Source organism: Carettochelys insculpta, chromosome 4 (assembly GCF_033958435.1).
Source record: "Carettochelys insculpta isolate YL-2023 chromosome 4, ASM3395843v1, whole genome shotgun sequence".
In the NCBI taxonomy this organism is placed as follows: Eukaryota; Metazoa; Chordata; order Testudines; family Carettochelyidae; genus Carettochelys; species Carettochelys insculpta.
Window position 1 is genome coordinate 114,357,583 of NC_134140.1, and position 144,179 is coordinate 114,501,761.

The following is a 144,179-nucleotide window of genomic DNA, read 5'->3' on the forward strand; positions in this document are numbered from 1 at the left end:
TTCAGCCCTTCTGGAATAGGATACCTAAACCAGGTCAGCTCTCACCCCGCCACCCCCTGCATTGGCAGAAGGACTGAGAGACCAAAACACCTACTCTTACGCAGCAGTTCAGGCACTCACTGAGGGCCCCGCACTGCAGGCGGCTGTGCAGGAGGAAGATGGCAATACCACACCATGTCACCCTTACTTCTGTGCTGCTGCTGGCAGCAAGCTCTGCCTTCAGAACTGAGCTCCTGGACAGCAGCCACCAGTCTCCAGCTACCCAGCTCTGGAGACAGCACTGCCAGCAGCACAGAAGTGATGGTAGCAATACGACAAACCCCTGTCACTAACCGTGCAACCCCCTGACAACTCCTTTTAGGAGCAGAATTCCAGATTTAAATAGGTGAAATCATAAAATGTATTAGTCTTAAAATCTTATGACCATGAAATTGACCAAAATGTACCACCAATTTGGTAGGGCCTACCAATAAGTAATGTGAAGGTGTTGAAGGGCCATCTCACTTTAAAGGGAGTAGCATGACAAGGACAGGCATAATATGACTGTACAGTTCTGCCAAAAAAAAGTCTGAATAAATTTTTGACTGATATTGGAGAGTTTTGTTCAATACAGAAGGAACAAGCTGTTGGGACAAGTACATTGGGATAAATAACAGAGTCTGGGGGATCCTGCCTTCCCAAGAAATTCATAAGATCTGATCAGGATCTATAACCAATTTGATACTTTCAGTTACTTTACAACAGTGTTTACAGAGCTCTTGGAAGGACAAGTTGATATGAATATCCTTCTATCTAATGCAGTAGTGCATATTGCTAATAAAAAACAAAACACAAGAGTAGAGAGTCACGGCATGTTTAGAGAAAGGGACAAGGAGTGGGGTTATCCTCTGATTACCTAATGTTAACTACACAGCATAGTTGGTCCCTTGATGAAGTAACAAGTTGCAGTATAATACATTTTATATATTTAAAAAAATTAAAAATTAAAGTACATCTCAGCTGCATCCCATAGCCTCAAAGTCATATAATCTCCCATTCTGGTAGAGGTCACGGTAAAAAAAAACAAAAAAACAATCTTATAAATCAGGAAAATGTAGTGATCTCTCAGACCTGTTCAGGCTACGCATTACATGAATGTAATAATTCTTGAGTGAGGGGCAGTTGTGATGTCATAAAATAGGGATTATGGCTTTCTGGAGGAGAAAAATGAAAATCCGTGTAATACAAAAACATGCTTGTATCGCATTATTATGAGGCAATTTCAAAGTCATGTGAAAATGTCCCAAAGATTCAATCACATGGCCACACAAACCACATGGCCACACAAACAATGAGAGATGGAAATACCATGATGATGTACAGAAGCCCTGCCTCTCATGGTACCAACTCTGAAGAACAAATAACGTCACAACATAATGATGTATAATTCACAATGGGCAGCAATGCACGAACTCCCAAGTAACTGCCTGAACTGAACTCCTGTCTGCCTGAACTCCAAAGTACAAGTTGAACCCCTCTAGTCCAGCACCCTCGGGACCTGACGGGTGCCAAACGAAAGAATTTGCTGGACCACAGGAAGCCAATATTGTCAAGCAGCAGCACCAACACTTTTACTGCTTATTGCGCTCTTAGAAGACATATGGGGTAAATTACAGCTAAATAACTGCACAGAACACTGAAAGCCAGGACTGGCGGCTGAAAACAAACTATGGGACCACAGGAAGTTTGGCCACACCCATGGTAAGTGGTCATCTGGCCAACTAAAATCATGCCAGATTATGAATGTTGCTGGATCAGAGTGTGCTGGACTAGGGAAGTTCAACCTGCAACTGCAACCTCCTTAAATGCAAGTAAATTTGGTAATAAAAAACGGGAAAGAGAGATACACCAAGCATCAACCTGTCTCTCACTGTAACCTTTAAAACAAAAAGCAGTCAAGTAGCACTTTAAAGACTAGCGAAATGGTTTATTAGGTGAGCTTTCGTGGGACAGACCCACTTCTTCAGACCACAGCCAGACCAGAACAGACTCAATATTTAAGGCACAGAGAACCAAAAACAGTAAGCAAGGAGGATAAATCAGAAAAAGATAATCAAGGTGAGCAAATCAGAGAGTGGAGGGGTGGGGGGGAAGGTCAAGAATTAGATTGAGACAAGTATGCAGACAAGCCCCTATAGTGACTCAGAAAGTTCCCATCACGAATTAAACCCTGTGTTAATGTGCCACATTTGAATATAAACGCCAGCTCGGCTGTTTCTCTTTCCAAAACGCTGCGATAATTCCTTTTCAATAACACGCATACCTTTAGGTCATTGACAGAATGCCCCATTCCATTAAAATGTTGACTAACTGGTTTGTGGATCTGGAGTGTTTTGATGTCTGTTTTGTGCCCGTTGACCCTTTGTCTAAGGGAGTTAGAAGTCTGTCCAATATACAAAGCATCTGGGCATTGTTGGCACATGATGGCATATATGATGTTAGTAGAGGAGCATGAGAAAGTGCCCGTGATTCTGTGAGTAACCTGGTTAGGTCCAGTGATGGTATTTCCAGAGAAAATATGTGGACAAAGCTGGCAGCGGGCTTTGTTGTAGGGAAAGGTTCCAGGACCTGTATTCCTGGGGTATAGACTGTGGCTGTTAGTGAGGATCCTCATGAGGTTGGGAGGTTGTCTGTAGGAGAGAACAGGCATGTCACCCAGGGCCTTCTGGAGTGTGACATCTTGATTAGGGATAGGTTGTAGGTCTTTAATAATTCGTTGCAGTGGTCTGAGTTGGGGGCTGTAGGTGATGATCAGTGCCCAAAAAAGCCAAGAACAGAACACCACTGGTCATCACCTACAGCCCCCAACTCAGACCACTGCAACAAATTATTAAAGACCTACAACCTATCCCTAATCAAGATGTCACACTCCAGAAGGCCCTGGGTGACATGCCTGTTCTCTCCTACAGACAACCTCCCAAACTCTTGAGGATCCTCACTAGCAGCCACAGTCTATACCCCAGGAATACCAGTCCTGGAACCTTTCCCTGCAACAAAGCCCGCTGCCAGCTTTGTCCACATATCTTCTCTGGAAATACCATCACTGGACCTAACCAGGTTACTCACAGAATCACGGGCACTTTCTCATGCTCCTCTACTAACATCATATATGCCATCATGTGCCAACAATGTCCAGATGCTTTGTATATTACACAGACTTCTAACTCCCTTAGACAAAGGGTCAATGGGCACAAAACAGACATCAAAACACTCCAGATTCACAAACCAGTTAGTCAACATTTTAATGGAATGGGGCATTCTGTCAATGACCTAAAGGTATGTGTGTTACTGAAGAAGAATTATCGCACCATTCTGGAAAGGGAAACAGCCGAGCTGGCTTTTATATTCAAATTCGGCACATTGACACATGGTTTAAATTGTGATGGGAACTTTCTGAGTCACTATAGGGGCTCATCTGCATACTTGGCTCAGTCTAATTCTTGACCTTCCCCCCCACCCCTCCACTCTCTGATTTGCTCACCTTGATCATCTTTTTCTGATTTATCCTCCTTGCTTACTGTTTTTGGTTCTCTGTGCCTTAAATACTGAGTCTGTTCTGGTCTGGCTGTGGTCTGAAGAAGTGGGCCTGTCCCACGAAAGCTCACCTAATAAACCATTTCACTAGTCTTTAAAGTGCTACTTGACTGCTTTTTGTTTTGATAGTGTATAGACTAGCACGGCTCCCTCTCTGTTACTATGTAACCTTTAAGTAACTTTGGCTTCTACTCTTTTCCATGTGCCGCAGGCATTTCACCCCGGGGGAGATGCTAGGAGGTCTTCTTCCCCAGGCCTCTGGCGCGGGCACAGAGCGCACAAGACCCCAGGGGCTGGTGGAGACAGGAGTGAGACCAGTTCGATGTGACGTACAGCGGCACGATCGCAACAGCTCCGCAAGCCCAAACATGGGGCGGGAGGGGGAGCGGTGGAGGGTGTCACGTTTTCCCGCCTCCCCCAGGCCACCGCTGAGCCCCTGGTCCTGCTGCCCTCTCAAACGCGGCGCGAGTTTGGCGGGCGTGGCCCTTCTTACCGGGCTCCCCGCACGAGCGGGGCCCGCCGCAAGCAAACCACAGGCACGTCCCATTCGTCAGGCGGTGGCTGAAACCTCCCGGCCCGCCCCGAAGAGGCGGTGCCGCTGCAATGCGCATGCCCAGGCCCGGGCGGCCCCTTTGTAGTGCGCGTGGCCCGGCTGGGCGGCGAGGAAGTGCTGCGGCGCCCATGGCGAGCGGGGTAAGGGGCATGGAACGTTCCCGGGCGGGATGGAACGCGCACGATCAGGCGGCCGCGGGGCTGCAGCGGGCAGGAGGTTGCAGCGCATCGGGCCGCTCCCTCGCTGGGCTGCCTAGCTGCTCCTGTGCGGCCCCAGCGGCCTGCTGGGGGTGGGGTTTGCAAAGCCCACCAGGGTGCGCGCGCTGGATCTGCCCAGGGTTTTAGAGCCGGCAGGGGTTGGATCGCGACATGGGATGCTGGGGCATCAAGGCTCTTCTCTGGCGCCGTTGCTCGAGTTTAACTGCACGGTGGTATTTTCTGAAGACAAGTGCTGGATGGATCTGCACAGAGCCATGAGTGGTCCTGCCCCAAAGCGCTTCTGATCTGAGCCCCTACGCGTGACACAGGGTTACACACAGGCATAAAGTTAGGCTGATGCCGTTTGCAGCATCATGGGCCCAAGATAGCAGTTAGTCTTGAATGGATAAGACAAGGGGGGAAATATCCAGCATTCTTGATTTCTAAGAAGAACGATAATCATTGTAAATGTGTTTACCCAAAGTGGTATAAATACAGCAGTCTGGAAGGCTGGGTACATAATTACATGGGAAACTTGTTCCTATCATCTGCCTCTTTGCCCTTGTGTGGTTGTGGAAAAGATTAGCCCATTAGTCTCTTCTACAGCTGTAAGATCAGCAGACAGTCTTCATCTAGTGATGGTAAGTTGGCGATTTCACAACTTCCAAAATCTCTTGAGTCTAATGGTAACAAGGCATCCTTAAGTCTGTGTAGGCTATGGATCGTGCCTCTCGTAACTCCATTTAAGACCATCATTTACAGCGTTGACTGTGACTGTAGAGGCCCACATGAGAGTGACAGTCCTTGCTACATCTGCTGCATATGTAGTGGGTCTGGCAGGTCCTTACTGTCCTTTCTACGGGCTCGCTTCTCCTCTGCCAGCTGTCTGATCTTCATTTTGCCCCTCTGAAGGCCCTTGTGTAGTTCCTGCTTCCAGCTGCTGCGGTCGTCTGCCGGCTCTTCCCAACTAGCTGGGTCGATGTCTACTTCCTTGAGGTCCCTCTTACAGATGTCTTTGTAGCCCAACTGGGGGCGTCCGGGAGGTCTTTTGCCAGAGGCTAGCTCACAGTACAGGATGTCTTTTGGAATCCTTCCATCATTCATCCTGTGGACGTGGCCAAGCCAGTGGAGCCGCCGCTGCCTGAGGGTATGCATGGTTGGAATTCCAGCTTCCTCGAGGATGGTGTTGTTGGGCACTCTGTCCTTCTGATCTTCCGCGTTCGATTTAACATGCCTGGTGGGGCCGCGCTAGATCAAACAATCAGAACTCTGTCATTGACCCTGGTACTCCTCGTAGTCATGAAGACTGAGGGAAATCAGTGGAGGAGTTTCTCCCGTTGACCTCCTGCTGTGGGACAGCAGGAAAAATTGGTTTAGGATACATTGACTCCAGCTATGCAATTCATGTAACTGGAGTTGCGTATCTTAAATCGATTCCTTCCCCCGACCCCCATAATGTAGGCTTGGCCCTATGCTCTGTATGCTGCTTTCGTCTCAACTGCGTCCTGCATCACCAATCTGCCTGAGGCCAGGTCTATGCTACAGGGAAAAATCAGTTTTAAGATTTACAACTCTGGAGCCGTCTATCCCCCTTGCCTACATTTTGCACATTGGCAGGCCCAGGTTTCCCACTAACCCAGTAAGATGCTGTTTACTCTGCCTTGCATTTTGCTCTGGTCCACTGAATTTCAACTATTTATTGGTTCAGTTATTTAATAAAAATATACTTTAAAAATGTTGTCTTGTCACAAATACGAAATTCATAACACAAAAAAGATGAACTTCAGAGGCCTGAATGGAATGCTGCATATGGAGCAGATTTAGGACTATGAATAATAAGAAATGTTGAGTTGAGCAGATTTTGAAAATGTGCCTGTTCTCGCTGTCCGAGGTGGTGTATTCCATGATTGATTTGCAATATTAATGCATTTGATCCTTGTTTAATCTGTATGCACTACTATGTTGCAAACCTCTCTAATAAAACTGTAACCATATGTAAGTAAATGAGACGTATGTGAGCAATTCTGCTGAAAAAAGTGGGTGTGCCATGTTACTGAAAAGGTTGGGAACCATTGGTCTGTTCTGTATATTTTAAGCTTTATCTTTATTTAAATAACCTATGCTCATGCACATTTTGAAAACATTCATTTTTAAATGCTCATATTTAATGGGAGAGAATGAATACATTTCCATAAAGCACAAAAAGGCTCAACTGAAAACTCCTAGTTTATTTATTGCTTGACAATTCTTTTTGTACCTTGATCTGTAGAAACTGACTAGATTTCCTGGCAGACTTTCAGGAACTTAGTCACAGTCCCCCAAGTGCAAAGCAACGTAACTTGTTGGTTTCTGTGCAGGTCCTTTACCTTCAGTTAACATATCACATTTATTATATGCGAAAAGACAGTAATGCAAAGTAAACTAGCCTTAAGTTTGTAAAAAGGGTGGGAAAGTAGTAGCAAAAGCCTTTTCTGCTTGAGGGAAATTGTTGTTGCTATGCCAGTATAAGGAAGCTATTTTGGAGTAGCTCCCCCGTGTTGGCACTTAATTTTGGGATAATTATTCTGCTTACAGTGCACTAGCTGTAACCATGCCAGTCAATTGTCCTGTGTAGACAAGGCCTTAACTTAAAGTCAGTCTCAGAATTTACTAGAACATGGAAAGTATGTTCTGTAGAAAGCTATTGCACGTAACATTTCCCTGAAAATGTGCTAACTTATGTGGCTAAAAAGGAGTATGTTAGGTTGATAGAGGTACTACCAATGTGAGATTTTTTTTCATAACTCCTCAGATGATGCATTTGAAGCTCATCAGCGTTCTAAAAAGGGAAATCTAAGAGCAGTCCAGATCCTCATTCTCACAGGACTCCATTCTACTCTTAATCAGAGCTGGAAGTGCACCCTTGTAACCGGAAACACTGATTCCAAAATTTTTTCTTTTCTAAGTCTGTAAGTTTTGTTTATCTTCAAAATGTTTCTGTCCTTCTTGACTGGAAAAAAAATGAGCTTCCTGTGACAGATAAATGTACCATGGTCTAAGGTGAAATTCGTCCACGATGCAGAAGCCTTCATGGAGCCTTGGTATGGGTAGTTCTGCTGAAAGAGCGTTCACACATCAGTACATCTCTGTTTTTGAGTAAAGATTTTCTGTATTGACCACACATAATCAGTTGCAGAATGCCACAGTGACAGCAGGCAGGGTGTGGGGAAATACATTGACATTTATGAGGACCCAAACTCTTATGTGAGACAAACGTTGTAATGAAATACTCCAAACTTTGTAATCCTGAATGCATGTGCTGGTGGCACTAGCTGCAAAAACCATAATGTGCCTCATCTAAATGCTGAATGTTTATGTTAAAATGTTACTGACATTGATGGACTCTCTGACCTCTCAAGGTCCTTTCCAGTTCAAGTGTTCTGTTATCTAATTGTTCATATGATTCCCTGCCCTCCACCTACCCATTACTACAGCATATTGTCTCCAAAATAATAAAATTAAACTTGAAGTCCAGATCTTGGTGATTCTTATTTCAGTTCCTGAATGCAAGTGAAAGGCCACTGTCCCTTTGCTCTAAAATCATTCGGAGTTGTGGGTAGGATCAGATCCGTAACTTCATATCTGGGATTGTTTCCAAAAATTAGAAGCCTTTCTTTTGTTTGTTCAGTCCCTTGAACAAGAATTATTGCAAACGAACAGTGCAATAATTGTGCCCTTTTTTTCACTTAGGTTATTAAATGCAAGGCCGCTGTTGCCTGGGAAGCTGGTAAACCACTCTCTATAGAAGAGGTGGAGGTTGCACCACCAAAAGCACATGAAGTCCGTATTAAGGTAACTTAAGCAAATGTTTATTGTTTGCTTTACCCTTGGTACTTTGGGAGAACAAAAGTTGAATAGTTTGTTTGCACTTGTAGAAAAGAAGTTGAATTATTGCGTTTGTTTGACACGTAGGTAAGGTTCTAAAGTACCGTTTATTACACTGTGTTCCATAAACGACTTGCAGGTGTGTCACGAGCATTTGATAAAATACACTGATGATCTGTATTTTCTGTTTATTAAAACCAGATGTCATGCCAATGTTCTTCATTGCTATGATACCTCAATCAATTACTTGGTTTTGTTTTTGCTGTTGCTGTTGAATTTATAGTGTTTTTATGAAACATAGGTAAGGCTCCAAAGCAGTGTTTCTTAGTCTGTGTCTATACTACAGAAATCTGTTGACAGAAGTCACTGTTGACAGATATTTCCCAACAGAACCTCTGTCTTCAGAACACATTCACACCTAATAGGGGCTCCCACTGTCAACGCTCTCTGTCACCAGAGAGCATCCAGACCGCTCAGCCCTCTGTCGACAAAACAGCCAACTGGAAGCTCTGCAAACAGGGCTGCCCAGTGAATCAGAAGCCCTCTCTGTCAACAGAGGGCCCTCCCGGAGCACCTAAACTATTTTTTTATTGACAGAATCTGTCAACAGAGGTGCTATGCCTCGTACGGTCAACACAGAACTCTGCCGGGAATACTGCTGCGTTCTGTCAACAGATTCTCGAGAGAATGCATTTGTAATCTGGACGTTCCTTAGTTTTGTCGACAAAAGGCCTCTTCTGTCAACAGAGCTCTGTAGTATAGACCCAGTTTAAACTGGGCTCTGCAGAACACTGATGTTCTGTGAACAACTTGCAGGTGTTCCACAAACAACTGGAAAAAATACACTGATGACAGGTGTTTTCTGTTAGTAAAACCAGCTACAATGTTACTTCTTCATTGCCATGATACCTCAATCAATTACTTCATTTTGTTTTTGCTATATAGTTGCTGTTTGGGGTTGGTTTCTTTTCTTTTCTTTTTTTTTTTTCTTTTTTTTTGAAGAATATTATTGTTTGGTATTCCATGGTCTGAAAAAATTTAAGAAACGCTGGTCTAAAGAAAATGGTGGTGTCAGGTTTTTGGGGTAACATAAAATGAAATTGCTGCTAGTCAGAGGCCTAACTCTTGTTTTGGTCTTAAGCTAAAGCCTAAAAATCCCTGCTAGTCTCAGGGATCAGTGGCGATTTTAAACCATTTTAGCTAGAAATAAATGCTTTATCCCAAGGCAAAACTGATTTCATTAATTTGTTTTAATTATTGATATTGTATGAGTCATTCAGTGCTAGCCATTGCATGTCATAATTTATCAGACCTTAAACTCATCACTGTGATTAGCATCTTTGCTTCTGATCCTGAGAAGCCTTTTCGATACAGTATCTCCCAAACTTAGCTTGGGTGTATGTGGTGCTTATGAGATTATTTAGAAGGTGTGTACAAAGTGAATTTTTTTTCCCCACTTTTGGAAATTGACTTGATCCCATTTGAAATCCGGGATACCGCGTTGATTTTCAAGTGGCATAGACCACTTGTTAGCAGATCTTAAGTCAGCAGCTCCCAATTTCATATCAGAACTGAAGGGATGAGAACCAAGCAGAGATCACAACGTGACTAGTTTTTTCAGGTAAAACATATCTTGTGACTTGCCAGTGGTAAAAACACCTTTTGGTTAAACTACAAAAGTTTTCAGTGAATTCATCGTAGCCCTAGGCTTGGATTACTGACCAGAAAAGATACTTCAATAACAATTCTCTCTTTAGATCCTACTATATTACGTCCAGGATATTTCAGAGTATAATACTATTTCTTTAGGTTGTTGCCACTGCTGTCTGTCACACAGATGCCTACACGCTGAGTGGTGCTGACCCAGAGGGATGTTTCCCGGTGATCTTGGGTCATGAAGGAGCAGGAATTGTGGAGAGTGTTGGGGAAGGAGTAACTAAATTTAAACCAGGTAGGACAACATTTGGCTCTCCACACAAGGGCCTTTTCTAGTTTCTTTGGAAATCTTGCTTTACTAAAATAAATTGTCCACTGGAAAGCAGAGTTGGTGAGTTGCTGTGATGTTTTTGTTGGGTGATACCTGCCTAAAATTTTCCTTCATGTGTGTGGCCCAATACTAGCCTGACTAATGTGCTCTCAGTTTACTGTTCAGAAGAGAATTGCGTACAGGATTGTTATGTCATACTGCATGAAGAACAGTTTGAATTCAGTTTGTGTTTTAAAAGCATCAGTTGGTTTTAACCAGTTGAACAATTAGAGATAACAGCTGTCTAAAAAAACTGGTTTCTCAATATAAGTTTTCCATCTTTGTTTCTATATAAGTTCTTGTTTAACTTTAGATGAAAATTGATTATTCAGGCATCAGATAATCAGGGTGTTTTTTTGTTTTGTTTTGTTTTTAAATACACTGCACTCTCCAAACCTGTTTTTTGTCATTGTATATTTGTAAGCATTTTGGAGACTTCAAATGCACAAGTAAGACTGCATGAATGATTTCCCCCATTAAAATGTCATAGCATGACCATGTTACCTGACCACATTCCAAACGCGTGTATGTTCTATGATGCCGTCTTTTCAGTGTTTAAACAGCGAGTTATATAAAATGTTTCTCTTGTTATGTTCTCTAGGTGACACAGTTATCCCACTGTACATCCCACAGTGTGGAGAATGCAAGTTCTGTTTGAACCCTAAAACAAACCTCTGCCAAAAGATAAGGTTGGTGCACTTCTTTCTTGATACGCACGGAACAGGAATTATTCAGCATGCAGCTCACTGATATAACAAAGTGAGCTGAATTTGTATCAGATTGTTTTGACTTTCATATACCATATGATTAAACGCAGAGCGAGGTCACTTAGTTGGGCAGATGCATTTTTAAGTTTGTTTTACAATACCCATTTTCCCCCTCCTTCCAAAGCTTAGTAGTAGTTTTTTGGTCTCCTTTTCTGGTCTTGCTTAAACCCACTTCTTTGTGTATGGATGTGATACTCTGCTACTAATACTGTCATTTGTCAGGATATCTAGTAAGGGATAACTAGTATTCAAAATTCTGTTTGATTCAAGTGGTGTCTTACAGTAAAAAACGTATTGCCCTTTGAAAAGAGAAAAAAATGGCTATCGTCAATATCTTCAACCCATGGAATAGTATTTATCCCTTTTATGGGTACCTCTATACTGCAGAGTAAAATCTCAGGAGAGGTCTACACTTCTGGGACGATCGACACTCCGGAGGTTCAATCAATCTTCCAGAGCTAAATTGAACATTCCAGGTATCTGTGTCGGTCCCAGTACACCTTGCAGTTGCGAGGAGTAAGGGAAGTCAGTGGGAGAGTTTCTCCTCTTAACATCCTGCCGTGGGGACAGCAGAGAAAGTCAGTCTAAGGTATGTTGACTCCAGCCATGCTATTTGTGTAGCTGGAGTAGCATCTTAGACCTGCCCTGTGTTTTCTACTCTTTAAAATGTCTTTGTCCTAAATGTGTTGCACATCAGTTAACCCTTCCTAAGGTGTCACATATGCAGATCTCAGTCATGTAAGCCAGTGTCTCTCAACCTTTCCAAACTACTTTGTCCCTGTCAGAAGTTTGATTTGTCTTGGACACCTCCAAATTTTACTTCACTTAAGCCACTTGCTTACAAAATCAGATGTAAAACTATGAATCTGCCACAGCACTCTATTACTAAAAAATGGCTTGCTTTCTCATTTGTATAATTACAAACCAACTGGAATGTAAATATTGCTCTTTCATTTCAGAGCAGTATAAACAAGTCATTGTTGGTATGAAATTTTAGTCTGAACTGACTTTGCTAATGCTTTCAATGTAGCTTGTTATAAAACTTTGGTAAATATATAGATGAGCTGATGTACCGCCAGAGGATTTCTGTGTACCCTGGTTGAGAGCCACTGATGTAAACCACTCGAAGTAGAGCTCTAGCCATAATGCATCTGACAAAGCTGGTCTTTGCCCACGACAGCTGATGCTGCAAAATATCTGTTAGTCTGTAACGTGCCACGGGACTTCTTGTTGTTCTAGCCATAATGGTGGCTGCTCTTTTAGCAGACCTGGCATAAATGGTAAGTGAATACTAGCATGGCCTCAGAGTTTCCATTTATACGTGCCATAAAACCACTATCCACTATGATGGGAGTGGCAGGGGGTACTCAGCAGAAACTTGGGGGGTATCTGCACTACAATAGCAGAATATGATATTTAACTTGGATAGACGTACCCAACTACTAGCTAAAGACTAACTAGAGAACCACTAGCACTGAAGCCATAACAGTACACATGTCTGTGTGCTCAGATTCCTGGGTTGCTACTTGGATGGCTACCCCATGCTGAAGCCTGTGTTGCCTCAGTTTCACTGCTCTGGTAGCTAAAACCTAATGTAAGTATCATGTGCCATGATTGCAATGTAGGCGTATCCTAGGACTAGAACAGAGGATACAGTGGGGCAGGAGTGGGATGTGTTGGTGCGCACAGTTATGACTTATAGGCATTCTGCAGTTCTTTAATGTGTCAGCATGCTCTTAGGTCTTGCTTCTTCAAAGCAATTAAATTCTTTAAATCCCACTGAAGTCAGAGAGACTTAAGTGCATTCGTAAGTGCTTTGATGAATTGAGGGCCCTGGAGCCTGAGCCAAACCCTGTTAAAGTCAGTAGAAAGACTTCAACAGGCCCATAGTCTCTAACTTTCATGAACTCAACATTTACTTAGTGTTTTCTCTCACGGTAGTCATGTAACTAAATCGCCATGCACGGTTAAACTGTACAGGTTGAACCTCTCTAATCCGGAATACCCTCGTCCAGCAATATCCGTAATCTGGCATGATTTTAGTTAGCCGGATAACCGCTTATCATGGGTGTGGCCAAGTTTCCAATCAAGTTTATTTATAGCCAACAGTTCTGGCTCTCAGGCTACGTCTACACTAGCAAAAACTTCGAAATGGCCATGCAAATGGCCATTTCGAAGTTTACTAATGAAGCGCTGAAATACATATTCAGTGCCTCATTAGCATGCGGGCAGCTGCAGCACTTCAAAATTGACACGGCTTGCCACCGCGCGGCTCGTCCAGATGGGGCTCCTTTTCAAAGGGACCCCGGCTACTTCAAAGTCCCCTTGTTCCCATCTGCTCATAGGAATAAGGGGACTTTGAAGTTGCTGGGGTCTTTTCGAAAGGAGCCCTGTCTGGATGAGCTGCGCGGCGGCGAGCCGCATCAATTTCGAAGTGCCGCAGCCGCCCACATGCTAATGAGGCACTGAATATGTATTTCAGCACTTCATTAGTAAACTTCGAAATGGCCATTTGCATGGAAATTTCAAAGTTTTTGGCTAGTGTAGACACAGCCTCAGTGTTCTGTGCTGTTATTTCGCTGTTATTTACCCCTAAGTATCTTTTAAGTGTTCAGTAAGCAGTGAGTGTGTTGGTAATGCTTCGAGACAATATCAACCTCCTATGATCTGGCAAATGCTCATTCAGCATTGGTCAGGTCCCAAGAGTGCTGAACAAGAGAGGTTCAATCTGTACCACTTTGTTAATTTTTACCATGTCGCTTCCTGGACTCTCCTGTAACATTCTGTGACGCCACACCAAATACCATTTATTGTATTCTGTTGAAGAGTTACCCAGGGAAAAGGACTGATGCCAGACGGTACCAGCAGGTTCACCTGCAAAGGGAAGCAGATTTATCACTTCATGGGGACTAGCACCTTCTCTGAATACACTGTTGTGGCTGATATCTCTGTGGCTAAAATAGATGCTTCAGCACCTCTGGATAAAGTTTGCCTTTTGGGCTGTGGAATTTCAACAGGCTACGGAGCTGTCATCAACACTGCCAAGGTATGGGTTGTAACTGTTTGCATGGCTTATGACCTTAAACTGGAGACCAAGTATTATAATGAAAATCTGTCAGGGAGCAAGCAAGACCAGAGGAATAGCTGCTGAGTGGGTGCAGGGTGAGGAGACATGTATTTGTCCCCTTTTTCCTCTTCTGCTGCCAGATTTGACAGGAAGCAGGACGTAGCAGAAAACAGGAATACTGAACTGGGCTTCCTCTGCTTTAACCTCAGCAGGTGGAGTCAGGTGACTGCAGACAGAAAACCCTGTTCCTCTTTCTCCCAGTTGTGTGTGGAAGGGGGTAGGAGAAGCTTCTCTTGATGGCTCCTCTCCACATCCATTTGCCTCCACCTTGAGCTTGAACTGCTCAGGGATTTGTTTGTGAATGGACATTGCGATTCAGTGGGGGTTAACTTTTGGTAAGGGCAGACTTGCAAAGATTGACGTTGCAAGGCTGCTTTAAATATCTCCTCTGATAAAGTGAGCTTTGCTTCCACTGCCTCTGGTGCCCTCCCATTCTGTGTCCTGCCCCCTCTCTCCTCAATTGGAGGAATCATAGCCCACTCCAGCACTTCAAAACAGTTCATAGAGCAGAGAAATCTCTGGTATATCCCGGCATCTGAGTGACGACTTCTAACTTTTTGGATCTTTATTCTTCATATATAATCTCATTTCTCCTACATGTGAAAGCATGTGTTTTTCCCTCCGTCCTGAAGAGACTTCTCTTGCTGTCTTAGGTGGAGCCTGGTTCTACCTGTGCCATCTTTGGTCTGGGAGGAGTTGGGCTGGCAGTTATTATGGGCTGTAAAGTGGCTGGAGCTTCTCGGATCATTGGCATTGATGTCAACAAAGATAAATTTGCCAAGGCTAAAGAGTTTGGAGCCACTGAGTGCATCAGCCCTCAGGACTTTAAGAAGCCCATACAGGAGGTGCTGGTTGAGCTTACTGACGGTGGAGTGGACTACTCTTTTGAGTGCATTGGGAATGTTGGCATCATGGTAAGTGTGCGCCTGGCAGTACTGATGGAGAAGGGAAGTCTGTTTGTGACTTGGGATGCTTAGTTACCTGAAAAGAAAGGCAAGCCCCTTTACCAGGAAACATTTTGTCCATTTTCTTCCCCACTGAAAATAGCTTGGAATTTTTTTTTTTTTTTTTTTACAGTAGGTGAACCAGGTCCTTTTCAACAAGGGTTTCCAGGCATCCCTTTTTTGATCGGAACACCCAGTTTTGGCCAGACCCTGGGGGCTCTGGTCAGCACTGCTGCCAGGGCTGCCAGAAGTCCAGGCAGCAGCGTAGGAGGGTTAAGGCAGGCTCCCTGCCTGCACTAGTTTCACATGCTTCCTGAAGCAGCTGGCAAGTCCAGCTCCTTCCAGGAGCTACAGAGAGTGGGGCAGACAGGGAGCCTGCCTTAGCACTGCTGTGCCACCAACTGGGAGCTGCCTGAGGAAAGCACTTCCAAGCCAGAGCCAAGGCCCCGAATCTCCTCCTGCATATGAATCCCCACCCCAGGCTCGAACCTTCTGCTGTGCTCCAAACCCTCATCCCTGGCCCCATTCCTGAGCCCCTTTTTGCACTCCAAAGCCCTTGGCCCTGGCCTGGCACCCCTTCCTGCACCCCAAACATCTCATCCCTGTCCTCACCCCAGATCCGTCATCTTCTCCTGCATCCCAACGCACTGCTAGTGAAAATGAAGGTGGGTGAGGAGAGCGAGCAATGGAAGACAGAGTGAATGGGGGCAGGGCCTCAGTGCTGGTGCAGGCAAGGGTAACCAGTGTTCAGTTTTCTGGAATTAGAAAGTTGGTAAACCTAATTTCAACTAATCCTAAGTATAAATAAAAGGCAGATTTACTGCTTAGATGGAAAACAGCTCCTTTTATGCCCTAAAATATAACTCTGGAAGAAAATTCGTTATTCAGGGCCTGGCAGGGCTGGAAAACTATGGGGAAAATAATTTCCTGTGACTTTGTTTTCATTTTTCTATCCTCTTGAAAACTTAGTATTGCTAGAAAGTAATGCGAGCCAGAATGTTTTCCTAATTCTTACAGTACCAGTGTAGACCAGCTTGCTCTTTCAAAGTGCAGGCCAAGGTTCAAGGAAATAAACAGACTCCATTTTACTGCAGGTGGGAGATAGGAATGTACCTTAAGGCTGTGTCCAGATTACAGGAATTTGTCAACAGAAGTTTTTTTGTGGGAAGGTATCTTCCGACAAAACTTCTGTTGACAGATTGCAGCCAAACTGCCAAGCTGTGTCGACAGATCTGCTCCCTCAGCAGAGAGTGGCTGGACTGCCTGACTGCTCTCTTGACAAAATGGCCAACCAGAAGCACAGCAGACAGGGCTGCCTGGGGTCCCAGAAGCCCTCTCTGTCGACAGATCTCTGTCAAGAACAGCATTAGGCCTCATGGGGAGTGGGTAAGATTGTCAACAAAAGGGTTGCGTTCTGTCAATTTCCTGATGACAGAATGCCTTGGGAATCTATACACTCCGGGTTTTGTCGACCAAACCCTCTAATGTAGATACAGCCTAAGTGTTTTTAGAAAATCTTGTGGGGCAAGGTATTAAAATATTGGCCTTTTTTTTTTTTTTTTTTCTTTTACCAAAGTGGCAGCTTAAACCACTTAATTATGTATACATCTATATGTCAGTTTTTTTCTTAATTTTATATATAATCTCTGACCCCTACTGTCAATAATGTTAAAAATGATGAAATTTGCGTGGGACTACATAGCATCTCTACAAACACAACAGATGCTTCTTACTACTGATTTGCTTTGTCCTTTCTGTTTGAAGAGGGCGGCCTTGGAAGCCTGTCACAAAGGCTGGGGAGTCAGTGTGATAGTTGGAGTAGCCGCTGCTGGTCAGGAGATCTCTACTCGTCCCTTCCAACTCGTAACAGGTCGCACGTGGAAAGGGACTGCCTTTGGAGGTAACTTTCTGGCACACTGACATTCTCTTAGTACTTTCCCCCTAACTTGGTAGCTGTCTTCCTCCATTTTGTGTAAGAAATTTGTTCCTTTCGAGATAGTATTAAGCTGCGTATACACTTGCATTCCTCTTTCGAAAGAAGCATGCAAATAAGGGAAATCGAACACACAGATGAGGTTCTAATTTACATATTCAGCACCTCATTTGCATGACCTCCTTTCAAAAGAAAAAAGCGTAGACAGGGCTCTTTTGCATGGAAACCCCATCTTCAAAAGACCCCTTCTTCCTATTTTGTTTCAGGAAGAATGGCTCATTTGAAGATGAGGATTACTTTCAAAAGAGCCACGTCTACACTACTGGTTTTTTTTTTCCCTTCGAAAGGAGAATATACAAATGAGGTGCCAGATATGTAAATCAGTGCCTTATTTGCATTTTTGATTTCTTGCATTTGCATGCCTTTCGAAAGAGGAATGCTAGTGTAGACATAGATTTAGTGAATGCTAGACTGGCTTTTCAAATAGAACCTTTTATAAATAACTGTCCCCATAGGCAGGCTGTGACTCATCATCCTTCTGTTTCACCATATATATTTTAAAAAACAAAAAGTAGCCATATTGGGGGTATTTCGCTGGTGCATATCTATGGTTGTATTATTTTGGAAGTGCCTAATTGTTTCTTGAAGACTTGAGCAGTAACAAGGGCCGTTTTTACACAGGCCACTTCCTTTGGAAGTGACATGCTAATACAGGGAGCGAAATATGCTAATGAGGTGTGCATGCAAATTCCCCACACCTCATTAGCACAACGTCATGTGATTTGGAGTCCAGAGAATGCGGGGGGGAGGGGGGCCTGTGCTTCCAGAAGGAGGTGCTTCTTCCGAAGGCCCCTTCTTCCCAAAAATTTTCAGGAAGAAGGGGCCTCTGGTAGAAGGACTTCCTTTTGGAAGCTGCCCCTGGGGCTGCGCTTCTACACGGCATTTTGGAGTCTGGAAGAACGGTCTTCTAGACTCCAAATCATGTGACATTATGCTAATGAGGTGTGGGGAATCTGCATCCACGCCTCATTAGCATCTTTCACTCCCTGTATTAGCATGCTACTTGTGTAGAAAAGGCCAAGCAGGGCAGCTGACCTGGGAAACAGGAAATAACCTAAACATGTTTGTGTAATTCACTCTGCAATGTTTGATTCCATTTGCTCAGTGATTGGCCTCACTTGTGAGGATTCAGAGCTGGGGTGATGCAGGAGGGTCAGATGTATGCCCAGCTCACACTTCCTCCCACTCCCACGGTCAGTGCTGCAACACTTATGGTGAGTGTGGGGGACGGTCCTATCCCTCTCCTAGAGCAGTGCAGCCCAAGCTTGTTCTAGCTCACCTGGTTCCAGGGGAGGAGTGAGATTCACCTCCACCCTCACTAGTAGTAGTAGGCAGGGACAAAGGGAGCTGTTCTATCCCTTTCCAGGGCTGTCCCCCTCTCCCAAATCCTCCCCACCATTCACTTTTATTAAAACCTTGAGCCTTTAGGAGGAAGCTGTTTTAAAATACAGGAAGCAGATCTGACCACTCACTGTCAGAAAGACACATGTTGGCTTTCACTTATTCCTTATTATCCAGCCATTTCGTAGACATAATTCAGAATGAAAAGCTGCTGGAGTCTTTACTAAGTGTCCAAATTCAGTATCGCTTGTATACAGCTCTCTTCCATGTAACACCCAAGTGGTGCTGTAGTCAGGTCACAAAATAAGCAGTGTAGACTACTAAGAACACTCAGCCAGTTTTGTGAGGTGATTGCAGCTAGATCCTGAACACAGCTCCCTGCCACGAAAGTTAAGGCACTTGGCAAATGCAGCCTTCTGTCTCAACTCATCAGTTTAGTTGTATTTTTGCATTATTGACTCTAGAGCTATTCTACAACCAGATGGGGATAGGTATTTTGACATGACCTTAGGATCTCTCTCATACCAAAACTGAGCTTTACCAATTAATGCGTGGATTGGGGCGGGGGTTAGGACTGATACGTTTTATTCCTACTTCTGTCCCTCTGTGTCTTTGAATTTACTGAGTAAAAATTGGGGGTGGGGGTGTATTTTTTAGGCTGGAAGAGTGTAGAGAGTATACCAAAGCTGGTGGCCGAATACATGTCAAAGAAGATCAAAGTTGATGAATTTGTAACTCACACTCTCCCTTTTGACAAAATTAATGAGGCTTTTGAGCTGATGCACGCAGGGAAAAGGTAGGTTTAAATGTCTTATGTCTGTAATATTGAATAGCTCAGTTAATGTTTACAGGGCACTATGTTCCTCCTCTGTTTACTTGATTCAGGTGTCCCCCCCTTTTGTTTCAGTTAACATGTGAAATGCTAAGCACCAATTGTGTTCATACACACTAGAGCAACTAATGGCTCACTTTGTTCCTAGGTCACTAATGTAATATAAGCTGCTATTTTAGGAGGGGATAGGTGAAAGGCAAGGAAAATTACAGTAGCTGGTGTCTGAGCTGAGGAGGAAACAAATGATAAACTACAGTAAGAAAACTAAAGCTATAAAAACATAAATGGAACACTACCTTCAAGCAACAGAATAAAAGTAGAGACTGAAGGAAATTAAAAATACAAAACTCCTATATTAAAATAGCCCTTAAAACTCAATTCAGAACAATTATTTTAGAAGATCTGTTATTACAGTAGAACTTCAGAATTACGAATGCACCAGTCAACCACGTCATTTGGAACTGGAATTACACAATCGGCCAGCGGCAGATGAAAAAACAAAGTACAGCGTTAAAGGTTTACAAAAACAATGAGCAGTATTTTTCTTCTGCATAATAAAATTTCAAAGCTAGATTAAGCCTGTTTGGCTGTAATATTTTGTTCACAGCTAGGAACATCATCCCTGCCCAACATGTTAACTCTTAAGGTTCTACTGTACTTAATTAAATTGCACATTCCTCCACCAGAAAAGCTTAACTGGCTGATAGCCAGGTTAAACTCAGTATTGACAGTCATATGGTAGTGAGCTGGTAATGTGCAGTTTATAAACATGCTGCATTCATTGTCCTCTTATCTTGTGAGCCAATAGATTTTGTGTGCGTGCGTGCACGTGCGCACACCCGCCCCCCCCATGAGACTTTAGGCAGAACTAAAGAACCTTCAGGCTGTGTCTACACTACCACCCTCCTTCCTTTGAAGGAGGGTGGTAGTGTAAACAAGCCCTCAGTCATTAGCTATGTGACTTCTGTCCATGTTATCTTGCCTAGGGTCTCTGCTCTACTCAGGTACGGGCAAGACTGCACTGCTGTTTGCATGGAAGCCTCAGCTAGAGCAGTAAGGAAATCCAAAACAGTTTTCTTTGGGAAAGGCTAACTGAGGCTCTCCATTGAGCTTGGTGCAAACCTAGAACAAAACATGAATCAGCACACAAGCACTTCTGCCACCTGGTGCCTAGCAAGCAACATATCACCAGTGCATAATAAACAGTCCAGGATCTGTTCCAGGCATAGTATAGGCCTGACAACTTTTGTGAAGGGGATGGTCTGATTTGCTTCTTGTAGAGAATAGGCTGGATCCACGTATGGATTGTGTATTACATTTTTCTTTGCACATGAAGAGATACACCACGGCAGAATACAGAACTTGTGAGCTTAAAATTTAATGCAAAAGAAAAGGCAACATCCCGTTTCTTAGAAATAACATTAAGCTTTCTTCCCCAAGCTAATGAGGTCTGTGCCTTAGAGTCATGGGCCAGAATACTGGGAATTCATCTTTATTAAGGGTAGTAAAGTGAGTGCTTTAATTCCAACTCCTAAGTGAGTTCATTGACAATGGGTGAGAAAGAGCTTTCCTTCCCTTTAGAAAAGCATTTGCCAAACTATGTGCTGGCAGAACACTGCTGTTCTAATAGTGACACTGGTTAATGGCGATCTCTTCCCCATTCTTAGGGGGTTAAAAAATAAATATCGGGATAAAATTTGCTCAGTTTTGCTCACCCCTGGCTTAGACCTACAGTAAACTGTGATTCAACCTTCTGGCCCCCCATGGCTGCTTCTCAAACCCCCAGCCCATGCAGCTACAACTCAACTCCTCCTGGCCCTGCCCCGCAACCCTGGCTCAAATCCCTCAGCCCTGTGTGACAGTGGCTCAATCACCCTGGCCCTAGCTCAAACCCACTGGCCCTGCATACTGTGGCTCATACGCCTTGGCTGTGGCTCAATCCCCCCACCCCACCGCCTGCAGCCCCAGCTCAAAACCCTGGGTCCCACACGGCTGCAGCTCATCCCGTCTTAGTTAGTGTGATGTAAAAAACATGAAGTATTCCCTGGAGAGCACTGTGGCGTTCAAGTGCTCCAAGATCAGAAAAAGTTTGGGAACCGCTGCTCTAGAAATAGAAGCAGGATTAATAAATTGTTGAGGTCACCTACTTATTAAGTGCCTGGATAAATAGAGAAGGTAAAATCACTTAGTGGACATGATAGAAATTGGACAAAAACATGCAGTTAAGTCCTTTTCCTAGTAATTACATTTTGTGTTTTCTGCAGACACTGCATTGCCCACACAAGCTTTACCTAAGAATTAACTTGCAGGAAATGAGACCTGAATTAGATGAATCCTAGCTCTTTAGTGCATTTTTATCCTCCATGTGAGCACACTCTGAAATTGTAACAGAGCAAGCAGTTTAAATTTAGGTGCGGAAAGGAGAAAACACGTTTAAAAGACATCCATTATCCCAGATGCTATCAAGAGTGTCACATTGTGTGGAAACACGTCTCTGAAGTGAAGGTTTTAAGAATATAACGTAGAGAACTGACATTAATCAACATGACTGACCAGTTGCTCAACTTAGCAGATAATTCAGCTTTTTCTGTTAAAGGAAATAGTCATTTGAGAGAGAGGATGGGAGGGTTGGTCTTTGATGACATGTTGAAGTAAGTAATATTTCAGGGACAACGATGAGTTAACTTTTTTTTTCTCTCCTTTCTTGGAAGCATTCGTAGTGTCCTGAAATTTTAAGGATCATGAAGATGGAACCTGCCACTCTTAGCACCATACTGTACCTGCTAATTAATGGAGCTTTTTTTGAAGAGGCATAGGATCAGCTGGAGAAAAAATTAATTTGTAACGGCCTCTCCTTTAGGCTCAGTCTCTATTAAAACATCGTAACTTTATCTCAGACTAATGGTAAATACTAAATCCGCCAGTGCAACTACGGCTGGTTGTAGTTATGAAATTCATGTTATCTCCTGCTGAAGTTATTAGAGCACTTAATACCTAAGGGTCTGTGAGAGTTGTAGAGGTGTACAGTGGAACACAAAAGCAGGGGGGAGAAGACCCAGCTGCTTCCTAATCCTTGTGGTGAGGGCTCTTCCCACAGCACTCAGCAGCAGTAAAAGTTTGCAATGAAGCACGCACATTGCAGAGAAGTTTGTGGACTAAGGGAATATTTACACCATTTTAACAGTTCAGAATAGAGGGTTCCCCACTACCCCCTGCCCTGCCCCCAACCACTGCCACTAGATTCTTAGCTTAGTTGCTGAAGATGATGGAGCTGCTAGCAAAATGCTGTAATGTGGGCTGCAGTGGATCTATCCTTCCTGTAAGTTCTTTCCTAATAAGGTTAAGGAGAAGACCTGTTAGCAACCTCCTGTCCTGACCTCACCGCTCTGAAAGCTGAGGGGCACAAGAGGGTGATTTAACTCAAGGGCTAACACCCAGCCACTATGATACGCTAGTCCCTGATCCTGTATGTAACCCTACTGCAGTTTTCCCCACACGTCTTTTATTTTGAAAAAGCAATAAAATTAATCCAAGGTTTCTGGGGTGATGTTGCAGTCTGAGGCCAGAAGCCACAGCCACGTAGGCTGTGATTTGTCCACTCTTACTGTAAGTGAAATGAGGCAAGTTCGCTCCTTGCCCCAGGAGTGCTGAAGGAACATTGAAAGTGATACTGAGGATTCACTTTCTTCCTCCTGGCCAGTCTGTAGCAAATCTGTCCAACTCTAGGGGCTGGATTAACTTCACGAGAATCTTTTAGGTTGTGCCACACCTGCTTCATTTCCCCTTTGGCTAAAATTAGCATCTAGTGTGTTGAGCCCCTGCCTATGCTGCAGTATTGCTGTTAACCATTTATCAGCAGGAAATAAAGTAAGCTGGAGGCTTTCTAGCAGATACATATAATGGAAATTCAACACTGTCATTCCATACACCCGCCTACAGATCCACATTACAGTTTAGTCCATTATTTAGACGTGGTTTCGTTATGACAGGTTTAGAGAAGAAATTATGTGATTTACTTACAACTTAGGTGGTAGCTGTGTTGGACTTAAAGCTTTCCTTTGTTTTACGTTTATTAATTTTTCTAGGGAAAAAATGAAGTAGGGAATGGAGAAACCCCCTGTGGTCACCACAAGCAAGAAACCTGAAATTTTAGTCAGGTATCAATCTTGGTTAAATCATAGCATCCACAACTGCGAGGGTGTGATGCTTTTACTACCACAGGATCATCATGTGTCATTAAGTGGTGTGTGACAGGGAGAACCACACAGACCTGTTAGAAAAATAAGGTCTAACTCAAGTTTAATCATTTTAAGTATCTGGCTCAGTGTGTGAAAAGCCACCTTCTGTAATACCTGGGTAATTAGTGATAGGGGCCCCCTCCTCAAAAATCTAGTTGCGCTTTTGGCAGGAGCCTTCAAGTAAAGATAAACTGTCTGAAATTCAGTAAAGGATCAATGAACAGATGGAAACTTTTATAAGATTTAAACTATTTAAAAAAATTTAGAAGAACCAGAAATCCAGTATGAATGGGTAAGCAAAGCTGCAGCTGGACACATTAAAAAATATCTGCTAGAAACTGGAAAAAATAAGAAAACAGCACAGAGAAAAGCCAAATGGTTACATTCTTCTGATTGACTTGCCAGCTGATGAATAAACTAGCAGGCTGCCTAAAAGTTAATTTAAATTTAGACCTTCCTTAATGTTTATTATAAACTACCATGACATTTATCTGCACAATATCAGGGTTTCTCTATATTCATTGTATTTGTCCATTCAGCTACCCTGCTGCAAATACTTAATACAGAGGTGTATTAAACCATTCTTATAGCAGTTCAGCACCCAGTTAAATTAACTGCATTAATTTACACTGGTTCAAGTGCATCTACGGGAGCAATTTAGACAGATAAACACTTGCATGTACCCAGGCCTCAGAAATGCCACATCCATTTTATACTTTGAAAACAGTTTCCATTAAAAACTTGCAAACTTTAATTTATATGCCCAAGTCAAGACTTTGTCACGCATATACACACACAAAAAAAAGCCAAGACAATTGTACCCACTCAGGTGACTGCCATGGTGGGCAAATGTCCATGATAGTCATCCCAACTTTTAATCTTCTTAGTACATTACATACATGGCACTCAACATGGAATTCCACTCAAGTATTGCAGTCTGTTTTGTTAAAATCCACACCTATACATGTGCGTGCACACACGTGAGCCATTTCAGGTCATTTTTTACTGAATCATTTAAAAAAAGGGTAATGAAAATGTTGTCACAATGATACTCCTACAGCAATAAAGGTCTGAGGCACTGTGGAAAGAGAAGACTTTTCTGGCAAGTTTCATGTTTCGTTGTGCCCTCAATGGGTCCAGTTCTCTAAAGCTCTAATTGCCCTCAATTTAAGTGGTGCCACTAAGAGGTGAGGACACCTGCAAGGAACAGGCCCCCATGTGACAATAAGTCTGACACCTAGTAAAATGTGCACTTTATGCCCATGATTTTATTATTTGATTTGTCTCCATTGGTTTAAGATTTTCTGTCACTACTATGTTGCAAGGAAAATAGACATGAGGTCTGCAACTGTGGGTGAAATCATTTTCATTACTAATCCAGGAAAGAAAAATCTCAGCAGAAACACTTAAGAGGGCTGGGGGTGGGAGGACAGAGGCTAATCAACTCCCTAGTCCTGGAGATGGTAACTTTTAGATCAGGGTGGCGGTAGACAGTCAAGAAGTATGGGGAAAATTGCACTAATGCTGCCCACCTATATCTGGACTGAGCACAGAACACTTCAGTTTCCAGGGCTGACAATCTGACACTTTTCCAGAGCATGAAATTCACTTATAAACTTCCTTAAAATTCAAGAAAAATAGTACAGCAGCTGTATCTCAGAAACTTCCTCTTCACTCAAAAATACCTTTTTAAATAGTTTTGAAACTCCTCTTGTAATCTTTTCATCACTTTGTAATCCCCATCACCTAATAGCTCAAGGCCCCTCAGTAAAAACACACATGGGAGCTGGTAAATCACTTTTTCTTGACACCTTTTTCAGGTATGAAGTAGTTTCACAGTGATCTTTTGGAGGACTAAACTGTACCAACCTCTGCTCTTTGCAGAAAGCAATTTTCAAGTGATTTTTGCGACAGAGAACCAGCACTAGCCCTTTCCAGCAAGAACAATATCGATGGTCTCCATTACAACAGAGGAAATTGAAAATGAGCTGAGACAGAACTAAATCTGAAGGAAGATGAGTCTTGGCAACATGTGCCTCTTTCAAGTACATATGCCCTCTCTCTCAGGTTGTAAACGAAGCCTATTGTTAGCAGATGTGGCTAAGCAGATCTCTGGGAGAAATGAAAAAAAAACAGTGATGTGCAACACATCAAGTACCCAGTGGGCAAGTAACCCATGCTTTCTCGCTAATACCATAAAGTGACAGAAGGAACCACTGGTCTGATTGAAAGACAGTGCTAAAGGGGCAACTGAAGGAAAACAAAGAAAATACAGTGCAAGTGTTGTGGGCAGGAGGGAAGTGGAAAATATTTTAAATGCTTCTCTCCTTTTTCAGATGCTGAGTCAAGTTCTTCAAGATATATATACCAAATGCAGTTTTCCTCTCTTATCTACAGTCAATGAGAACAAAACAAATGATAAAATCCCCCCGTGTTCTGTACTCTTAATAAAATGCACAGTACAGAGACAAAAGATCATTCAGATCCATCGGTTCAGTCTAAGCTAACACTGGGACATGAAGTGAGGACGAACACTGTCCAACCGCCGAGTTAAGATTTCACAGCCAGTATCTGTGATCAGAAGAGTGTGCTCAAACTGTGCAGACCGCTTCCCATCTCTTGTCACTGCTGTCCAGCCATCAGGCCAGGTTTCGTCTTGCCACCCACCTAACAAAATAATTATTGGAAGATTAAAACTGCTCAAGTCTTTTTTCCCCCTTGCATTTTCATGTCTGGAAAAATACACGATCATGCAAATCATAGACAATGGTAGCTCTTAAAGGTGCCCCTTCTAAATAGTATATACACAGTGACTGTTACAAACATGAATGTGTATTACCCAGTGAATCACAATTAATCTGTCATAACCCTTTCAAAAACTCCCACTTTTGGCATACATTTTCCACTTCACTTCTATCACTGCCATACCACATCTGCTGTTAAGAGTACACAGCAAAACGTGAATGACAGCAAATGAAGACAGAGCTTCAAACTCGGTTTTCTTCGCTTCAGTCCTTATGCTTCTAGAGCTCATATGGATGCTACCAACCTCATTCTGTGATGGCAGCAGACTTACAATGGCTGTGAGAATCCCTAATCTGAGAAAATAAAGTTGATGCAAGATTTCACAGTCCCAAGTCAAACTGGTGCCTCTCCAGATGAGTTCAGTATCACATTTAAAGGCAAATAAGTAGTATATATATGAACATGTATCTTCTAGAACTGGAAGGGACCTTGAAGGGTCATTGAGTCCAGTCCCCTGTGCTCACAGCAGGACCAAGCACCCTGTGGACAATTTTTTTTTTAATCTCTTTGCCCCACTCCTAAATGGCCTCCTCAAGGATTGAGCTCACAACCCTGGGTTTATAAAGCCAGAGCTCGAACCACTGAGCTCGAACCACTGACTTTAAAATAAAGTCAAATTTATTGGAAAACCTCTTTTCCTCCACCCATTAATTTGCCACTGCATTCCCTCCACCCCTCCCAGCCCCAATAGCTCAGTGGTTTGAGTATTAGCCTGCTACACCCAGGGTTGTGAGCTCAATCTTTGAGGGGGCCATTTAGGGATCTGGGGCAAATAGGTAAAAATCTGTCAGGGATAACGATAGACCCTGCCATGAGTGCACGGGACTGGACTCGATGACCTCTGAAGGTCCCTTCCAGCTCTAGGAGATAGAGCAGTTGTACATAGACCTCTCCCTGCTCATGGCCTTGGTTTCCCTCACTAGCAGATGCACACACACACCTATGTTAATGCTGGGAGATACTCCAGCACCCACGTCTCTTCCTCTCAATGGCTACGTCTACACGTGCACGCTACATCGAAATAGCTTATTTCGATGTAGCGACATCAAAATAGTCTATTTCGATGAATAACATCTACACGTCCTCCAGGGCTGGCAACGTCGACGTTCAACTTCGATGTTGGGCAGCACCACATCGAAATAGGCGCTGCGAGGGAACGTCTACACGCCAAAGTAGCACACATCGAAATAAGGGTGCCAGGAACAGCTGCAGACAGGGTCACAGGGCAGACTCAACAGCAAGCTGCTCCCTTAAAGGGCCCCTCCCAGACACAGTTGCACTAAACAACACAAGATCCACAGAGCCGACAACTGGTTGCAGATCCTGTGCATGCAGCATGGATCCCCAGCTGCAGCAGCAGCAGCCAGAAGCCCTGGGCTAAGGGCTGCTGCACACGGTGACCATAGAGCCCCGCAGGGGCTGGAGAGAGAGCGTCTCTCAACCCCTCAGCTGATGGCCGCCATGGCGGACCCTGCTATTTCGATGTTGCGGGACGTGGATCGTCTACACGTGCCCTACTTCGACATTCAACTTCGAAGTAGGGCGCTATTCCCATCCCCTCATGGGGTTAGCGACTTCGACGTCTCACCGCCTAACGTCGATTTCAACTTCAAAATAGCGCCCAACACGTGTAGCCGTGATGGGTGCTATTTCGAAGTTGGCGTCGCTACTTCGAAGTAGCGTGCACATGTAGACGCGGCCAATGAGTTAACTCCTCTCACAGTTCTGCCCCCTTCCTGTTCCCTAGAGCAGGCGGAATGGAAATGCACCTACTTCCCAGAGCCTGCTCCTGCAGGACCCAAAAACAGTGTAGCACAGGGAAGGAAGGTATGGATGTCACTAGGGGCCTGAGTGGGAGTAAGAAAGGAAAAAAGGCAGAAGGAGCCTGGCTCCTGCAGGGTCTTGCAGGGAAATAAGGCTTGGCAAGGGACCGACAAAAGGGTGGAAATGTCCCTCTTCAGAATCCTGGGATGTAGTGGGCTATGCCATTCCCCACTGGCTGCATGAAGCACCACTGCAAAGAAAGGGGAAGGGAAGGGTGCAATGTCCTGCGTCCAGTCCAGCACACGCTCCCTCAAGCAGTTCCACCCGCTAGCTCCAATGACCCCCCTTGCCCCTCAGCCTCTCCAAATCACCATAGCCAGGCAATGGCAGGTAGGTAGTAAGTGTATCTACATGATGGAGGAAAGGGCCCTTGGGGCTGGACACAGACCATGGACCAGGTTTGACACCCCCAAATTAGAGAAAGTCCCATAACAGAAAATGAAACCCAAGCAAAACCCATGTCCTTACTCTGTTTACTTAACCCCTTACCTTCACAGATCATTGGTTCAATTGTAAACACGTGACCAGGCTTCATCACGCCAACAGCCTTATTTTCTGAAACAAAATTAGAATGTTAATTAGGGCAGAACACATCTTCCAAGAGTGAAGGTCAGGAAGTGTACGGAAGGCTGACTCCCTTTACTGCAGTGTATGCCTGAAACAAGACAGGTGAGAGAAAAATGTTAGACCTGTACTGCAGAGCAGCCTACTTCCAGGTTACACTTCTACCTCCCTCCCCGTCTTCTAAACCTAGTATAAGTGTTTGTTATACTTCTGTTTCACAAAGTGTGCTCACAATTCATTCCTGTCTTTTCTAGACCTCACTCCATGAAAGCAATGAGTTAATACAATGCAGACACTCCTAAAATAGGGTTTGGGTTTTTTTTTTTAAATGGTGAAAAGTGGGAGGTTGAACAAAAAAAGCATATGGCATTAACTGATTAAAAAATATTCAAAGAAGATTTTAAAATGTCAATTTGTTTCCCTCATTGTTGATACTCCTCCAAGCAATGTCACATACAAAAGTCAAGAGGAGACAGGGTACAGATAATCTGGCTCTCCAGAAGAAACCTGTCAGACAGACAGACAGTTTGGTTATGTTTACTCTAGCAAATAATCATTGTTACATAAGCAGTACAGGGTTTGGAGTATATCAATGAAGTCTGAATAGAGAATGTATCAATGTTAATGAGAGCAGTATGTCAATCATGTACATAGCTTTGAAAAATCTCAACCATTATGCCTTCAGACAGATCTCAATACAGTTAGTTCATCTTTCTTACACTTGGTTGGTATGCCTCCTTTTCCAGAGACTGAATATTCAGTTTTACAAGATAAAACTAAACCAAAACTCAAATTTAATTATAGTGGTTTCTAATTCACCACGGAGTAAGTGGCCTAGGGGTTACACCAACTGCTGTTCACCACTGAGAACACAGTTCAGGAGTTCAGCTCACCAGTCATACCAAATAACCAGAACTTTGAAAACTTTGATGGTTCCCAGCTCCCCTGGTCTTGCATGATCCAGGAAACCAACCAGCCCATCAGCCCAGAGCGACAGAAAGCTAGGAACCAGGGGGCAGCCTGGTTCCCTTCTTCTCACTGCTTGCAGGACCTGGAAAACTGGCCAGCCACATGCTGGTCAGTTTCCTGGGTCCCACAAGAAGTGGGGAGATGAGAATGAAGCGGCTCCCCATTGCTTATGGGATTTGAGAAACTGAGCAGCTCATGACTGGTCAGTTTCCCAATTCCCGTCAGCCCAGGCACAGGGGTCCCGCAAGCAGTGGGGAGCGGGGAACCAGCCAGCAGCCTGGCTCCCGGCTCCCCTCCCCTTGCAGAGCCAGGAAACTGACCAGGACAACAGCCTTGGTCAGCTTCCTGGCTCCACAAGCAGAGGGAAGCCGGGCCGTTGCCTGCTTCCCAGCTCCCCACCACTCCAAACACCAGGAAACCCTTTCTGTCAGGGTACCAGCCAAGAGTCAGTCTTCCACCCCGACAGGAACGGTTTCCCCACTCCCGTCAGGAATGGCAGCCTGACTCTTGGCTGCTGCCCCTGACAGGAGTAGTTTTCCACTCCTGTCAGGGGCAGCAGTTGCCTTAACCTGAGACATGCTCAACTTGGTTGCATGTACCTTGATGGTTTACTGTACTTTAATTAACAAAACTGGGAACTGAGATGTCATTCATCCATCCAAGGTGGGGTTCATTCTCCACCCCCAAAGCAGATGCACACTGGCTCAGCTTGTTCATAACATGTTTTAAATTCAACATTCAAAAATTATGCTGCAAATACAAAAATCCAAAGTGACAGGCTGTCAAGCCATGCACACGACTTTATATGAGGGGAACAAATGTTAAACACATTTATTCATCACTGGCCATACACTGGCAGATAAGTGAATACTCACTGGCATAGTGTGGCACATTAGGAGCAGTATGAAAAAGCTTATGGATTCCATGCCCACAGTAGCTCCGAACAACGGAAAAGCCATTTGCTTGAGCGTGTTTCTGAATAATATTTCCCAGCTCTCTATACCGAACACCAGGTTTTACTGCAAGACAAGACATGCACCTTTTTAAAGAGATGCCTCCTTCAACATTTTTGTCATCTGCTTACTACAGGCTGCCTTTATCTACCTAAAATTCCAGAATGGTCACTGAAGCCTAGAACGTCTGTTGCATCAGTGTGAAATGATGAGAACAGCAGCTACCAATACGGTTTACAGCTTTTTTTTTTTTTTAAATAGACTATCACCCAGTACAATCATCAATGGGATTCAGTCTGTAACCTTCAAGTTTGCAGCCATTTTTGGCTTTTTTAAAATAAACAAACAAACAAGCAAGCAAGCAAACCACACATGACGTAGTGAAGTACAGTATATACCCTTGATACAGCAGGCCCTAATTCAGTGGACATGGGGAAACAGACGTCCGTCGGCCTCTCTATCTCCCACCCCAAAGAACGTACACTACTGTAAATGCTGAGGACTCACCGGAGCCACCACCATTGCTGGGTCAGCCACTGCATTCGGGGCGCAGCGCAGGCAGCTCAGACCCAGGAGGAGCAGGGAACATCAGTGCACCATCATACAGTAAACCCTCAGATTTAATGGGCTTTTGGTATTAACAGACACCCTCCCACCCATTAGTCCATTGAAGCAAGGATTTACTGTATACCAAGATGACAGCACAGGCCTTCAGTTAGCAGTAGATAGTTAACAGCTATCACCAGTAAGTCCATTTGCCACTGTGCGCAGCGTCTTGCACTACGGAGCATTTAATGTAATCTAGCAAAGAGCAGTATATGACAAGCTGGTAAAGGAGACAAAAGGGGTCTTGTCTCCTATTGTTTCAGTCTGATACAGAGGAAGACAAATGAGAGTAAGAGGGAAATATCTCCTTCAGGAAAAAAATGATTTTTTCATGTAACAAGCTTTAGGCTTAAAGGGACAAGAGTTAAAGAGTTCATCTGCTGGAGTTCCCCGAACAAATTTTAGGGGCTTGAGAAAACACATTTTCCTGTTTTTTAATATATCTTTTTCCATTGTTGCTAGGTAAAAGGCCCACACAAACAACAAGATAAATGGATTGTATACATTGTTCTGTCAAATTCACAAAATGAGCAACATTAAAAAAAAATTTCATTTTAGATGTTAGCAGTAATGTTCTTTCAGGAGAAGAATTTTAATTTGTCCTCTGTCCCCTTAGCAGTCCACATGAGGCAGAAAGATAAGCAAACAAAATGGTTTGGAATAATTATTTTGAACATTATTTTAAATAGAGAGAGTCAATATACATTTCTCAGGGAACAAATTTAACTAGCACTCTTTTCTGGTAACTCTCTGCAGCCATGTCTACATGCAGCTGTACTCCTGGCAGCTCCAAGTTAACGAGCAGTCTTGCAATTGCAAATGGTTGCTCATTAGCATAATTGCACATTAGTCGCATGAGATTTCGCCCTCTGCAGAGGGGATTGCTAGCAGTACAGAAGCCATGTGGATGTGCCTCTGTTGCCAGTCCATTATCCCTGGGGGGAGGGGCGGTTTAAGCTAGCAGAGGCACATCCACATGGCTTCTTTACTGCTGGCAACCCCCTCTGCCGAGGGCCAAATCTCACATGACTATGCTAATTAGCCACGCGATTATGCTGAGTAGCAGCCATTTGCAATTGCGAGACTGCTCATTAGCATGGAGCTGCTGGGACTACAGTTCCATGTAGATGTGGCCTGCAAGTGGAAGCCCTGCTAACGCTATTTGGGGCCCATCACCGAGATGGCTTACAGGTGTAGGCTCCCAGTTAGTAAATTCACAATGCGAACAAGTTAGAAAAACAATTTTCTTCACTTTTGAAGTGATGCTTTTCATTAAATGAATTGGAAAAAACCACATTTTTAAAATTTAAAAAAAAATTCCACACCCCCCCCATTTCCCCAAAGCATCCTATGCGCTCTACATCCTTTTTTCTACACTATGAGCAATCCAGAGACTCTTATATATCTTGCACAGAATCAAATACATATTTGCACATAACAAACAATGATGTCCTATGTGGATCAGTTCATCACATGGATTATTATACATCTTCCTTGCCAATACTTATTCAAAATAAATGCCACAACAGCCATCAACAGAAACTCAAATACAGCAATTTAAGGAGGACTCTATAGTATAAGTGGACTCTACTAGAAATGTGCATTAAGTATGGTTCTGCAACAGTAGTCATTCCTAATTAGTTCAAACCTGAGAGTTCTCATAATCAAACTCAGTACAGCCTGACACCTTACGCTTCCAAAGTAGTACTTACCTGCATCAATTGCTTGCATTAGGCACTCATAAGTTGTCTGAACTAGTCTCCTTGCACCCTCATCAACTTCCCCAACATAAAAGGTCTCATTCAAATCCCCATGATAACCATTGCGATATAGCGTGATATCCACTGCAAAGAACAGCAAAAAGAGAAAATTCACTTCTTTGCCTTTGTTTTGCTTAAGGCACAACAGTAACTAAATACAAAGCACTGTTGCAATGGCAGGGTTACACTACCAAGGGCTCAGAAAAAAGACCACGCAAAACTCCAGACATTAACTCAGCCATGCAGTCCATCTTTTAGATTTTATGGCATGAATTAACAGAAGTGTTATGTAGTTAAATTTTTCACATTTAACAATGGCAGCAGGAAACTGTATATATGAAATACAGCCATAGCAAATGTATTTATGAGTGATTGATTTAACCACCATAAAGTGTTGCTGAAACAGTTTGTTGTTTAATTTAAATACAGGCAGATACTCAACATTCACCTTAGACTCTCTTGTAGCTCTTCCAGATTTAAGCAGCAATACAATAATATACCCATCATTTAGCCAAATTAAATACATTTTTACTTGTGCATAAATGTTTACAGTACATAATTTTTAAAGAGAGTCACCTCTTAATTAAATCAAACCCCATTTGTTTTCAACAGTAGTCCTTTGTGAAAACTAAAAGCATGTCTTTCCTGAAAAGTGAGGGGCAGACCCATGACTAGCCTGAATCTAGCAAGCAGGAATAACAATAGCAGCGAAGATATGGCAGTACAGGCTTTAACATGGGTTAGCAATAGGGCGACCATATCTCCCTGTCCCGCAAACAGGACAGGGAGACGTGGCGGGGGAGGGGCAGCTCCTCCAAGCCCCAGGAAGCCAGGAAGGAGACAGCAGCTGCCAGCACTCCCCAGGAGCCCTTGGGAAGCTGCAACTGCCGGCGATCCCCAGGAGCCCCAAGAAAGTGGCAGCCGCTAGTGATCCCCCAGAGCCCCAGGGAAGCCACAGCTGCCAGCCATCTACATGGGAGCCATGGGGAAGCAGCACCTGCCCACGATCTCCCTGCCTTTTTGGCATCCCAAATACGGGACCATCCCACCCCATATACGACAGATGGCCACCCTAGTGAGCAACCTGATCATACCAAGTCAGCTACCCGAACTTCAAAGCCTGTGCAGCCACATCTTTACTACTAGTGGTGCCTGTACCAACAGGATCAAAGCTAGCATGGGTCTGCCTGCCTCTACAACAATCACGACAGACTCTAAATCAATGACAAGCTACAAAGCTCAGTCATTTTTGCTGTAGTCTTGTCCAAGACAGTGTGGATAAAAAGTTTTATTTGAATGGGAAAAAATTTATATTAAAAAATGTTTTCCATTTTTTTAAACTTCTGGCAGAAACAGACAATGGAAGTAGTTTTCAGCCCCAAATGGGACACTTTGGCTGTGTCTACACTCCAAAAATAATTTTGAAGTTGCTTACTTTGAAGCAGAGCGTCTACACACACACACACACACACACACACACACACACACACACACACACACACACTTTGAAGTTAACTTAGAAGTAGGGCACTACGCCATTCCTGGGAATGGAGTAAGGACTTCGAAGTTGGAAAGCTAACTTCAAAGTAAGGGGAAATGTGTGTAGACTCTCTGCTGGCTTCTTCGATGTAGTGCCTAACTTCAAAGTTAACGTTGACGTTAGTTCCTAGTCTAGATGCACCCATTTAGAAATTAGGATCATGTGAAAAGCAAGTTATACATGAGAATTATTTTACAACCAGTATTATGGTAGGCATCTGAAGAACATGGGGACAACTGTGATAATATATGTGATGTAACTATGGCTATATTACTACTATATGGCTATACAGGTGACTGGAATGTTTACTAAGGACATATGCTGATTTCGTCTAATAGCAGCATCGAAGGACACCAGCAAAACAGTATCACAATCAGGGTTCCCTGTGAGATGAGCACTTGGGCGACCACCCAGGAGAAATTCAGCAGCACATGTGGCTTCTGGTGATGCACATCCACCCATGCCTAGGTCCCCATAACAAAATTTATTCACATATGGACAGAAAAAATGAGAGGCAACATTAATCACAATGGCTCTACGAATGCTAATGTTTAACCAGTAAGCTTCAGCAGCCATGTCCCTCCCCTACCCCAAGCTGCCACAGGCAGAGACTGCTCTGGCCAGACTGATGGGCCAGGCCATTGCAGGCAAGAATGCTCCAGCTGGGCCAGAGCAGTCCCAGTCCTGGTCCCCAGCATGCCATGAGCAGGGGCAACCCAGCTCAGCTGCAGCAGCCCCTGTCAGTAGCACCCGCACCCCTCAACAGCCGTTTACTCAGTTAACCAGTTAAACCTAGCGTTTAGCCAGTTAACTAATTAAATGGGATTTTACGTCTCAAAAGGGATCTACATAATCAACCTTCCAGTAAACTGGGGGGAGTTGTTAAAGCCAATGCCTGAGCTTTTAGCAGCAAAGATGCTACTTTTAGGTGCCAGCCAAATTACAAGGCTGCTGTTTCCCATGCCGGGAGCAAAAGAAATAGAAATAACATTGCATTTAGACTCCAAGCTCTTCTGAGTAAGTACCTACCACTGTACATCTATAAAACAGCCTCAGCCACTATGATGCTATAGAACTGACATAGCATGATAATAGCTATGATATAAAATCCCTTCTAACTATTTATCCCAAACTAATCAAGGATAGTAATTCTGCTGCCCTTAGGTCAGGCTATGTCTATGCTAGCATTCCTCTTTTGAAAGAGGCATGCAAATGAAGGAAATTGAAAAATGCAAATGAGGTACAAATTTACATGTCTGGCACCTCGTTTGCATATTCTCCTTTCAAAAGGAAAGCAGAGGAGACATGGTTCTTTCCAAAATTAACCCCGTTTCTGAAATAAACCTTATTCAAAAAAATAAATTCAGAATAAGTGTTCCTTTGAAAAATGGGGTTTATTTTTAAAAGAACAGTATCTACTCTGCTTTCCTTCTTTTGAAAGAAGCTCTTTCGAAAGTATATGCAAATGAGGTGCCAGATATGTAAATCTGCACCTTATTTGCATTTTTGATTCCCACGTTTGCACACCTCTTTCAAAAGAGGAATGCGAGTGTAGATATGGCCTCAAATGTACTATCTGTCACACTGTGCTTTGTGCAGTGCCTAGCATAATAGGTTTGATCTATGACTGGGGTTCCTGAGCATTATTCCCTATAAGATGTGTGCTTGTGCGGCTGCTCAGGAGAGATTCTAATGCCACCCAGCTAATTAGGAGAGTGCTCAACGCTGGGATTTTGTTTGTGCTGGCGGTGGATATTTGCATATGCCTCACTGCACGTTAAAAATTTATTCCACACATGGAGAAAGTAGATTATTCCACACATGGATAAAATAGATTAGAAGGAACATTGCCCCTGGGCACTAGCACAATAACAATAGTATCCTATGGCAATTACAAAAGCTGCTAAAACTGTTCTTTTCTCCAACTCCAAATATTTGGAATTTTACACAATCCATCACTTTGGATATGTAGATACTAAACATAACAGAAATGCTAACTAATGAGTCAAGAAAAACAAATTCCAACCTGATGTGGCATCCCAAATCAAAACCTTGCCCCAGAGTGTTTCAGCTGTAAAGACTAGATGCAAGCAGAGTTACTGAGAGGTTTGACTTTCACATCACCTACCATTAACAATATCACCTTCTTGCAATGGCCGCCTGTCAGGTATTCCATGGCAGATCACTTCATTCACTGACGTACAGCATGACTTAGGGAAATTATAATAATTCAGAGGGGAAGGATAGCAATTCCTTGCAATGCAGGCCTGAAACAGATTTAAAAAACAGGCACATATTATACTTTATATTAGTGAATCCATTAGTAAACGAGTGACACAGCTGCAATAAAGCTGAAATTTTTAATTCTTTCTGTATTAGCAGTGATATCTGAAAACATTGCCTCAATTGCTCTTTTTCCAATTTGCTTAAAATCCTGACATGCCCCTTCTCTTCTGTTTTAGTTTATTTTTATTTTTTGCATTTCCTCCCATCATTGACAACGTGAAACAAGCTTTATTTATTTTCTTTTGCCATTTCCACGTCCAGTTATCAATGCTACAATGCTTGGGTTGTTGGAGAACTCATGAGAATATCTATTTATTTAAAAGCTAACTATTTTGGAGCAGGTGATTTTTTAAACAATGGCAACACTCTGGCTAGTCAACAGCTTTATAAAATGTAAATGCTGAGAAATTTAAGTTGGCAACATGTTTTTTTAAAAACATTTTTAAATTATCTAACTTCTTTTGTCTTTACGCAACAGTTTAAATGTTCTATACCAGTGCTGTCCAATAGAAATTTAAGGATCGCCACAACCACACACATCCCACCCTCCCCGCACCCTTTCACTAACTGGTGGAGTTGAGCCTGAGCCCACAGGAGGCTCCACCACCACCACGCCTGTGTTCCACTGAGGCTGTGGCTACACTAACACCCCCTCTCAAAAGGGGGATGCTAATGAGCCACTTCAGCAGATGCTAATGAGGTGCTGCCATGCATATGCAGCGCCTCACTAGCATAATGGCAGCCACATGTGTTTTTAAAGTGCTGCTTTCAAAACGCACGCCGCCAGTGTAGACAGGGGCCTTTCAAAAGGACCCCTGGGCTTCAAAAGCCCCTTCTTCTCATTTGGTTTTGGGGAGAAGGGGCTTTCAAAATCCAGGGAGGGCCTAAGTGGTGGGATTCATGCAGAGAGTTGCAGAGGTTACTCCACACGTGCGGCTCTAAGGAGTCGCGTTTCTCCACACCACGGTGTCCAGTTCACCACACGTGGCGAATGGAAAGCGTATTGGACACCGCAATGCTATACAGTTTCACTCACACACACACACGCACGAGCGCACAATTCTGGAAAAATAAAATGACTCCTAAAACAGCTATTAACCCTATCCACTATTATCAGCTGATTCTTTAAAAAACTAGCCAGCCACTAATTTTTTTGCCACAAACAATTTACATGCTCCACTCCTTTCCACTTGAATCAGTGTGTTCCATTTGGTGTTGGCCCAGCTGCACTCCATGCAGATAGCAAAGTGCTACCATAAGACTCCCCCACATCAGCTACTTGAATTTGACATTACAAGATCTATGGAAACTGCTGTAACTTTTGCAGAGGCCACAGTAACATTGAACCCAATATAAACAAATGCCTATGTGGACTTAGGAAAATCACAAAGATACATTAGAATTTAAGCCCCCATCTAGCAGAGCATTTACTAGACATCAGTTACTTTGCTGGATCTGGGCATTAGTTTGCTTGATTTGCAAATGGCAGCTGGTTCCAGAGGAGGGGAGGACAGTGGGTCAACATGAGCTATACTTTGGATTTTGTAGAATATCCAGTTCCATCCCTGTTCACTCAAACACCCCATTCTGGCAGAGGATCCCTTGGAGCCTCCAAATTTGGGTTGGGTCTTGAAACATAGCATTCTTGAAATGCAGTTGCTATAACGTCTATAAATAGCTTTAAGTTAAGTGGTTCTGAGGTTTTAAGATGGAAATGTTAGGTAATTTAGCAATAAAGAAAATGTGAGTTGACATTTCAGTAGTAACACACTACACAGTTCTACTAAACAGAAGGGACAAGAAAGCACATGCAAATGCAAAAGGATGATAAAGTGGTCTTACTAGATGGACAGCATGATCTATTTCTTCAGTAGTTATGCCTGGTTTCACCATCATTGCAGCAACATCCAACACTTCTCTAGCAAGCTGTAAATGAGACAGCAGAAACTGCTTCTTCAAAAATATACCCATCTTGAGTCACTAGAACACTGCATAACCCCCAACAGGGGAGCAACCTCATGTGACTACAACCAGGGTGATAGGAAAGTTGTGCTACGAAGAAATAGAAGACAGACTTTTGGAAATCAATAGGATTTGTGCTCCTAAATCACTCAGATGTCTCTGAAAATCCCACTCATAATTTACAATTAGTTGGATTTAGAATCTTGCCAAGTGATATAAAGCACTTAAATAAACCTGGAAGTATACTACAATCAAGAACCTAACTACAGCTGGTAAGTTCTTATTCAACAGACCTTCTTATTTTGGAGGCTAAGATAAATAGTTACAATTTCGTTAGTGCTGTTAGCATCATAATCAACAACTTTAGGAGTGGGGATGCAGTTTTGTTCTTTCTTATGCATTATCAGAAGATTAACTGGCTAAGTTCTAATTGCAAAATCTTTGATAGCTCAGTGGTTTGAGCACTAGCCTGCTAAACCTGGGGTTATGAGCTCAATCCTAGAGGAGGCCATTTAGGGACTGGGGCAAATAGATGTCAGGGATGGTGCTTGGTCCTGCCGAGAGGGCGGAGGACTGGACTAGATGACCTCCCAAGGTCCCTTCCAGCTCTAGGAGATGTGTATCTCCAATTTAATTTAATCAGAGTCAGAAAACAGTCAGCTTGATTTTCAGATCTCAAGTTGATTTTGCAGTGATGGCCAGTAGCTTAAAATCATCTTTTCACGCACAAAATAAGCAAATTTGAACTGGAATTGCTAAAAGAGAAGCAGAGGGAGAATTAAGCTGATTTTTCGTCAGTCACTTTTCAGAGTATAACTGCATTTTCAAAGTTCATACTCAAGGTAAATGGTCAAAAACTAGCAAAATCACAAGTTTTCTAAATTGATGGACAGCATGCACATTTTGTAAAACAACCTCACCCTGCACACTACTCGCATCCCTTCTATATCTTCAGAGGAGAGGATTTTTATTTGAGAAGTTCCTTTAAGTGCCTGTTCTGATTCAGACATTCCTGGGGGTGGGAAAAATTTGATTTAAGGTCAATTTTAAGGTCAATTTTTACTCATGTATTACCCACCACCACCACACACAAGCACCCCAAAAAATCTCTCACTTTTGTATTAAAGCACTTAAAGTATCTCCTTCCTGTGAACACACTGGCGACAAACTCACCGGCCCAGGCAATGTTAATATCTAACCTCAATTCTCATGCTTCCCACAGAAACTCCTCAGTTTCCCACCTCCATAACAAACTCTCAACCATTTCTAGCAAACAATCAACCATTACACCCACAGCCAATCACTCAAAGTCTTGCTCAAACAAATTCTGAGCCGCCCCATTCTTGTCACGGACAGCGAGAGTCAGGCTGCCACCCCGACAGGAGTGGTTTCCCAGCTCCTGTCAGGGCAGCAGCCTGACTCTTGGCTGCCGCCCCTCACATGAGCAGGGAAACTGACCGGCACAGCAGTGCTGGTCAGCTCCCCATCTCTTGTGAGCAGAGGACAGCCCAAACCCAGGCTCTCGGCTGCCCCTCACTGACAAGGCAGGGGAAACTGACCAGCACTACTGCACTGGTCAGTTTTCCTGGCTCCCCAAGTTATGGGAAATTTGACTTATGCCAGGTTGCGCAAGAATGCAACCTCTGAGTAAATCAGGAGCCTACTGTATAGGCCATTTTAGAAAGCACATGTATAGCAGGGACCCTGAAAATAGTTTTATACAATCAGCCTTTTTAAGTTAACTTTTGAAATGACCCTTGTTACATCCACGTTATCATGTAATAAGACACTTTTGAGAGGACAGTGTTCAAAATGCACCTTTAGATGATAACTCACAGAAGTTCTGGAGTATCTATAAAACATATCCAATCTTACTGATGAAAGGATCTTGTGACAAAACGACTGCTAAAGATAAAGTCTCTTCTCCTGTTACATTGTTATATGTTCTAGGAATACTGCAGTGTACACAAAAAAAAAGTAAATATTTTAAACTGTAATGCATTTTAAATTACCTAGTGGGTGATCAGCATAATCCGGTCTCTGAATATAACTTGGCACAGGCCTCGTTGGCATCTAAATGAATCACAGTCAAAGGTAGTTAGATTGTAAAAGCGCACTTCACATATTGATTTTGAGATGCGTTATCCCTCCTGTTTCACAGTTTTTGTTCATTTACTCCAACCTGCAAAAGTCACCAATTGCAAATGGATCCTCCAGTTATTAGTACAAATTAGTGAGATTTAAATATTTTGTTTAAATAACACCCCAGATTTTAATCAGTGTTCACTAAGGTTTCACACCATTCACTCTTTCAGCAGTCAAGGAGGCAAGGACTTTATTATTGTAAGGTTGAGTTCCACTGCCTGCTAGTGTATTTAAAAAAAAAAAAAAAAAAAAAAAAAAATCAGTATTTCCCATCCACCAGCCCAGCAAATCCACAGGATCTGGGATGCCATCAGGCTGAACTGAGCCATTCTACCGACCTCAAGTACATTGAGAAAAACACATTGGGAGCGTCTACACTTGCATTCCTCTTTCGAAAGAGGAATGCAAATGAGGCGTATTGAAAATGCAAATTAGGTATAAATTTGCATGTTTGTCACCTCATTTGCATGTTCTAATTTCAAAAGAAGAAAGCCGGTGTAGACGCTGCTCTTTCAAAGGTAAACCCCCATCTTCAAAAGAATACTTCTTCCCTGTATTTAATGGGAAGAAGGAGTCTTTCGAAGATGGAGGTTTACTTTCGAAAGAGCAGCATCTACACTGGCTTTCTTCTTTCGAAAGCAGCTCTTTTGAAATTAGAATATGCAAATGTGCATAATATGCAAATTTATATCTCATCTGCATTTTTAATTTACCTCATTTGCGTTCCTCCTTCAAAAGAGGAATGCAAGTGTAGCCGCACCCATGGATATGTAAGTAAATCAGCTAGACCAAGGGTTGGCAATCAAAATAGCAAGAGCCTTTTTATTTTTTTAAACAATAACTCGAGAGCCGCAATGCACAGGGACATGAGATGATCCTTAATAAAGCACGTTAAACCATATTTTAAGAACAACGCGCACACAGTGATGTGTAATGCAATGCATGTTTACTGCAGGACATTCAGAAACTTTTTACGTATTCTATTTCCTCACTCTTTACGCTCGTGTGTATACACACACTACCTCTTCCTGACTTTCACTCCCTAACTCACTTTACTTATGCCAATTTTGCTTCTCATTTAATTTCAATTTTCTTTCTTATAATGCATGTTGCCTTTCACAGCAGGAATGCCGTAAGCTTCCTTTTCTTTTGCAAAAATCAAGACTTTTTAGCAGCATTATCAGAACACAAGACACCATATCATATCCCACAGTGTACTGCACATACTAAAGGGGGAGTTCTCACGTTTTGAGATCACATATCGTTTGCTATTTACAGATGAATTGTTCATTGTTGAGCTTTTAGACACTTTTTTTTTTTAAACTTTGCAATTATAGTGTCATGCGCCACAAAGAAGTCCTTAAAGAGCCTCACGTGGCTCCAGAGCCACAGGTTGCAGAACCCTGAGCTAGACAGATGCACAACTGAAATGCTGCTAGACCACCACATGGTAACTAATGCATTTTAGAGTATTTGTTTTTTCTGTAGCTGAGGCCCAAACCCTGCAAAGACCTGGGCCTTGTCTACTCACAAATTTGTACCAGTTTAACTGAAAGTGTATTTTTAAAGGATTTAGTAAAACCACCAAAAATCCTGTGTAGACAATCTTATTTCAGTTTAAGAATAGCCCATATAAATTGATTCATTACCAATTTAAGCTAAACCAAAACAAGTGTCCCCCACAATGTTTTGTGCCAGTTTCACTAAAGCAGTTTTCAAACTGATTTAAATTAAGCCAGTGTATCTTTCTCAAATAGAATTTCATTATCCAAAAATGTAACTTTACACCCCATTGACTTAAATGGGACTGCTAGGTGCACACAGCAAGGGTCTCAAATTCAATTTCCTTTGGGTTAAGGCCAGTTCTCAAATCTTCCTGGGGGTCAGGGTACCCCCCCCCCGGCAGGGCTCCATAGTGCGGGGGGGTTTCCATACATCCACCCCATGCTTCTCCCAGCCCAGCCTTCTAGTCTGTGTGCTCCCGTCCCCTACCCACATGCATCCCCGGCCCCACCTGCCACATCTGAACAATTTAAAAACCCTCTAGGAATCCCCAGCATTATCAGTGACACTTTAGCGGGCTGCTACCTCTACACCACTGTCAGCATATCCCTGTGGCCCAAGGAATGTGTGTCCCCAGCCCTGCCTCTGCACATTGGCAGAGATCACCCCACCATGCCCCTGCACTCACAGTGGGAATCATGGGGAAGCAGAGCCAAGCAGCAACCTGCTCTGCTCTGCCACTATCTCCCACACTTGAGGGAGGGAGCTTGACGGAAGGAATGTGATACAGAGGAAAGGGCAGAAGAGATGTGGGAAGAGGTGAGATGGAGAGGCTGGGCTCACGGGAAGGATATGGATACTCCCTGCAGCCCCCCAGGGCTGCAGGAACTCAAGTGCCAGCAGCCAGGCATGGGCCAGATTGTGGAACTGCTCAGGCAGCATGTGGACCCCGGGCTGAGAGTCTGAGATCCCAGACATCGAGTGAAACACGTACACAAGTTTTTGCAGGATCAGGAGCTCAATTTTTTTTAATACTTTGTAGCCATGGGAACAGCAGCAAGGCATTGGCAGCTATACTACTACAGGAGCACACAGATCCGATCTATTATAAATTCGTAACTTTCAGTGGGATCTAGGTGCATAACTTTGAAAATCTACTCCAATATCATTTTATAAATTTCCAGCAAACCTAGGTTTTGTTTATTTAGGTATTTTTAAATTATTCTCCTCCCTTTCTCTCCTACAGTTGGATTAATTCCCAAATGCTAATATTGACTAGTTTCATGCATTCTTTAAGATTACTCCTTCCCATTTTTCACCTAAACCAGCGGTGGGCACCATGTGGCCACCAGGGTAATCCAATGGTAGGCCACGAGACATTCTGTAGATGTTGACTGTCCTCCTCCTGCAGCTCCCAGGTGCCACAGTTCTCCATTCCCGGCCAATGGAAGCTATGAGAAGAGGTGGCCAGGCACATCCCTGTGGCCCATCACTTTCTACAGCTCCCACTGGCTGGACAAACACACACAGCCATTGGAAGCTGCTGAGGGCTGTGCATGCAGGTGGTCAACATCGCCAAAACGTCTCGCAGCAGTGGATTACCCTGATGAGCCACGTGCCTGTGGCCCACAGACTGCAGGTTGCTCACTACTGCCATAACACACACACACACACACTCACTGTAGTGATGCAACTGCCAAGGAATTTCCCTGCTCTGATTTTGTAGCTGAAAACATTTGGGGAGAGGAAAGGAAAGATATTCTTTCGCACACTCATAACAGATAACGTAGCCACTTACTAGTGGATAATGTGGCCTGAGTTTACCAGTATATCGATAACCAGCCCAAGGTTCTGTGTTAATTTCACCTTCTACAGCCCACGAAGAAATTTCACGTTTAGCTTTTTCATCTTCTGCAAAAAGAAAAAGAAAACTAAATTTCATGTTACTAGGACAAACTAACCACCTGTTCCAAAAACGGGGAGAATACAAAAACTGAACTCTAAGGCCCTTACGCTGCTGTGAAGTTAGTAGCTTTACACTAAGCTGTCAAACATGACATGATGGAAGCATTAATTGCACTACTGCACCTAAAATACCAGCATTACTTGTCTATGCTGCCATTGTTATGGTGCAAAGAGACCCAGTACTGAATGCCACAGTGCCAAGAGTTGCCTGAACTAGAAAAATTTATTAGTATTTTCCCGTATTGCTCCCAATATAAAACAATAAAAACATGACATTTTATTACGGGAACAAGAGTCTTACCGAGTTTAAGGTAGTGGGTGAAGGATATCAAGAGTTTGGCTTCTATCCCTCTTACTTGTTTTTAATGTTGATTCCCCTTTCTTCTGTCTCTTTGCAGTTGGGTATTTTTCCTCCCCACATTCTTCTAAATTTCAGACTTTCATGACAAGTGCAGCCACTCAGAGCCAGTAAAATATAACAGCCAAAGCAGAGGGATTTGAACACGGTATACAAAGTATTATTATTATTGAGAGATAACCAGGCAGGTGTGTAAATTAGACACCCACAATCAAAAGAAACTTTATAAACCCAAGTAACTCTACTGTTGAGTTTACACTCAGGAAACTTTGCTGTCATCTTCCTGCACCAGTGGCTGGAGAGCAGATGCTGTAACATAGATCAAGAGCAAGCCTTGCAACTACTGTGCCACTTTCTAAAAACAGTGCAACCTGGTTTCACTACAGCAAGGGTGGGGACTTTTTCTTGCATCAAGGGCCAATAATTCACAGAAAATCAATTCACAGAAAATCACACAAAAAGCACCCCGCCCCAGGTGTGGAATGGGAGAGAGGGGGGTCTGAGCAGGAAGGAGGGTGCAGGAGCAGGGTGTAGGTGGAAGAGAGGGAATTTGAGTGTTTTTCTGGAAAGGGGAGGAGGGCAGTACATGCACTTGCAGGCACTGCTTCACATCTGTTCCTGGCTAATGGGAGCAGCATGGGTTTAACATGGATACGTATCATAGAACTGGAAGGGACCTCGTGAGGTCATCGAGTCCAGTCATCCCTGACATTTTTTTTTTTTGAAATCTAACCTGCCCCAGACCCTTAAAACGCTCCCTCAAATATTGAACTCACAACCCTTGGTCTACACCAATGCTCTAACCACTGAGTTATCCCCCTACAGGCGAGCATTAGGTTCCCTGTGCTGCTGTTCCCTGAGCCAGGCACAGAGACACTCCCTCCCCTCCTGCCAGGCAGAACTGGCCACACAGGAGCTTTAGCACCAGATTTTCTTGTTTTTTTTAAAAGCCTCAGGCATTAAAAAAAGCCTCACAAAGCAAGAAGTCTGGCAATGTCTCACTGCTGTAACTTACTCTCCTTTCCCTGTTCACGGCTCTGGCTGCTTAAATCTCGGCAATACTTCAATCGCACAGGGGCAGGGTGTGAATAGACAGAGAAACTTCCATGCCAAGACACTGAAGTTTGATCTACATCTCCAGTACAAGTAACAGTTTAGGGCAGAGATGTCCAACCTTCTTTCACCAGGGGCCACATGGCAATTTTTTTACATGTTCCAGCGGCTGAACATAAAATAGCCTCAAACCTGCCCTGCCCCACAGCTCCCCAGGCTTAACCCTTCGCACTCCCAAACCACCGTCCGCCCCATCCCACCCCACCCCCTGCCTTAACCCACCCCCACCCCCCCACAGCCCCAACACACACACACACAGAGACAACCCCCACAGCCAAGCATCTTGCAACCCAGCCTGGGTGACTCACAGGAACTGCACTGCCGGAGCCCCGAGCACCACACGAGCTGCACTCAGCCCCGAGAGCCTCACCCAGCCCCACGAGTCATGCCGTGCCTCGCCCAGCCCCGAGAGCCACACTGTGCCTTGACAGCCGTGCTGCACACCACCTAGCACCGAGAGCCGTGTGCACACCTTTTAAAAATGACACCGCTGCTGGCTCCATGGACTGGATTAAAAGGCTCCACGGGTCATGCATTGGACACCCCTGGTTTAGGGCCTAAGCTGGATCTTGAACGTTCAATGCACGTAGCCCATGTATCTCAGAAAAATCCACAATCTGGCAAACACATGCATGCACTAGGGATGTTAATGTTTAACTGGTTAACCAATAGGACTCACTCTAAACAGAGGCAGCTTACTGGTTACAGTTAACCAGTGGAGGCTGGAGCATCCCCCTGCTCACAGGTGGCTGCTTGAGTCCCACGGGGCACACCGCAAACAGTGGCCGCTCCAGCAAGGCCAGAGTAGCCCTCATCTGCAACGGCCCCAGCAGCTCTCCAGCCCAACCAGAGCAGGCCCCGTCCATGTCAGGAGTGCTGCTTCAGCCCAGATGGCCTCCCCGGCCATCCTCCCCACCCTGCACTGTTTCATCGGTTACACAGTTAAACTTAATATTTAACCAGTTAACTAATTAAACAGGATTTTACACCCCTAGCATGCACATGAGTGAAGATACAGAGCAGTGCACACTGTATTACTTAGGTCAAAATATAACTCTCATTTTGCATTTTGAAACTAGAGCAGCAATGGGCAACCAAGGTTAGCGAGTGGACCGTGTAAGCCATTCAACGTTCAAGCTCTAGGAAGGAGGGGGACAGAGCACGAATCAACTGATTCATGGGGCTCTGAAGGTACGGGGAGGGAGTGGGGAGGAGTAGGTAAGTGCAAGGCCCCAGGGCATGAGAGGTGTGGGGGAAGGGTGCAGAGAAGGGGTTTGCAGACTGTGGGTTGCTCACCACTGAACTACCGTGAAAAATGAACACTTGTGATAACATGAATATTTGATCTTCACATATAAACTTAAAGCAGAATAAAGATGGCACAAAGAACTCACTTACTTGCTTTCTTGTGCAGTAACTTGTGAGTAGCCCAGCTTCCTTTAAAACATTCCTGCAAATGAAAAATAATACAAAAATCACTGCTCTCTGGGACAGAATAATGTGACCTTCACAAAATGGACAACAAACTATATTTACAAGAATATTCTATTATCTACTTTAGCAACACTCAAAAAAGCTGCTTGAACTATCAGGGTTAAAACTGGAAAATACTGTAGTTAACTGGTTTATAAACCAACAGGGAGAGAGCCGAGCCAAACAGCTGCAATTAATACCATTACACCAAGTTGATTTCCTCTCATCTCCTTGGTATCATCCCACTAAGACTTGTCTGGGTAATCAAGCCCTCTAAGCTGCAACAAGGATGATGTAATATCGGACAGCCTGTAGAATCACAGCAGTCAGAGGTGAAAAGGCTCATTCGATCATCCAGTCCACCTCCCTTTTAATGCACGCTTGGGGCTTACCACATTTTCTACTGTTTCAAGCAAGAAGGGAAGCGTGGGGGGACAGGTTCTCTAGCACTGAAAGTGATCCGCATTATGAAAACATTTGGAAACCAGTCCTGGGACTGTGACAGTCCCTTCCCTGGAGGGCTGGGGCAAGATCATTCCTCTTGCAACAGGCACTCAGCCTGCGTGTGCTCGGGCACCTCTGTAAGAGCAGCAACAGGATTCGTCTGGCATGATGTGCGCTTCAATGGAAAATATATGGCTGTGTGTGTGTGCGCACGTGAGAAACACAGACTGGAAATAGAGGAAAAATGAATTGAGAGCGCGCGCCTGAATGTGAAGCATGAATGTGTGTGAATGGGAGGGTGTGTAGGGGGGAAAGAGAGAGAGAAAACGTAGATGGAAAGAAGTATGAATCGAGGACTTCAAAGGCACAGGTGACAGTGAAGAGTGGATCTGCAATGAAGGGCAGGGCAGGCGGTACAGGGAAGTGGGGAAGACAGAATGAACAGGAGTTGAAGGAGAGAAGCAAGGAGGATAAGGCAAGGATTTGTGGGCAAGCAATAAATTAAGATTAAAAAAAAGACAATGAAGGCAGAAGAGATTAAAACAGCAGTATGGACGGCACTGAAAAGAAATCCCCACTCCCCCTCCCGGTCAGCCTTCACTTGCAGGCCAGCACACACCTTTTCTAAAAGGAGCTCGCATTTGGGAAGACGACGACAATTCCTCTCTCCACCTTGGCCTTGTCTCCACTTACAACAGCAAGTGGTAGTGAAAAACAAACAGTGTGTATCTACACAAAGTAGTAAGGGGCTCTGGCTGAGGAGCTCCTGCAGCTCCCTGTAGTGGAAAAAGGCTTCAGCAGTGGGGAGCTGCCACCTCTGCCACCACAGGAGCCTTTCTGTGGGGCAGGGGAAGGCCCTGGCAATAGGATACTAAACTGCTAACATCAGCAGCGTAGGCATAGAAGGCACTGCTTGGTATATCCTAAAGTCTGGCATATTTTCACTCACCTAAACAGTGACTCATGCTAGGAGACATGTAGCACATGAACTCTACGAGCCCCCTCCACCCCTCATATGTAACAGACACGCATACGCTCGTGTACACACAGTACAGTATCACACAATGCCTTCCAAGTCGGTCATTCAATCACCGTCAGGCTGCCTGACTCTTCCGAGCCCACCCTTGGTGAAAAATCATTGACGTTCCCCATTGTGCTAAGCATTGCATCTCTCTAAACAGCAGGTATTTAGAGCCTCCCTCTAATGGCATTCTGTTCTTAGCCCTCAACTTTCTGTTCTTGTACATAAAATCTAACTCACGTGGACTTGTTGGTTGTATTTAAATCATGTTAATTGTTTGGAAGAAGGCAAGGCCACTGATTTACATCAACGGCTGACTTGTTCAAGCAAAAATAAGCAGACCACAAACTTTTTCCTTTATAAGGAAAGCCTTGTACTACCAACGAATCAGCATCATTTTAAACTGCCAGCCAAAGCCAGCAATTCATTAAAACCAGTGTGTACATACTCAACCTCTGACTAATACAACGCGTCTGAAAACTGTACTCAGAAAGGTTCTTCCCCCTATTGTAACTACATAGCCAACCCTACACACACATCTGAAATGCAAACATCTTTTATTCACTGTTCTTTTAATACTTTAAATTACTAGAGACAACATTATTTACTTTCTGAACAAGTATCTGAACATTTCATAGTCACTGTCTGGCTTGGCTGCTGCATATGCACCTATGTTTTCATAGGCTTAATCAGCATTTTTATAAATAAACTGGAGCAACAGCTGTAGCAACACATGCTTACAATTAGGTATAACTTGAGTTTCAAAGCCAAGAGTGAATGCATCTTTCTACAGCTGTATTTCTGTCCTATGCCAAGGCCCATTGCTTTGAAAAGAAAAAGAATGAGAGAGACTGGAACGGACAGGGTTGCCCTAACAGGACGGGGGAACAGAGTGTGCAGGGCTGTATCCCACTCTCTGTCATGGAGGAAGAGCACCAAGAGGAAGAAATGAGACACTGCACTAGGAACAAGGAGCAGCTTCGGGACCTGTACTCTCCTTTCCCATTGCTGGCACTGCTTCTAACCCATCTGTCATGGGGGACAAACTCTGACCCTGCAGTACTTCGACCCCTCAGCCATTAAAAGGTCAAGAGCTCTCTTTCCTGTTCGGTTATGTAAGGAGCAGGGCACCTGACAGACTTGGCTGGGCTCTGAGCAAGGTGGGGAAGGGTGACTCTGGGCCTCCAGAAGGGGCAGGACCTTGGGCAGAAAGAAAGGGGTTGGGAGCGAGTCTCCCCAAACCAGGCCTTCAGTGCCACCTGGGGCTCCAATGGCGATTTAAAAGGCCCAGGCTTGGGAGGTTGCTGCTTTTAAATGGCTTGACCCTGGGGAGCTACCTCTTTCCCCACTCCTCCCTACTCCTGGTGGCAGGAGCACTCCACCCACGTACATCAATGGTCCTCTTCCAATCCATAGAAGAGAACTCCTTCCGTTCACGTGGCCCTGGTACCCCTTCTGGGTGAAGGGCCCTGATCATCTGAAGAGTTCCAGTCTCCCGTCATAATATTTTCTTTAACCTGCCTGACCCTTTCCTACCTTTATGGTTCTTAGTCATTCCTATACCATAAGCAGAGCAAGAGAGAGACCTGGGAAAAATAGTGTGTGTAACTTAAAGACCAAAAAAGAGACCCAATTATTATGAGGAAAGAAATGAGACATAAGACACGTGGACACTCAAATGTTTAAAAAAGTGTATCTGTGCTTGAAAACTGATTGGCTTCAATGGGAAAAAGACACTTTTAAAGGATGATAAACTAACATGGACTAATCTCATCCATTCTTTCAGATTACTCCTGTCCATTTTGCACCTAAATCAGCAGTGGGCACCTAATTTTAAAAGTTAGAAGCCATTTCCAGAACTATTTTCCATGACTCCTCCTGACAATATTTGTGTATTACAGTCATAAACACATTTTTTTTCAAATATATTTCTCTCCTCTGTTACTCGATGAAAGAGCTGCACAAAGGAAAAAACTGACTTGCAAAAGTAAACAGTGAAATTTATTACATACAAAGTAAACTGAAAAAACAAGGAAACAATTGTCCTTAACTTTTGTCACTTGCAACAGCAGTAACAAAAACAGAACTGTAATTTTAATTTGGTGTTGTGCATTTCAAATCTCCACAGTTATTTTGGCTCCACAAACAATTACAGCAGTTCTGTTCCTAGACATGAGCTCTACCTGATGCTCATTAGGAGCAACATGATCAAATTCACTTGAAATGAAAAAAAAAAAATCAAATACAATCAATATTAAATCTGTGGAATTATTTCCCTTTCAGGGATACAGTTTCTGTCAAACAATCCAATTAGTCTCTACCTAAGGAATCCAGCCCCCTATCTGCTGATTGACATGTTGATATAGACATGCACTGTAGCATAATTTGTTTTGCTGTCAACAGCATTTTCTGGGACATGTGTATGACAAACAATGGTTAAAAGTTATGTTACATGCCCTGTTTACTGATTAGTCATAAGAAAAACTGCAAAACTGGCAATTCTACAACATATTTACAGTAGGAAGATCAGGTCAGTCAACGGCAGCTTGGCTCTTGATACAGCAGTCATTATGGATGCTTCTTTTTATTATACCTCAGGGGTCCCCATTACCATGGTACCTGAGAACTTCCACTTTCCATGGATATATCCTCACAACAAGCCTGTGAGGTAGATAAGCGCTAGTACCTCAACTTTACACCTGAGGAACTGAAGCATGGTGGTACTAAGTGATATGCACAGGGTCACAGACATAGGATATGGTACAGCAGGTATTTGAAACTGGGTCATCAGCATCCTAAATACTGGACCATATACATCCTCTCTTTATCTTTATTAAAAAGATACACAGCATAGACACACAACAGTGACTCACAAATGCCCTCCATCATTAAAATAAATCTACCCCTCCCAATAAGCTGTTAGAAGAATACTTCCACTGACCTATTGCTGTTTACAATAGGGGTGAGAGAAGTGGGGGGGCAGGCCCTCGGGAGGGGTGAAATTTTGCAAGGGGCGGCACAGCACAATCAGCTGTTGGGTCTCAGGCTCATCCATCTCATTTAAAATGTTGATATATGTGACTGTTTTTATGTAGGTGTATTCATGTTTATATCCCAGTTAATAAAGTTTTTCATTCTACGCACATGCCAAAAAGGTTTTTTTCCCCCCCAAAAGGAACATAAATGAAATTTCCATTGGTGTGAATCACAGGTTGTGGAGAAAAAGGGGGCTGTCATCTGCAAGGATGAAAAGCAGGGCCCAAAGTAAAAGGTTTGCTCACCCCAGGTTTACATGGGGTTTTAGGGCAGCTCAACTATGTCTCTCAGGGGCATGAATTTTTCACATCCCCGAGCACCATAGGTAGGTTGACCTAACTTTCTAGTATAGGTCAGCCTCCTAAGGTTTAAGAGTGATTACCACCACAAAACAGCCTGCAGTCACACAACAGGAAGAGTCATTGCCAGCTTTACCAATACAGCAGAGTTAGCTCTGGCACCTCTATGACAGGGTGCCCTATAAAGAGCTGTAGATATTCTATTTCTTACTATTGAGGCTGATGCTGCAGACACAGCATAGATCTAATCTCAAAAGATCTCAAAATGCTGCATAATTGTAAGTTTACTTTTTCACAAAGTTATTGTGAAGTTAACTAGTATGTAACTTGACTTTTACCCACCCTTAAAAAGCAGCAACTTCTGGGGTAGAACAGAGTAGCTGGATAAAAAAAACAGATGGATGCGATGCAACAATTGAAGACTATATTTAAAATTACTCTTTCAGTTTAAATTGAACAGACTAAAGGGCCCCAAGACCATAAGACAAAATTCAAGATAAAGTCAGAATAACCACTTCTAGGACAAATTGTTAAAAACTTCCTCTCTTTGAGAAAGAGAGAAAAAGGTCAATTTACAAGTAAAGTGACCATTACAAGGGGAAGGAGAAATTGAGGTTACTGCAGTACACTAGGGACCACACCATCCAACTATAATTTCCCTGTAAACTACTATGACTATAGTATTAGATAACTCCGTTGTAACCCACAGGCGACAAAAGAACTCAAGAATCCTGTCTCCCAGCCACCTAACCACTAGACTAGACTCCTCCTCACTGGGATAGAACCCAGGGGTTCCCCCCACCACTAGGACACTCATCCCCTGGAAGGGGAACAGAACCCAGGACTTCTGGCTCCTAGCCCCCCTCCCCCCCCGGCTCTAACCACTAGCTTAAACTCCCACACCTCCCTCCACTCTCACCACTAGTCTTTCACCCCTACTTGGGGGAAGGGAGATGACAGAACTTGCAATTCCTCCTCCAGATCCAAGCACTTCCCTTCACTCTAAGCGCTAGATCCCACTCCCTTCCAGGTGACAGTTTGAACCCTGCAGTCCTGGCTCTCAGTCTCCATCTACTCTAACCACTAGACATCATTCCCCTCCCGGTGCTAAATTTGATCCCAGGGGTGCTGGATCCCAGCCCCCTGCTCTAACTATTAGACTAGACTCTGACCCCCATCCCAGTGCTGAGATAGAACCCAGGAGTCTTGGCTCTCAGCCCCTCCCTCCAAGCTAACCACTAGATCAGTGCTCAGCAACCTGTATCACCTGGTGGCACATTTCAGCACTCATTACAATGTTGTGGCACATCCAATATATAAAACCCAACCCTCTCTTCCTCCCCCAGAGCCAAGCACCCCTCAGCCCCCACTCTAACCCAATCTCACACCTTTCCCCCAGACGCAGGTACCCTCAGCCACCTCCCCGCTCTAAGTCAATGTCTGCTACTCATCAGAGCCACCACTCACTTCCCCCACTGAGCAGTGGCACACGTGAACAGAGTGGCGGACAGTACTCCCAGTGTGCAGCTATGAGGCACACTAAGCACCCATTCGCTGCACACTGGTTGTGGAGCACTGGTCTAAACTACCAAATTTTCATCACCAAAAATGCCTTTTGGTGACAAAACTGAAAGAGCGTGCACACTGCAATATGACTTTTGTCAAGAAAAAGGCCCAGTTTCAGCAACAAAAAGCTTCGAGTTCCACAGGGGACTTTTTTCTTACCCACTCCATTTACTGTCGATAAACATGTAGCATAGACACCATGAGGCTTTTTTTTCCCCCCTCACCCTGTTCTTGGCCCTCCAAGAAGCCACTCCGGTCAAAACTTTGAACTCCGCTGCCTTGCAGCCACATACAAAGCAATCCACTCCTCATCCTGGCAAGCCCTGGGAGTTTTAAATTCCATTTCCTGCAGTCCGGATCAGCACAAAGTAGTCTCATGGCATCCTGCTGGCTATCATTCCAAATGCTCTCCAGCCTGGACCACCACAAAGCTTTTGGATCTGATTAGTGTTTGAGGAGAGGAGTCTGCACCTGACCCATGGAATTGGGACACATATGGGCCAGTTTCACAAAGCTTGAGTGAAAAGGGCTGTGAGAGGGACAGAACAAAGATACAGTAGCTGAGGAAGTGAGGGAGGCAAGCCATTGCTTTGGTGCTGCACTTAAGACCTACCAGTTTTATAAGGAATTATCCTCAAGGGTGCCCTTACCTTGACCACCAAGAGCACCATGGATACTTCAGAGGGCACAGAATCAGCAGAGAGAGAGAATCTAACCCAGAAGATAAAGTGATAGATGAAGAGACAAAGCTAGAAGATGTGAGGCTACCAGTGGGGTCACCTGGTGTGACAGGCAGCCAGGAAGAACTCTCCACTCCTGAGGTATATATCCTGTCTCAGCAGCTGCTCCATGGGGAGCAAGAAGCAGGAGATTAGACATAGGGTAAGTGGATGTGGCTTGGCAAGTGGGAGGCCGGCTGTGTTCCTGTTTAGTTAATTGTTACGTCCAAACCTGGCATTGATGCACTCCAATATATCAATGAAATCCTGCAGAGACATGCTTTGGAAACTGCCTGAGGTACTATTTAATTCTCCGTCACGGGTTCCATGGCATTGCAGCTGTGTTTCTTCCTCCATTGTAGGGCATTGTCCCATAACATTCTGCAATCAATGGTGCAGGGACCAAAGCGGCACGTAGGTGGGCTGCATATGGAGCAGAGTCAAAGCTGCTAGCAGCCAAAAGCACTAGTTTCCCTCCTTACCCTCAGCAGTGAGATGTGTGTTGCAGTGATACCCATCTGCGGAGAAGTGTGGCATAATTAGAATGATTTCCCTGCAAATCTGCTCCACAAAGCACACAACTGTGTTTTCTTTTATCCCTATGCACACCCATCATGCCATCCCCATCCTCACCATGTTTACAATGCCTGCAGAGATGTGTGCACTTTGCAGGGATTAGTGGGAAAGTGATTGGATATGTTGCAAAACATGTTTGTAAGTGAAATGTTTCTATGTTGAGCTGGAATTTCACAGTCCCTCTTTTGAGCATTGTGTTTTACAGTGGAGACCTCAAGGACACAGGGGCCTACCCCAGCAGACAGGCTGTATCAGGTAAGAAAGGGGTCCAAACACAAACACAATCAGGGAGGATTTAATGAGGGAAATGATCAAGCACTCCAACACAGAGGCCAAGATGTGTGGAAACCAACAGCTAATGAAAAATCAGGATAGGGAGGATGCCACTGACTACATGATCAAGGTCACAAAGGAGCAAACCAAGATGCTCAAGTGTTAATCAAGCTGTAAAATGTGCAGATCCAGGTTTGACCTCTCCTGCAGCACATACACAAGTCTTTATCCTGCAAACAACCCCCCCACCCCCCCGCACACCCACACAATCTGTTTCATCATCTGGGAACCCTTAATTTCCCCTGCACTCCACCTTCTCTCACATCTTTGACTAAGATAGCTGGACCTACACATAGCTGTGAGGTTATACCCTTTCCAAGACCCTCCCTTCCCAGCACACATGGGTGTTTTCTTGCTTCATGGTAATTTGCCTTGATGAATAAAGACAAGTTTTTTAACTGTACAATGACTTTATTTTCTGTTCCACAACCCATAGCAATCACGTCAGTCCCAGGTACAGGCTGTTCAAGCATTTTCTTGCATGGATACGTGTAGCATGGAATGTTAAATGGGATGCATCCGGGAAGCAACAGCAAAAAAGGTAGATTCACAATGAGGAGCAATGCAATGTGCTTCCTCAAATCTCCCTGATGCTAAGAGCAGCCCTCTGGGTTCCTCTGACAGTCCTAGTGTGTCTGACTGCTCAAACTCTTCAGCCACGTACTATGGCTCAATTCTCCATCCTTGAGCAAAGATTTCACCTTTAGATTCACAGAGGTTATGAAAAACGCAGCATGTGGCTATGATCGTCAGATTATTCTCCTTTATAAGGTCTAGCCTGTCACAGACACACCTCCACCTCCCCTTCAGTCTGCCAAAGGCACATTCCACTACTACATGACACTGACTTAGCCTGTTAACACACTTCCTAATGCTGTACAGGTGCCATAGGTAAGAGTTCATGAGTAAAGGCTATAAGGGATGAATCAGGTGTCCTAGGATTACTACAGGTATTTCCACGTACCCACTGTAATCTTGTGGCCTGAAAACAAAATCCCCTCCTGTAGCTTTCTGTACAAGCCAGCATTCATGAAGATGTGTATGTCATGTGCTTTTCCAGACCATCGTATGCTGTCTGTGAAACACCCATCCACAAGCACCATCAAGAAGTATCCCCTCCTGTTGATATATTTTGTGGCACATGGTCTGGCCTGGAAACTGAAATGTGTGTGCCATCAATTGACCCTCACCATCATCACCACAAACGCGGTTAGGAAAGCCCATCTCTGCAGAGAGACCCACTATATCACGCGCATTTGCCAGAGCCACGGTTCTCTGTAGCCAAATGCAATTTATTGCAACATACGCTTGCAGCAGTTCAGCCCCAAAAGTAGACTTCAACAATCCAAATTGATTTGCAACTGACCAGTAATCATCAGGAGTTGCCAGTTTCCGCACAGCAATTGCTCCATTCTTCTCTAGAGAGAGCAGCTCTCATTCTGAGGTCCTTGCACTGCAGTTTGGGGCCAACTCAACACACAGCTCCAGGAAAGCTGCTTTATACAGCCTAAAGTTCTGTAGCCACTGGTCTTCATCCCACACCTGCATGATGGTGTGATCCCACCAAACAGTGGTTTCTGTGGCCCAAAAGTGACAGCCTACCCTGTACAGCTCATCTGTGAGTATCAAATACAATAACTGCGGCTGTACAGCTCACATAGAATGCTGCCTACCTGCAACTGTTCTTCCTCGGTCATAGTTCAAGAGTAACTGCTGCAATTCATGATGTCCTTGTGACACTAAAGAGAGCATAGGAGAGAAGTGCAGGATCCATACTCTCTCATCACAGGTGCTGGAGTGCACAGCAAAGAATGGCAGTTCGGGAAGTGATGTGAAAGGAAGCCGGAACCACCAGGAAAGCTGGGAAACAAAGCAGTGGCCAATGAGATGTTTTACAGCATCTAGCAACAGATGATGTAGCCATGCACTGTGGCATATATACAGTGCATTGCTTCTACTATGGGTGCAGGCACTAAAAAGGAGGACACAATCTTTCAGAGGTTCCAAGTGTGAACACGATTGGCCGACTTTTCTTTTGGCTGCTTGTGTGTCAGAATTACTTTTGGCGATGAAACTTCACAGTGTGGACATACCCTTACAACAGCATTTGACATTCCAGTAAGAGAGTTGATCTGCATATAATAGAAAATAAGAATCCCCGCCACCTCTACAGACATTCTGCAGGTTTGAGGGGCGGCTGAGGGAACTTGCAAATACTACTACCATTTCTCCACAGACTTTTACCGAATAGGCTGGTAACTTAAAATACATTGTATTCACCAAGTTTTTATTTATATATATATATATAAAAGCAACAGTACCAGATGCTTCAGAAAAAGATGCAGAATTAGGTAGTTGATAAATAAGGAATAACTTAACCATTTACAAAGCTTCTTCCCAACCTCAAGCAGTTAGTGGCTGGTTTATACCCAGAAGCAGGAGCATTCATTTGCCTTATAAATAGATGGACCAAAATCCTCACTTCTCTTACCATTAATTGTAATTTTGACAATTGCACCACTTAATTATACATCAAAACATTACTATTTGTCCACAGACACTATCGGGAGAAGATTACACTGCTTGTTTTATCATTTAATTTATATTTTTCTGAGTTAGAAAAAAAATTACAATTGTGACAGTAACTGAGGTCCGTCAGATTTGCTTTTATATAAACACAGACGTGATTTACCACACCTGAATTATAGTTATTTTACTTTCAATCTGCAAAGCCTAGAATATTTTTTTCCAAAACTTGCTTAATATACCCAGAAAAACAGAAAAGTCATATTTTCAGAGCAACAAGTCCATGTTACGATAGGCACAGAAACATTTTTAAAAAACAATTTATCAGGTACCTTTCTAATGTATTAAGCAAGTGCATGCTTTAAAAGAGGACACAATAAATGTGAAACATGGAGAAGCACACTTTTGTGCTACACTTACTCTGTCAAAACAAAACTTGACTATTATACATGTGCATGAGATAACAAAGGCAGTGATTTACACAGACAGAAATCCAGTCAGAATCATAGAACACTACAACTGGAAAGGATCTCGAGAGGTCATTGAGTCCAGTCCCCTGCCCCACAGCAGGATCAAGCACCATCTAGACCAGAGTTTCCCAAAGTGTGGTCCATGGTGCAGTACCAGTCCTTGGGAAAAAAAAAACACCAGTCCTTAGAAAATATACAAATTATTGCTATGTACCATTATTATTGTGAATAAATAATAAACAGTGAAAATTTATTCATTTATACTTTTGAACCACAAAATAAGGTACTGAAAAAAAAAACTGGTCCCAACTATATAAAGTTTGGGATACCCTGGTCTAGACCATCCCTGATAGATGTCTGTCTACCCTGCTCTTAAATATCTCCAGTGATTTAGAGTCCACAACCTCTCTAGGCAATTTATTCCAGTGTTTAACCACCCTGACAGGAAGTTCTTCCTCATTTCCAACCTAAGCCTCCCTTGCTGCAGTTTAAACCCATTGCTCTTTGTCTTATCCTCAGAGGGCAAGGAAAGCAATTTTTCTCCATCTGCCTTGTAACACTCTTTTAGGTACTTAAAGTGCTATCATGTCCCCTCTAAGTCTTCTCTTTTCTCAGTCCACAGCATCTAACTTCCTACACAGTAACAATTTAGCTTCCATGAAAGTCAAAGCAAGCAACACACACACATGCCTCTTTCCCTTCTTTCTCAAATGCATTGTGAATCTGCCTGAACAAGCTGAACTGCAAATGAATGTGCAATTATATAAGTCCAGGAAGAGCGGACTGGGACTTGGGGGAAAAGGAACTAGGTGAAAGAGAAGGGGGGGGACTATCCTGTAGTACAAAAGAACAACTCTTGCAGCATTTCCACATGCTCGCAGCCAGCTCAGCATGGGCCCGAGTCAAGCACCTTCCCCCAGGGTCTGATTTTCTAGTGTGCGCTTCCCTCCAGGCTCCAAGGAGGACCTCCTCCTCTCTGCCAAAGGAACACCCCATCCAGCCCCAGCCTAGAAGCACCACGGGAGGGCTTCTGCCTGCCCAGTGCAGTGCCGGACGCCTCGCCGCCAGGATCCCAGGCCCACCCGCTCCTCGCTGTCGCACACCTCTCCCTTCTGCCCACTTGGCAGCGCCTGCTCACGGCAGCCCCAACCCACCGGGCTGGGCAAGCGCCAGAGCAGCGCGGGGGTTCCCGGGCCCCGCAGCAGCAGAGCCGGGCGGGGTGCCCGGGCAGGAAGCAGCCGCGCCGCGTGAGGCCGGGCCGGATGCGGCCGGGCAGAGGGCCGCGGCGGGCGCTTACCTGGGAGCAGAAGTAGGAGCCCTGGATGCCCAGCTTGATGCAGGTGGGGCACTGCAGCTTGGCCTCGCGGCTGCACCCGGCCGTCTCGCACACTCGGGGCTCCACGGCCGCCATGCTGCTGCCGCCACCGGAGCGACTCAGCAACCGCGAGGGAGGAGCCGCGGCGCCCTGACTGAGGCGGGGGAGGAGCCCCAGCCGAGCCTGCGCCTCCCCGCGCCGCTCACGTCGCGCCGCAGCTCGGCCTGGGCCGCCCCTGGCGTCTGCGAGCTGCAGCGCCGAGCCCCTGCCGGGCGCTCTACGCGGGCGCGGCGGTGTCAGGGGCTTCCAGCCCCGCTGCCTGGCTTCGCGCTGCTGGGCCCTGCTACGAGCAGGGGTCTGCAGCTGCGCGGGGGAAGGTGCTGAGAGCCATTAAACCGAGCTCTTCGCCCTGGATATATGCTGGAACCTGTTGCAAGCGCGGCCACTATTCCCTCAGTTCCAGCACTCGAGGAGGGAGCCTGGTTCCCTGCTCTCGGGGTCACTGAGGGCTGGGTGCTCTCCCTCTGGCCCGGTACACCTATACAGAGCCGGTGTCGGGGGTAGCCGAGCTAGTCGGTATCTTCAAAAACAAGAAGTCCTGGGGCACCTTGTAGATTAGCAGATACTTAGGAGCATAAGCTTTCTTGGGTCTTTGCAAACCTTATGCTCCAAATATCTGTTCATCTACAAAGTGTCCTAGGACTTCTTGTCTCTACAGAGCAGTTGATAGAACATCGTCCTTCCCGGCTTTCCTTGGGCCGTACTCTGGAGGTGCTGTGGAAGTTACAGGGTTCTCTCCGTTGAAATTGGCCTGGCTGAAACATAGCCAGTGGACATCTGCTAACTTTGAGGTGACCATCCGTCCAGTATTAGGCAGGACGGTCCCATATTTGGTATGCCAAAAAGGCACCCCTACTTATTTTTTAAAAGGGACTAATTGTCCTATATTTGGGCCCACTCCCTGTTGACCTTTTCCACCAGCAGCTGTGGAGGTGCAGCTGCTAGCGGGAGTCACTTCCCCAAGCCTCAGGGAAGTGGGGTGTAGGGGAGCGTGGGTGGCTGCCGTGTCCCTGCCGCTTCCCCATGGCTGCCAGGGAGGGCTGGCGGCGGCTGCCTACTTCCCAGCTCCCCGAGGCTTGGTGGAGCCAGAGGAGCCGCCCCTTCCTCCTCCATATCTACCTGCCCCGTATTTGGGACAGGGAGTTATGGTCACCCTAGCTAACTTGCACCTAGCACAGCAAGGGGAGGCAAAAATGCTGTGTTCCTCTTATGAGAAGTCAGATAAGCAAACTTGGCACTTTATACAGCTCTTTGTACTCAAGGATCCCAAGCCCTTTCCATAAATCGTATACAGTGTAATTATTTAATTTGACACGATAGAGAAACTGAGACATGAGGACCCTAACCATGGAAAAAAGGGTTAGCAACCTGAAAATGAAATCCTAGTGAAGACAAGGTAGCCTGTCGTTTTCACATAAAGTTAGCAAGCCAAGTGAAAAAACTCTGTCTCAACCTGCTTATTCTAGTGAAAACAGCTAACTGCCCTGTCTTCACTGGGTATTTTAACTGAACGTAATTAACTCGAAGTTAGATAACAAGTTAGAAACGTGACTTATTTACATAGTGAAGACAAGGCCAGGGAGGTGAAATAACTTGATCCGGATCATGTAGCAATGTAGGGCTGGGGTTAGAAATAGAATGAAAGATTCATTATTCCCAGCCTCATTCTCTAACTGTGAGACACACTATCAAATAAATTGTTTCTGTAAAGTGCTTTGAAAATATTTTTTAAAATTGTAATTATTTGCCCTGTGTCCTCAGTGTCCTTGTGCAGCAGAGAGGATGTACTTTTAAAGGGTTCATTCAAAAAACCCACGCTTATTAAACTGCATGCTACTCAGTACGACTATTCAGACGAATAAAACATGATGCACAGCGGGTGAAACCGGGCAATTAAAGATCCATAGTTAGCACAGGTCAACTGACTTGGCCTCATGGGGCTTCAGCTGCAAAATTGTTTGGGCTGGAGCTTGAGCTCTGGGACCTTATAAGCAGGGAGAGTCCCTGAGTCCAAGCTCCAGTGTGAGCCTAAAAAGCTACTCAGCAATTTTTTGCCCCACAGCCCAAGCCCCATATGCCTGAATCAGCTGACTAGGGTCAACAGCAGCTATGCTGTGAGTCTTTCCTTGCAGTTTAGGTGTACCTGCAGGGAGTTAGACAGCTGCTAAATATTTCTGTTGCACTTCTGTGTTATGGTTATTGATTAATTTAGTGGGTTAAAAAGGAACTCTTTTTTTGGAAACTTGCCATCAAGTTTGGTAGGACCCTGGGCTGGTTTATTAACTTGCTGTGTTTGAAATCTAGGCTTGGCTGCTGACTGACTGAGATAAATAGCCTTTCAGTTTGGTGATCTGGCTCCTGGTTTTTGATGAACTCTCAAGTGAGAGCTGTGCTTTTTTTTTCTTTTAATAAACTAATGATTAGAGTAGGGTGGGCAAAATATGGCCCAGAGGCCAGAACCACCAGCCAAGCTGTTAGATGTACACCTCCAATGTCTTGAGACCCAGCAAGACCCTCTGGCAGGCTTCTTGCCTGCTGCACTCAGCAGGATGCTCAAATATTTCCAACTGGGAGAATGGGAGAGGCAGTTTGTATGGAAGGGCACTCTCTCTTGTTTCTGTGCTGAAAGGTAGCTTGTTCGTTTGTTTGTTTTCCGCCAGCCCTTTATCTGCCAAAGGGTCAGTTAGCAAGAAATGGTCCATCAGCCATGTTTACACCTGGCTGAGCTGTCAGATTCTCCTTTCTCTCTGACAAACTAGTTTGGCCCCTCCACAGATTCCTCTGGAAATCATACTTTTAGTCATGATCTCGGTTTCTATTTATAACATCACATATAACACTGCTCCGTGCAAATTGCCATGATATTATAGGGCAGCAAATTATGACTCCCCTGGAGCGGCACAGGCTAACAGCAGCAGCTAGGAAGCTCATGCTGCTTTCAGCCTCCACCAGTCCCGGGGAGGCCCTCCTGCACTCACTGGAAATGGAGCAGCAGGACAGTGCGTGGCGGAGGCAAGGGTGATCCTGGGGGATGCATGTAACTCCCTCTGTACCCCCCATATGCTTCTGATTGTTGTTGTTTGATATCATTCACACAAACCTAAGAAAAAAAGTTGAAAACACAGGAAAACTCTTATTTCTGTTTCAGTCTATGAATCACGACAGTGGGAGTGGAGAAGATGAGCACTATCTGTAGAAGTGTTAAGGACACCATCCATTTAGGGTGCATCTACACTTGCACCCCTCTTTTGAAATAAGTATGCAAATGAGGTAAATTGGAAATGCAAATGCGATATAAATTTGCATATTTAGTGCCTCATTTTGCATATTCTAATTTCAAAAGAGCTTCTTTCAAAAGAAGAAAGCCAGTGTAGACACTGCTCTTTTGAAAGTAAGCCCATCTTTAAAAGAATCCTTCTTCCCTTTATTAAATTCCCATTAAATTCTGGAAGACCTGGGCATCGTGGGTACGGCCAGTCCAGCCCATGCAGAGGTCGGTGAACTGGCCCCTCGCGTCCACCAGGGCCTGGAGCACCACCGAATGGTAGCCCTTTCAGTTGATGTACTGGCTGGCGCTGGGTGGCAGGGTGCAGATGGGGATGTACGTGCCATCCAAAGCACCTACGCAGTTCAGAAAGCCCAGGTCCCAGAAGCCGGCAATGGTGTTGTCCACATCCCCCAGGCAGACGACCCTATGGAGCAGCATCGCGTTGACGGCTCTGATGACCTGTGGGGGGGAAAGGGAACACGTACTCTAGTGTGGTTGTGGCAGCTGTCTCCCCCTGCCTCGGGCCTGTTCTGCCCCCCTCCCATCCAGCCCCTGCCCCGTTCAGCCCCTGCCCCATCTGGCCCCTTGCAGCGAAGGGTTCCCCTTGCCCCTGCCCCCCCACCCACCCAGACCCACCTTACCTCCATAAGTACAGCCCCGATGGTGGCCTTGCCCACCCCAAACTGCTGTCCCACGGAGCGATAGGAGTCCGGGGTGGCCAGCTTCCAGATGGCAATCGTGACCCGTTTCTCCAGGGTGAGGGCTGGCCACATGCAGGTGCCTGGTGCCGGAGTGTGGGGGTGAGCCAGTGGCAGATCTCGTCGAAGGTCTGCCTCGACATGTGGAAGTTCCACAGCCACCTTTCCTCGCCCCACTCCCCCAGCACCAGGCGCTCCCACCAGTCAGTGCTGCTGGGGTGGGTCCAGAGGTGTCGGGGCGCCCGGGGGGGGGGAGCCCTGTGGCCCTGGGGGAACTGCCCAGCCACCCAATGAGAGTGGGTGCAGCTGCGATGATGGTGCACAGCACTGCCACCAGTGTGTCCATGGTGAGGGCATCTTCCTGCATGAGCTGTCGCTGGGCCTCCATGGTGGGCACAAGCAGGCTCTGCCAGGCTGGGAAAGGCTGGGCAGCACTGGGCTTGCGCAGAGGGGAGGCCAGAGGGAGGGGCCCTTTAAGGAAGGCAGCTGGCTGCGGCCCCAGAAGGGCTTGTTGGCCATGGTAGCCCGTCGGTGGTGTTTCCTGACTTCCTTCTTTCGAAAGAGGGCTTGGAGCCGTGTGAACTCTCCCTTTCGAAAGACCTCAACAGCACTTCGAAAGAGCAGATCAAAGTGCCGATCCGAAAAATGGCGGCGAGTGCTCCCTTTCGACGGCTGTTATTTCGACCGCCAAACTTCGATTTTCGCCCTTCCGAAAGGGCACTCACATGTCAACACAGCTATAGTGTTCTCAGGACTGGTCTGTCAAACCGGATACAATTTGCAAATTTAATAAAAAAATGAATTCAAGGACAGCCATCAACAGCCTGTCAGTTGGGGCAAAAGAGCACAATGTCAATACCATTCTGAACCCTTTCTCTGTCCCCATGTGTCTGGCCTTGATTGTGATGCAGCTTGTGTATCCCTGCTGAAAAAAAAAAGGACAGGTGGGGAACTCAGCTGGTGTGAGAGATGTCTGCTGAGAGAGTCCCCCAGGAAGCAGGTAAGAGCTGTAGGAGGAGGTGTGGCTTGTCTGCATAGTTTCTGGAAGCTGTGGACTTTGGTAGGATCCACACAGAAATGCCTGGAAGAAATGCTAGCTAGCTAGAAAAGACTACAGCAGGAAGAATGAGACCCAGCTGCTCTATGAGAGGAGACTAGCTGCCAGGTGCTTTGGAGAGCAGATACTACTCAACCTTGCACCCACATCAAGAAATGTATGGTACTGCCAACAGGAGGAGAGGAGCAGACCCCAGTGGCTGAGGAAGAGACATCACCTGCCATCCAAGAGAAGGAAACAGGTGCTTAGGGACTCCCATGTTAGTGGGGTGGAGACATCCATCTGCTCTTCTGATGTCCTGGGAGAAGTGCTGCCTGGCAGAAACCTGCATCTGAGAAGTCACAGAAAGGTTTTCAAGACTCATCCATCGCTCTGACTGCTACCAAGTTGGGTGTGGGAGAGCTAAGAGTAAGGGGGCACAGTCAGTGTGGGGCCTCAGGGGCAAGAGAATGAATGGGGGGGTGGGGCCACAGCCTGGACACCAATAGCAGCCCCCCACCCCTGTCAGGGAACTTCTACCCAACCTCCCAAAGGAGCACAGGATTCCTGGCTCCCAGCCTGCCTCCACTCTAACCACTAGGTTAGACTCCCACTCCCCTCCCTTGGGGATGGGAACCCAGAGCTCCTGGGTCCTGCCCCCTGTTCTAACCACTATGCTAGAGTCCCAGCCCCCTCCTGGGTGAGGCAATAGAACCCAAGAGTCCTGGCTCATGGCCTCCCTCCACTCTAACCACTAGACTCCCCCCCCTCCAATGGGAAATAGAATCTAAGATTCCATGCTCCCAGCCCTAACCACTAAGTTAAACTCCTACCTCACTCCTGTGGCTGGGGAACAACCCAGGAGTCCTGACTCCTAGCCTCCCTCCACTTTAACCAGGAAACTCCCCTCCCAGGGCTGAGTTTGAACCCCACCAGACTACATCCTGGGGGGTGTTAGAGCCTAAGATTCCTGGTTTGCAGTCCCCACCCCCACTCTAACCATTTGGATAGACTACTACCCCTCTTCCCCTGGTGGGGGAATAGAACCCAAGAGTCCTAGCTTCCAGCCATCCTTCATGCTAACCTCTAGACTAAACTCCCAACCCCTTCCAGGCTCAGGGGATAAAAACTGAGAGTCCAGGATCCCAGACACCTTCCACTCTAACCACTATCTCCCACTCCCCTCCTGGGATGGTTTGAACCCTGGAGTCTTGGCTCCCATCCCCCCTGCTCTAACCACTAGACCCTACTGTTTTGATCTGTATCATACCTCTTTGACCATTTGAAATACACCTTTTCATAGTTAATAAACTTATTTCTGGTTTATTGTATACCCCAGTTTATGTAATTTCTAACTGGAGTTAGGAGAGAGGGTTTGCATACCTTCCTTCGGGTTTATACACTCCGGGGAGGGAAGGAGTGAACATCTATGTCTTGGAATAAATCCCTCAAACTGAGTGTCCCCAGAATTGATCTCGGTGTCTCTAGCTGCAGTTTGGTGTGGCCTTGCCTGTGGGTTTTGCTGGTGGAGGCTGGAGAGCCTGACTCAGCAAGACCAGGTAAAAGGAGACCCAGGCTGGCAGAGAAGGGGGAGCTCTGTGGTGTCTCAGCACCTCAGGTGACATCCCAAGGGTCCCAACCCATCATGATCAAAAGTAGATACACTTCCAAGCAATCTATAGAGCTAATGAATGATCAAGATGCTAAAGGAGCACTCAAGGAAGAAAAGACCATTGAAGAAAAGCTAAATTAATTTTTGCATTGATCTTCACTGCAGAGGATGTTAGGGAGATTCCTACACCCAAGACATGTTTAGGTGACAAATCTGAGAAACTGTCCCAACTTGAGCTTTTAATGAAGGGGATATTGGAACAAATTGGTACATTATACAGTAATAAGTCACCAGGATCCATGCGTCCAAGAGTTCACAAGGAACTCAAATATGAAAATGCAGAACCACTAACTCTGGTATATAACATACTACTTTAATCAGCTTCTGTACCAGATATGGGAGGATAGCAGGGCGACACCGTTTTTTAGGAAAGTCTTCAAAAGCAATCCTGGCAATGAAAAGCGGATAAACCTGAAGTCCATACCAGGCAAATAGGTTGTAACTTTAGTAAGAAATAGAATTATCAGAAACATAGGTTAATATGATAGATTAGGGAAAAGCCAACACAGCTTTTGCAAAAGGAAATCATGTTTTACAATCTGTCAGAATTCTTTGAGGGTGTGAACGAACATATGGGCAAAGTTGATGCAGTGGTACACAGTACTTGCAATTTCAGGAAGCCTTTGACAAGGTCCCTCCTCAAATGCTTTAAAGCAAAGTAGAGGATAAGAGGTAAGGTCCTTTCAATAATCAGTAACCGGTAAATGATACGAAAAAAAGGATGGGTATAAAATAGTCAGTTTTCACACTAGAGAGGTAAAAGCAGGGTCCCCCACAGATCTGTGCTGGGAGCTATGCTCTTCAACTTTGATTGATTGATGGCAATCACTCATTGATAAGCATGATCATCTTCTACTGGAGTTGTGGATCCTCAGGTGGCTAAGAAGGTTTATGCTTGAACCACAAGTTCTACTACAGCGAGGACAAATGTTTCCAGGTGTGGCTGGAGGCTGTTGACCGTGACTGGAAGCCAGTTTCCCCTTCCTCCTGTGCCTCTTGTCCCCCTCAGCTTGTCAACGGGCAAGGTCAAAATGCAGGTGACCACTGTGTATTTTGAGTAATCCTGGGCGAGTGTCTCCTAAGTGTCAATGTCAATATTACATTTCAGGTTATCCTTCAGCAAGTCCTTATAATGCCTTCATTATCCTCCTACCTTACAGTTCTTTCATTCCCTCCTTTCAGCTGAGAGAACACTAATGTTGGTGCATCTTTCTTCCCAATTGAACTTCAAGATCTTGCAGAGGCAGCATTGGTGATGCCTCTCAAGGGCTTTCAAGTGATGTCTGTATATAGTCCAGGTTTCAGACCCATACAACAATGTTTGGAGAACAACAGCTTGATAATCAAGAAGCTCGGTGTCTGTTCAAATGCGGTGATCTTCAAAAACCCTGTGCCATGAACAAGCAAAGGCTGCACTGGCACAGCTCAGACAGTGCTGGATTTCTGCATCAATATCTGCTTTGGATGAGAGATGACTTGCAAAGTAGAGGAAATGGTTAAAATTCTCCAGTACTTCTCCATTGATTTTAAAAGGTGGAGCCTGTGGTATCTCGTTTGGAGAGGGCTGATTGAGTACTTTGGTCATCTTGATGTTGAGTATCAGACCAAGACATGTATAAGGATTGGCAAACACATTCAGAATAGTTTTAAGATCTTTTTCAGAGTGGGAAAAAAAACTGCATTGTCATCAGCGTACTGAAGACCTTATGATAGATGTGGTGGAAATCTTTCTCTCAACCTTCAGCCTGCTGAGCCTGAACAGCTTTTCTTCCATTCTATTAATGATTTCAAGGTCATCTGGGAGTTTCCCAGCACTTAGGTAAAGAATGACTGCAATAAAAACTGCAAACATGGTTGGGGCAATGATGTAGCCCTATCTGACTCCTGTTTGTACTTTGAAAGATTCGCTCTGGGAGCCAGTACAACTCAGAACAGTCACTTTCATATTTCATGAAGTAACTTCAGGATATTAATGTATTTATCAGGACATCCAATCTTTTAAAGTGTCAGCGAGGTAGCCATGTTAGCCTAGATCTTCAAAAACAACAAGAAGTCCTGTGGCATCTTATAGACTAACAGATATTTTGGAGCATAAGCTTTCATGGGCAAAGACCTGCTTCATCAGATGCATGAGTGCCGTGGGGTTTCAGAGGAGGTTTTACAAAGGGGGGTCTCCATAAAGGGGAGGGCCAGCACTGATAAGGTCTACTCAGTCAGGGTGGAAATGGCCCATTATCAGAAGTATATATCAAGAGAGGAGAAAACAAGTCAGATCAGTCAGGGGGATGTGGCCCATTGTCAGATTGTAATGTGAGGTGTGAACATCAAGAGCAGAGAAACTGCTTTTGTAAGGCGCCAACCACTCCCAGTCTCTGTTTAATTCTTGGTTGATGGAGTCAAATTTGCAAATGAATTGCAGCTCGGAGATTTCTCTCTCCATTTTATTTTTGAAATTTTTTGTTGTAGGACTGCTACTTTTAAATCTGTTACTGAGTGTCCAGGGAGATTGAAGTGTTCTCCTACAGGTTTTTGTATGTTAACATTCCTGATGTCTGATTTATGTCCATTTATTCTTTTACGTAAAGTCTGTCCAGTTTGGCCAATGTAAATTGCAGTGGGGCATTGCTGGCACATGATGGCATATATTATATTAGTAGATGTGCAGGTGAAAGAGCCCCTGATGGCGTGGTTAATCTTTTAAAGAATGATCCAGAGGGCACGGGATTCACTGAATCAAAGGCTTTAGTTAAATCAATGAAAGCTGAATACTGTGCTCAGTTTAGCTCCTAACACTTTATTTATTTTTTTATTTTTTGCAGCTGCCGTGCTGAGAAGAACATATCTGCAGTTCCATGACATGCACAGAAACTGCTCTGTGACTCTGGTAAAATTTCTTCTGACAAGGGCAACAGGTGAGTTGCAAGGATTCATGCCACAACTTTGCCTGAAATGGCAAGGAGCACAATACTATGGCAGTTTCCATAGTATGCTTTATCCCCTTTCTTGAAGAGGGTGACAATCAGGGCATCCCTCATTTTACTAGGTTTCTCCTCCTTTATCCAGATTTTAAGGATGAGCAGGTAAAACTACCAAATTACTCTGGTCCACCATCTTTAAAGATTTCAGCAGGGATGCCATCTGGACCTGGTGCCTTGTTGTTCTTCATCTGCTTACTGGCATTGTGTAATTCATGCGTATAGGGAAGGGTCTGCAAATCTTCCCGAGGAGGTCATTGGGGAATTCACTCAAGGACTTCATCTGCAACTTCATGGCATTACAGTTAAGGAGATCTTCAAAATATTCTTTCCAGCAAAAACTGATGACTTTACTGTCCTTCAGAAGTGTGGCTCCATCCTTAGAGCAGAGGGGATTCATGCCATAACAAGCTGGCCCATAGACAGCATTAATGGCAATGAAGAAACCATGTGTGTTGTGGATGTCTGCAAGATATTGGAGTTTTTGCGTTTTCTCAGTTCACCATTGGTTCTTGAGTTCTCTGGTTTTACATTGGATTCTGGCCTTGACTTGGCATGAGCTTCACTCTTTGTATTAGAATTTATGTCATTCTGCCATGTTATTCTCCTCTCATAGATGAATTTCTTCATTTCAGCATCATTCTTATCAAACAATTCCTGATGTTTTCTGCTTTGGTAGCCTATGGTTTCCTCATAGGGTCTGATGATTACTGCTTTCAGCTGCCTTCAGTGTTCACTTTTTTCTAGAAACTCTCATGGAAGCTTGTCTTCTAAGACTGCTTGGAAGCGGTCACACTTAATGGGATCCTTCAGATATTGAATGTTCAGCTTGCAACTGACCTGCTTCTTATGCAGCCTCCATTTGGGGATGATCTTTCACTGTAGATTGAATGAGGTGATGTTCAGTCCAGCAATCATTGGAACTTGTCATCGTTCTTGTAAGAAGTATGCCACTGTGATCTAGGACATGAACTATGACACAGTCAAGAAGATGCCAGTGCTTTGACTGTGGATGTTTACAAGATGTTTTGAACTTGTCCTTTTGTCATAACAGGATGTTCATGGTGATACAGTCATGTTCAGCATGCTGGGTCAAGAGTAGAATTTTATTTCAACATATTCATAAATGATCTGGAAAAGGAGGTAAACAGCAAGATAGCAAAGTTTGCAGATAATACTAAATTGCTCAAGAGAGATAAGTCCAAAGCAAACTGCAAAGTGTTACAAAGGGGTCTGACAAAAGTGTGTGACTGGGCAATACACTGGCAGATGAAATTCAAATAACACAAATGTCCTAAGCACAGCATCAGGTGCTGGAGAAGTTTAGCTACAAATATGACTATCTGGAGAGATGCTTGAAGAATTTATTAAACAATCAATTTGTAAGCCCCTAGTAAACAATAGGGTCATAAGGAATAACTGGCAAAGATCAGGACCAAATCATGACAAACTAATCTTCTTTGGCAGAGTCTAGCAGATAGCAGAGAAACAGCAGATTTGATTTTAGTAAGGCTTTTGACACAGTTCAACATTGTATTCTCATGAATAAACAAGGATTTATGGTGTAGATTAAATGGTACATAACTGGATAAAAAACTCAAACTGTAATTTCAATGGTTCACTGTCAAAATATGAGGACAAATATACTGAAGTCCCATGGGGGTATCTCCTGGGTCTAATAGCTTTCCATAATTTAATTTATGCCTTGGATAAGGGAGTGGAGATGATGATTATGAAATCTGTGTATGGCAGCAATTCAGGAGGTGTTGCAAGCAAACCCTGAGATGCTGACAGGCCTAACCGCCATTAAATTATAAACCCAATTTTTAATTTGTAAGGGAGAGTCACACTCAGAGGCTTGCTCTGTGAATGGTGTCACCAACACAAGAAGTTTGAGAACCATTGCCCTACTGCTTTGCCACCAGCTGGCAGTCACAGTATATTTTTCCAACATCCATTGGATTAATATTTTTCATGGAACAGATTCTCAGTTAGTTTAAATCGGTACAGCTCTATTGACTTCAGTGGATCTACTCCAGTTTACATCAGCTGCTGATCTCAGTACCGGTATCATCCTTAGCTTTTGACATCCAAATAGCTCTATGAATCAAAATTTAACATGTCATTTCAGTTCTTCCTATAAACTGCATATTGACATTTGTTCAGCCTAGAATATCAACTCAACCATACATAAGAAAACAGCCTGAATCATCAGGTTATATACTAAAATGATGCATGCTTACCAAGTACATTAGAAAGGTCCTGAATATGCTCCAGAGGACTCCTAGACCCCTGTTCTAACTATTAAACCATGCTCCCCATCCCAATATAAGTTGGTTTTATTTGTTGGTTGCTACATTCTGAAGTGCAAAATACAACATGCATTTTCTCTACTGTACATGAAGTCCCGGGGCACAATTGTTGTCAACGTAATCAATTAATAAAAGCTCCCAAATTAAATATCACCATCTGCACTTCTGAGTCATGTTTGAGAAGTCAGCAAATAGTAATGATTAGAGGAGTTGTGTATGTGCGAGACATATGACCATAAATTGTGTACGGCTTGACAGATGGCTTTTTAGTGCAGACCCACAATGAGAATTGTGTGAGTTTAAAAGGTTTTGTTTTCTTGTGTTCTTATGTGATAAGTGAAATTAATCAAATCTCTTGAATGTCCGTCTACTGCTGTTGCCCATTATCTGGTGGCACATTCATTCTTACAGGGGAAGTTCACTGACCTTTGCAGTGACCTTCCCTGAGCACAGCTCTTGTTCTCTCTTAGGCTTTTCTTGTCACTCTCACTGGCTGGCCTCTTGCCACCTAGAAAAAACACACACAGAGGCAGGTATTAATCAAAAACTTTATAGTTCATTCCTGGGCCCTGATTTATGTCAATGCTCCATTCCTGCTCTCCTCCTGTTTTCTTTAAAGTGATGCAGGAGGTGGGAGTAAGACTAGTGGAAAAAGTCCTTGAAGGGGAGGTCATCTGTGGATCAAGGGTCAGTTAATTGCTGTGGGAAAGACCAATGCAGCTGGCAGCCAAAGGAGCTTTTGGATACAATGAAAATGGCCACTATAAACATGACCGTACTTAATTAAGAGAGCTCTTGAAACTTTCGTGTCCTCCTATGCAGCCATGTAGTCTTATGCCTGGGGGCTCAGCAATCACCTTGTTGAAGCTGTTGGGTATGACAGCTGCCTTCCCTTCAGGCTGTATGAAGGAACAATTAAATGTCCCTTTGTTCAATGATAGATGAAACAATTAAAAACCTCTGCTCAAGATCTAGACTGCATGCAAATCTGGGCAGTGGGTAGGTAGGTTATGCAGTCCAAGGGTTTTTTTTCAAGGTTCTGATAACTAATGCATGAGGGGTGGGTCAGATTCAAGCTATGTGTGTGAGACAAAGAAGAAGCTGAAAGACTGCAGAAGCACTCTGAGTGACAGAAGGGAGCAAGGAGGCCCCAGAGACAGCATGACACTTGTAGCATGAGCCTGAGAAAAAGAGCTTTGGGGTAGAGCACTGGCTGTCAGGAGGCTGGGAACTGTGAGCATAGAAACTGTGTCTTATTTTGTGTTCAGAGAAATATTCTTTGTAAATACTGAGGACAGCGTCTAAAGAAATATCTGACTCCATCATTAGTTTTCGCTTCCTAACAGAAACAACCTACAAGAACCCATTTTATGATAAAAATGATTTAATCGATTTATAAATATTTAACTGATAGGTTAAAAGCACTGAAAGATACAAACTTTTCTGTACAGGACTATGCATTTGTAAAAAATTACTGGATCATTTTTGGCCTGTATGTGATATTCTGGGTGGGAAGGATAATGTTGTTTTTTTTTTATTAAAATGCTATAGAAGCCTTGGGCTGAAAAATCCTGGCCCCTTTGAACTCAGTGGGAGTTTTGCCTTTGATTTTAGTAGAGACAGGATTTCAGACATAGTTTTGTCTTTAAAGTTTTAGCCATGGCAAACATCCACACTTCACCATAGTACCACATAAACTATATCCCTTTTCTCTCACCCTTACAGATCACAGACAAAGCCATCTAAATATCCATTTGTCAACATTTTAAAATTGAAGTTTATTTTCTTTTCATTTGGTTTTTAAAAAAGGCGATGCTACATAGACCTGATATTAAGAGATTTTAGTTATGTAAAGTGAAACACATAGAAGTACTCTGATCCAAATGAGGTCTATTCAGTTGTTGATGTTGTGATTTAGTTATACCAACTGTAGTTAGCAGCCAGATCTGGCAGCATACTGAGTGATTTAAAGCTCACCTTTACATGCCCCTGATTCTGGTGCTTCTCCGATTTTGCTAATGGCTGCTGTAATTTACACTGAAGGGAGAGGAGCACTAAAATCAGCAGGGTATTGTGTTGCACAAAGGTGTCTGTCATATACTCTTTCCTTCAGACTCCCTCTTTCTCCACCCCTTCTTCTGTTCTCCACCAACAGGGAATCAGTGGTGTAAACTTCCTCTATCATCTTCTGCATTACTGGAGGATCACCTTCCCTGGATCATTTAAATCAGTTTTAGGCTAGATGGGTGATGGTGTAAAAAGTGGCTACAGCAGAGTTGTCCTTACCCATATGCAAAATACACACTTACATAGGGCACCTGAAAATTTGGTGCACTACTGGGCCTTAACATCCACCTGCCTGCCTCTTCCTATCCCTGTTCTGTCTCTGTTTGCTCCAGAGAGGATCAGGTAACTTAAAAGCCTGCCAGAGCTATTAGCAGAACATCGAACATGGGAAAGAAATATTTAAGTGGTAATGAAGCTATTTAACAGGCATTTGCCAACCCCAGATATATACTGTCAGTTTCTGAATTTATTGTGTTAGATTACAGGGCCTTAGTTTAAAATTTGTTTTAAAAATACTTTGTGAAGTCATCTTTCTGCTAAAGTCAACGTTGATGCAGAAATCCAGCATCATCTGAGATATGCAAGCTCCTCTTTCGTCTGTCTCAGACAAAGGGTTTTCAAGAACTGGCACATCTATCTCAAGACACATCTCCTTGTATGCCATGCAGTGGTTGCTCCAACACAACTGTACATGGGCTGTGTCCCCTGTGCATATGTGCTGGTGTGTGTGTGTGTGTGTGCGCGCGCGCAGATTGAGGATGGGGGGGAGTGTGCAGGGTGGGGGTGGTTACTGTGGCCCCCACTCAAAGGTCTGGCACAGGGCTTCCTGTACACGCACCCTGTCCCGCTGGGCCTGGTGGCACGAGGAGACAGTATTCCGTGCACGGTTCAGCCACTCATTAAAAAGGTCCTGGCTTGGCTGGGTGTGCCCGGTATGTGGCTGCATCAGCCAGGCCTGCAAGGAGAAGGCTGCGTCCGCCACGATACAGGGTGGCATTGTTGTGTCCCCGATGGGGAGCTCCCGCTGGGGGATGAAGGTTCCTTCGGCCATACGACGTCCCAGCCCTGAGTTCCTGAAGACCCTCGCATCATGGGCACAGCCAGCCCAGCCCATGTAGATGTCCTCAAACTGGCCGTTGGTGTTGACCAGGGCCTGCAGGACCTTGCGATTCACATAGGCCCCGCAACTGTGCTCTGGGGCCTGGATGGCGATGTGGGTGCCATCCAGGGCCCTGAAGCAGCGGGGAAGCCCAGCTCCTGGACTCCCCGGATGGCATCGTCCAGGTCTCCAAAGTGAACCAGCTGCCTCAGGAGCACCTTGTTGATCACCCGGATGACCTGCAGGGCATAGGGGGGTGCGCTCGTAAGTGTGAGGTGGGGTGCGGCTTGCGCATCCGTGCCCATCCCTATCCCCATCCCTGTCCCCGGGGTGCCCGCCCATACCCGTCCCCATCCCTGCCCCTGTCCCCAGGGTGCTCGCCCTTCTCCCGACGGTGCCTGTCACCGGGCTGCCTCCCACACCCCACATACAGTCTAAGTGTGAGCTGGGCACGGCTTAACTCGATGAGGATGGCCCTGACAGTGGCTTTGCCCACCCCGAACTGGTGGCCGATGGATCAGTAACTGCCCGGGGTGGCCAGCTTCCATAGGGCGATGGCCACCCTTTTGTGCAGGGGGAGTGCCGGCCTCAGCTCTGTGTCCCGGTGCTGGAGGACTGGGGTGAGCCAGTGGCACAGGTCCAGGAATGCCCCCTTGGTCATCTAGAAGTTCTGCAGCCACCGGTCGTCGCCCCAGTCCTCCAGCACCAGCCGATCCCACCAGTTGCTGCTTGTGGGGAAGCTCCACAGGCGGTGGATGACCTGGGGTACCAGCTGGGGACACTGAGCCCTGAGGATGGCATCCAGGAGGGTGGCTATTGTGGTGGCCACCTGGAGCTGCTGCAGCACGGCAGCCAGGACCGCAGCCACGGCACTGGCCATGGCTGCGATGGAGGGGGGTGCTGCTCGGGGTCCATGGGGGCCCGGGATGCCACCTCCACTTGCTCTCTCTCTCGCTCTCGCTCTCGCGCTGCCTGAGGACAGGGTTGCTGGCCATTGGAGCGTGCAGGCTGAGGTACCGGGGGGGCCTTTAAGGGGACGGCAGGAGGCAGCCCCAGAAGGGCTCGTCCACCATGCGACCCTGCCCTTGGTGTTTCCTGCCCCTGCTCTTTCGAAAGAGCGCCCTGGTGTGTGTGAACGCTCTCTTTTGAAATTGCACTGTGGGCCTTTTGAAAGGAGAGACCGAACCTTTGGTCCCTCCTGGCGTGTGTGGACACTCCGTTTAGAAAGACCATCTTTTGATGTTCTCTTTCGAAAGACTGTCTTTCAAAACAGTACTGTAGTTTAGACGCAGCCTATGTGTCTCCACAACAAAAGTCAGAAAAAAATTAATAAGACTCAAGCTTCTCTGCCCATAGCTAATTACGTGTTTTTATTGACTTCTGAGTGATGTCCTTCAAAGATTTTGTATATTTTTAACTCAGTATAGCTGAGTGAAACATGAATAACTATTTACATTAAAAAGAGTACATTTGTCTTATATTTAAAGTTTTAGAATCCCAGTATGTCCACCATCATATTCAGAGAGTGTAAAAATATAAAACGAAACACAAAAAGCAGCTCAGAAGGAAATGAACAGAGAGGATTTTGAATGGATTATCTGTATTTAGCTTAAGAGATTTGAAGATAGGATTAAAAGAGAGACCAGGAAAGAATGTAAATGCTTACAAGCCAATGTAATGAAATATAAGATCCACCTTGCAACTTAAAAGGCAAGAATATAATATAGCTTGTGAATCAAAATCTATAAAGGAAAACTACAAAATCAGATATCAGATTTTATGAAGTTATAAAAGATATCAATTAATGAAAAAAGTGTCACAAGATAAAAAGTGATACTTTCAAAAGGATTGGCAAATGCACTAGCTGTGAAAAAATAATAGAATATTATTTTATCATCATAATACATATTTTTTAAGTTCCATGACACAGAAAAGGTGAAGGAACTCATTAAACTCAATACTTTATTTTTGTTATAGGCAAAAATGTATCCAAATTAGTTTTATTTTAAAAATGTATTTCCATATGTAAGGCATGCTGTCTGGAAAAATAGTATAGAAATCTTAAAGTCAAGTGTTAGTGAATTTCGTGGGTTTTTTTAATTACATGAAAATGAGAAATGTTGACTCATAAAATTAAGAGTCTAAATTCTGTATATGGTGAAGAAGGCCTAATAAATAAACACAGCTAAGACATAATTGGTATCCCAGAGACTTGGTGGGATAACACACATGATTGGAACATTGGTATAGAAGAGTACAGCTTACTCAGTAAGGGCAGGCAAGTAAACGGGGAGGAGGTATTGCCTTATATATTAAAAATGTGCACACCTGGGCCGCGTCTACACGTCCACGCTACTTCGAAGTAGCGGCACCAACTTCGAAATAGCGCCCGTCACGGCTACACGTGTTGGGCGCTATTTCGAAGTTGAAATGGACGTTAGGCAGCGAGACGTCGAAGTCGCTAACCCCATGGGGGGATGGGAATAGCGCCCTACTTCGAAGTTGAACGTCGAAGTAGGGCACGTGTAGACGATCCGCGTCCCGCAACATTGAAATAGTGGGGTCCGCCATGGCGGCCATCAGCTGAGGGGCTGAGAGACGCTCTCTCTCCAGCCCCTGCGGGGCTCTATGGTCACCGTGTGCAGCAGCCCTTAGCCCAGGGCTTCTGGCTGCTGCTGCTGCAGCTGGGGATCCATGCTGCATGCACAGGGTCTGCAACCAGTTGTCGGCTCTGTGGATCTTGTGTTGTTTAGTGCAACTGTGTCTGGGAGGGGCCCCTTAAGGGAGCGGCTTGCTGTTGAGTCCACCCTGTGACCCTGTCTGCAGCTGTTCCTGTCACCCTTATTTCGATGTGTGCTACTTTGGCGTGTAGACGTTCCCTCGCAGCGCCTATTTCGATGTGGTGCTGCCCAATGTCGAAGTTGAACGTCAACATTGCCAGCCCTGGAGGACGTGTAGACGTTATTCATCGAAATAGACTATTTCGACGTCGCTACATCAAAATAAGCTATTTCGATGTAGCATGCACGTGTAGACGTAGCCCTGGTCACAGAAGGTGGAAAAAGATATTGGGGGAGAAGCAATTCTAGGTTTGATTTTAACAAATAGAGGCTATGTCTACACGTGCCCCAAACTTTGAAATGGCCACGCAAATGGCCATTTCGAAGTTTACTAATGAAGCGCTGAAATGCATATTCAGCGCTTCATTAGCATGCGGGCGGCTGCGGCACTTCGAAATTGATGCGCCTTGCCGCCGCGCGTCGCGTCCAGACAGGGCTCCTTTTCGAAAGGACGCCGCCTACTTCAAAGTCCCCTTATTCCCATGAGCTCATTCCCATGGCCATTTCGAAGTTTGGGGCAGATGTAGACATGGCCAGAGAGGAACTGGTTGAGAATTTGAAAGCAGAAGAGAGCTTGGGAGAAAATGACCAAGCTGTCTTCTGCTTTCAAATTCTCAACCAGTTCCTCCCTATTTGTTAAAAACAAACCTCACATTGCTTCTCCCCCAATAGCTTTTTCCACCTTCTGAAATAAAACATTGTTGTCAATGATGTCCAAGAACTTTCTGGATAGTCTGCACCTCGCTGTGTTAGTTTCCCAACATATGTCTGGATAGTTGAAGTCCCCCGTCATCTAAGGAATGGTGAAAGGCAGAACAGCAAAATAGAGACAATGGATTTCAGGAAGGAAGATTTTGGTAAACTCAGAGAGCTGGTAGGTAAGGTTTCGTGGGAAGCAAAAGAAAAAAGAAAAACAACTGAAGAGAGCAGGCAGTTTTTGAAAGGGGCAATATTAAGCAAAAGCAAACTATAGTGCTGCGTAGGACAGATAGAAAGTATGGTAAAGACCACTTTGGCTTAGCCAGAAGAACTTGCATGATCTCAAAATCAAAAAGGAGCCACATAAAAAGTGGAAATTAGGAAAAATTACAAAAGATGAATATAAGCAAATAATACATGTGTGCAGGGGGAAGATTAGAAAGGCAAAGGCACAAAACAAGCTCAAACTAGCTAGAGACATAAAGGGTAACAAGAAGACATTCTATAAATATATTAGAAGCAAGAAGAAGACCAATCACAGGGTTGGCCCACTGCTCAATGAGGAGGGAGAAACTATATCAGAAAACTTGGAAATGGTAGAGATGCTTCATGACTTCATTGTTTCAGTCTTCACCAAGCAGTCTGATGAAGAAATCCCTACCATAGTGAATGCTAGTGGGAAGGGGGTAGGCCCAGAAAATAAAATAAAATAAAATAAAATAAAATAAAAACTTTGAAATGCCTGCAGCTACACGCATGCCAGCACTTCGAAACTTGACACTTGGAAGTTGCCGCGGGGGAGAATTAGCTTAATGAAGTGCCACATATTCACCACAGCACTTCATTAGTTATCTCCCATCACCCTGACTACCATGCCCCCTTCCAAGTTGGGAGCAAGTGTAGACAAGCCCATAGTAGCCTATATTTAAATATAATAGGTGGCTGGGTTGTCATAATCTAGTTCTTAGTAAGAAGTTGCACACAATAGAACACTCACCATCCTTGTTTTCAGGATTAACAGAGAAGCTAAGGACTGACTGAAGATATAGAATTAACTGCTCTTCCCTTACAAAGTGACCTAATCACCTGGGGTCCCTAGAAGTCAGAATTTAGACACATTGGTGCTGCTGTTGTGTGAATATATATTTACACAATTTAATTCTCCAAGACTGCCAATAAAGCACGTGTCACAAACACTAAATTAATTTAAGAAATGGTTTTACAAATTATAGTCTGAATAAAATTATCACTTTGATTGTTGGATAAAGCATAGTAGTACTTTGCATTCAACACTTTTTATTACATGATTTGCTAATGTGGTCCTCATGCTTCACACAGAAATAATTACACTGCAGCTCACTCTGAGCATGAATATTTGAAACATTTTACAACCATTCATAAACCTGACAACCAGATTATGTGGTCTCCCAAGTAGTAAATAAACAGGACTAAACCACAGAACTGAGGAGATTGTGAGGCAAATCCACAGCTAAACCAGGGCTGCTCACTCTGCTGCCCCTCTAACGGAGGTGACATGAGTCAGGCTTACAGCAGCAACCCAGGTACGTTAACATATTCTCCCAACAGATCCCACAGTAAATCAGCGTTCAGGTAGTGTTTTCCCCAGGAACTGAAATTAGAGGGGTGTTCGGATTCACTAAATTATTAATTCCATCAAAGAATTACTAACTTCCTTGATGGAACTAGTTGATTGCTAGGGGAATTCATAAGGGGTGTACGGTTTCATGCTTGCATGAGCAGCCTATCTGGGAGTAAAGTCTGTGTCAGATGACCCTTAGGCACAAGTATTTCCCCCTCCCCAGAGCTGCAGATCAGCCTGTGCAACCGCATCAGCAGGGCTGATGGACTTGCCAGGCCCCTGGGCAAGGTGAGGGGAGTGGCCCTGCACTCCAGGAAGGAGTGGGGCCTCAGGCAGAAAGGGCAGGGATAGAGGCACCCAGCTCTCAGCGCCGTCCAGAATTCACCTTGCCCAGCCCTGAGAGCCACCCAAAGCAACATGTAATGTTCCAGCAGCACTTTAAAGGGCCTGTGGTGCTGACCTCTGCCACTTTTGTGGTACAAGTTGAACCTCTTTAGTCCAGAACTCTACTGTCTGTCAAATTCTGTACTCTGGCATGGTTTTCGTTTGTGGGATGATCACTTATGGGTGTGGCCAAGTTTCCTGTGGTACTCTAAAGTTTGTTTCCACACATCAGTCCTCGCTCTCAGTGTTCTGTGCTGGCATTTAGCTGTAATTTACCCCTACATGTCTTTTAAGAGCCCAGTCAGCAGTGGAAGTGTTGGTAACATGCTAGACAATATTAACTTCCCATAGTCCGGCAAATTCTCTCATCCAGCACCGAGAGGTTCAACCTGCAGCAGCAGCTGGGAACCCTAGGCCATTGTGAATCACCAGACCCTGAGGCAGTTGCCACTTCCCCTTCCTCACCCTCCCATCAGCAGGCCTAAACATCACTGCTTGGGCCAGCCCTGCCCCTCACTCACTCCAGTCTTGCCTCACTTCCTGACCCTCCCCAGACCCTGACCAGAGCTGGTCCTAAGGGCGGGCAAGCTTGGCAGTCATTCTTAAGGGGATGCCGAAACACAACACAGCCCTATGCCCACGGTGGGAGGGGAGAAAGCAATAGGGGTGTGGCAATGCAAGACAAACCTTAGCTGCCTTTAATAATTAATCTAGCTATAAAAATAATGTGAACATGCTTCTTTAAAATATTTCATTACCATATATGTCAACTTAAGGATCAAAGAACAATTTTTGAATATTTTTGACGAAATACAGAGGTACAATCCAACTAGTCTTTTGGCGCCCTGTTTCTTCCGCATGCGTGGACATCATTTGGTATTATATTCTTGTGCAAATTAATGTTGTGAATAAGATGATGCAAACCAAGAACATGCAAGTAGATCAAACATTGTTACTTTTGCAAAACACAAAAAAGTTCTTAATTCATTTTAAAGCAAATAGGTTTGAAAGTTGTAAAACAGCAGAAAACGAGCTTGCAAATGAACTTGAAAAGGATCCAGAAGAATTGGGTTTTTGAGGGGAATCTTCAGCTCAATGAAGAAAAATAAAGAAAATATTTTTGCACAAAGCTGATGACCAACCACTACCTGAACCTGAGAAAAGATTTCAAATAGGATTTTTTTAATAATTTGTTGGATCAAGCAATTTTTTACCGAGGGAATGATTCCAACAATGAAAAAGTTTTAACAAAACCTTTTAATTTTTTATATAATGTATTGAAACTGAAAAAGGTATCTGCTAATGATTTGCTTAAGCATTGCAAAGACCTTGAACTATTACTTCCCAAGAATAAAGAACAATCAGAAAGTGACAGATTAAGCTTGTTTACCAAACTTAAAAAGTTGTCACGAATAATCCTTAATCCCTATGACACGGCCCTGGATGCCTTGCGATATATTGGTGAGAACCATTTCATAGAAATTATGCCAAATATTTATATCGTGCTTGGAACTTTATTGACTGTGCCAATCACTGTAGCTAGTGACAAATGGTGTTTTTTAAAATTAAAATTAATTAAAACTTACTTACATTCAACAATGTCACAAGAAAGGCTGTTTGATCTTGCTATTCCAGTAGGGTCTTAACATTTGCGATGGTTCTGTGTTCAGAACCCTCATGAATGTTGACTTTTGCAAACGTAGGTCCTCCCTGCCCCGAGACCCTGGGGAAGCCGTGGCTGCCAGCGCTCCTGCCTCAGGGCCATGGGGAATCACATGTTAATCACATGTTAATCTTTAATTCTTGGAGATTCTAGAACAATCCTGGAGGTTTGGCAACCCTATCTGGTCCCAGTGTCAGAAGGGACAAAAAAATGCCAGAGGTCTGTTCTGGTATGGCTATGGTCTGAAGAAGTGGGTCTCTCCCAGGAAGGCTCACCAGCTAATAAATTATTTTGTTAATCTTTAAAGTGCTACATGATTGCTTTTTTGTTTTTATAGAATGTAGGCTAACAGGCTCCCTCTCTGTTACTGTTCCACAGGTGGTTCTGAGTGTGTGTCATCAGCCTCCCATTGGCTACGTCTACACGTGAAGCCAACATCGAAATAGCTTATTTTGATGTAGCAACATCAAAATAGGCTATTTCGATGAGTAACGTCTACACGTCCTCCAGGGCTGGCAACGTCGATGTTCAACTTCGACGTTGCGTGGCACCACATCGAAATAGGCGCTGCGAGGGTACGTCTACACGCCAAAGTAGCACACATCGAAATAAGGGTGCCAGGCACAGCTGCAGACAGGGTCACAGGGCGGACTCAACAGCAAGCCGCTCCCTTAAAGGGCCCCTCCCAGACACAGTTGCACTAAACAACACAAGATCCACAGAGCCGACAACTGGTTGCAGACCCTGTGCCTGCAGCATGGATCCCCAGCTGCCACAGCAGCAGCCAAAAGCCCTGGGCTAAGGGCTGCTGCCCACGGTGACCATAGAGCCCCGCAGGGGCTGGAGAGGGAGCATCTCTCAACCCCCCAGCTGATGGCCGCCATGGAGGACCCGGCAATTTCGACGTTGCAGGACGCGGATCGTCTACACGGTCCCTACTTCGACGTTGAACGTCGAAGTAGGGCGCTATTCCGATCCCCTCATGGGGTTAGCGACTTCGACGTCTCGCCGCCTAACGTCGAAGTTAACTTCGAAATAGCGCCCGACGCGTGTAGCCGCAACGGGCGCTATTTCGAAGTTAGTGCCGCTACTTCGAAGTAGCGTGCACGTGTAGACACAGCTATTATGCGCTTTGCTCCTTCTCTCCCCTTGGAAAGCAACAGCAAAGTGTTCTCATACCCTTTTTTCAAATCCATGCAGATGCCTTTGCAAGGCTAGCACAGAGCCTCTCCAACTTCAAACTGTTGTGAGCACCTCACCCATTGTAAGGGAGGGTGGAAAGGATTTGAGCAATCAATCAAAACAAGAATATTAAGCCAATCTAATCAACTCTGCCCCATCCCCTTTCCCAGCCTCAGGGACAGATGTTATGGGCATGGCCACTAGAAAGGGGGCACCTATGACCTTTGGCAAACCTGAGCTACAAGAATGGTCTTTCTGGGGCCCTTGGCAACTGAAATAGTTTATAACAGCCCTGTGGTGCAGAATCAGCCCCAACAGGAAACTACCAATGGCTCCTATGCACTTCAGTCTCCTTGGCTGCGGCCACACTAGGGAGTGACATCGCAATGGCTTATCCCTATCCATTATTTCAAAATAAGCTATTTTGAAAGGAGTGCTGTGGAAGCAACTACACACAAAACGCGGATTGACGTTGCGATCCGCAACATCGAAAAGACTCCCAGTCATTTCAAAATGGAGCGGTTACACAGCCACAGCTTCATTTCGAAATAACAGGGCAGGAAATGGCGAGGGCAGGGTCGAATGGCCGACAAGCCCTTCCTGGAGCATGGGCCAGCCAACCCCTTAAAGGGCCCCTCCCAAACACATCCCCTGTGCACATACTGAGGACCCTGGCTGCTTGCAGTACACGACCTCCAGCACAGCACTCAGCAGAGCCTTGGTTAGCCACAACACCCCTGCCTGCCTGCCATGGACCCACAGCACTTCACTGATGGGGACACGTTGGACATCATGGCCAGCCTGATGGCCATCCTGACAGCATGCCATATGAGGCTACATGCTGCCCGACACATGGCCAACTTCCTGCAGGCTCCCCCCATGGTGCATCTGGAGCATTCCCATTGCAGCCCCGCCGTCGCCTCTGGCAGAACCCCACCAGCGGAGAATGGTGGGACGACATCGTTCTCAGAGAGTGGGACGATGACCAGTAGGTCCACAACTTCCGGATGTCTCAGGCCACCTTCATGGAGCTGTGCCATTGGCTGGCACCTGCACTTCACCACCAGGACACTCGCATGCAGCCTGCGCTCCCCCTGGAGAAACGAGTGGCCATCGCTCTGTGGAAGCTGGCCACCCTGGACAGCAACCAGTTGGTCGGCCACCAATTCGGGGTGGGGAAGGCCACTGTTGTGGGTCATCCTCCTTGAGGTAAGGCACCCAGGGCCACACACCCATGGCGGGTTCCTAGAAAGGGGGGTCCCAAGATGTGGGGCCCCAGGGAGGGGGGTCCCAGGGAGCGGGGCCCTGGGGAGGGGGCCCCCCATATGCTACCACACACTCACAGGCGCCTGTGCCCTCTACCCTCCAGGTTGTCACCGCCATCAACAGGATCCTCCTGTGCCACCTGATCCACCTTGGGGATGTGGACACTGCCATGGCCAGCTTCCAACAGCTGGGATTCTCCAACTGCATCGGTGCATTGGACAGCACCCACATCGCCATCCGGCCCTTCCATATAGCCAGGGGCAGTACACCAACCGAAAGGCCTACCACTCTGTCGTCCTCCAGGCCCTCATGGATGCCCAAGGACATTTCACTGACATCTGTGTGGGCTGGCCTGGCAGGGCCCACAATGCCCATGTCCTGTGGAACTCATGGCTCAGCCACAGGATGGTAGAGGGCACCTACATTCCCCCAGGGGAGCTGCCAGTGGGGGACGTGACCATGCCCCCATGTATCGTCGCCTATGCTGCCTACCCACTCCAGGCCTGGCTAATGCGCCCCTGCACGAGACACACCAATGAGAGCCAGGACCTCTTCAGTGCCCGCCTCAACCAGGCCAGGAACACCGTGGAGCAGGCATTCGGCCATCTGAAGGTGCGTTTCAGGTGCCTCCTGATGCTCCTGGAGGTGGGGCTGCCCAGCGTGCCCGCGGTCGTGGGTGTCTGCTGTGTGCTGCACAACCTCGTGGAGAGCAAGCAGGAGCTCTTTGTGGCACACTGGGCAGCCGAGGGCGTGCCGCACTATGTGCAGCTAGGTGCGATCCTGTGTCGCCAGGTGCACTGGGACGGGGTGCACGGGTGGGAGGCCCTCTGGGAGACCTTTGCCCAGGGGAACCCATGACCTGGCCCGGCTCACTCCATGAAAGTGCCCCCCCATTCTCACCCCTGCCCCACCAGAAGCAGGACACATAGCACCATTAAATAAATTCAACTGCTATGTTTGGAACATAAAGAATGTGTGACTATTTATGGGGGGGTGGGCGCGGGGGTGAACTGTTTACACGGGGAGGCGGGGGCCTTTAATCCTCCGTCGGAGTGGCTGGTCGGGAGCCATGATGGCCCCTGGAGCCACGACCGCCCCGGTGCTGGGGACCACAGCGGGGCTGGGATGGGGAAGGTGGAACAGGGAGGTAGGGCTGTACTGGGGTATCTAGGGGCTCGGACTCGTGGTGGGGGAGCCACAGACAGGCAGGGCTCACCTGGCCGCAGCCAGCGTGCCAGCTCCCGCTGCTCGGCTGGGCTCATGTCGGCTGGCAGCAGAGCTGCAAGGGCCGGGAAGGTGGAAGGGGCGCGGGGGGTGCTGGCGAACAGGGAGGAGCTGAGGAAGAGCGGGGTGGCGGGAAGAAGGGGGAGGCTGGGGCAGAGGGGGGTGGTGGGGAAAAGGGGGAGGCTGGGGCAGAGGGGGGTGCTGCAGGAAAGGCCATCCATGGGGCGGGTGGCTAGGCCAGGTGGCTGGCGGCAGCCTGGGTCAGGGTGTTGAGATACCCGGCTACCCAGTCCCAGGTCACCCGCTCCATGGAGAGCCATTCCTGCAGCAAGGAGTTCGGCTCCTGTCATGCAGCCATGTGGGCTGCTGCCAGATCATCTGCCCAGCTGTGGCGGTGGCTCCTCCCACCACGGCACCCAGTCCGGGGAGGTGTCGCCCCTTTGCCCTCCTCTGCTGCTGCTGCTGCGGGAATCTTGGGCACGTCCAGGGGACTGGGGTGGCTGGCAGAAGCTGAGGCTATGAAGACATAAGGCGAGAGGGTGGTGCCCCGTCAGTCGTGAGCCCAGGTACTGTGGGCCAGCAGCCTTGTCCCCATCACCATCCCACCCTGCTTGTGGTGAGGGGCTCTGGTGCTGCCCATCTTTTGTGGGGTCCGTCAACACGGGGCGGTAGAGTGGCTGCCCCCGCCCTCCCGGGCTTCTGACCCTCATGGCAGCCCATGGCCCCATGCAGGCCCCCCCGGCAATGATAATGGCCATCCCTGGGTCCCTGGATTGTGGTTGTGTGCCCAGACCCATACTGGCTGCGTCGGGGACCACCCCCTCTCCTCTCATGACCAGGGCACCCCATGCCTGGTCCTATCTGAGGGTTCCTCGGGCGGTTCAGGGGAGGCCCGGGTGGAGGTAGCCTGGTTAGGACCCTCAGAGGGCTCAGCAATGCACAGCAGTCCCTCACTCCTGCTGTTGCTGTCCCCAGTGCCTGCAGGTACTTCGGGGCCGGCTGTATGGGGGGGCCATCGAGGGTCCTGGCTGGGGCTCCTTGCCCTGCTCCTCTGGCTACGCCGTGTCTAGGGTCTCCTCAAGTGGTGCAGCCTCCCTGGTTCCCAGCAGCTGGTGGAGCTCCCTGAAGTAGGGGCAGGTGGCCGGCGCTGCCCCTGACTGCCTGGCTGAGTCCCTTGCTCAGGCATAGCCCTGCTGCAGCTCCTTGACTTTGGAGCGGACCTGGTCAGGGGTCCGGTGGGGGTGGCCCCTTGCGGCGAGGTTGCTGGCGAGGTGGGCGAAGGCGTTCGCGTTTCTCTTCTGCCCTCCATCCTGAGCAGGATGTCCTCCTCCCCCCAGACAGCCAGCAGGTCTTGGACTTCAGCTTCCAGCCTGAGGGCCCCCTCCTCTTTGGGGGCTGCTCAGAGCCCTGGGAGTCCCGCCACCCGGACCTGTTGGCTCCATGGGGATCTTGGCAGTCTTGGCTGCTGGCCATTGGTTCGGCCGTGGTGGGGTGTTACTTTCTGGGGGTGCTAGGGAGTGTCGTCTGGCCACCTCGTGTTCCTACATCTGCTAGCACACTCTCAGCTTCCTGCACAGGGTTTCTGTGTCCCTGAAGCTTTAAGGCACCTGCAGCTGACAGCCATAGAGCTCTGGCTGCTGGTGGAAGGGGCCAGCTCTGTGGAGGACTTTTCATTTCGAAATGGCAGCCAGGGAGCAGCTACACACATTTAATTTCGAAATTAACATTGAAAGGAGGTGTTATTGCCAACATGGGAGTGGAATTACCATTTCGAAATGAATGCCTTTTAATTTTGAAATTAATTTTGAAATGAGCAATTGTTGTGTAGTCGCTCTCCTGCTCATTTCGAAATTGCCCCTTATTTCAAAATAATTTTCAAAATGAGCTGCTAGTGTGGCCACAGCCCTTATGTGTTTAGGGCTTATCGGGTACAGCTAAGAATTTCAGCTGCATTTTTTAACAAGGGTGAGAGAGTATCATATGACCTGCTAGGCAGTTACTTCATTTGCTGTGAGTTGATTTGGTCTGTTCATGAATGTTATCAGCAATATTATGACTGGGCTTCAGCTCTCTGTTATTCACAGCCCAGGACTCTAAGATTTTCACTTAAATTTATTCAGCTGTTGATCGAATAAAAGAGACGTACAAAAGCAATTATGGATTGCATTTGGAGCATGGCCTGGTTTATATGATAGACTGATATTAGCCCATTTTGATTTTAAAGTTTTGTTCTCCACTGCCAATGACCCTTTTTTCACAGAATCACAGAAATGAGAGGAGGAAAATGACTTAGATCATTTAGTCCATCACATAGCGATTTTGGATAGTTCCAAAAGTACAATCGCGTGTTTTGCTTTATTGTAATTTTAGATCAGGTTTTCAGTTTTGCCTTAATAATTTCAAGGCTCAATAGACTTCACTCTAAAGAATTTTTTTTTTAAATCTCAGATTCAGCCTAAATTTCCTTTGCTGTGTTTTATCTCGTAACTAATTATGACACTCTTTGTACTACATGAAACAGCTCCCCTCACTGGTGTTTACAGATGTTTAGTGTGACATGTGAATACAGTGCCAGGCCCATTAGAACTCGGTAACATGAAAACATGGCATCTCCAGGGCAACCTGGGAGCTATCCAGACATTCTAGACAACTTTTGTTTGGAATCATAATGCTTCCAAAGTTATACTGAAGATGAAAAGTTTAAAGGACAGGTGTGTATTTCCTCACTTCCTAGTTGGGGTAGGTTGGAAGTCCAGAGCTGAATGCCACAATGAAAGGAATTTGGTCACTCTGTCTTCTTGAAATAGGGGTAGGAGAGAAAGGAAGTTAGAACATCCTGAACAACTTTATTCAAGAGTAGAGTCACAAACAAATGTCTTTCCTTCCTGTTAGGCTAAAGGAATCACCAGTGGAATGTTGCAGAGATTGTCTCCTTGACACAGGGAATCTCAGAAAGAGGCTGTTGGTAAGACGTCTTGTAGCAACAGGCACACGCGAAAACAAATGATAGTTTTATATTCAGTACACCGTTGCTGTAACGGACTAACGGGGGGAAAAGGGTGTTCATGAATGCCGAAAGTCCGTTAAATCCGAATCTGCAGGACTTGAGGCACCTTGCAAGGCGCACTAGGGAGCTCTTCTGGCCCCAGCCGCTGTGGTGGCCCCGGCGGCTCCTCTGGCCCCAGCTGGTCTGGCAGCCCCTGCTGTTCCGGTGGCCCCAGCGACAGCGGTGGCTCCTCCAGCTCTGGTGGCTCCAGTGGCTCTGTTGAGTCACCGACATTGATTTGTGGGGGCGGGGCTGGTGCACAGCATCCATTATTTCTGAAGTCTGTTAAATTGGGGTCCATTAAATCAAGGGTTTACTGTGTATAAAAACTGCTTTTGGAGTAGTTTTCCTGTAAATAAAAATATATCCCACTTGTTTTAGTATTAGTTCAGTTCTAGTTTACAGTTCTCTTCTTGTATACTAGAGTGTAGCTTTTATGTCAGATTTAAGGCGAAACATACTCCTAATTTTCCCCTCACCTTTCACCTGCTGAACATAACTCTTGATTAGCTGGCGTTTGAGCACCAAGGTAGCTAAAAAAATTATGAATCAATCAAAAAATCAACAAAATAATATTGAAATAGGGTGTGCACTCCAAACTACATGTCTATGCCAGAAAGCAGCACTGACTTACTTAAATCAGGGCTTATACTGTATCTAAACCAACTCTAAAAACCAGTGATTAAACTGGGAGATCAGACACTTCATGTCACTTCCCTCAAAATATGCTACTGTGTCCATCATGTATGGAACAGAGAAAAAAATGTTAAGCCTGAGAACAGATAAAAATAAGGTATGAGTTATATACTGGTAGCATAATTCATCTGGATCTGTAGGACCCTTCAGTAGCATTTGTTATAACTTGTTTTGTCATCATGCCAATATATATAGATAGACTTATTTTTTCATATTTTTTTAAAAAGTCAGCACTTCTAACCCTTTTTTTCTTTTGGTTTGTTTACTCTGTATTGACTCCAATTTTTTCACCGTCTTTCTGGTGCTCAGACTTGTGTGTAGTATTCTAGGTGTATAAAAAGGACATTTCTGGTGACATGAGGCAACTGTGTATTTAATCCAAAAAATTCATGGGCTTCTTTGGCTTCCATGTCATTTGTTGTGATACCTTTGTAAATAATTGAATAATACTTGGAAATACAAACTTTCCTGGTGAATAAAATATCCTTGCAATAAAATTATGATTTGCCCAATTCATCACTGAAAAATGTTGTTCTTATTGAAGTGATTTATTCATGACCAGTCTCAAGTGCATGGTAAATGTCAAAAGTGGACTTGTTTTTTCAAATCAGCCAACATATGATGGGTTGCTGTGAAGAAAAAGCATTTTATTTATTTCACATAACTTGCATGATTAAGAGTTTTCTTCTCAAAATTATCAAGTGACATTTAGAATGCTGTATTTTTAGCTCTTATTTTCTTATTTTGAGTGAAGCAGTTGCACATGGTTTTCTTTTTATTAATAATAATAATAGTAACAACGAACTTGTTCTGAGGAAATGGGAAGGCACATCAGCTTCCTTGGTCATCGAGAAATGTTTGGAACTTGTACCATCTTTTTTAGGAAAAAAATAATTAAATCTGTTTATTTTGGCGTGATGACAAAGGAAGTTGTGACTCAAATACTCTGCACCTGTGTGGTCACTGAAGTATAGAAATATTTGATGAAACTCAATGCTATGATCAGTCAACAGCTCATAATAAATAAAACATAATCTTGCTTAATTAGAGGTATGACTTAATTACATTATTTGCAGTATGAGACAGAGTATAATGGTTGCATTTTATATTCTGACTGTGTTAATCGCACACAGTAAATTAGGAAGATAGCAGTGCTAGCTGAAGTACAGACATTACATTCTTCTGAATTCAATTTTCATGTACATAAATGTAGCTGCTTACATTTCTTCTGAGAGATCACTACAATGCTCTGAGGATTTGCATGTCTGCATCCTTAGAGCACCAGATATATATTTTAAGGTGAGCTGAAAAATCTTCTATAAATAAATACATTATTGTTCTTTCTATTCTGACATAATGACGATGGAAACATCCTTATCATTCTGGAAACCATGAGATAATTGAAATACTTCAAAAGAGTGTCTCCCTGACTGTCATTGAGCCAAGGGCCACAGCCCTGGCAGCTATTTCTGGGAGCTCCATGGAGTCAGGGCATTTGGGACTCTCCCTCAGCCCTGGGCCCCCACTGTGCAACTGATCAGACTTTTAAAACCAGATGCCTGGCAACCCTAGTCAGGGGATGATCAGGGAAATACAGAAAACTTTCAACAAATTCTTGCATGGCAATCATGTAATGTTTGAAGATAGGGATTTTGTGGGTGGCAGGGATGTAGCATCACTAGACACAGCAACATTATATGTGAGAAGATTTAAAAAGTCATATTCTGAGTTAGCTTCTAAGTATTTCCCAATGAAGCACACAAAGCAAAATCCTTCCCTTCCCAGAGTGAAGAGCAATGACACACGGAGAGAAGATTATCCCCTTCTACTGATGAAAAGCAACTTAGAAATATCATAGTCAGATAGGCAAAAAGCGAGACAGATAAATCAACTAAATTTACGTGTAGGTGATGTATGTGATTTTACACAGATAGGTTTGATGAGTGTTTTTCAATCAAGGATATGCACACCTCTGGGTACCTGAAAGTCTTCTAGGGAGTAAATCAACTCATCTATTTCTCTAGATGAGTTTTACATCAGGCTACTTAAAAAGTACTAGCAAAGTTAATACAAACTAAAATTTCATACAATGAAATTTATACTGTTAATATTGTCCTCTAAACTATACACTTAAATGTGCTTAAATATTTATATTCCAATTGATTTATTATTACATGGTAAAAGAAGTAAGTGAGCAATTTTTCAGTAATAGTGTGCTGAGACACTTGTGTATTTTTATGTTGGTTTTGTAAGCAAGTAGTTTTAAGGCTATCTCTAGACTGCAGACATGAGGTCTTGGAAGAGTTCATCCGCATCCAAACAATGAGCCCACTTTTCCGAGATCACTCTTGGAAAATCAGACACATTCTGCTGACATCCCTGGTATAGCTCATGCCACGAGGTGGAAGGGAACTTCCAACAGAGAGGCTTTTCCTGACGTTTGGCTCTGTGTGGATGCACCAAATGTCAGGAAAGCCTCTCCTGAAAGAACTGTAGGCAAAAGATATGCAAATTTTTTGCCAACAGTTCCCTGCAGTCTAGACGCAGCCTAAGTGGGTTTGTAACTTGGGGGTACATAAAACAGACTCCTAAAAGGGGTACAGTAATCTGGAAAGGTTGAAAGCCACTTGGTCAGACAGACCATCTTTCTAAGGATGAGCAATATAATTGTAGCCATATTAGTCCCCAGATATGAGGAAGGCAAGGTGGGTGAGGTAATATCGTTTATTGGATCAACTTTTGTCTATGAGAGAGACAGGTCTAGGAATGGTCTCTTATACTATGTGGTTACTACTGACGCTAAACAGTCTGCTCCACTTGCGTTTTTCCTGGGATGCTCAGAGTACCATCTCCAAAGCTGCAGAAGAGCTCTGTGTGGTTCAAAACCTTGTCTTGCCTCGCTACCTTTCCTCCATAAAAGTATGTCTACACTTACAATGCTGCTGTAGCACGAGAATAGAGACATGACCCGCCCCGCTGGGAGGGATTTGCCCCAGCACAGACAATCCCCCTCTCCAAGATTTTTCAGACCTGAGCGAAATAGTAACAGAGTGAAATAGTTAGGTTGACTTAATTTCCTAACCTACAGTAGGCCTAGCTCAGCAGGCAGTGTGTTAGCTTAAACAAACTCCCTCCTTGTAAAGCAGAGGGGCATCTGCCCATTGAGGAAGAAGTCTCGCTCCCCCCGGACTGGGGGTGCTGGTGGTGCAGGGTTGCATCATGCATTGTGAGTGCAAGCATCCCCATGACGGGGCCGTGCCAGCAGCACCGCCCCGCCTGACAGAGACGCAGAAGCGAGTTCCGAGCGCCTGCAGCGAGCGCGTCTGGCCGCTAGAGGGACCCTCCTTTCAGACACAGCCCGGCAAGCCCGTTTACCGCTCCTCTCCCCCACGTGACTGTCTCTCTCCTGTGAGAAGAAGGCGAGGGGGGAGGCGGGACACCGGCCTCCTCCACTCGTGTCCCCCTCCCAGTGACTACAGTTCCCAGAAGGCACTGCTCCTGCACGTTTCCCAGCCTCGCGCAGGCGCCGAGCCCGCTTCAAACGGCCGCGGGCTTCACGTGACCCACTGATAGCCAATCGGGTTTGAATCTGATTTTTTATCCGCCCCCTTCCCCTCCCCGCAGCGCTTGTGTGAGATCAGATCGATCTAAGATGGCGACTGTGGAACCGGTGAGTGTTTCATTCCCTCTCCCCGGCGGCCAGATCCCGGTTCCCCTGGGCTCGGGCAGGGGAGGAGGCGACGGGGAGGAGAGGAGCCTTCCTCGGAGGGGGGCTGGAGAGGGGCGATCCCCGCTGGGGCGGGACAGAGGGTGAGAGTGGGGCGGCGAAGCTATGTGAGGAGCGCACGCGCGGGGGAGAGGGGGACGTGCCGGCCTGGGTCTGGGGGGGGGGGGGGGGGGGGGCGGATTCCGAGGCAGTGAGTTAGACGCGTGGTGGGGATTGTGCCGTCACCACCTGGGGCCCGCCCGGCGCGAGGCCTGGAAAGCGCCGGCGGGCGGGTGGGTGGAGGTGGACGGACGCGAAGGGCGGCGCGTGCGTGAGGAGGGAGAGAAGAGGGGGAAGTCGGCGCGTGAGGAAGGGGGGCGCACGCGGTCTGGTTCGGGGCGGCGGGGACGGGCGCTGCTGTGCTGGGGCCAGCCTTCGGGCGGCTTCCATTGTACCAGCTGCACTCTGCGTGCGGGGGAGGCCGGGTGCGTCTCGCACGTGGGCTTCCGCCCTGCCTGACGGGAGAGATTGAGAGATACCCTCCTCCAGCGGGCGCTTGGCCGCCGCACCCTTAGGGGAGCTGACCTCGCTTGCTCCCGGCGAAGTCGTGGTGCGGATGGAGGGGGATGTCCTGACGCTCCCCCTGGGGGTGACCCTGGTGACATTTTCCAGGTCTGCGTTCTCGGCCGGGAGGGGGGGACCTGGACCCAAGTGTCGCGGGCAGAAGCTGCGGCGCCGGCATATGACCCACGGAAGAGCCTATTGCCGCTGTGACTGCGACTGCCCCTGGTGCAGCCGCCTGTCTGCGCTAAACTCCGGCGGCGGAGGGGGTCTTACTGCGGGCCTCCTTGGCGCAGCCGCGTAGGAAATATGTTTCTTAGCCACTGTGGTGTGGGGCTTTCACGTTCCCTACTCCATCTATCGCTTTCTTGGTCTGTGCTAAACTGCCGTGGCACTTTGGGACTTGAGCTTTACTAATGCTCTGGATTGACAGCATGGCAGCGTGCATCCAAACCCTCGTAGGGAAAAATGCTGAGCCCTCTGCCACCTTGAAGTTACTCTTGTACACTGATCTCTAGTCCCTTACGCGTCTGTAGCTTAAAATAGCTTGTTCCCTTGATACATCCAAGGTAGGGGGCAAGTATATTTCATTTACGGAGATGATGCCATGTTGCTGGATGAACACCTCCCCTTGTGACATCATTTGGCTTTTCATGTAATATATGGACATATGCCTATCATTGAAGTGGAAGGGACCTTGAGAGTTAGAGTCTAGTTATAATTACTAAATATTTTGATGTTGTTTTGATTTTAAATAACATTTACTCCATGGAGTATTATTTAAGTGTTCTTTCAGCCTGCCCTTTATTACTATGCACCAACTCCAGCCATGCTCCATGTTTCATGCGATGCCTATCTGTATATACCGGTTTATTGCTGAGATGAGTATTTAGAAAATGAGTTGTTTGGGCTTGGAAAAGAAGGTGGGGAGTGGGTAAATTAGGGGTTTCTTTTGGCTAGTTGTGACTTATTCTCTTAAGTATTGGAGATATAATTTTAAAGTTGCCAAGTTTGCCTATTATCTTTAAAATAAAATAGTTTTTATGAAATGGAGGAATCAGTGTATTGTCTAATTTGATGTAATTGCAAATAAACTGATTTTCATAGAGAACCAGAAATACAACTGGATGTAAGTATTCATTGGAGTTTTGTTCTTTTATGGTGAAGTAAATGTATCTGAAAACACAAGACATCCATTTCTAGTTAATGGTTTTGTGCCAAGATACAAATTACTTTAAATATAAAGAAATCATGAATGATTTTAATGTTTGCAAGCAGTGTCTAACCACCCTAGAAAATTAGGTTATTAACTTATTTGTAGCACAGGCACAGTGTAAGCAGGATAAGCACAAGTTGCTCTCTTGTTACTTTGACAATTGTTCATGATTTGAGTTTGGAGCAGCTAAATTATTATGGTGAGAAAATCAGTGTCACTATGTTCATTGAGTTTTTGTGAAGGCTTCCAAGATCACTAATTGCTGTGATGTGGGCAGCTGTCCACTACTGACTGAACTGACACTAAAAGCCAGCTTTATTGAAAGATTCAGATAGCCATAGTTGCCCTCTGAAATCTATGTCTATGCTATGAAATAAAATCAAATTTATTGTAGTCAACTTTGTAACACTAGATTTTATAAAGTCAAAGTTGAGTGTCTGTACCTGCTCACAAAGTCGACTTAGTGTATCCCTGTTAAATCACCAAAGTTTGACTGTTGCAGCACTGCATGGTGGGTGTGTGATGTCATCTTCCCTGACTGCTTTGCCCTCATTCCCCTGCTGTTGAAAACAAATGACCGTTCTCCAGAAGTCTCTTTCTGTAGAGTCATCTGCATTATGCAAAGTGTGCTAGACTTACGGTGCCTGGGGGAGGGCTAGCCCCCAGTAAAATGTGAAGTGAAGGGAACAAGTTTCTCATGGGGAAGAAGGCTTTACCCAGCAAACACTTTGATTTGTTGCTTTCATGTCGGATTCTTTGTGGCAATCCATAAAGGGCATGGAGTAATTACCAGAAGGAGGATATATGGGCCCAGAAAAGGGAGGAAGAGTTAGCTGAGACTGGGAGGGGATACACACCGCTTTCCTGCTAAATCCTGTGCAGGGAAAAGGCCTCCTCAAGCACTGAAACCATGGAGAGACATGGTCCGCACAGCCCGGCAGCCATGTGGTGTGCGGGTGGGTGAAGGGGGCCTTGATTTTCACCCAGCACTGCCAAGCATCCCCGGTGTTTACTCAGCACAGATTTGTTCACCCGCACAGAAGTGATATCCTGGACCTCCGGAGGGCTCCATACTGGGGCTCTTTTGCAACCCTGAGAAATCATGACTAGATGAGATTGTCATGTTGGCCAGAAAGAAAATGAATTCAAATTGCTGGGCTTACTGTTTCCTACTTCCTGCACACCTGGAGACCAGTGGAGTTGGAAGTGGCCAGAATGGACACATTGGAGGCATTGTGAGATTCCACAGGAGGGTGATAAAATCAATTTAAAGTAATGCTATTTTCATACTAGCATTAATTCAACCATGTAAATTTGAACTTGGTGTTACACTTCATTGGAGGGGCGAGGCAAGCAAGTCAGCCTTAGCACCCCTTAGAACTGAGCTATTGGTATTTGCAGTGACACGGTCACATTGCAAAATCTAGTTACGTGCTTGAAAATTGACTTTATTCTCTAGTGTAGACACAGCCTATGTTTATTTACAAGTGAACTTGAAGGCGATTTAAAATTAAATATGCCCTGTCTCAGTGTCCATCTCCTGCCTGTCCTCACATTTTACCCGATTGCTAGCCTGACCAGCATATTTCCATATATAATACATACAATTAATAAAATGACTAGGGTGACATTTATATGTTATGTTGTAACCATATTGGTACAAAGTCATTTGAGTCAAGGCGGATGAGGTAATACCTTTATTTGGACCAACTTGTGTTGGTGAGAGACAGGCTTCTGAGCTCACTCAGGCACAAACCTGAAGAAGAGCTGTCTAAGCATGGAAGCTTGTCCCTTCCCCACAGAAGTTGACCCATAAAAGATATTTCATCCACTTTGACTTTCTAGGTGATTGTTTGCACAGAAATAAAATGGTCTTGTTGTACAGTTAAAAAGGGAAGAACTGCTTGTTGAGCAGATAGACACTTCTGGAACTGGGATTTCAAAATCTGGGACTGTATGCATATAAATCAGGGGTCAGAACCCTCTGGCATGCATGCCAACAGTGGCGCACGAGCCAATTTTCATTGGCCCGCGAGGTGGGACCTCAGCCTTGCACCTCTTGCCCCTTTGCTGCCAGGGCATAGAGATCTGCAAGCACTGCTCTCTTTCCGCAGGTGCACACCACAGTGAGCAGAGCTGCTGTGGGAAGGCAGGGATTTGTGAGCCCTGCCCACGTGCTGGCTAGCAGAGGGGCAGGCCAGACTGCAGGTGCAGGGCTGCATGGGTCAGCCAGGAGCGTGGGGCTGGGCTCTTCTGGCCAAAGGTGGGGCAGGGTTGGCACTCTTTCCCTCGCCCCCCACCCACTGTCATCTGCTCTGCTCTCCTCTCTTGTGGGGATGGGGACTGACCCATCGCCACCCACCCCCCCTCAACCTCTGCCATCTGCTTGCCCTCCCCTGGAGATGGGCTGAGCCCATCTGCCCCCCAGGAACAAGGATTGAGCCCATCCGCCCTGGGGCATGGATATTTTTAGTCCATCTGCCCCTGCCTCTACCCACTGTCTGGGATGGGGCAGAACCTTCTTGCTTTCCATTTCTGCCCTGTCTTGCAACCTCACCAATCACTGGTACTATCCTTCTGGCAGGCAGTTAATTCTAGTGAGGTGTTTGAAGGTCCTGCTTTCCCAGGGCTGCCATGATCTTCCCGTTCACCTTGCTTGCCCCAAACACATGCCAGCCCCACTTCTGCATGCTCTTCTGCCTGCCACCAGCCACAGCTCAACAGTAAAGATCTGCATCTTTATTAAGCTGTTGCAAGTTGGACTATTGGTGACTTTAAAAGGTATCACTAGCACTTGGACTGTATCTAGAGGTCAAAAGGTCAAATTTTGGCATTCTGCCTGGGAAAGGTTGCTGACCCCTAATATAAATCCTTTTTTCTGTCACTCCTGCATTTCTTTTTCCAATGTAAAACAAACATTTTATGGAGCTGGCAGTGTCACTTTCCTTTCTCCAGGAGCCTTTTGCAGCTGAGCGGGAAAAGACAGTGCCTTGCAGGGGGAAAGAGATGTTAAAGGAGAGTCAAATTAAAGCTAACATGATTGTTGCTATATTTCATTCTCAAAAAATTTCTTTGGAGACATTTCATCAGGGTAAAAGCTTTTGAGGTGCAAAGCAAAACATTAAAGCTCATTCATTGAAACATCTGTGAAGAATCAAGTAACAATTCTATGAATTAACATCTAATGTTAGTGTTGAAATGAAAAAAAAACATTTTTATTAATTTTCAAACTTCAAGACGCTCATTTTCGGTACACATACCTACCACCACCCTTTCCATGTTTGCTACTGGAAAGGGAAGAAAGTTTTAAAAGCAAGTTTTTTTTCACACAACTTTAGTTTAGGCCACTTCTTGTTTACAAATTTTCAGACAGCTCTAATTGGTGTAAAAACACACATACTTTGGTTGATGTAGATTTTTCTGAAAATATTTACAGAGCTTAACACTGCCTATATTTTTGCTAATTATTAAGATAATTTGAAAGTTGCATGCGTCTGTGGAAGGTACAGTATGTAATAGAAGTTAGTGTATTTTTGCATTTGTATATATACTTCAGGGTTAATGAACATACATGAATAGATATGAAAGTTTTACAGTTTTAAAGTTGGCTAGTCACATGCTATAAATCAGCTTTGGTAAGGATGTTTGTTTTTAAGTTTGTTTCTGTTTTTGGAGGTTCTTGTAAGTACTTGAAGGTCCATATAGTTTTCACACGCTTGCTAAAGTTATGATTCTAAGTTGATCTTAAATGGAGGCACTCTTCATTTTTTGTATAGAATGTATAGTGCAAGATTATATAAAGGCAACCAAAGGAGGTGGATGTGTTTTTTAATGTTAACATTTGAACAACTTCTTATTATAGGCACATGATCTAATGTTTAAAACATTGGTTCTTTTAATTCTCACTATTTAATCACTGCTTTGAGAGCCCCACTCTTCATAATTGTTGTTCATGTGTAATTTGTGGAAATTGGATCTTTTATGGAAATTATATACAGAAGACCAGTTTGTCACATTATAGGTCTCTTTCCTGTGCAGTTATAAAAATATAACACACATTGTCTTTATGTATAAAACTGTTTGATTTTAAATTTAAAACTGGTACTTATTAATCAACAGTGTGCTGATTTCAGTTTAATCTGGTGAAAATGTTACCTTTCATTTATCAGTTGTATTTAAATAGGTCATCTTCATGATGAAGTTGTTTTTCTGGCCTTCATGAATTTAAGAAATAAATTTGCTGATTAGGTGTAGAGTCAATGAACTGGGTGACAGCCTATCCTGTGCCTTAACTACAGTACTCCGTTTCTTGGAGGTCCTCAATTTTCTGATTATTGGTTTAATATTTAAATATCATACATTTTCATGATTAGAATCAATTTGAAAATTCCTGTTTCAAGAATCTATCTTTATTACTTTAATTTTAATATTATAATTGTTCTTGGTAACATCAGGTTAGTGAGTCAACAAAGAAGAGATTAACACATGGATGACATTTTTGGGATTGCTTGGAATGTTACATTGCATTATTAAAGCCATCAGTTAAAGAATTAGATAATCAAATTCTGGAATTTACATCCATTTGGAAACTCATCAGAAGTTCACTGCATGAAATGCCACTGTGATGACAGTGACTTGAATGTGTAATATCTAAAGCAAAGGAAGCCCTCTGTAATCCTGGTTCACCATCTCTTGAGACTTGGAGCAAACACCAATGGTGGTGATGGTACTAATAAACAAGATCATATGGAGCCCTCTGACTTACTGACTATTGAAGAAACTTACCTTATCCTCATATGCAGATTCCGCGTTCAAGTATTAAAGGCACCAGCACATCACATGCTGGCACGTCTCATGTAAGCAGGAAGTTTGGTATCACAGGGCAAACAGTTTGTGCAACTAGAAACATCCAAAAAGGTATTAACTTTAAAATTTTTTTCAATACTCTGTAACTTGTATCTTTTAATCCTATGAACGTTGCAGTTTAAGTATGGGGGAAAAGTGCTGCTCACTTTCATGTAAACAAGCCTGAGAGAGGTAGCTGTGTTAGTCTATATCTGCATAAACAGTGAGGACTGCTATGGCACCATATAAATTAATAAATTTATTTGGGCATAAGCTTGGGTGGGTAAAAGCCACTATGTCACATCTGATGGTCTTTTACCCTTGAAAGCTTATGCCCAAATAAATCTGTTAGTCTGTAAGGTGCCACAGAATTCCTCATTGTTTTCATGTAGACATGATTCCCTTTTTAAAAAAAAAAAAAAAAAAAGGCAAAAGCTATTAAAATTGTTTTGGAATGGATGCCAGCAGAAAATATGTTAAAAGGTGTAAATGGAAAATTAATATACTGTTTTTTCCTGTTTGTGTGCATTCTTGCTACATAACCTGTTGTAACATCTGACTTGGCCTTCAGGTAGAGTTTGATAATCCTGTTGTTACTTTAGTTGCTTTCCAAAGACGTGTGGTTGAAGGCATGGACAGGGTGGGCAATAATTTTTTGATTGGGAGGGGAGACTCCAAGAATTTGGTTAGTGGTCAAGGGCCACTCTGTCGTTATAATAATAGATGACGTGTGGGGTCTGGGATGGTGGTTGAGTGCAGAAGGGAGCTTAGGGTAAAGGTCTGGGATGGAGGTGTGTGTGGTCTGGGAGGGAGTTTGTATGTAGGAGGGGGCAAGGGATTGGGGTTTGGGTGTGGGGTATGGGTGCAGGAGAGGATTCTGACCTAGAAGAGTGGTCTGGAGGTTGGGTGCAGGGTCTGGTGGGGTTGCTGCCTAGGGCAGGAGTACAGGACTTTGGGTTGTGACCTGGGGCGGGGGATTGGGTGCAGGGTCTAGGCGGATATAAGTGCAGGAGCAAGGTGCAGAAGGTCTGGGTTGTGACCTGGGGCAGTGGTGCATGTAGGATTGCAGAGGGTTGTGGGAGGGAGGGTATGGAGTGGGTTGCAGGGTGAAATCTATGGCTAGGAAATGTTTACTTCAGATGGCTTCCAGCCAGCAAACCAGTGGGTCCCTCAGACAAGCTACCCACCAGCTGTATTGTGAACTGCAAGATTTGCACTGGGGCAGACAGGGAGCCTGTCTGAGGCTCGTCCTTGGCCATAGGCTGCATTTTGCCTGCCCCGGTTTTAAAAAAAAAAAAAAAAAAAAAAAAATATGCTGTTAGGATAGCCATTATCATATACGCACAAATTAGTGGCTTCAACTCTTCCTCCTTCTCCTTGCCCTTTCCCCTGTTTATCATAGTTAAACTCCTTGATTATTCAGTTAACTTAAACATTTTAATACAACTTTACATGTGATGGTATTATTTCAAGGTTTAAGATCTAAACTAATAGGTACATAAAGCTGTTGAATGATTGTCTCGTGTAATTAGATCAGAATCAGTGATACTAGTGAACAAGTGAGCTTAAAAATAGAAGAATTCAGTTTCTGAAACTTCTGATCCTTTCAGCTTTAAATGATTTTAACACTGGCTCTAAACACAACATTCTAAAATTTTAGCTGTATCTCGTCTATCACTCTTGTCTACGCTACCCTTCCCTTTTGTAAGGGGCATGTAAATGCAGCCGATCAAAAATGCAAATAAGGTGTGGATTTAAATATCTTGCACCTCAATTGCTTACTTCTGCAGGATCTCGGTTCCAAAAGGGGCTACTTCGAAACACAAACAGTCGTGTAGGTAGGGTTCCTTCAAAAGGAAACCCCGCTTGCAAAAGCATCCTTCTTCCCCACAAAATTGTAGCCTACTAATTGATAACATTAAAATACTTTAAAAAAAAATCTCATTTTAAATTTGGTATTTCAAAAACTGTGCAACCCTGCATAAGTCAAATTTCGTGTAACTCAGAGGAGCCAGGAAACTGACCAGTGCAGCACTTTCTGGTCAGTTTCCTGTGTCCTGTGAATGGGGTAGTGGAGACCCTGGCTCTGGGCTGCTCCCTGCTCACAGAAGAGGGGAAAGTGACCAGCTGTTGTGCTGGTCAGTTTCCCTACTGTCAGAGGCAATAGCCTGACTCTTGCTGTCCCTAACAGGAATGGGGAGGCTGCTGATTCTGTCATTGGCGGCAGCAGAGAGTCAGGCTGCTGCCTCTCACAGGAACTAGGAAACCACTCCTGTCAGGGGTGGTAGCCTGACTCTCTCTGCCCCTGACAGGAGAGGGAAAACTGTTCTCATCAGGGATGGTGGGAGTCAGGCTGCCACTCCTGTTAGGGGCAGCAGCAGAGAGTCAGGCTCTCAGCTGCAGCTCCTGACAGTTCTTCAGGCCTGTAAGTGGCAGGCAGCTGATGGCTGGCTGCTGGTCAGTTTCCCAGCTCCCCTGAGTGGTAGTAGGCAGCCTGGAGCCAGGTGCTAGCTCTCTGCCACTCAGTCACATTAACATGAAATACACACAGCTTGTTCTTCTGTATGCGTGTTTATAAGAGTTTATATTAGACAATAACTGGCTTTAACAGTGCAGCTGAAACTTTTAAGCAACTTTTAGTAAATAGCCTTTAAAATCTGTATTAAATCAGATTTGCAGTTTGCCATAAAATTCTGGTTTGTGAAAGATAACTGCCACCAGAAATTGACTTGGAATGCTAATTGTATTTGGACTTAATAATAAGAAATGCTTCACTATATATAAACACTGCTCAGATTATCAGAGCCAATGTGTGGAATGTGATGATCAAAATAAACCAGAACATTATACCATTAACAAACACAATTTTGAAATGTAGTTTTACTTCAGAGTAGCTCATCCTGTTTTGTTCGACTTGATAGGCATTTGTACTGAGTATAAACTCCTCTAGTTGAAAGTTGAACTTCTATGAACCTGAAACTTATCCTCAACTCTGCTTTAAAGCAGAAATCTCTGATTCCAATTTTATGGGATAAACTAACTTTCAGGTGATAACGGACAGGGCTCTGCTTGGGACCTCATGGCATGTCTTGTACTGCACAACTGTTTCATAACTTAATGAAAGTTTGAGGGAGTCCATGACGTTTTGTGCCAAAAGCTTCATAATTGGCTATTGCAGGGCCTTTGAAGTGAGTGAATCACACTTGCGGATGACATCTTCAGGTGGCCTGGGTTGTGTTACTAAAATGACCTTTTTCAAAATGTTCACTTTAAGCTACTTCGTATCACAGTTGCTCTAAACAGAAGTATGCAATTTGATGGACTGTTGGGTTAAGCAGGATGTTTTCTGTTCACTTACGATCCACACATGTGAAAACCATAAATACAACAAGCAAGTCAAAGATTTCTAGCACATGCATACATAATATATTTCTAAAGCTTTTTTAAAACTCGTACATGTGCTCTATCACTTTCCAGTTCTGTTCCTAGTTAGTCTTCTGTTCATCCTTCTAGACTAGGTTGCACTCATACAACTAGAAAAGTAGGTGACAATTCCAGTGGTTTTCCAAGAAATGTAGATTTTACTCTTTAGCCATTCAAGGAGCTGTTTGATTAGTGGACATGAGTAGGATACTCAGTAGAAATAGTTACGAAAAAATCAGTAAGTTTTCAGAACTTCTCATTAGTACAGTTAGTATTAAAATCTGTCTTGAAGAAGACCCCTTCAGTATTTGCAGAATTCTGGGTAGTCATAATACAGGCATAATAAAACAGCAGTGAAGTGCTGTCAACAAAAGCTAGCATTGTTTTAAATATAAATGTAAGATTGTCAGATTATGGGAAGACACTTATTTAAGATTATTTATTTTGCATATTTGACAGACTTGTGTGGTGTCAGTTTCATTGTTTCCTGAATAGATTTTTTTCACTCTCTGTGAGGTGGCTTCATAAGTGGGATTTCATTTAAAAATTTAAATGTGACTGGTAAACTGCAAAATGATCAAGAGGCTATCTGAGGACGGGAGGAGGAGGTAGTGTGGTGTAGTTTCTTGAAGGTACAGACACCTGAATTTTGACACGACTTTTAAAAAGGGAGTGCCCCTTTTTAAAAGAAAATGTCATGCGAGCCAGATCTGGCAGCAGGATCTAAAATATGGTGCACCTTTTGGTGTTTGCTTTTTAATATATGAATAATTTCTTAGTAAAATATATCCTATATAAAGACTGGAAACTGTTGTCTGCCCATGTTGGATTTGAATCAGCAGTGAAGTCCTAATTATCAGTGCATCAATAGTGGCTTTCTGTGTAGCCCATGTTATTCAAATTCTAGGTAAAATATGGTACTATCAATAGCCTCATAATGTTTTAAACATCACAGAATGCTGCATCTTCGTCTTCACGTTATCCATTCAGATCTACTCCACTTCCCAGAGTTCCAGTTTCTCACAAGCTATTCCAGTCACTTCTGTGTGAAAAAGGTGGGTGGTGAGGAAGAGGGGAATGGTTGTTGGAGGATTGAAACAGGGTATACTTTGAGTGAATACCCTAAACACTGAGCTAAAGGTTATAATAGAGGCTGTTGTTTCACACACATCACTATTTTGTGTGGAGTTCATTGTGGTTTGAGAGTGCATACTGGATCTGTCCCCATTTGGCAGGTTGGCAGTGGAGGAGAATGCCTATTGTCATGCTTTGAGGATTACAGTGGGGCTTATGCATTGTTTACATGCCCAGAGGCAAAAGCGTAGGGATCTAGAAAACTTTTAGACCTTGTCTACGCTTACCAGATGATCAGCGCTGCGGGGATCGATCCCCTGGGGATCAGTTTAGTGTCTAGTAAAAATGCGCTAAATCAACCACTGATTGCGTTCTTATCAGTTCTGGTACTCTGCTGGAATGTGAAATGTTAAAGGGATTCCTGCCCCAACCCCACAGTGGAAATGCCACAGTACAGTACTCCCTTGAGTTATGTGAGGGTTATGTTCCCATGCACCCTTGCATAACTCAAATTTCCTGTGGTAGGGGGACAGAGGTTTAAGTCTGTGGTGGGTTAGGGCTGTGGGGGGGGGTTGGAGTTGAGCCAGATCTGTGCATGGGTCATAAACCAGGCCTGCGGAGGTGGTGGGGTGTTGAACTAGGGCAGGGTGGAGTTGAACGGGGGTGGGGAGATGGTTCCAGAGTCATGCACAGGGAGTTTGAACTGGGGCCAGAGGGTGGGGTTGAACTGGGGCAGGGGGATTGATCCAGAGCCATGTGCAGGGGGTGGGGGAGGTTGAACCAGAGCCACATGTGGGGGACGTTGAAGCAGGGTAGTGGTAGTGAACAGGACCCCCGCCTGAAGGGCGGGAGCAGCTTGAGCTGTGCATAGCTCTTGGTGGTGCAGAACCTCTAATTTCAGTGGCTGGAGTCCTTTTGCTTAACTTAACCTACTTGTACGCTGTCCATGTTTGGTCAAACCCAATGTCTAAATGTTTTACTTCATTTTTAAATCATTTTCTGATGTCACTGGATTTAGAATGTCTAAAATATTTTGATGCTGTGGGAAGGGTTTGTTTTGTGTGGAGTGTAAATGAAGTACTAGTTATTGTGCAAAATCTGCTAGTCCCAGCTTTGTTTGCCCTAAATGTATAGAATGAATTGTCCTTTGCCACCTATCTATTCAGTATTACATCAAGGATTGCAAATTGGGGCATGATGGAGAGATGATAGTAGCTGATGCAGAAGCTTTATTATCAGGGCCAAATACTATCCATCTTCAAATTCTGAAAATTACTTGAATAGCCACAATGTCATGTCTGAAATTAATAAATTAATCAACAAACAAGTTTGAAGAGCAACATATCTTGAATTTTTTTTTCTGCACTCGTTTTTTCCATGTTCTGTTTTAAATTTAGTAAATAGAATGTAATGTTTGTAAGGAGGTATGTAGCACCTTTAGCACTTTTTCTAAAGCCAGTGTAACATGTGGTTTTGAATGTAGGTTCCCATTATAGAAGCAGGTGCTAGAGGGTACCCTAAGGATATTGGGAAATGTCAACTTCAAATCTGAGAATTACTTTCAGTTAATACTATGCTGCCATTTAGGACTTGTGTTTCCACTGATGCTTGCATGTACAGACATGGAAATTACTCTGTTTTGAGGTTTAATATTCGAAGTGTTTAGTCTTGGCTGCGTTAATTTTAGAGACAAGTAACTTGTAAACCCTGAGGTCTAGAAACAAGTTGCACAGATGCATTGAAAGCTTGGGAATCTCTACTTTCTATTGATGGTTCATTACATATGAGGCTTCAAAATAGTCATTCCACTTACCATCTTTCTCTTTGCAATTCTGACATTTAGTGGCTGCCTCCTCAGGAAGCACTGATTGTGGAAATCAATTTCGTATTGTTAGGGCTCTAAAACAAAAGTGCACAGAATTCTTTGCTGGACTTTCTAATTCTTAAAGACAGGAGACTTTCGTGCTTTCCTCTGGTAGTTTGTAAAATAAGTTGCATGAACCATACCGAAGCTGGGAGAATCAAAATATTAAGCAAAATTACATGACTCTTCATGGTCCATTTCTTGTGACCTAGGATTTAAAAAACCTATGGGATAGATAGATGGGCACAAATACTTTCAGAGTCACTGGTGGTTTTCGTGCTGTGATCCGGTATTGCTAATCAGAAAAAGTCACGGAAAGCTAATTCTCTGAAGTAAATTTAAGGGCTTGAAAGCTGAGGGTTTGAAGAATTCATTGGAGATGCACATTAGTAATACTGCTTTTCTTCATACAGGAAACCACTCCCAATCCTCAGACTTCAGAACCTGAAGAGAAAACTGAAACAGCACCAACTCAGGAGGTTGCCAGCCCTGAACAGTATATTAAGCATCCACTACAAAACAGGTGAGCTATGTTTTTCTGCCACCAGACTTTGTGATTCTACAGGTAAATATTTCACCTCCGAATTCTCATAGTTAATATATTGTCAAAATGAATGTTTTACAGACAAGCAAATTCATTTTTCACTTTTACTTCATAAGCTTTCAGGATATTCTAACAAGCTTTTTCAGTGATATCAAGAAGAAATAAAAACCCAAATTTTACTGGCTCTGAGATCATCTATTGTAATTTAAACTTCTTAAAATTAATGTTTGAGACAGACTAGCTGAGACCGCTTTTCTCTGTATATTTTCTTACTGCAGCCAAGTGGCTCTGAAGGTGGTGGAGAGAGTGGAGCTTCACATGAATCAGACATCTGATAGTGGCTGATCTCAAAAAATGAGACATGCACCCTAGTAGAAACTATAGTGCAGTATTCGATACTGGCAACAAAGTGTCAAGGATCCAGGCATTATGTAGGATGTTAGCCCTAGATGTCACTAGGAAGTCCTAGACTTCATCTTTCATGTGTTTTTATTGTTGTACTGCCACTGATGGAAGCAATATTAGTAAACCAGCTGGTAAGCTACTTTCATGATGTTTGGACAACAAGGTGGAAAAATTTGCTGACTCGTGTATGTCAGTGTTCCCACTTTGCTGCTAGTAGTGGCAATGTGGTGGTGCAGGATTCTAAGAAGAATGTAGGATAGATGTTTTCTTTGGCCGTATTTGTAAAGCACTGTACAAGCAACCCTTAAAGTGCTGTGGGTAGTTAGTTCATTAAATGTTTTAACTCTATATTTGCAAGACTGCTTGTGAAAATATTAGTTTCTGTGTAAATACCCGGAGCCAAAGACAGGGATTCAGGGAATTTATTTAAATTGATTTTATTCTGGTTTTCCATTTGTATTTAAGGTATTTTTAAGAGAGAAGCACTATTAGTTTATAATTTTGTGAAGCAATTAAACAGCTAAATATTTTCAGATTCTTATTGTGTATTTTAGTGTTAGAAAATGTTGAATGATCTATTACTTATTTACTAGATAAGTAACTTTTTGAAGGTCTGTGTAGGAAAATTTTCAGATGTACTAAAGAGAAAATGCCTATCATGTTTAGTTATGCTTTCCTTCATACTTCTAGAACTAGTAGATCTCATTCTCTTCCTTCACTCTTATATTCTGAGAATATGAGAAAGAAGTGTTCCTTCTCTCCCACCCCCAAACTTCCAGTCAGTTCGGCTATGTTTATGCGGCAGTCCTGTTTTGAAATATCTTATTTTGAAATAACACCCAGCTATTTCACAGTAGCATTTCCAGGTCCATAGCACTTTTTCAAAATAGTGCCATTTAGAATCCATTATGGCCTATTTCAAAATAGGAGTTACTCCTCAGAAAATGAGGTTTACCAGAATTGAAATAATACATCCACTATTTCAAATTTATTTTGAAATAGCATGTGTGGCATTTAGATGCTGCCAAAGTTATTTCAAAACTGCTATTATTTTGAGATAACTTGGTCATGTATAGGTAGCCTTTCTTGACTTTGAATGAATTCAAATGAAGGTAATATTATTTTGTGTGTGCAAGGGAGAATAATTTTGTCAAGTTAGATTAGCAGTTCAACAAATTCTGGTTCCCAGTTCTTAGCTACTGACTTCTTCTGGTTTACTTATGATTTATTTCATATTTTTATTGATGATTTACTGCTCAGATGGTTCACAGCTGGCATGATCATTAGATATCCATGTCATAGTGGCATCTTTGCAAGTTACACATCCACTATGGTACTTTGAGTTGAGAACATTGGCAAGAAAATGAAGTAGAGTGCCTGTACCATTCATTTCTTTGCTGCCTGCAGTTAAACTTCGTGTTGGATATTTCTTTCTTTGCAAATTTCAGCAGAAATGCAGCAGCAATCTTCCTCCCATTTGCCCCAGGAAATGGAAATAGCTTTCAGAGTATTCAGCATATATTCTACATTGCCCCTTAATCTGGTGTTGACTACTTTCATTGTGATAGTTCCATCTGTTTTGTCACAATTTTCTTCCCAAATTATTAGACTAGGGCAATTTTTAATATAGCTGAAAACATTCAACTCCTGAATTCCATCATACTTCTTAAGAAAGAATTAGTTTGGCTCCTGCTGCTTTCTGCAGGGTGTGGCCAACATGAAATATTTGTCACAGATTATAGGATTGGTGCTTTGGAACATCATCCTGGAGGAGCTCCTGTGTCCCAGACTGCCAAGAATTTGGTTTGCTTTTCATGATAGGCTGCATGACCTCATCATGTCCTTAGATGGTACCTTGGGGGCTTCAGTACTACTTTAAATCAAGGTATCTGCTCAGTCTAATTTAGAGAGACTCCTGGTTAAAGACTTGTATGTTCCTCAGGGGCTGTTGCACTTCACAGTAATGAGGTTCATTTTCAGGTTCTGTCTCTTCCTGACTGTGGTCTGTTCTCAGGTGACAACCCACTCTTACTTCCCCACATCACTTCTCAGTCCTGTCTTGAGGTGGGAGTCTCTGTGCAGCTTCTCTACTGTGAGAGGTGGCTCTTTGATTGATGGATGTCACTGTTCTGATAATTGTGCTTTTCAGTGTCCTTTGGAATTTTCATTGATGTGGGTCTACATAGGTCAGTCCTTTTTAATGACCCATTCATCTTGTTCAGACAGTTGTGGGTGGGAGCACACAAGCCTATGTCTCGTAGCCTGCTGTGAGAGTGAACGTAAGCCTTTTCCCACGTGCTAAATAGCAATATTGTCTTGGTGTCCAACACACTAGCACTTAGTCACATGTGGCTCTTGGCCAGTTGAGTGTGGCTAATTACCTGGAACAGTATATTTTTAGAATAATGTAGCTAGTTTGTAATAGCAGTAAGCCACTATAGTGGTTACTTATTCAGATCTGGTTGGACACCACAGCTATAAGGGAAACTGAGTACACCTATGATTTATTAAAAATAAAAAAAAAAAGTATTAAAAGCACTTTGTCAGGTATTACTAACATTTTGCAATTTCAACATCTTGTTTTATTCCTGGAGTTGCATCTTTTAGCCAAAGATTTAAATACATCAAATGAGCACTGCATCTATGTAAGTTTCAAATTCTCATTAATTATTTTTTTCTAAGTTTCTTATTTTGACTACATTTGCAGTATTCTCTCTGACAAAGCTACATGCATTTTTGTTCAGTTTGTTACAACTTTTATTGTTACTTAAGAATTCTGTATGGTTATTTCCTGGTATATCATTTAGTGGTGTATGATAGGTAGCCTCATTGTCTGACACAGACCGAGTACATTGCTCCACCCATCGAGACTGAGTTAACAAATTTCCTATCAGTGTTTTTTGCACACTTTTCAATTTCCTCATATATTGTATCTAACAGGGTTGTTCTGGGTGCAATGTAGCCTGGTCATAATGTTTTAATCATGTCAATGAAATTTGTGTTCTGAACAAGCCGAGAGGGAGAATGTCTTGCCTAAATAAACGAAGCAGTCTTTTCACCTAACCAGTCTTGCTGGAATTGGTGGTCCAGATTACAAACTCATTAATGGTTTTAGTGGAGATAGAATTGTGGGGCTTTTTTGTTTTTGTTTTTGATACACCAGACAGTAAATTACCTGCGTGTTTAGCTGCAGCTCTGCTGGTGTTACTGGGAGATGACTTGAAGTGGTATACATTGCAGAGAGACATTCGGAACCCCACCATGTCTAAGTTGGACACTGAAGCAAAATGGTACAAGTTGAATCTCACTAGTCTGGTGCACTCCTGTCCAGCAACATCCATAATCCAGCATGATTTTTAGTTAGTGAGACAACCACTTACGAGTGTGACCAAGTTTACGGTGGTCATGGAAAGATTGTTTACAGCCACCAGTCTGGTTCTCAGTGTTCTGTGCTGTTGTTTAGCTGTAGTTTACCCGTAAATGTCTTCTAAGAACCCAGTAAGCTGTGGAAGTGGTGGTAATGTGCTAGATCAGACTTTACCAAACTTTTTGGCATCGCACCCGCTTTTTGATTTTTGAGAAACTCTCACGTCCACCCCTTCTGTACCATCATCCAATCCTCCTTTAACAAAAAATTCAATTTGAAATTTAAAACTTGATATAAAAATGTTATTTAAAATTAAAAATAGGCACAAATAGTCTTTCTTGGCCCTTTGTAAGTTCCTGGTACAGCGCCAGCTGCCAGAGCTGCCTGCACTAGCCACCCGCCTGCCTGCCCACCTGAGACACGCGCTGCCAGAGCCAGCCGCCCGAGCCCTGCACCGCTGGGGCCAGCTGTCTGCCTGAGCCCTGCACTGCCGGGGCCAGTCTCCCACCCCAGCTGCTGACCTGAGCCTCCGCACTGCTAGGGCCAGCCACCCGAGCCCCACACTACTGGGGCCAGCCACCTACCTGCCAGCTGCTCGAGCCCTGCATTGCAGGGGCCAGCTGCCAGCCTGAGCTGCCTGAGCCCCACGATGCCGGAGCCAGCTGCCCGTCTGAGCCTTCCCCTACCATCCAGCCAGGCACCACCAGCCCCCTGCTCTTTATCCCAGTCCCAACCCCATCCCCTTCACCTGAGCCCAGCACCTCCAGTCCCCTATCTAACCCCATCCCCCCGCCCCCAACCCACACTCAACTCACATTTGCAGGAGGCCTCTAGCTCCATGTGGGTCTTCACTGGCTGTCTGCTTTTTATAGCAGCTGCACTGGGTCACCCACATAAAATGGCAGGGGCTGAGAGCCGGAAGCGAAGGCTGGCTCTTTCTTTGGGTGGGGGGAATGATGTGGGGGGGGCCTGGGTTGCCTCATCCCCCCCCCCCCCCCGGAATTTTTTCACGCCCCTCTAGTTTGGGAAACCATGTGCTAGATGATGCTGACTTCCCATGGTTTGGCAAATTCTCTTGTTCAGCACTGGTCAGGTCTGGATGGAGCCTGACTAAAGTGGTTCAACCTGCTTTGAAAAAAATTAGATTGTAAATGAAAGTTTCTTGATCTTGTAACTTTTTGCCATGGCTTAAATTATATGATTTATTCTAAGCACAGTTGTTTTTTATTTTTAATCATATATTAATGAGCTTGAAAAAAGTTTAATGTTAATGTTCAATGTTAAAATTCATAAATGTCTAAATAGGAAGTGTTCACCTAGAATAGTAATAAAAATGTAATTGATAAATACTCTCTAAATAGCCAGGGGAGGGGTAGCTCACTGGTTTGAGCACTGGCCTGCTAAACCCAAGGTTGCGAGTTCCCCCTTTGAGGGGGCCATTTAGGGATCTGGGACAAATAGATTTAAAAAAAAATCTGTTGGGGATAGTGATAGGTCCTCCTGTGAGTGCAGGGGACTGGACAGCATAAACTCTGAAGGTCCCTTCCAGCTCTTTGGGATGATGTACATGTTTCCATATAACCAACATACCAATTGTAAATTGAATACATTTTGAAATTCATAAGTAATCTTCCCACAAGTCAAATTTGACATTTTAATTTGACCTATCCTAACATAGTAGGATCTCCGTAAGGACGGTGCAGAATTAAGTTTGCTAACTGGTTGATCCAGATTTTTTAGTCATCTCTACATCCTCTTTAGAATGATAGCCTTCTAAGGAGCATTTTTCACGTTTGGTAACCAGGCATTGCATCTCTTTCTTGCTCTTTTGACATATGTCATCTGTTCTTTATTTTTATACAGAGGAACAGGAGTGACTTGAAAATATTTCTGAATGTGGTCTTTTTTTCCCTTAAGTTTCTGTGCATTGAAATCAACACTTAAAGGCTGCACTCTGAAAAATGTCCTTTCTCCTTCCCATAGGCTGTGCCTAGTTTCAGCCCGGCTGCCAGCAGCATGATGCAAATGAGGGTTCACAAAATTGCAAATGCCTTCTTGTGCATATTCACAACAGAAAACAAGCAGTTTTCAGAATATTTTCGAGGATTTTTTTCAGGGAAAAGGATCTGCTGGTGGAGGAGGTTTTTGCCAGCAGAGTCACACCTACGTTGTTGTTTTCTGCCACATGTATGCAAATGATTTTTTAATCAAAAATCCATTTTAAACAAATCCAATTTTTTAAAAGATCATTGGTTTCTATGCACCCTAACTGGGAACTACTCATGTTATGTGCTCATAACATGAACAATTCACATGAGGACTACAACAAAAATCCTCTATGATGTTCCAGTAGGCACAACTGAAAGAATTGTTATAAAGCTCAAGCATAGTCATTCAGTCAGGCATGTAAACATAAAACACTTAAATAAAACCCTTCACAAAAGGTTTTAGGTAGCTACGCACAAATAGAAGCCCTGTGCAATTTTGTATCTGTATCTGCAAAACTGAGGTGTGGATATTCATGTTGATATCAATGGATGCAGATATCCACAGACATAAAGTGATATTTGCAGGGCTAAGCGTCTTAACACACTTGCCCGAGTTCTAGAATTAGAGTTCAAGCCTGTTTCTCTTAATTTTTCCTGCAATCTAGGACCTGGTACTGAGTTGCATTCTGTTATCTCATTTGGCAGTCTCTCATCTTCTCTCTACTTGTTATCCACTAAAGATACTGGCACCTCTTCAGTACTGACTTATTGGTAATGTTTTGTATGTCATTTTGTCTTTTAGGTGGGCACTCTGGTTCTTTAAGAATGACAAAAGCAAAACCTGGCAGGCAAACCTTCGTCTGATTTCAAAGTTTGATACTGTTGAAGATTTTTGGGCGTAAGTAAAACTTCTAATCTATATATTAGTCCTGTGGAATACTGGGGAAATAGGTAGACATTCTTCTGTGTTAGCAAAAAGGTACTCATTAACTCCTAACTGTCATTTGCTGGAGTGCAAATTAGACTTTGTCTCAGCTGTTTGGGGGTGGATGTCTTAATCTTCAGAACGAGAGTTTTTTTTGAAAACTATAAGTAAACTCTTTCTTGTGACTATATTGGGTGGTTTAAATTTATAATGTTACTGTTTCCACGGACAGAATTATATTATCGTGTTGATAATCAGATTGTTCTGCCTTGCAGTCTGGTAGTGCAACGTGTATAAGCCTTACAGTTCAAACATTGGCTTTTATGGCACATAGACTAGATTTTCAGTGTCAACATGATAGTTCTAAAGAGAATTCATCTGAAGCCTGAACTCTCCTTTTGGTATAATGTGCACATGATTGACACACTATCATGTACCTGACAACTTTGGTCAGAAATGATTGACTTTTGGTGCCCAATTTAAGGCACCTTACAGGAGCCTGTCAGAGGGCAGGTGCTGGACCTCAGGTTGGACAGCCAGAAATCACTAGTCATTTCTAAACATCCTGGCCTTATGTCCATTTTGAAAACACCTTTCCTGATTATCAAGAAGACTGTGTGGAAATAACCAAGCAAACGGTGTGCAGGGTGTTCTCAAGTGCCTGGGATACTGGTGATTTGAAGATACGTATCAAAGCTCCTATTTGTAAAACAGATAAGTACTGGGCAGGGTACCATAGATATCAGTGATACCGGGGAAACCACAATTTGGGAATCCCACTCCTACCCCCTCCCCCGCCCAACTGTGCCACATTTCCCCTCCCTTATGAAATTGGTTAGGCCACCCACAGATACATGTTGTCACAGGATTGGTCTCATGAGTCCCGTAGCAATTAAGCAAAACAGGACATTTCAAGAGAAGGTAGAATGGAGACTCATTTCTGTACTGAATGCCCCCACAGTTTGCTCCTCTTCCCTTCCCCTCCCCTCCAGCATCTGACCTGTGGGGTTGAGGATGTGGAACCATAAGCCTCGTGGGCTAGAGTCAGGCAAGTTGAGACCCTGTCTGGCAGGGGGAAAGAAGTGGATCTGCATTCTGCTGCTCTCCTCCAGCCTGCCAGAATGGCAGCACCTCTTGCTTGGAGGCTTTCCCCTGCCACTCTGATGGGCCTGAATTGCAGCCAATCAAAGCAGTGGCGGGGTGGTGCCTGGGAGCAGCAGGGACATGAAGCCACATGTGCTCCTTGAGAGTTGCACTGGGTTAGAATGCCATCTCATCCCCCACTTATTTTAGAGACCACCTCACCCACTCCTGCACGCTCTCCCACCCTGACCCGCACCTTCAAATCCAGCTCCAGCACCCTCCCTCATGTCCAGATCCCACACTGCAAGCCTGCTTCCTGGCAGCCCCTTCCCACATATAACCCCTCATTTTTGGCCCCACTCCAGATTCTTGGGGGCCCCACAAAATCTACTTCTCACTTTTCTGGCCCCCCTGCTGATTTTCTTTTCCCTCTGTATGTCAGTGGCCCCACCCTCAGAAAGGTTCCTCACCCCATCCTTAATGTGGATTTCTTTTACTGAAAATCAAGAGGCTGTCTTTAAAATCTTGCATATTGTGATGCAGATGAGGAAGTGCACTGGAAAAACAAAGGTGGGGAGAAAAAAAGCATGTGCTTTGAGGATCGGATGTGGTTGAGGGAGGAAAAACATTAGTGCTTAACCTTTATAAAACACTGACTCTCCACCTTCTCAGAACCAAGTCATTTTTTGAGGATTTTTTTTTTAGTTTCTGCCCTCTGGTTGTGAGAGTTGGAAGAACTGGAAAGTAGTAGCATGCGGTAGAAAAGGCATTATTCATGTTGGTTGTGGGGATAACAAGTAGAATCAATTGTTGCCAGGATGCTGGATTGTTAGATAGGTAAACTTTTATGTGCATAGTGTGGGGGATAAGTCTGTGTGTACAGGTGGCCTGCTTTGGAGTTTTTGTTCAGGAAATCAGCTTTGGCAGTTGAAGCATAACATAGCTGTCATGGGTGGGTGAACAGGCTTTGAACCTGGAATTCATGGATGAAATGTTTGGTTCAGTTGTATGAGGTATGGTTGCTCAGTCACTGTTGTGGTGGACAGAGAGAGAGAACACAATCCCCCTGGTCTCTCCGCTTCTGGGGAGACCACTTTTGGCTGATGTAAACTTGTCCTAATTCATGTGGTTAATCTGTAGTCATATGCGAATAAAGGTGATTATGGGTGTGCACATTGCTAAATTCTGGTTGCAGGAACTAGCAGAACACTTACTAATCCAGATGTCTCCAGTCAGCAGTTGGGTACAGCACCAGTTAAAAGATATTAAACTGAAAATCATTTTGATCTCTTCACTCACTGGAAAAACCTACTCAAACTCTGGTAGTTTCCAAGAGCAGCTACTAAAATAAATGTCCATTTGAAGCAGTAGGAGTGGCTGGAAAGGGTAATCAGTCTAAGACAGCAAAGGGAGACCTAGCCCAGTGAGCAGGCTGTGTGAGTTATCCTCGTTCACGTCAGTGGGCTACAAGTTTGTCGTAACTAAGATAATATCCCAGGGTGGGATAGTTTTGCTAAATGTGCTTGCATATGTAGAATTTGTGAGGTGTGCTGACTGAACCATAGCAGCGCTTTGATTGGATACAGAGGGACACAGCTCTGAGTCAATATTGTGTACCATCAGCACACATCTCACTTCATGTGCATGCTGCTTTAGTAGTACCAATAGGGGAAAAAAAACTACACAGAGAAAAGTGGAATCTGGCAATTTTTGCATGTGGGCAACTGTAAACAAAATGTCTCATTGGTTATATGCAGCTTGTAGGTTGCAGGGTGCGCCCCACTGGACTGTCACTGAATATTTATTGGAATGGACCATAAATTAGTGAAATCTTCGCTCCCTGTTCTAAACTCTCAATTGGTCCCAACAGTTTAAAAAAAAAACAAAAAACATAGACAGCTGTCACAGGTTCAGGCATTTCCTTCACCAGAGGTCCACTCAGGAGTTCACAGACAGGTCTCCAGCCATCACCTGTCTCTGGATAAGAATCCTTGTCTCACTCCCATCCAACGAGTGGGTTTTAAACTATGCAGTTGTGTGCCTTACACTGAGGTAATCTCAGTAAACTGGGTTCCGTAAAGCCTGCACCTGTGCTTTGCTTTCTGTGCAGGCTATGAATAGTGTGTTTCAACCAGTTAAGCTGATCCACAGCTCTTTCCAAACAAGCATCTTTATAAAGTAAAAGCCTTACAGATAAGACATTTTTCAAAACAATACAAAATCTTCAGGCGCTTGCTGATGTCTAGTCCATTGTAGGTGTGTGAGCTTGCCACATACATTGGTGCTGGAAGTTTTTCCCTCAGTGATATCTATAGAGGCATGGCTCAGTTGCTTGCTTTAATGTCATTAGTATGCCCTGGTATAAGGGGCACCACCGGCTCCCCTCTCTCTGTTCTTGCCACCAGTGATCTCTTCTATATAGTTCTTAGAAAATGCGTGTAGTTGATTAGATCCCTTAGTGCATAAGGTAGTCCCTCCTTTCCAGGACTGAGCCTAGGAACAAGGTATGCCCTTTTCTCCAGGCTTCAAGCCATATGACTACCACCAAAAAAAAAAAAAGTCATTCAGTGATCCCGATGAAAGCTTTCTGAAGTGCTTGGGGGAAATCCACGGGACTAACAAGTGTCATGTTCGTAACCATTTCAAGCTGCAAACCAAAAAGGAGTAGGGATTTAGAATGCTCTGTGTGGAGTCAGCCCTTGCAGCAGCCTCAGGGCTGGCTTGATTGGACTCTGCTCCGAGCACCATAGCAATTTGATATACTGCAAACTCGGGGGTTTTGGTCATGAAAGGCTCTTGCACTGCCTTTAGATGTCAGCGAGCTCAGAGCCATGTGTCTGGCTTGCACAATGTTACTTTCCCGCCTGTCCAGTCAGGCATTTCTGGAGTGTTGATAGAGAGCTCTGCCTCTGTGTTCTTCATCAACAAGAAGGGCGAAATTCATTCGCCAGCTCTGTGCCAGGAAGCCCTTTGTCTATGGGACTGCTGCATCCAGTACGTAATCAACCTGGAAGTCGCATACCTCCCCAGCATCCAGAATGAGCTAGTGGATCCCCTCAACTGGTCTTTCTCTCACCACAATTGGTCCTTCTGCTGAAAAGTAGTCAGGTTGATCTTCCAGAACTGGGAAACTTCCCCAGTGGACCCATTTGCCGCTTAGAACAGAAACTGTCATCCATTCTGTTCCCTGCAAAGTCTCAGCAGAGGCTCCATATTTTTTTAATGCTTTTCTCCTGTCTTGATGAAGAGAGATGATGCATGTCACTCCACCCATCAGCCAGGCCCTCCTGAAAATCAAGAGGGCCAAGGCATGAGTCGTCATGATCATCTCAGATTGGCCTCGGCAACATTTAGTTTGGTATGCTCAGGTATCTACCCATAACAGTCTCATGGATGCTTCCCAACCACCTGGACCTCATCTCTCAAGGTCATAGTCAGTTGTTCAACCTGAACCTTGCTCCCTCCACCTCACAGCTTGGATTTCACAAGGCTGAATTCAGAGGAACAAATCTTCCGTAGGCAGGTACAGCAGATTCTCTTGGTGAACAGGAAGCACTTCATGAGAACAACTTGACTGGCAGAGTAGAAGCTCTTATCCTGCTGGGTGGTGGAGTGGAATATCTTCCCAAAATGCAGTTGTGTCTAGTAATCCAGAATGGACTATGCTTACACCTGGCAGCCATATTTACCTTCTGTCCTAGCATACAGGGGAGAGCCGTATTCTTGCATGAGATGATGATGATGATCAGGGTCCTGAAGGGCCTTGAAAGATTGTTTTTGCTGGTCTGAGACCCAGTCCCCCAGATGGGATTTCAAACTTGTCCTCAGCCAGGCTTGTGGGTCCACCCTCATCATATGTTGTCTTTTTCCCTTTCCCACCTGTCATGGAAGGTTGTGTTCTTTGTAGCTATTACCTTGGTGAGATGAGTCTCTGAGATCAAATCTCTCAATTCAGAGACCTTGTGCATGGTGTGTTCAACAAGGACCAGATTCAGCAGCAATGTCATCTGGCCTTCCTGCCAGAGGTGATGTCACACTTCAGCATCAACTGGGATATTCTTCTCTTAGTGTTCTGCCCAAAGCCTCACATTACTGAGAAGCATCTGCATGCTCTAGATATCAGATGTGCCCTGGCTCTCTATTTGCCTTTGAACTAGTTAACTCATTTCTGTGTTGCTATCACTTGCAGGAAGGCCCTTCATCCTGTGCTTCTCAGAGGATGTTTTGGATTGTCTCCTGTGTCTGTACTTGTTCTGAGACAACAAGGGCTTTGACACCTTTGACTGCTCTCCTTGCACATGTCCCTATCCAGGACATCTGCTGGGCCACAATGTGATCTTCAGTACATATGTTCACAATATAGTAGTCATCACTCAGCAGGCCAGAGATGATCCTGGCTTTGGCAGAACTGTTTTCCAATGGACATGGCAACAAACTCCTGCCTGCCTCCAGTGTGCTGCTTGGAAGTTAACTACAGTAGAATGCATATGAGCAAGCACTTGAAGAAAAACTTGTTACTAACCCTTTGTAACTATTATTCTCCAGGCTGTGTTGCTCATGTCCATTCCATGACCCTTCTCTGTCCACTTCTCTGTCAGAGTTCTAGCCAGAAGGAACAGAATGGAGAGCTGGTGCTGCCCCTTATACTGGCACGTACACATTCCAGACAGCACAGAACTGGTCTTCTGCGGATACCACTGAGGGAAATATTTCTGGCACTAGGGCATATGATGAGTCCACACAATGGAATGGCTATGAGCAATGCATTTGGAATTACGTAAGGTTAGTAAATCCACATATGCAAGCCACTACAGGGTGTGGTACGTGTTTAGAGTCCTTTGCCTGAATCACTCCCACTCATTTTAGTTCTTGTAGGAATTGTGGTAATTCTTCCTTGTGGAATAAATCGTATAACAAATAAACAACTTATAGATTTGATCCCCAAAGACACTGCATGTGATTGCAATATCTGTTAAAACAGCATAACTTCCTCTCCACCCTCCAATTTTAGTTCATTAAGCCTCACTCCATTTTCAGAATTTGTTCCTTCTTGTGCATTGCTTGGTGGTGATCGCTCCGTTCTGTCACAGTATGCGCTTCACTTTTCTGAGTCTTGCACGCTTGTCTTTTTTCCGTCCTTATTTGGATTTTAAATACACTGCCTACAATCTCCACTCCAAGGGTAATGTAGTCTTCATGGGGTAATATATGCATTTTAAAATTTATCTTCTGGATAGAAGAGCTGCAGAAGCCTAAGATACAAAATACATTGACTTATTCAGTGGGTTGTCTTAAAAATAATATGAATTGTATAAAATGTAACTCGGGTGATCATAAGTCAAAACTTGGGTTTAGGTGGTGAAAATGGTAACATTTTTTGAGAGAAGACAGTGGCATGGAGCCCAGTAAGAGGGTGTAAACCAGATTCTGTGCTGCTTCATAGAGCCCGGTGTGTCTTTTAAAGAGAGAAATACTCTACTATAATTGGTTTGATGTTAGAATATAAATTGGCATGCTTTTTTATGTTGGGTTTCTATATTGCTGACTATGGGTGTAGCTTCAGAAATCAGTTTTAATAACTTAATTTTTAATGTAATGATCCTTTTAATTTAAGCGTGGTTTGTCAGTCAGTCTCTGAGCGTATGGTTTCAGTTTTCTTAATACTCAAGAACAATATTTGCATCTTCACAAGCTGCTGAACTTTTTAAATCTACCTGTTACAATTATGTGTTTTTTTTTCTTTGTTTTCAAATAGTTTATACAACCATATCCAGCTCTCTAGTAATTTAATGCCTGGCTGTGACTACTCGCTTTTTAAGGTATGCCCAGAAAGTTTTGTAAATTATTAATATAAATCACAATTTTATAGAAATGTTTTCTTTAAAAATTTTGATCATGGAATCTGTTTGTTCAAGTGACTAGTGATATTGGGAACCAAGAAAGTGCTGAGTCTCTGCCCTCTGAAAAATCAGGCTCTTTTAAGATGGCTAAAGTTGGAGGCTCAAAATCACTTGACTGCTTTGATATTGAGTCCCATGACCCTGCCGATATTGGATTTTATCACCTTGTATCTTGTTCGTGCCTGCATTGTATGCATTTTTGGAGATGTGTGCCCAAGTACTTGATATGATCATGTTTCAAGGTTGTATTTAGTAGTGGAAAAGGTCTTTCATTCATTAGTTTATATAATATGATTTTGAGATGTAACAAAAGGGTTAATACTGCTGTTTAAGTAGTATTTTTGTTTTACTTAATAAAACTAACACTGTCAAGTGGTTAAAATTAATTGCACTGTTAATAATAGAACACCATTTATTTGAATTAGTTTGGGATGTTTTCTGTATCTTCAGATATATTTATTTTTAAATTACAGGGTCAACCCCTGTGGTCCAGACTTGTATGGTCTGGCATCCCTGTGGCAGCTGAAGCATGCATGGGGAAAGGCTGGCCCTCTGCTCGACATCTCTCCTGCCTTGTCAGACCTTCCTGGAGCATCACAAGCTTGGGAAGGCAGGAGAAAGGGAGGGCGGGAAGAGTGGGGGCAAGGGATGCTCCGTGAAGAAGTAGGATGGTTGTGGAGCCCTGTGGCCAGGGAACAGGTGTGCAGCCCTGCAGCTGGTAGTGGAGGCTGGGAGCTCGGTGTGCTTTCATGGGGCTGCAAAGCGCCACATCCAATCCTGCCTCTTCCTCTAAGTGTCTTATGTCCATCCCCTGCTCAGTCAAGGGCGGTCCCTTTTCTGCTACTGGAGGGAGAGCCCAGAGAGAGACAGATGCAGCAGAGGGGCTAGTGTTGACTGAGTGGGGCGGGGTGGGGGCTGAGTTGCAGGGAGTGGAACTATACACTCAGGGGAAAAGACAGGGTGTCTGCACTGTTCTGTGGCCAGGAGTGCAGCCTGGCTCTTCTGGAGCTTGGTGCACTCCTGTGGTTCTGTGTTCCTGGCTGCAGGTCTCTGGAGCCACCCTGCCTCTTCTCCCCAAGTATGACCTCTTGTGGTCCAGCAAATTCCTCAGTTTGGAGCCAGTCAGGTTCTGAGGGTGCTAGAACAGGGAGGCATACAACCTGTACAGCACAGAATACAAAGTGTATAGTGTTCATTTCATTTTTTTATTAATTGCACTGTAAAAAGACAAAAGAAATAGAATTTTTCAGTTCACCTAATACAAGTGCAGTGCAATCTATTTATCATGAAAGTTGAAGAGCAGTGTATTTCTTTAGTACCTACAAGTTCGTTCATTCCTATTTGTTGTTCAGCCATTCACTTGACAAGCATGTTTATTTGCAGGAGATAATGCTGCCCTCTTCTTGGTCACAATGCCAAATGCGATAAGACTTGTGTGTCCCTTCATGCTTCAACCACCATTCCAAAGGACATGCAACCACAGCAATGACAGGTTCTTCTCAATAACAGTCTAAAGCATTGTGGACTGATGCATGTTCATTTTCATCATCTGTGTCAGATGCCACCAGCAGAAGGTTGATTTTCCTTTTTTAGTGTTTGTGGTTCTCTACTTTCTGCATTGAAGTGCTGGTCTTTTAAGGCTTCTGAAAGCATGCTTACTCCCTCAGCCCTCAAAGATTTTGGAAGGCACTTCAGGTCCTTGAACGTTAGGTTGAGTGCTGTAGCTGTTTTTAGAACTCTAATGTTGGTACCTTCTTTGTGTCTTGTCAAGTATGTGGCAGAAGTGTTCTTAAAATTATGTGCTGGGCCGTCATCCAAGACTGCTATAACATGAAATTATGTGACAGGTTGCAAGTAAAGCAAAAGCCAGAGACCTACAGTTTTCCCCAAAAGAGTTCAGTTACAAATTCAATTAACGCATTTTTTAAACAAACTTTGTCAGCTTACAAGCATGTCTTTTGGAATGGTGGCTAAAGCTTAAAGGGGCATACCAATGTTTGGCATTTATTGATCATGTAAATACTGTGCAGTACTGACTACAAAAATCCCATGTGAATTGCTTTTCTTGTTTTCTGGTGATGTAAAAAAGACGTGGGCAGCATTCTCCTCTCCCCTCATTATTGTTAAATTTGGTTGTTTTAATGATTGGCTGAACAAAAAGTAGGAGTGGATAGACTTGTAGGTGCTGAAGATTTGCATTTTTTTTCAGTGCAGTGCTGTTTACATATATCTGCATTTGTAAGTTTGTATCACCAATAAAGAGATTGCCTTACAGTGTTTATAACTTGAAAAGTACTACCATCATTTTTACAATGCAAGTATTTGTAACTAAGTATAATATAACGTGCACAGTGTACACTTTGTATTTTGTGTAACTGAAACCAATATATTTGGAAATCTAGAAAACGTCCAAAATATTTAGTAAATTTCAATTGGCATTCTGTTTAACAGTGTGATTAAAACTCATTGTGATTTAATTTTTAATCTTTTTTTTGTTAATAGCATAAGTTAACTGATTAATCAACAGCCTTAACAACTTAGGCACCTCTCATTAACTTTCCTTTGTTATTTTAAGTTAGTATAGTGTTATGAAGTTTGTCATACCATATATTATAGGGAGTTTCATGCTAACTGGCAACAGCTTTTTAAGCATTATCTTGTGATTTTGCCTGTAACTTTCAATCTTGACCTAGAGGAATTGCCTCTCAGGGTGATCAAATAGTTTGATCTCTCTGTGGCTGCCAGTTAGAATGCAAATGTGGGAAAGTGACCTGATATCATTAACTGTCTTTCCACTTTCAGCTTTCTTCCAAAGTTCTGTGAAGCACAGGTATTGCATTATAGCTCTTATCTGAAAATTAACTATTAAAATATTTTTTATTCCCTTTGTTTATTCAGTCATATTTAAAAAATTATTTTTTAATGAAACACAGTGGGCTGATAACAGTATGGGAATGGGAGCTGAGCTCTTTTTATGTCTGGTGCTGGAAGTATTAAAGTTTGAATTGCAATGCCTTCATTGCTGGTATGCCTGAAATCAGAAGAGTTTGTCTTTTAAATGGTAGGTTGACTTTTTTGCAAGGAAAGCAGTTTAGAGAAACGTTTTACTTGTAAAATCTACATATTTTGCTCTGAAATGCGTTGAGGAAGTAAACAGTGGCTGCTGGGATGCCACTTTGACTAAGGCTATCTCTGCCCTACAGCATAAAGTAGATTTTAAGGCAGTTAGCTTGATTTTTACAATGTGACTGACTTCACTGTGAATACCATTTGGTCACATTTAAGGAGCGCTAAGTCAACATTCTTATGTCTATTATCCCTATGGTGTGTAATGCTAAGTTCAAATTTAAAAGGTCAGAGTGATGCTAGTGTGGAAACAGCATAACTTTAAATAGATTTTATTGACCTCCAGAGGTGTCCCCCAGGTATCCCACAATGCCCTGCATGTGTCTGTTCTGGCTGCTTTCACCTCCACTGATCTCCATGTGTGCCAGAAATAGGTAACAAGAAGCCTAGGAATTTGAATTAGGTGACAGGAATTTGAATCCATTTTCATTCTGACCAGTGTGGATAACGCACCTCAGGACACAAACAGCCATCCAGTCCAAGCCATCTAACCATCATGACTACTCAGGGTTCTTAGGATTTGAGTTCTCAAGCTTGCAAAAGAGCTCCTGCATGGAGCCACAACAAGATTCTGCATATCATTTCTGTGTGGGGGAAAATAATCAGTGATGAGCAACCTGTGAGTCTGCAAGTGAAATGCAGACATTTATCAGAAGAATTCACGGGACATGATCATGAAAGGGTACACCAGGGACACTCAGCAATGCTGGGTCGAAGTAAAAGAGCTCAGGCAGAACTATCACAAAGTGAGAGAAGCCAACGGGAACTCTGGGTCATCTCCCAAGACGTGCCACTGCTACAGGCAGCTGGATGCCATTCTTGGGAGGGACCCAACCATGGTCCCTGGAGGTTGCAAGGACTCTTCAGGGGACTGTCCTCAGGCTCCAGTGTGAGCCAAGGGGGGAGCAGGAGGACGCTGACATTCAGCAGGTGTCTGAGGAAGCTGGCCCTGGCAGCCCGAAGCTCTTCACACTCAACCCGGAGCCAGTATGCTCATCGACACCAGAAGCTCAGGTGTCCAGTGATGGTGCCGAGTGGTCTTCTGGTGAGTATTTTTTAGAACACTACAAGTGGGTTGGGTTAGGGTATAGGTTTACTTCTGTGGAGCGCATTTTTAAAGCTGCTACAAGTGGTCTGCTGCTCGGGCACGGTAGCTCTATGCCATGTAGAACAGCTTGTTAATATTTCTGGAGGTGGAGTGCTTATCCTCTTTTGGAGATCTCCATAAAGGTCTCAGCCAGGAACTCTCTTATCTTTTGCATGAGGCTTTTGGGGAAGCCTGACTTATTTTGACTTTCACAATAGGACACCTTGCCATGCCAGGCAATCAGTGAGTAATCTGGTATCTTGGTGCCATGCAACATTCTGGCAAATTTTCCAGCCCTGTGCTCTCTCAGTATGAGCTTATTTTCTTTTTCACTGTGTTATTCTTAGGAGGCTGATGCCTTTTTTTTGCAACCGAGAAGAAGCACAGAAAATTTTATTAGAGTTTTTTGCATTGCTCCCTGGCCATTGAAATTTCCCAGGATGGCCCTGCTGCACCATGTGGCTGGCAGGCTCTCCGTCTCCCTCTTCACATGGCTTGCAGGCTCTCCTGGCTTTCTCCCTTCCCCCCCCACTGCTGGCTTTTCCCCTATGCAAGATTGATGGGAAGTCACCAAGAAAGGTGGGGTTTTTTGCTTTGCTTTGTTTTGTTTGTTTTTGCTGCGCTTTGCAGTTTACACGTATGACCACCCCAGCCCCCTTCCACTCCACCATGCAGACAGCAGAATTGAACACTCCCTCCCACCATGCAGCTGCTGGTCTCGGCGGATCCCGCCCCCTGCCATCCATAAGCCAACAAAATCTTACTATGTCCACAATAAAATTGTCTGGATAACTAATGGTCTCTGTTCTTCACAGATTGATTCATTGTTGTCCTTAAGAAGTCTAAAGTAGCCTTGGAAAACAAAAGTTACAAAGATTTTCAAACCAGACACACATTGATTCTGGGGATAAGCTCTTTGTGTCACATTTTAAAAAAAATTGTATCTAAATTTTGACCTTCACTGTCTTTCAGAGGCAGTGTGTACCGGGAAGACAGGCTTGCTACAATGAGGCAAAAAAGGAGATGCAAACAGCACATCATCCTGCCACAACTTGAAATAGCTTACAAGGAGCAAGTGAGAGCCACTGCTAACCAGAAGCGGACACAGCAGTGGTGGCAAGCCGTGCCCCAGTGCAGGAACAAGGTCTCAGCAGAGCTCCTGACAGCTGTCAGGGAGCAAACCAAGATCATACGTTCCATGCCAGAGCTGCAGAGGAACACCCACCACAGGACTCATCATGCAGCATCCACACCCTGTTGCCTGGCCTCCCCTTGATAAGGCTCGATCTCCCTTCATCGGGGTCCCCGAACCCAGGGGGAGGGCAAGGACAGTCTCTTGCTCCACACCCAGGACCTCTTCATGCTGCAAAAGGCTCACATTCCACCACAAGTGAAGCCTTTTGTTTTTCCTTTTCTTTTCCTACCTACCTACCCCTTAACTTTCCCCCATATGTGATTTTTTTTTTTTTTTAAACTGTAGGGTTATTTATTGGTTCATATGGGATGGGGTGCACTTGGCGATGCTTTCATAAAGGTCATGCACACATCATGTAGGAGGAGTGGTGGGGGGTGTCACAATACTTAAGCAGCAGATTCAGCTGTGGAGGGAGGTCGGTCTGCTCATTCATAAATCTATTTTTCAAAGCCACTATGATTGCTGTTGCTTCTGCATGTGTATTGGTGAATGCCCCTGTGTCTGCTCTGCATGCAACCCAGGCTGATGTGAAGTTTAATCTCCTTCAATTCACAAATATTATGGGGAATACAGCACACTGCAACCATGGTGGGGATGTTGGTTTGGGAGAGTTCCAAACAGGTCAAAAGGCACCTGAACCTGGCTTTTAAATGGTACATTCCACCACTACTCTGCACTTGCTCAGCCTGTAGTTAAAACACTTCTGTCTGCAGTTTAGGTTGCTGGTGTATAGCTTCGTGAGCCAAGGGAGCAGAGGGGGTAAGCAGGGTCATGCAGTATCACTGTGGGCATCTCCACACCACCAATCTTGATTTTCTGGTCTGGGAAGATGTCTCATCCTGGAGCTTTCTGTACAGGACAGAATTTCTAAAGATGCATGCGTCATGCACCTCTCCCGACCATTCCACGTAGATGTCTGCGAGACAACCTTTGTGATCCACCACAGCCTGCAACACCCTTAAGAGATACCCCTCGTGGTTTATGTACTCAGCCGCCAGGTGGTTTGGAGCCACGATCTGTTGCCCCACTGCAGTTAGGAAACCCCATGGTCGCAAAGCCATCCACTGTGCTGCATATTTCCTGGAGTCATGGTCTTCCACATCAGATGGTCACAGATTGCACTGGCTACCTGCCTCACCACTGCTCTCACTGCAGATCTGCCCACCCCACATTGATTTCCCATGAACCGGTAGCTCTCAGGTGTTGAAAACTTCCATAGAGCTATTATCACTTGCTGGTGAACTGTCAAAGCAGGTCTCATTCAGATATCGCTGCACTTCAGGGCAGGGGGCAGCAATTCACAAAGTTCTATGAAAGTGGCCCCACCAGTGTGTGCTAGTTTCACGTCTCCAGAAATGGCTCTCAGCTGCAAGCAGTGTATCCAGGGCAGCCAGAAACTCTGCATTCCTGTTCTCACTTGTTCAGTATCACCATCCAAATCATCTGCATCCATCTCATCATCCCATTGTCTTTCTCTAATAAAATGTTGCACAACATTTCAGGAAGTGGCCATTACACACTGTGCAACGGCTATAAGCTGTTCAGGATCCATACTAATGCTGTGCAGTGGTGTGAGCCAGGAGCTGGCTTTTGGAAAAGGGCCCGAAAATGGCATGAAATTCCTTGGGCCAGCCTTTTGTTTTCCTGGGGGGGGGCCTGCACCACCCTCTCGGATATCAGACACCCACAAGCATTTGTGGGACATTTTTTCCCCATAAGCAACTGGCACAAAAACCCAAAATGCAGTGGGGCTGCAGGCACTGTGGGACAGAGACCCACAATGTGTTGCTGGTACAGTCAAACCTAACTAAGGGAAATGGAGACACACTGTAGACTTTCTGGACACATGTCGACTTCCTGGACATTTGTAGATACTCATCTTCAGTTTCAGAAAACTACCAGCAAAAAGTCGACTTCAGTAAATTCAACTTTATTTCGTAGTGTAGACACAGCCTTAGCCTCTCTTTTTCAGAGTAAGTAACTTTCCCACTTTGCACTTGGTTAAACTGAAGCACAAAGATTTGGTAACATGGCCATAATTACACAATCTTGATGGCTAAACTGGAGAATGTAACTCAGGGTTCTATGAGTAAAAAGAAAAGGCTGTGCCCCCAACTCTCAGATCTTGGGGCTAGTTGACTCAGATAGTGGGGTTACTAATGCCGCATGTCTGTTCCTGCTTGGGCTGAAGCTTGACTCTGGTATCTTCCCTCATTTGCTAGGTTTCAGAGTCCAGGCTCCAGCCCAGTCCTTACCAGGTATACTGCTGTGACCCAGATCTGAGACTCATTGCTGTAGGTTTTAGTATGCAGTGAAGACATTCCCCATGTTTTAATTACTGGTTATGTTACCCATTTCAAATAGGACAAAACAAATGTCTAACCTGGGCTGTATTTGAACCAATTTATATGGAACATTCTGTAGCAGGCTTTGGTTTACTTATACATGACTTGGCTCTACAAATAAGAATTCATCTGTCTGTGAAATATTATTAATATTTTGGGTCCTGAATTTCTCCATTACTACCTATCATGGAACTGGTCTTGCTCTTAGTTGTCAGTGTTTATCCTACAATAAGGTACTTGGGGGATGGGTGGGGGGATCATTATTGTTCTTAAATTGTAAAGTTTGTCCTTATGTTGCAGTTTAAATGTTACATACACTTTATGCGGTGTAAAAAAAACCACAAATGAGAAATTTTGTTGTTCACTGTCTTACTCTACATTTGTAGGATGGGATTGAACCTATGTGGGAAGATGAGAAAAATAAGCGAGGAGGACGATGGCTTATTACACTAACTAAGCAGCAGAGACGAAGTGACCTTGATCGCTTCTGGCTAGAGACAGTAAGCTCTATGGCACTGCATGTTACAATTTAAAATGTTTTAATAGCTAACTACAAAGGCCTTTCCTTTTTTGGCAATGTTAAAATCTTGAATGACTTTTTAATCCTTACAAAAATAGATTATTGTGAAACACAACGTCACTAATGATGCTGAAATATGTCATTAGCAGTAAGAAAAGCAGGCAAATATTAAGCTATATTTAAAGTTGATTTGCAAATGCTTTTTAAGAAGGCAGCTGGCAGTTGTATTTGCTGCATGACCAGCATAGAGGTGATTCTGCACACAACTGATTAGCCCTCATATTCTTATGATTTAGACTGTTTGTCATGTGTTTCAGCTGCTCGTAAAGTTCAGTTTACATCTTGTCTCTAACATTGCTCTTAAACAGATTAATCTATGTTTTATTTGAATTTGGTATTCCTAATAGTAGTTCATACATGCAGTGGAATTGGTTTAAGTGTTTTCAGTGATCTGTTTTTACCTTCTTTCACTTTATGTAGTGAATACTGAATATTATGTGTTCAGAAACTGTACTGGTATAGTACAGTTGTTTAGTGCATTACATAAAAGGTTCCGTTTTCCCCTCTCCTGGTTCTTCTAGAAAATCATGCAGGGTTAGGGAGGTGTTCACTGGTTCACAAAATGTATCACATGAAAAAGGCTGAAGTTTACTGAGTAGATTCTTCAGAATCTAGCAGAATCAGATGCTTGATGGAATGTCCGAGCATTGCAGTGTAGTTGATACATTCAGAATTGTCATCCTAAATGAGTAATCACATGACAGTAAACTTAATACAGTAAAACCCCAAGTTACGCAGGGGTTGCATTCCTCGGAGCCCCCACGTAACTCAAATTTCATGTAAATCGGGGTGGGGGGGTGCTCTCATCTCCCCACCCTGGGAGCCTGGAGCCAGACGCATCAGCATCTGGTCACTTTCCACGCTCAGCCACAAGAAGCCAGGCGCAGCAGTGCCTGGTCAATTTTCCAGCTCCCTGCTGCTGGCAGGATCTGGGAAACTGACCAGGCACTGTTGCACCGGACTGCCAGGACTGAGGGGTTTTCCCTCTCCCCGAGCTCCCAGGGGTCAGGTGCTACTGCGCCTGACTCCCAGGTCCATGGGGGCTTGGAGGAGGAGGGAAGGGAGACGAGAGAGGTGGGAGCAGGAAGCCCCTCAGCCTCTGGGAGCAGGGAGCTAGGCACAGCAGCGCCTGGTCAGTTTACGGGCTCACTACTGTTTGCGGAAGCCAGGAAACTGACCTGGTTGCTGCTCCTGGCCCCTGGGGCTGAGGGGCTTCCCCACCTTCCCCCTGCTCTCAGCAGCCGCATCCCCCTGGCTTCCCATAGCTGGGGGAAGCAATGGCTGGAGCCCGAGAGTTAGACATTTATGTTACTACAATTAACGCATCCTTTCAGAATTGTTTTTTGTGATTGAAAATATACTGTGGGCAATATTTTCTGACAGCTGAGGAATGCAAATATGATTCGATGAGTAGCCAGTGCCCAGTATAATGTAGGACAAGCTAAAGGCTCAAGTTATGCTAATTGCCTGTGGCTAAAGGGATAAGGCTGCTTGGCATCAGAGGGAACAGAATTGTTACAACAGCTCTTATACTGGGCCATCCTGTGCTGGGTCCTGGTGACAAGCTTTGCCTTTAGGACAGGGCTAATCTTTTTTTTTTTTTTTTTTTTTTTTTGTAAAAGTCCAAATTTCTTAAAGTCCCGATGCCACAGAAAACAATACGACGATGATGATGATGATAAATTCAGTTAATTGAGAAGTCTTTAGAGGTTTGGATTTGGCCCATAGACTACCTATTTAGGTTTATTTTAGGGTGTGATAAAGCTGCTGATAAAAGGCAGACTCACCACAGCCCAGGATCTGTTGCTGTCAGTTTGTGTTTCCCCACTATGCTGCTGCTTGGAAACACCAGTAGCAATCCAAGTGACTTTGGTGAATATATTGGTTCACATGCAGCTTTGAGTGAAACTCTTGGCAGTGAAGGAGTGCTACATCTACCAAAGCCATGGACACCACAGACGCCTGTATGAGTATCTTTAGGTTACTTGCTATTTCTCATACACCATAATAAATGCTGCAGCAGAGAAACTTTCAAGTCTCCAAGGTTTGTACTTCAAAAATGACAGGGAGGCTGTATGCAGTTTCTCAGTGTAATGTAAATCATGCCATCTTGATCAGCTGAAGCTATGCTTTGTTCACTTCTGTTACTTTAAACAAAGAGCAAAAATGCAGCCCCGTAGCATTTTAAAGACTAACAATGTAATTTATTAGGTGATGAGTTTTCATGGGACAGACCCACATTGTCATATCTGGAAAATCCTGATAAATGATAACTGAGACAAAGAGAATTTAACAGAAAGATAGGAAAAAAAAACCAAAACTGATGAATCAGCTAGAGAGGACAGAAGTGAGGGACAGAAAGGAAGAAGAAAATTAGTTACAGCAAATATCTTAAGTGGGCTTTGTGGGATCATTGAGAATATCAAAGGTTGGGAAACAATCCTTGTAATTAGAAAGGTAATTGATAACTTTGTTGAGCCCTAGGTGAAAAGTGTCAAACTTGACAATGAACTCTGATACAGGTATTTCCCTTCATAATCTGGTGTTAGTCTCTTCAGACTTTTAAGTTTTGAATGCTATGACCCACTAGACTGAAGCACTCACTGACATATTTAAGTATCGGAGGGGTAGCCATGTTAGTCTGGATCTGTAACAGCAACGAAGGGTCCTGTGGCACCTTATAGACTAACAGAAAAGTTTAAGTGTATTCAGATTCCTAATGTCTGATTTGTGTCCATTCATTCTGTGGCCAAGTGATTGTCCATTTTGTCCAATACACATAGCAGAGGGGCATTGCTGGTATAGGGTGGCATATATCACATTGGTGGAAGTGCATGAACATGAGACCCTGTTTATGTGATTGACATAGTTAGGTCCAGTAATGGTGTTTCTGGTGTACATATATGGACAGAGTTGGCAACAAGGTTTGTTGCAACGAAAAGTTCCAGGATTAGTGTTTGTGATGTAGCATGTGGCTGATAGTGAGAATTTTCCTGAGCTTAGGCAGTTGTCTGTGGGAAAGTAAGGGTCTGGCACCAAGGGCCTGTGAGAGTCCAGCATCATGTTCCAGTATTGGCTATAGATGGTTGATGATGTGCTGGGGGGTATGAGTTGGGGGTTATGTGATGAAAAGTGGTGTTCTGTTGTTAGCCTTCTTGGACCTATCTAGAAGTAGCTGGTTTCTGGGTATTCATCTGGCCCTGTTAATCTGTGTTTTGATGTTTGTTTTTCCCTCTCCCTGTGGTAGAGATCTTGGAGTTTTTGGTCTCTGTCAGTAGGATTGGAGCAGATGAGGTTGTATCTAAGGGCTTGACTATAAACAATGGATCGTGTGATGTACCCTGGATGGAAACTAGAGTTGCGAGTAAGAGTAGCAGTCAATGGGTTTCTGGTATAGAGTGGTACTGATATGACCATCGGTGATTTGTACTGTGGTGTTTAGGAAATGGATCTCTCATGTGGAATGGTCAAAGCTGAGGTTGATGGTGGAGTGCAGGTCATTGAAATCACTGTGAAATTCTTCATGAGTCTCTTTACCATGGCTCTAAAATCAGTGGTTCTTAACCTTCCCTGCAGCCTGCACCCCAGTGGTTCTCAAAATATGTTCTGCACCCCTTATCAAAAATGAAATAGGTTCTCCCATCCCTTATTAAAAATCAAAAATGGAGATGGAGGGCATGTACATTTTTAAATGCATATTAAATATTTGTGAAATAGTTTTGTTACTACTCATTATAAATATTAGTACAGTAGGCATACAAAAATATGCAAGTACTACCCAGAGATGTTGAGGAGTTTTGCTGGGGAAGTAAACTGTAACCAATTGCGTTAGCAGCTAACTGAATTCATACATAGGTTTGATGAAGCAAAGTAGTTGTACTTATGTGCCTGTGCTTAATTTGTTTTTGATGATTTACCTTCTACAAAAATCTGGCATGTGTTGCATCCCCAGAAGGGGCATTGTGCATCCCTGGGGGGGGCACCCCAGGTTAAGAACCACTGGTCTGAATGATAACTATATCATTGATGAACAGTAACAGAGAGGGAGCCGTGCTAGTCTATACACTATCAAAACAAAAAGCAGTCAAGTAGCACTTTAAAGACTAGCAAAATAGTTTATTAGGTGAGCTTTCGTGGGACAGACCCACTTCTTCAGACCGTAGCCAGACCAGAACAGACTCAATATTTAAGGCACAGAGAACCAAAAACAAAAACTGCTCTGATTTGCTCACCTTGATCATTTTTTTTTCTGATTTGTCCTCCTTGATTACTGTTTTTGGTTCTCTGTGCCTTAAATATTGAGTCTGTTCTGGTATGGTTATGGTCTGAAGAAGTGGGTCTGTCCCATGAAAGCTCACCTAATAAACTATTTTGCTAGTCTTTAAAGTGCGACTTGACTGCTTTTTGTTTTTATATCATTGATGTAATGTAAGTAAAGAAGGGTAATAGGGAATGGTAGCTGACCATTGTTCTAAGTCAGCTATAAAAATATTAGCATACTGTGGGGCCAATAGCAGTGCTGCTGCTCTGGAGGTATAAATTGTCCCCAGATCAGAAATAATTGTGGGTAAGGACAAGGTTATGTAGCTCAGCCACCAGATTTGCTGTGGTAACATCAGGGATAGTGTTCCTAATGGCTTGTAGTCCATCTTCATGTGGAATATTGGTGTAACGAGCTTCTACATCCATGGTGGCAAGGATGGTATTTTCAGGAAGATTTCAGATGATCTGTAGTATCCTTGGGAAGTCAGTGGTATATCAGAGAAAACTTGGAGTGTGGGTAGGATAGGGTTTGAGGAAGAAGTCCACATAGCTGGATAGTCCTGTAGGAAGGGTGCTAATACCTAAAGTGACAGGGCATCCGGGGTTTCCAGGTTTATGGGTTTTTGGGAAGCAAATAGAATAATCATGGCCAGGGCTCTGAAGCTGTGTCCGTGTGAATTTGGTCCCAAGTAGAGGCAGGGAGCTCCTCAAGAAGAAGGCATAGTTTCTTTTACTATTCTTCAGTAGGAGCAGAGAAAAGAGGTCTGTAAAATGTAGTCTTGGAGAGCTGTCCAGCCACCTCCTGTTCATAGTCTTAGTCATGATGACTACAGCACCCCTTTTGTCAGCTGGCTTGATTTATGATGTCAGAGTTATATTTGAGACTCTGAATAGTATGAAAAATGAAAGAAACATGGCATTATTACTTTGAAATATTTTATAAATGGAAAATACAACCCATTTGACTTTCCTAGTTCAACATAAAAACAAAGGTTAGGAAAACTGAACTGTTCAGTTGTTAGTCACTTCCTGCACATGTCCTAAGTGCACAGTCAGATTGATGGGTGATTGTGCAGTCATTAATTGTTCCAGTGATTTGTCACAACTAGCTCACTCAAAAAAATTAGCTGTTTGCAAGTATAAAGTATTTTACAGTAGTGTTTGAATTTTTTCATTATCTAATAGAAATAACATGTCTGTAAAATAGTATCCTTGTCACATCTTTTCTGCTTTTGTTGCTTAAACAGTATGATACTCTTTTATCACCTAATACTAAAAGAACATGTGTTTTAAATAATGCTGCTTTGGATGATTGGCATAAATCTAAAGGTTTAGCGCTTCCAGTGAATATAATGTGTTCTCCTTGCAGTTGTATGTAGCTTCTATAGCAAGGGTGTCCAGTACGCTCCCCATTTGCCATATGTGGCAAATGGGGCAACACAGCGTGGCAAATTGCAGCTCAGGAGAGCCAAACGTGGGGTGCCCCTCTGATCCTGGCAGCCTCCAGCCACATACGGAGTCAGCTGGCATGGCGTGGCTGCAGCCACATGGTAGGGCTGCCTGGCTGCGGGGGAGCAGTGCCTGGCAGTTGGGGGCTTTTGGCGATTCCTTACTTCCCTTTTGGCCACCACTGGACTGTAAAATGTATGAGTTTTTTACGCTTTGGTTCATTTACTTAACACATCGATGGCTGTGTTAGATTTCCTCTGCAGTTGCCGATCAATCTTTAAGACTTGATATCATGTTTTCACTACTTTGAATAGGTGCTTTAAGTCTAAAACTTCAAAAATGATTTTGAAATTTTTATCCTAAGGTAATGGTCAGTACATAATGTCTAAGATACAAATGAACTGCAGTAATTTACACAGGTGAACTTCTCCAGCCCATTTTGTAAAATACAGGCCAAACAATTTTATTAAAATAATTCCTAGAATATATCTTCATAGAAAAGCATCTAGTCTTGATTTAAAAATTCTCAATGATGGAAGATCACAATGACTATTGGTAAAGTGTTTCAGTAGTTAATTATGCTGACTGATAAAATTATGTGCCTTATTTCCAGTCTGAACTTTGCTAGCTTTAACTTCCAGCCATTGGGCTCATGTTATACTTTTCTGTGCTCTACTGAAGAGCCTATTAAATATTTGTTCCCCATGTATGTACTTACAGCCTGAAACCAAGTCAAACCTTAATCTTCTCTTTGCTAAGCGAAACAAGTTGACCTCTTTCATTTTTGTAACTATAAAACACATTTTCTAATCCTTTCATCATTCATGTGTCTCTTCTCTGAATGCTCTCCCAATTTTGCATCGTCCTTTTTGAATTATGGACAGCAGAACCGAACATATAGCATTCCAACAGTGGTTGCTTCAGTGCCAAATAAAGACACAAGATAACCTCCTTACTTCCACTTCAGATTCTTGTGTTTAAACTCCCAAAGATAGCTTCGGCCCTTTTGGCCATAGCGTTGCAACGGATGCTCATCTTTAGCTGATTATCCACTGTGACCACCAAATCTTTTTCAGCCTTTCTGTTTCAGAGAGTCCTCCATCCTGTAAGTCTGGCCTACTGTTTTGTTCAGAGGTAAATATTTATATTTTACAATATTAAAATGCATATTCTTTGCTTGACCATCTTACCAAATAGTCCACATCAGTCAAAATCAGTGACCAGTAGACTTAGTTATTTATCTTCTCTCCTTCTCCCTCCCCCATCTTTATTTGCAGATTTTTCAGTGTAGTTACTGCTTTCTTCTAGATCGTCCATAAAAAAAAAGTTAAGGTAGGCCAAAAAATGATACCTCTGGGGTCAACTACAAACCCCATTTAAAATTGCCTTTTGAGATCTGTCAGCCAGCCATTTAATGTGTTCCATGTTATTTTTATCATTCTAGTTTTTATCAGAGTTCTGCCAGTACCAAGTTTCATGCCTCAAAGAAGGCTAAGCATATTAGATCAACAGTATTACCTTTAACCAAACTCTTTATTTTCACCAAAAAAAAAAAAAAAAAGTTTTCCATAAACCTATGTTGATTGCCACTAATTTGTATTATCCTCATTTGCATTTATTTGAGTCCTGTATTAGCCACTTCACTGTCTTGCCTGGCATCAGTATGAGACTGACAGATCATCACCCTTGTTGTCCAGTCTGGTTAGATGTTCATAGATGTTAGGCAGGGCGTGTGTTTTTCCTTTTGGGACACCCAATAATCACACGTTCCTCTTCTTCCTGCTCATGTCTGTTCAGTATAAGTGTTTGGGATTGCCACATGCACCAATGCTAGAAGATTTTTTGCTTCACAGTGCACATAGGAGAGCTGGCCCAGGCACCCTCTGCAATAGTCCCAGGCACCCTTTATAGGCCCTCCTTGACCCTTGGTTCCTTCTTACCGCCAGTGACAGTGCTTGGAACTTGCTTGCCTCAATGTAAACTGTTGCTCTCTCTTCTGGTTTGTTGGACTGTTTTCCATGTAACTAGGGACTTAGCTTTGGGACATGCCTTATTCTCTGGGCTCCAAAATGTGTCAAAGTGGCAGTCAGTGAGCAATTCCCACTGTGACTATTTGCAGTGCTTATGAGAGGCACACATTAGTGATAAGTGGTGCATTTGCAAGTCATTTAAGCCTCACACCAAAAAGTAGAGGGGCATTCGTCTTAAGGCTTTCCTAATGGAATCTGTCTTAGCTCCAGAGCATAAGCAGTTGGACAGTACACCAAGAGCCACTGTGTTGGTGTGTGGTATTCTGTTGGTGCCATCAGCTTCCAAGCATCTTTCTCAGGGTCTGCATAAGCCCAGTCAGGGCAAGAGCAGATCTCCAGGTCCTAAGAAGCATAAACACCCAAGACACTGGTCATCACTGACCTTTCTTGCCCAACAAACCTCTCAAGCTCCCCCCCTCTCTCTCCTCTTAAAGCAGCATTGTACAGCTGTAGGTGCTGTCAAGGCCAGAGGCCTTGCAGGTGGCCAGGTAAATCATGTTGATGTAAATGCCACCCGCACCTGTAATCATGGGACTACGGCACATGTTAAAGTTGCCACAGCACTGCCTGGGCCACCACAAAGACATCATCCCTTTCAGGTGGAACATGTAAAGACTCACCTCCATGCAGTGACAGTTGCAGAGCCTGCAGCCCAATTCGGTCCCCTGTGGGACCAAGAGCCACGGAGGGCATCAGGTGGGGCTCCCTGGGTCTTAGGTGCAGGTCTCCAGAGGCACACGCACAGATACTCTAGTACAGACAGTATACCTGGGACCAGTACTGATCGCAGTTTGAGCATCATTTGGCAGATATGTTACTGTTACAGCATTAACTCCTGCAGTAGTACCGTTCTCTGGCTTCCCCACAGATGTCCCTTTGGACCACAGGGATTGGCAACCCGGCCCGGCATCATGGCATTGCTGATTGGCCATTCAGCACCACTCCCTCAGCTTCACTTGCACCTGCTACAAGCTGGATGACCAGTAATGTCTGCACCATAAGTCTCCCGACAGTCAGAGTTCTCTAGGGGGCCTGTCTTGTCACTCACCTGTGTCCTGGGCATCAGGATCAGGGGGCCAGTTCACAGTACCTCGCTGACGCAACCACTCATTCCTAATCTACCGGTGCTGTATGCTCCATTGGCCTGGCCTTGTACCAAGCCTAAATGCCTCCCAATCCAGCTCCTTGCCCAACACCTTCAGTACTGCAGACAAGTTCCAGACTGTTAAGTAGTTGCCCCAGTCATACTGTTGGAATCCATGGAGGTTCCCAGTACCCTCACAGGTACCAGCCTTGGTAACCAGCCTGTCTGTGGCACCATTGGCCTCTTCTGCTAAATGCCCTCCAGCAACAGATATATTGATGGCTGCCACCCCACAGATGGAACAGGAGTTAGAGGCTTGGCCTCCTGAGTCCCAACAGTCCCCTGAGTGCAGGCCTCCTCTTCTTCCTTTATCTCATGAGGCCATCGTGGAGCTTCCTTTACTGGTTCTCCAAGACAGCACACAGGTCCACCAGGAATTCCTTAAGAGGATGACCACCAACCTGAATCTCCAGGTGGAGGAGCTAAAGGAACCTGAGGATACCTTTTTATGGATGCTTGGGCTGGCAGCCCTAGCCAGGCTGGCCATACCCTTTCACAATGGGTTTGGGGACAAAATAGCTTAATGCCCTGTGCCAAACTCCTTCCTTGATATTTTTTTTTCCCCCTCCCTTTCCCTGCCCCCATCTCCAACCAGGTGGAATGCAATTATTTTGTTCCTGCCAAGAGACATGATGGTATAGGTCATCAACTGCTATGAATGGCAAATTCAGCCCAGGGCAACCCCCCAAAAAATCAACAAGACTTGATTTATTCAGATGGAAGCTTAATTCATTCTCCAGCCTTCAACTCCAGGTAGCAAATCACCAAACCCTCACAGCTGTCTACTCTATATATGTGGCATATTTGATGAAATGTACCAGGCTCAGCATCTACCTCCTCTAGCAGTGGCTAGCATCATCATATGCATCTTCCAGACACTCCCTTGACAGAGTGGTGATTGCTTCAACTCCACTCCTTGATTATCTTGCCGGATGGACATGCCGCAAAAACATTTTGGTGGAAGTACCGTTCTGGGTTCCACCACACTGTTGAGTTCATATCAGATACTTCAGACCTGGGATGGGACATCTGTCTAGGACAAGGGTCTGCAACCAAAATATCAAGAAGGGACATTTTTTTCAAATTCAGTTACAAAAATCTGTAATTCAAGAGCTGCAATGCATGTGAATGAGACGGTCCTTAATAATGTCAGACTGTACTCTTTTTGTCATCCGTATTTTAAGAACAGCGCACATAATGACTTATACCAGTTCGAAAGTTGTTACGCCCATCTCCAGGCTTTACCCACCTTACACCCCCCCCCCCCAGATCCACCCCTCCATCACCAGGCTTTACCCTGTATCCCACAAACCTGCCCCCACTCCCCAGGCTTAATCCCGCTAAGCCCCGAACCCTCCCTTCATCTCAAGGCTTTATCCACTCCAGCCCCCAAATCCACCTCCCATCCCCAGGATTAACTTGCCTCAGCTGACAAGCACCTCCAGCTATGTGCGCTGTGGCTGCTCCTCCACAGCCACCACCTACCCCTGCTGCTCCTCCCTCCACTTCTCATCGGGGCTGTATGACTACAGCAGGGCCAGACTCGGTTTCTCCTCCTCCCAGCTCTCCTCACTTCTCCCACCTGCAGTGTGGGCAGCTCCCTGCTGTGCTGCACTGAAATAATGCAACTAAATTTAATTGGTTTAACAGCTGTATCCTTCCCGCTGCCCTGCTGGCTGTTTAAACCAATTAAATTAAACTTGGTTCTATTATTTCAGGTGCAGCAGGGCAGGGAGCTGCAAGAGGAATCAGTGGTGGCACTGCCCAGAGTCACAGGTGACTTCTTGAAGCGCCACATGTGGTTCTAGAGTTGCAGGTTGCTGACCCCTGTTCTAGGTGATCTCCAGACCCAAGACATCTGATTTGCACAGGAGGCATCCCTCCATATAAATGTCAGAGCTACAAGTGGTCATAGGATTTGTGAGGTCTTCCTCCCTTATCTGGCAGGCAGCGTGATCCATGTCATCTCAGACAACACGACCACAATGTTCTATATCAACTGTCAAGAAAGGAGCTCAATCTGGAACACTTTAAGGAGGCTGTCAGTTGTGGGGACTTCTGCATCCAGCATGGCATTCCCTATATGCCCAGTATCTCCCAGGAGCAAGGAATCTCTTGGCTGACCATCTGAGCAGACAGTTGTCTTCTCACCACGCATGGGCTCTCCATCCTCAAGTCACTGCCATGCTGTTCCAGCAATGGAGCATTCCTTCGTTGAGCCTTTTGGCTACAGAGCAGAAGACAAAATGCCACCACTTCTGTTTCAGTTAACATTTGCACACTGGGTCCCTGACAGATACTTTCCTTATCCCATGGTCGAGAGGCCTGTTTTATGCATTTCCCCCGATTGCTCTCATTGAAATTCCCAAGGAACTTGGCAGGCAGGACAGGGCCAAGTTCATTACACTGGCATGGCCCTGCCAACACTGGTTTGCTGCTAAGCCTCACAGTATTTTTGTGGCCTTGCCTTTCCACCCAGACCTGTTATTTCAGGACCACAGCTGCCTGCTCCACCCAGACCTGTCATCCCTCCACATCATGTTATGACTGTTCCATTTGTGAATATGGAGGAGCAATCCTGCCTGTCTGTGGTTTAGCAGTTCCTCCCGCGACGCTGCAAGCCGTTGTCCAGGCAGACACGTGATTAAGCAGATTAGGTTTTCAGTGTTTTCCTATTCAGACCATCCTTGATTATCTTCTCCTCTTAAAGGAGGAGGAAGGCCTGACACCAATACAAAGCCAGTCTGTTTTTTTGCATGACATGACATAACAGATTCCTGAGGGGTCTTGAGTGGCTCTTCTCATGTGTACACCCCCTTCTGTGTCCCAGTGGGACCTTAATCTGGTCCTCTTCAGGCTTACCAAATCACCCTTCAAGACCATGACCACATGTTCCCTTCTGCCTCTGTCCTAGAAAGTGGCCTTCCTTATAGCAATTATGTCAGCTTAGAGGGTCTCCAAGCTGGGTGCCATAACAGTGTCTTGTGTAAAGATGAAGTCCATCTGTGACTATACCCTGACCTTATGTAACCAACAAGGAGTGGTGACTGCATACCCTGGACGTTGGCAGACCCCTCATTTCCCTCATTGACAGAACAAAGGCATTCTGTAAGTCACCCCAGCTCTTCTTTACATACACTGCGAGGACAAAATCTTGGTATCCTTTCAGTAGATCTCCAAGTGAATAATCTCCTGCATTTGGATGTGCTCAGCCACCCTTATTTGTCAGGGTCCACTCGACCAGAGTGCAAGCCTCCTCTATAGCCTGGCCACCAGTCTTCCTATTGAGGAGATTTGCAAAGCTGTGATGTGGTCACCAGTACGTTCCTTGTTATTCGTTGTGCCCGAATGCAATGTTTGGAAGAGCAATGTTACAGTCTGCATCTCAGTGAACTCCTCCCACCTCCAGAGACGCTGCTTGCACTCTCCTGCATTGAATGGACATGAACGAGCTTTTGAAGAAGAAGAAGAATTAACTGTTCTATAACTGGTGTTCTTTGAGATGTGGTGCTCATGTCCGTTCAACATCCCACCCTCCTCCTCTTCTGGCAAGGAGGAACTTAGGGCGGAGAGGACTGAAAGCGCCCTATATAACATGGCATGTGCATGCCACTCGGGGGCTCCTGAGCAAACTCCACTGTTTATACTGCTAGGGAAAAAATCTTATGGCAGCAATGCATGTGGCGAGCGTGCACGCATTGAATGGTAAGGGACCCCAACAATTTTACTGGCAGAGAGGCATGGTGGTAATATCCCAGACTGAACGAGACCACTGAGGTAGGTGTGCCTGTAACAGTGGACCAGCTCAGTGAATGATGGGACTTTCCATTCCTCCTTAGTCGAAACAAAGATACTTCTTATGAGATAAAACAATGTGGAGCTGTGTGGCACTTTAGAGACTAACAGATTTATTAGGGCTGAAGTTTTGTGGGTAAAACCAACTTCAGATAAGTTGGAGTGGAAATTAGAGGCAGGGGTATATATAAGAGAACAATAAAAGAAATACATACCAAGTGAACCTCATACAGTTAGTACGGCCTCTTTGACACAATTGGTTACTGCCCCAAAGTTATCACCCGTCAGTTTGTATATGTTAACTCAATCAAAACATCTCAATTAGCTGCTGTCATCTTGACCTTATCTTTGTTACCTTGTTTGTTATCCTTGGAGAGCGTTTCTGTACCATCCATGACATGAGGATGTGTTTTTGTTGAGTACTCTTTATCTAGCTCTTCTTAGAAACTAGTGGTTCTGTGATATCAGCCTCTTGCCAGATTCTGTGAGCAACTCTTGTTTCATACCAGATCTCTGATATAGAGTCTTATATCTTGGACTCTCTTCCTACTACATCCTTTTCAGTCTCTTTAAATGTTGATACATAGTTAACTTTTTTCCAGTCTTCTAGAACTTCCTCAGTGTTCCAAGACTTTAAGAAAATCAACATGAATGGCCAGTGAACTCTTCAGGCTGCTGTTTTAAAGCATTTCTAAAAATGTTAGTGGAAAGCATTGTCGCTATAGTATGTTATTCATAGGGGTTTTTTGCCCCTCCCCCCAATACAGAACCGAGTTTCTACATAGTGTTGAGAGTTCTACCTTTTCCATCTAGTAATGGACCATTGTCATTGTCAAAATTCTTTTTTCCTAGTTTGTTTAAGAATACTCTTTATTGTTCTTATCTTGGCTGGCCATACATTTCTCTTTGTCCCTTTGCTTCCCTTACTAGTTTTCTACAATTCCTAGCTTAGGATTTTATATTTATTGCTATTGACCTTCTCTTCCTACAAGAGACTAAATTTTAGCCTTTCCAATCCAACTCAGAGGGGGCTTCATCAGTCCGCTATAGTAAGTAAACATCTCTGTGCAGTACCTGCATTTGTGTAAGTATTGTGCACTGGTGAATAGAACAGTTACAACATGGGTTGAGTCAGTCAGCTGTTTGGCAATGTCTTGGGTTTTCATTTCAAGCCTCATCCATTTCTCCTCATGCACTGAAGTTGAGCATGCAGCAGAGACGCTGCACTCAGACCCTGGAGAAAGAATATACTTTGCACATCTCTGTAACAAGCACACACAACTCCTTGGAACACTTCTGAGATGTTGAGCTTGTATCATACACAAAACACCTGAAAAGATGTATAGGGAAGAAACATAAACAGCATTTGTGAGGATGATGGAACTTTCAAGGTGACAGGTTTATAGAAACAGTTTCAGAGATTTAGGAGGTGGATGGAGGGGATTACTGTGCTATGGGTGGAGGGATTGGCAGAGGAGAACACTCATCTTTTAGAAAGACTGTTCTGTACAGGTTTCAGCTGTAAAGCCTGTAGATAGATGAACCCTTGAACTAAACATCTCACCTAAAAAGAAATAGGTATAGTCCACTGCTGTGTAGTTAAACCTTTCGTCTACTAATTTTAGCATATATTTTAGTCTTTGGTATTTAATGTTTTAATCATTGAGAATGAAAATAGTTTGTTTCTATGTGTAAGAAGTTTTCAGTATGCCAACCCTTTAATATGTCTAATAAAAGCTGCTGCACAAAAATAGAAGATTCCACTATTTTAAAAACATTCATATTTTTTACCTCCCTTTAATAGTCAGTCTTTATTTTATAGCTGCTGTGCCTTATTGGGGAGTCTTTTGATGACTACAGCGATGATGTGTGTGGAGCTGTTGTTAATGTTAGAGCTAAAGGTGATAAAATAGCAATATGGACAACTGAATGTGAAAACAGGGATGCTGTTACGCATATAGGGTAAGTGATGTTGGGTATTCAGTGCCTTAAAAGGAAACAGTCCTATTTATACAGTGTAATACTAATTACTCTTTACAGTCAGGTACAGCTGGAACCCCCTTCTGCCGAGACTGAACTCTCATGTCGCTGTGCTAATAAGCCGTGGGACCATGCTATGAGTAGCCATTTGCAATTCAAAGGCTGCTCATTAGCATGGATCTGCTGGGAAAGCCACGCCATGTAGACCCAGCCACTGAGTTTCCATGGTAGATGTAACATCATTTACCATGCATCATTGTGGGCAAGGGACATAACAGCAGCTTGGGAGCTAAAGTCATGGCAGTAATAAATATCCTGGAGCTCAAGGAGTTGATTTGTATGTAATATACTGAATATTATGCTTTTTTATTAGCAATTATTTCCAAAGTGGGAGGCATTCTTATAACTTCTTGTGGTTTACATTTAAAGTACAGATTGTTTTATCACTGGTCAGCTTTAAATAGAAAAGAAAGAGGTGATTAATATTGTTTTCTTTTCTGAAAGAAAGCTAATTGCAATATTTTCAGAAAGAGAAATTACATATTTTTCCAGAAAGGGTAGGCACAGAGAACCCTTTCCGTTAAAGGATTTGAGAAAATTCAAACTGAGTGATGATCTTAGACTAATGGAACTTTCTATTTTGTTGTTAGATAAAATAACCTAAGGTAGTTTAATACTTCAGTGGTCTATATTTGTTGCCTTGATGGACAAGCATTTTTTTTCTTGGACAGATTTTTTTTACCTACAAATTGTGCATGGTTGCATGATGACTTCTAGTCAATTGCATTCTGACTGCCTGTTCTGTGATGAGCAGAACTATTGACCATAATAAGTCCAGTAAAATCTGCCTTACATGTAGCAGTCACTTCGTTGCTATGCCATCTTTCACTTATGTTGGGGGCTAATCTTCA

The 144,179-nt window shown here is 44.4% G+C and overlaps 3 protein-coding genes across 4 annotated transcripts in view; 2 read left to right on the forward strand and 1 right to left on the reverse strand.

Annotated features, from left to right (window-relative positions):
• The first annotated feature begins 4,214 nt into the window (after window positions 1-4,214).
• Window positions 4,215-22,108, forward strand: LOC142012779 (alcohol dehydrogenase class-3). Its single transcript, XM_074993561.1, has 9 exons — window positions 4,215-4,266; window positions 8,053-8,154; window positions 9,997-10,138; window positions 10,815-10,902; window positions 13,807-14,026; window positions 14,761-15,021; window positions 16,816-16,951; window positions 19,043-19,181; window positions 21,929-22,108. The coding sequence occupies exons 1-9, from the start codon at window positions 4,255-4,257 to the stop codon at window positions 21,951-21,953; spliced, it is 1,125 nt and encodes a 374-aa protein (XP_074849662.1). The 5' UTR covers window positions 4,215-4,254; the 3' UTR covers window positions 21,954-22,108.
• A 152-nt stretch (window positions 22,109-22,260) lies between these two features.
• On the reverse strand, window positions 22,261-59,720 carry METAP1 (methionyl aminopeptidase 1). The gene is made up of 11 exons (XM_074993540.1): window positions 59,569-59,720; window positions 47,207-47,258; window positions 44,171-44,283; window positions 40,737-40,797; window positions 39,645-39,736; window positions 38,605-38,688; window positions 36,605-36,743; window positions 32,889-33,020; window positions 30,493-30,636; window positions 28,574-28,639; window positions 22,261-26,122 (listed from the first exon to the last, which is right to left on the reverse strand). The coding sequence occupies exons 1-11, from the start codon at window positions 59,680-59,682 to the stop codon at window positions 25,959-25,961; spliced, it is 1,161 nt and encodes a 386-aa protein (XP_074849641.1). The 5' UTR covers window positions 59,683-59,720; the 3' UTR covers window positions 22,261-25,958.
• Window positions 59,721-93,004: 33,284 nt separating this feature from the next.
• The window catches only part of EIF4E (eukaryotic translation initiation factor 4E), a 53,197-nt gene continuing 2,022 nt past the window's right edge, over window positions 93,005-144,179 (forward strand). The window contains exons 1-6 of one of the 2 annotated variants that reach the window (XM_074993563.1): window positions 93,005-93,043; window positions 106,476-106,585; window positions 113,169-113,264; window positions 120,130-120,193; window positions 128,414-128,527; window positions 143,111-143,250. In XM_074993563.1, the coding sequence (XP_074849664.1) occupies window positions 93,026-93,043; window positions 106,476-106,585; window positions 113,169-113,264; window positions 120,130-120,193; window positions 128,414-128,527; window positions 143,111-143,250 (542 nt within the window). In that variant the 5' untranslated portion in view covers window positions 93,005-93,025. Of the gene's footprint in view, window positions 93,044-93,604; window positions 94,344-106,475; window positions 106,586-113,168; window positions 113,265-120,129; window positions 120,194-128,413; window positions 128,528-143,110; window positions 143,251-144,179 lie in introns of those variants that run through there. The other variant, XM_074993562.1, reaches the window with a different exon arrangement.

Excerpts from the sequence above, each read along its gene's own strand:
- METAP1 (XM_074993540.1), bottom strand. The coding sequence starts at position 59,682 with ATGGCGGCCGTGGAGCCCCGAGTGTGCGAGACGGCCGGGTGCAGCCGC. Across the intron at positions 47,259-59,568 it reads GCTCCTACTTCTGCTCCCAG|GAATGTTTTAAAGGAAGCTG; the intron begins GTAAGCGCCCGC and ends TTTCATTTGCAG. Across the intron at positions 40,798-44,170 it reads TCAGGCCACATTATCCACTA|ATGCCAACGAGGCCTGTGCC; the intron begins GTAAGTGGCTAC and ends TGATTCATTTAG.
- LOC142012779 (XM_074993561.1), top strand. Across the intron at positions 15,022-16,815 it reads TTGGGAATGTTGGCATCATG|AGGGCGGCCTTGGAAGCCTG; the intron begins GTAAGTGTGCGC and ends TTCTGTTTGAAG. Across the intron at positions 19,182-21,928 it reads CTGATGCACGCAGGGAAAAG|CATTCGTAGTGTCCTGAAAT; the intron begins GTAGGTTTAAAT and ends CTTTCTTGGAAG.